General features: G+C 45.5%; 1 protein-coding gene across 1 annotated transcript; it reads left to right on the forward strand.

The window, feature by feature from the left end:
- The first annotated feature begins 8,724 nt into the window (after positions 1-8,724).
- On the forward strand, positions 8,725-85,442 carry LOC127673673 (epididymal protein 13-like). The gene is made up of 10 exons (XM_052169494.1): positions 8,725-8,869; positions 72,855-72,911; positions 73,440-73,466; positions 75,530-75,535; positions 77,412-77,420; positions 78,423-78,449; positions 79,861-79,887; positions 81,565-81,686; positions 83,580-83,617; positions 85,361-85,442. Exons 1-10 carry the CDS (start codon positions 8,725-8,727, stop codon positions 85,386-85,388), a joined length of 486 nt encoding a protein of 161 aa, XP_052025454.1. The 3' UTR covers positions 85,389-85,442.
- Positions 85,443-144,179: the final 58,737 nt, after the last annotated feature.

Consider the following 144,179-nt stretch of genomic DNA (forward strand, 5'->3'; position numbering starts at 1 on the left):
CTTGTATCCTTCACCCCCAGTAGGGAAAGAACACATTTCCGGGTGGCATGAGTGTCCTAAGGCGAGCCCCCTCCTCATTTCCTCTGCGTCCACTGGACAGCTGCGAGTTTGACAGGAGAGGCTAGTGTGGGCCTGCAAGGCGCGTTAGGCACGTTCCCGAGGGCCCAAGAGCTTTCCTGAGCGCTAAGTTTCAAGCCCCAGACAAAAGTGCCACCAGGCACGCCCAGCCCCACAGTCTGTACCCAGACTGAGGTGTGACAGGGCCCTGGCGGCAGGCATACCCTGCACCCTACCCTAAACTTCTCCAATGCCGGATTGGGTTGCCCTTCCCCAGCTGTCTGTCCCCAGGCAATCTAATCCTTTTGGTGACCTGATAAAATAGCATCAGAAATCATCAGGGTTGCTCAAGAGGTTTGGGACAGCCTTTGCCCTTTAAGTTGGGATTTCTAGAAAATTTCCGGTTTATAGTTAATAGTCTGTCCCCACGCAATCTAATCCTTTTGGTGACCTGGTCCTTTCACCCACTCTCCTGGCTTCTAGGTCTAACCCTCCTCTCTCCCCTCCTCCCTCCCCTCCTCCCTCTCCTCTTCCCTCTCCTCCTCCCTCTCCTCCTTTGACTTTACAACGTGTGGTTTAGGAGATACAAGCTAATTTTGTACGATGCGTTATTTCTTCTCATAAAGTGTTTCCAATACGTACGTATTTGTCTTTACTCTGCAACACTGTATTTCCTTATAATGTGGTATTCTTACATATTCTTTCGAGAGAAAACTCTCCTGTGCCTTGTCTTGTGAGGCTACACACTTAGACATACACGCAACAGGAAAGCTTTTCGATATACAAAGTGTTGTTTAGGAATAACAAGATAATTTCGCACGATGCGGGATTTCCTTAAAACGTGATTTTCTGAAAAATTTTGAAGAAAGAAAATTCTCCTATGGTTTCTCTTTTAAGGCTACATGGTTAGACGTACATGCCACACCAAATCTTTTCGAGTTACAACGTGTGGTTTAGGAGATACAAGCTAATTTTGTACTATGCGTTATTTCTTCTTGTAAAGTGTTTCCAATACCTACCTATTTGTCTTTACTCTGCAAAACTGTATTTCCTTATAATGTGGTATTCTTACATATTCTTTCGAGAGAAAACTCTCCTGTGCCTTCTCTTGTGAGGCTACACACTTAGACATACATGCAACAGGAAACCTTTCGAGTTACAACGTGTTGTTTAGGAATAACAAGATAATTTCGCACGATGCGGGATTTCCTTAAAATGTGATTTTCTGAAAAATTTTGACGAAAGAAAATTCTCCTATGGGTTCTCTTTTCAGGCTACACGGTTAGACGTACACGCCACACCAATTTTTTTCGAGTTACAACGTGTGGTTTAGGAGATACAAGCTAATTTTGTACTATGCATTATTTCTTCTTGTAAAGTGTTTCCAATACCTACCTATTTGTCTTTACTCTGCAAAACTGTATTTCCTTATAATGTGGTATTCTTACATATTCTTTCGAGAGAAAACTCTCCTGTGCCTTCTCTTTTGAGGCTACACACGTAGACATACACGCAACACGAAAGCTTTTCGAGTTACAACGTGTTGTTTAGGAATAACAAGATAATTTCGCACGATGCTGTCTCAATTTTTAAGGAAAAGCATCCAGGGCAGTGGCCCAGGCTCTGGAGTGGAAAGTTGAGGGTTGGGGGCAGGGTTTGCAAGACAGGGACTGAGAGGTGTTGGGAGAACATGGAGGCCATGCCTGTTTTGCTTTGTAACATCTGCACCTCAGTCCCTTGCCCCGGGTCTGAAACCAAACCTGTACCCCTCCCACCCTTTATGGCCTTTCTCATGCATTTTTCCATGGTTTTACTCTGTACTCCGTGCCTGTTCTTCTCCCCAAACCCCAGCCATCCTATGGCCCCTCCCCCCAGCCGTCCTATGGCCCCTCCCCCAGCTGTCCTATGGCCCCTCCCCCAGCATCCTAAAAGGCCTTGGCCTTCTGGCTAAGGCACTGTAGCCTCACTTCCCTGTACTTGGCTGGGAAAGTCCACTCACTGTGGATTTTTTCTTCTGTTTTGATCGTTGTGTGTTGACATCATTTGTTTTTATTTTGTTTTGTCTCCTCCCTCAGGGTTAATGAGCAGATTGTCCAGGGATGGTAAGTGTGAATCTCTGCTCACAAGGAGCGACACAGCTTCAGAATGCCTTATGCTTTGTTTATTTGGTTCTAAATTTAAAATAAAAAAAATTTATGTTGGGTAGTAGTACACCCCTTAATCCCAGCTCTTGGGAGGCAGAGGCAGGAGGATCTCTGTGTTTATGGCCAGCCTGGTCTACAGAGTGAGTTCCAGGACAGCCAGGGCTACACAGAGAAACATTGTCTCAAAAAAAGAAAAAGTTATACTGAACATGCACCCGTGCTAAGGCATGCGGGAGTCAGATACCTTGCAGGAGCTGGTTTCCTTTCTCCACTGCGTGGGTCCTAGGAATAGAACTCAGATCTTCAGACTTGCTAGAAGGCACCTTCAATGCTGGCCCATATTTCTGTCCCAATTGTGTGTGTGTGTGTGTGTACATGTATGGGTATGCATGTGTGCACCTGTGTGTGCGTGTGTGCATATCTGTGTGCATGCGTGTGTGCACATGTGTGTGTGTGTGTGCACACGTGCGCGTGCATGCAAAGAACAGGGGTGGACATTGCTGTCCGGTTCTACTTCTTTCCGTCTTACTTCCGTGAGACAGCATCTCTCTCTCAACCTAGAGCTCACTGTTTTTCCTGTTGGCTCTGCTCAGTAAGTGCCTGGGATTCTTCGGTCTCTGAATCTTCATATTATTGGGAATACAGGCGTAGGTGGCCATAGCCAGCTTTTTATATAGGTGCCACAAGGATCAGAACTTAGATCCCCACACTTGCAAAGCGAGAGCCCTTCCCCACCTAGCCGCCTCCCAAGCCTTCTGTCTCTAATAGCAACCTTGTGGGGCACTGATAGCTATAATGCTAGATTACACACACACAAACACACACACACACACACACACACACACACACACACATGTATATATAAATCAGAGGTTCCTAATATTTCCACCCTCTAAGACAGGTAGGTCCTCATGTCGTTGCAACCCCCCCAACCAAAAAATGATTTTGTTACTACTTCATAGCTGCAGTTTTGCTACTGTTTCAAGTTGTAATGTAAATATCTGAAATGCAGGATCCCTGATATGCAACCCCCAAATGGGTTTCAGCCCACAGGTTGAGAACCACTGGCATAAAGCATTAGGATAGAACAGCAGTCCCTTAATGTGTGTACAATTAGCTTCGAGTTGAGAGCGGGCAAAGTCAGAGTCGTCGGAAACAAAGTAGCAACTGACAAAAGTTTAGCAACCAGGCAGCAAAATGGCTCGCTGGGCAGAAGGACCTGGCTGCGGAGCCTGAAGACCTGATTCCAGGCCTCAGGACCTATGAAGCAGAAAGAGAGCTAAACCTGGCATGTCACACCCCTAACTCTGCCATTTAGGAGGCCAGCATGGGCTATGTAGTGAGTACCAGGCTATAGCTGTTACTTGTCTCATGCTGTGACAGAATACTCTGCTCTTAGGAAAGGAAGGGTCTGTTTAGTTCACAGGGGGTGAGGTGGCCTGGTGGGGAAAACATGATGACATACTATTATATGCTCTTGTGTGTGTGTGTTCAGTGTGTGTGTGTGTTGTCCAGGACGGCTCCAGTGTTAATAGTGGCACCTCTCATTCTGGGATCCTCTGTACGAACATTGGTTGTTCTGCTTTGATTCCTGTTGGTGCGGGTGTGTGTGTGGGGGGGGGAGGGGGAGATCTCCCTAAATGTTGGCACATGCCCTTAGTTCCAGCACTCGGGAACAGAGGAAGGCAGATCTTTGGTGTACAAATCGAGTTCTAGGACAGCCAGGACCACACAGAGAAACCCTGTCTGAAAACAAAAAACAAACAAAAAAAAAAACGAGAGAGAGAGAGAGAGAGAGAGAGAGAGAGAGAGAGAGAGAGAGAGAGAGAGAGAGAGAGGTGCACGGCGCTGTGCACCCGTGGAGACCAGAGGTCAGTGCTGGATGTTTTTTTCAGTCACTCTCCACATTATTTTTTCTTGAGACAGGATTTCTTCGGAGAACCTGGAGTTCACCATTTCCTTTCCGTTTCTTTTACATTTATTTATTTTTATTTTATGTGTTTGCGTGTTTTGCCTGCTTGAGTGTCTGCAAACCATGTACATGCAGTACCCATAGCGACCAGACGAGGGCATCAGATCCCCTGGAGCTGGAGTTACAGGAACTTGCAAGCCACCCTGTGGGTGCTGGGAATGAGAACTTCGGGCTGGCAAAAGCCAGAGCTCTTCTCTGCTGAGCCATCTCTCCAAGCCTTCCTGATGTTGTTTTTATGAGGAAATGTCGGAAGAGGCTCACGCAGCTAGGAGGTGAAAGAACCAAGATTTGCACACAGATCCTGTTTGGTAGCAACACCACTCTCGTTCTTAGAAAGGTACCCACAGGTCTTGGCCCCATCTAGCAGTAATCTCTCTCGTCTCGCAGCCCTTTTACAGCCGAGTGCTTTCCTCGTAGGACCATACCTGCGCTCTTCCCCATGTCTGGGCTAAGTTCTCTTTTCCCCCTCCAAGCTCTTTCCACTCAGCTAACTCCTGCTCATCTTTCAGGTTTCAGACAAAACATCATATCCTCCTCCACGACGCCTCCCCTGGTAACCAGTCCAGGTCAGCAACCAGCATCCCTTTAAAAGTTCCTGCCCTGCCCTGCAGGTCGACCAGAACATTACTCCCACCTCTGTCCCACTTCACGAGGCGTTTGGTCCCCCTCCCCTGGAGGCTCCTTGAAAACCATGGATATTGTCCACTGGGGGTAGATACTGTCTCACATAAACCTTGCTTATGCCCAGCAATCAGCAGTGCTTCATAAATAGTTATTTTAGAAAGAGTGGCTGCAGACTTGAGTCCCTGTCCTATGCTGTACATTGAGACAGTTGGGTTGCCTGCTTTCTGATAGCGTCCTAATCTCTCCTCTCTGTCTGGTCCGGGATGCAAAACTACAACTCCCACAATCCTTGGCGCTCTGCCCTTTCTTCTCCTCTCTCTTACCTAAGGAAATGCCAGCATCCTAAAACTATCTGCAAAGCGTTTTCAGTCTCCCAAACCATTCCTTGAATCAGACGTTTCTGCTAACTCCGTTTTACTGACAAGCGCACCTCCTACCCCTCTGCTTCCTCAACACTACCACACACAGAAGTCGCTGCACCACTTTAAGACTACAATTGTGTTGCCTTGGAGACAGAGACAAGCTAGAAGGCCAGTAGGGTATTGGGGTTCTCTCTCTCTCTCTCCCCCTTCCTTTCTTTTTCCTTCTTTCTTTACTTATTCATTTTAATTTGTTTTTTTAATGTCAGTATACAAGTTCTAAGTTTCTTTATGGCCTTTCTCATGCATTTTTCCATGGTTTTACTCTGGACTCCGTGCCTGATCTTCTCCCCAAACCCCTTCCCCAGCCTTGTATCCTTCACCCCCAGTAGGCAAAAGGACACATTTCCGGGTGGCATGAGTGTCCTAAGGCGAGCCCCCTCCTCATTTCCTCTGCGTCCACTGGACAGCTGCGAGTTTGACAGGAGAGACGAGTGTGGGCCTCCAAGGCGCGTTAGGCACGTTCCCGAGGGCCCAAGAGCTTTCCTGAGCGCTAAGTTTCAAGCCCCAGACAAAAGGGCCACCAGGCTCTCCCAGCCCCACAGTCTGTACCGAGACTGAGGTGTGACAGGGCCCTGGCGGCAGGCACACCCTGCACTCTACCCTAAACTTCTCCAAAGCCGGATTGGGTTGCCCTTCCCCAGCTGTCTGTCCCCAGGCAATCTAATCCTTTTGGTGACCTGATAAAGTAGCATCAGAAATCATCAGGGTTGCTCAAGAGGTTTAGGACAGCCTTTGCCCTTTAAGTTGGGATTTCTAGAAAATTTCCGGTTTATAGTTTGGGAGGGAGTAAGGCCTTAATAAGCAGTGTTAACTGTGCTGTGCAGAGTCTTCAATTATACTCCAAGGCGGGACGCGCCTCTTCTCAGGTGTCCAGCATTCCCCATCGCTTTCTTAAACAGCCACAGAAGAAAATGTGCCCTGCCTCTCAGGGTCACGAGGTCTCCAGACCTGAGACAGCGAGGGGGAGCAATGCCCTTCCTCCAGGTTCTGGGCGTGGACAGCCAGAGTCCCTGGCGGAAGCCTAAGGTTGGCGGTACAAACTCGCGGTTGCGCATGGCGTGAAGCGTGTGGAAGCCCGTGAGCCTGAGGTGTGGGACGCTGGGAGAAGCACCCCAGAATGGAGGCGTGCAGAGTGGACGGAGAAGTGCATGGCGGAGCCGCTCAGAAAAGCGCTTCATGTCAGAGCGCGCACTCTCTTCTTCTGAACAGCTTGCCCCTCTGCACTATGCCCTGTCTATGATAAGATAACCATTTGAACCGAATCGAACCGAATCGAACCGATTCGAACCGAATCGAACCGATTCGAACCGAATCACACCGATTCGAACCGATTCGAACCGATTCGAACCGAATCGAACCGCATCGAACCGAATCGAACCGATTCGAACCGAATCGAACCGATTCGAACCGATTCGAACCGAATCGAACCGATTCGAACCGAATCGAACCGAATCGAACCGAATCGAACCGAATCGAACCGAATCGAACCGAATCGAACCGATTCGAACCGAATCGAACCGATTCGAACCGAATCGAACCGAATCGATTCGAATCGAACCGAATCGAACCGAATCGAATCGACAGGTGTGGAGGAATTTATTGTGGATGCTCACCATTCCTCCCTAGAGAATCAGAAAGGTTGGTAGTGTGGCTCAGTCCAGAAATATAATTCTCAGTCTAATTTAGGGTTTTACTGCAGACACCATGACAATGGCAAGTCTTATAAATGACAGTATTTAGTTGGGGCCGGCTTACAGGGTCAGAGCTTCAGTCCATTTTCATCAAGGCAGGAGCATGGCAGCATCCAGGCAGGCATGGTGCAGGAGGAGCTGAGAGTTCCACCTCTTGTGCCAAAGGCAGCTAGCAAAAGATTCACTTCCAGGAAGCTAGGACTAGGGCATTAAAGCCCACACCCACAGCGACACATTTACTCCAACAAGGCCACACCTTAGTGCCACCTCCTGGGCCAAGCATATACAAACCTCACTCAGTCCAAGGTACAGGTCCATGGGCCCAGGGAGCCACTGATGTCAGCCTGGGGATTCCAAAGGTGAGGAACCTGGGGTTTTGATGTCCAAGGTTAGGAAATAAAGGACATCGCAGATGCAAGGGAGCAAGGATTTTCCCTTCCCCTGCTGGCCTGCAGAACAGTGTAGACACCTGCAGACACTCCCAGGGCCACACAATCATTCAAAGCAAATGCTAAACCACTGAGCTTTCTTCGAGCAAGTGCATTGACCACTGAGCCATCTTTCCAGACCAGGAGACTTTTTCTGTCTGCATGTGTCTGGCAAAATTAGATCTAGGGTGGCTTTTTGTTTCTGTCACACCCTGAAGCTTGTATTAGCCACTAAGCGAAAAAGGCATTTTTAGGGACAGATTCTTACAAAATGTTTGTCCACCATTTTTTTTTCAGTCAAAATTTTGTGATTAGATAGACATGGTGGTGCATGCCTTTAATCTCAGCACTTGGGAGGCAGAGCCAGGTGGATCTCTGTGAGTTCAGGGCCAGCCCGATCTATACAGTACACTCACTGTCAGCCAGGCTACATAGTGAGACCCTGTCTCAAAACAAACAAACAAACAAACAAACAAACAAAAAACAAAAACCCAATCAACCAAACAAACAAAAGAACAAAAAAATTTTTTTGTAATTAAAAATGAACATGCTAGAAGGATTCCAGTTCACGGTCTATATGATGGGAACAGAGCATGCTCAGAGATGGTCTGCCAATCATCTTAAAACACCAGCGGAGCATGCCCAGAAACCCGTTTCTCCACCGTGTTTGTGATTCAAAATGGACATGCGCAGATGTGTCTTTGGCTGCCATCTTTAATTTGCCCACCATGACCTTGAGCTAAACAAACCCCATGTGTCTTCTGTAGTCCCTTCTTAGATAGTTCCTCCAACTAAGCATGTGGCTTCCCGTAAGTGCTTTTCTATCTGACTGTGTGTGGACTGCTCCAGAGGAGGAGGGGGAAGAGGAGGAGGAGGAGGAGGGAGAGAAGAAGGAGGGGGGGAGAAGAAGGAGGGGGGCACAGCTCTGGAATGACTGGGGTCTCTCCTTGCCCGCTGTGGGTAAGGATCCTTTGCTGATTCTCACCAAGATCCAAACTAGTTACATAGGATCCAGGGGGGAACATGCTGAATTTGGCGGGAGAGGGAAGAGCGTGTGTGAATTCCATCAGAGGAGACATTCTCGCTACTCAGATTCTCTTCGGTCCCTGGACTAGAAGCTAGGCTTTGGGCACCAGAGAGGAAATGCTGCTGGAAAGTCAGCTTATTGTTTCTGAGGGACAAAGACCACCAGAGCAGATGGGAGGGAAAGGGAGACTCTTACCTTTCAGCACTGTAGGCACACAGGCATCCGGAAAGAGGGGAGCCGAGGCCATGGGAACATTTGTCCAACCAAAATTAAGAAGGAATATAGAATCAATGAAGTCATCGTTTGTGCATCGTCCCTTAGTGTACTTCAAAGGTCCCCCAAAAGGGCACAGAGCTAGGATGGGGAGCTCTGACATAGCCTCTGGTTCCCCCATCTCTTTGAAGATGTATCCATTCTGGAGAGGGGAGCTCCAGGGAATCGATAACCTCCCTGTTCCAGGAGATCAGCAGGATATGGTCTACATAACAGCCGAGCATCGGGCTGGTGAGATGGCTCAGTGGTTAAGGACTCTGACTGCTCTTCCAAAGGTCCTGAGTTCAAATCCCAGCAACCACATGGTGGCTCACAACCATCCATAATGAGATCTGACACTTGTGGTGTGTCTGAAGACAGCTACACTGTACTGTATCTGTAAATATAACAATAAATAAATCTTTGCGCCAGAGTGAGCAGAGGTCCTGAGTTCAATTCCAGGCACAGATGCAGACAAGCAGTTTGCCTGCTGCTCTCAGCCCACTAAATGCTGAGGTTAGATCTCTGCTGGTCAAACAAGCCAGTTCAAACCGGATTAGATTAGAGTAAGTGCAGGGTTATCAGTGAATTCACTGGCCCAAAGGACCAAGGCCAGGGAAGTCTCCAGGAGGAGAGAAGGGAAGGGAGGGGTAAAGAGAAAGAGCTTGCATGCTCAGGGGAGGGGGAGAGAGGGGAAGGCAGGGAGGGAAAGGGAGGAGGAGAGAAGACGGGAAAGGGAGGGAGGGAGGAGGAGAGAGGGAGGGGGAGAGAGGAGAGAGGAAGGAGGAGGAGGGAGGAGGGGGAGGGAGGAGGGGGAGGGAAGGGGAAGGACTGGGTAGGGAGAGGGAAGGAAGGGGGAAGGAAGGGGAAGGAAGGGGAGGGAGGGAGGAGGAGAGAGGGGTAGGGAGGGGGAAGGATGCGGAGAGAGGGAGGGAGGGAGAGAGGGAGGGAGGAGGGGGAGAGAAAGAAAGAAAGAAAGAAAGGAGGAAAGAAAGAGAAAGAGAGAGAGGAAGGAAGGAAGGAAGGAAGGAAGGAAGGAAGGAAGGAAGGAAGGAAGGAAGGAAGGAAGGAAGGAAGGAAGACAGCAGTCTGGATTATTACGGAAAAGCATCCAGGGCAGCGGCCCAGGCTCTGGAGTGGAAAGTTGAGGGTTGGGGGCAGGTTTGCAAGGCAGGGACTGATAGGTGTTGGGAGAACATGGAGGCCAGGCCTGTTTTGATTTGTAACATCTGCACCTCAGTCCCTTGCCCCGGGTCTGAAACCAAACCTGTACCCCTCCCACCCCGCCCTGGACTCTGCGGGGTCTCGGGAACCTCACAGAACCTCGGTCTTCATTCCCAAGCGCGCGGCACGACCTATTATAGATTCCGTTTTCCAACAAGTTCCCAGCCCCCAGAGCCTGATGTTGTTTTGGCTTTCTGATTATGGCATTGTCTCCATGACCCGTCCGACTCGAAGTCCTGCGCTGCATCTGTCATCTCCGCCACCCATGCCGTGCCATCTCGCCTGGTGCTGATGCCGGCAGGAATCCTGGGTAAGTGTGTGAGTCAAGTCGCATGTTTAATGGAAAACTTAGGAGCGAGAATCCATAGGCTGGGGACAGGTTTAGTGCTGGGCCTTCCATCCCGCACTCGGAGGTGGAGGCGGAGGCGGAGGCGGAGGCGGAGGCGGAGGCGGAGGCGGAGGCGGAGGCGGAGGCGGAGGCGGAGGCGGGGTCTCTGAGCTCAGGCCAGCCTGACTGCAGGCTAGAAAGATGCTCTCCAAAATTAAAATTATGGGTTGCACTCAAGGTGGTCTTTTGACCTCCACACACGAACCACAGTCCATGCACACACACACACACACACACACACACACACACACACCACTCAAACATATGCATGGTTTTTTAATTTTTATTTTTCTCTCATACATTACATCCTGAAGAGTTTCCCATCGGTCCACTCTTCCCAGTAACCTCTCCCACCACCCGTCCGTCCCAGATCAACATCTACTCTGCTTCCCTTTAAAAAAAAAATAGAGAGCAGGATATCTGTTGACTATGGCCTAACAATGCACAGCGAGTCTGGGCACAGCCTTCAGGTCCCAGTTGGGCGTGGCAGCCCAGTGAGGATCAGGAAAAAGGTCCAAAGTGCAGGCAGTGTCAGACACACCCGACTCCCGCCCGCCGGAGCCCACCAGAAAGCCCAGCTACAGCGGTGGTGCGCGCCTGTAATCCCAGCACTCTGGGAGGCAGAGGCAGGCGGATTTCTGAGTTCGAGACCAGCCTGGTCTACAGAGTGAGTTCCAGGACAGCCAGGGCTATACAGAGAAACCCTGTCTCGAAAAACCAAATCCAAAAAACCAAAAAACAAGAAAAAAAAAGAAGAAGAAAAAGAAAAGAAAGCCAAGCTACACAACCACAACATGCAGTGGACCTAGCTGAGATCCACACAGTCTCTCTGAGCCCCACTTAGTCGGTTCTGTGGGCTGTATTCTGCGGGGTCCTCCACCCCTCTGGCCTCTACAATCCTTCCTCGCGCCTCCTCTGAGGGGCTCCTCTGGCTCTGCTGGATGTTAGGCTGTGGTCTGCGCATGTGAGCCCGGCAGTTGCTGTCTGCGGGTATAGCCGAGATTCATTAGCAATCATTTCATCGGCTTTCCCCAGGCATGTCTGGCGCTACCCTGGGTCCTTGGGTTTGGTTCCTGGCCGTCCAAGAGGTGTCAGGCATAAGGTCATCGATGGATGTCAGAGGGTTCCCACGGCACTGCGCCCACCCCTAAATGCCCTCTCCCCTTCCGTTTCTTCCATCCCACAACCACCCGATCCCTCCAGTTCCTGTCCCTATTTGCCCCCAGTCCACCCCCAAATTCTATTCTAGTTCCCCTTCTTAGAAAGGCCCACTTCTCACCTCCCCCCCGCACGTCCTTCTTGTTACTTAGCTTCTCTGGCTCTGTCGATGGTAGCGCGGTTATCCTCTCGTTAACAGCTACTGTCCACTTACCAGTCAGCACGCACCATGTTTGCCTCTCCGGGTCATCTCACTCCGGGTGACCTCACTCTTTTCTACTTCCATCCATTTGCCTGCGAATTTCATAGTGTTCCAATGGAATATTACTCAGCTGTTAAAAAGAGTCTATGTACCATATTTTCTTTATCCATTATTCAGTTGCGGGACATCTAGGATTTGACTTTCCAGCTATTATGAATAAAACTGCAATATGGCCATTCCTCAGAAAACTGGGAATCGACCTCCCTCAACACCCAGCTATATATAAGGCATATAACTAAAGGACACTCTATCCTACCACAAGGACACTTGTTCAACCGTGTTCATTGCAGCTTTGTTCATAATAGCTACATATGCATAAAAACATTTATTTATTTTATGTATATGAGTGCACTGTCGCTGTCTTCATGCACACCAGAAGAGGGCATCAGATCCCACTACAGATGGGTGTGAACCACCATGTGGTTGCTGGGAATTGAACTCAGGACCTCAGGAAGAGCAGTCAGTGCTCTTAACCACGGAGCCATCTCTCCAGCCCAACATGTGCATTTTTAAAGGGGGTGGGGGGTGGGGGCTACAAACTGTCTCAGGAGGTAGAAGGTGTAGCTGCTGGACGACCTGGCTTTTCCCAGAGACATACAAGGTGAGAAACCCAACTCCAGCCAGTTGTCCTGTGCCCTCCATGCTTGTTCCGCAGCACAAGCAACTCCTCCCTTTTAAAAATAAAGAACAGGGTAGGGGCTGGAGAGCTGGCTCAGGAGTTAGGCACGTCAACTACTTTTAGAGGATCAGAGTTCAATTCCCAACAGTCCTGTTCAGCTGCCCATAACTGCTTAGATCTCCAACTCCAGGGGATCTGCTGCCCTCTCCTGGTGCCTTCAGGCACTACACTCACAAGCACACACCCACACAGAGACACATAATTAAAAATAAAAATATTAAATCTTGGGGGGGGGGAGGGCAGGAACTACAAGACAGATGACTCCTCAAACAACATTGGAGGTTGACCCTTGATCTCAGTATACACACATATATATCTTCATACACCTGAGCACAAACATACACATAGAGGATTGGTAAGGTCTTTTTAGCATAATGATAGAAGTCCAAAGACAGAACTACTTCAGAGTCTAGCAGGAATGTACTGTCTGACACACCTGTGCTGTTGGGTCTCATTCTCCTTCAATACTGAAGTGCATACACTCCAGCAGACCATGACATCATACACTGATACCGGCACCACCTCAGTTTGAGGACATCCATTCTCTAATGTTTGTTCAGTGATGAAATTGCCTACTGCTTGGTGTTCAGCCCGCACTGGGAGGAAACGGTGCCTTATTACACTGAGCTGGGTCAGAGAGTTGAGATTATTTTTATTTTTATTTATTTTTTGGTTTTATGGATTTGTTTTTTTAGAGTCAGGGTTTCTTTGTGTAGCCCTGGCTGTCCTGGAACTCACTCTGTAGACCAAGCTGGCCTCGAACTCAGAAATTCACCTGCCTCTGCCTCCCAAGTGCTGGGATTATAGGTGTGTGTCACCACCGCCCGGCAGGGTTGAGATTATTAAAGAAACTCTAAATCAGTGGTTCAAAAACTTCCTGTGCCACAACCCTTTAATACAGTTCCTCATGTTCTGGTGACCCTGACCGTAAAGTGATTTCCTATCTGTAATTTTCTACTGTTATGAATTGTAATGAAATATCTGCCATGCACAGTATTGGATATCTGCCCCCTGAAGGGTCGGGGACCACAGGAGGTCGAGAACCCGTACTCTCAGTGATGTCTACACTGCTTGGTGGGTGGGCTCCTCTTCTCTAATAGTTAGAGGATGGAAAGACAAGAAAACAGTTGGGCACACAGCGGAGGTTTAGTGGCCGATGTCACAGATTTATTGGGTGAAGAAGGGACTCTGCGGAGCCTGCCAGCTCTGCGGGGTTAGGTTTTTATTTGGGTTTAGAGTGTCCCTTTTGGTGACTCTTCTCTCCTGTGTTATTCGTGTGGAGTTACCTATGTGTTCCTTCTAGGGCAGGGACTGGGTCTCTGTCTGTGTCCACCACCCCGGAAATACCTGATTGGTTGGCTCATTAGGGTCAGCGCATACATCCCGACCTCCTTTTAAGTGTGATAAGTCCAGAAAGATGCACCTCATGCAACGGGAAATGGGAATACAAGTCAGAGAAGGGGAAACCGCTGGGGACAAAAGCCACAAAGAAATGTAAGTTCATTCGATATTGTTGGGGCAAAAATCCATGAAAAAACCAAACTGGGCTTGTCATGGCCCCTCCCCCAGCTGTCCTATGGCCCCTCCCCCAGCCATCCTATGGCCCCTCCCCCAGCCATCCTATGGCCCCTCCCCCAGCTGTCCTATGGCCCCTCCCCCAGCCATCCTATGGCCCCTCCCCCAGCCATCCTATGGCCCCTCCCCCAGTTGTCCTATGGCCCCTCCCCCAGCTGTCCTATGGCCCCTCCCCCAGCTGTCCTATGGCTCCTCCCCCAGCCGTCCTATGGCCCCTCCCCCAGCATCCTAAAAGGCCTTGGCCTTCTGCCTAGGGCACTGTAGCCTCAGTCTCCTGTACTTGACTGGGAAAGTCCACTCACTGTGGATTTTTTTCTTCTGTTTTGATCGTTGTGTGTTGACATTATTTGTTTTTATTTTGTTTTGTCTCCTCCCTCAGGGTTAATGAGCAGATTGTCCAGGGACGGTAAGTGTGAATCTCTGCTCACAAGGAGCGACACAGCTTCAGAATGCCTTATGCTTTGTTTGTTTGGTTCTAAATTTAAAATAAAAAAAAATTTATGTTGGGTGTTGGTACACCCCTTTAATCCCAGCACTTGTGAGGCAGAGGCAGGAGGATCTCTGTGTTTATGTCCAGCCTGGTCTACAGAGTGAGTTCCAGGACAGCCAGGGCTACACAGAGAAACCTTGCCTCAAAAAAAGAAAAAGTTATACTGAACATGCACCCGTGGCAACGCATGCAGGAGTCAGATACCGTGCAGGAGCTGGTTTCCTTTCTCCACTGCGTGGGTCCTAGGAATAGAACTCAGATCTTCAGACTTGCTAGAAGGCACCTACAATGCTGGCCCATATTTCTGTCCCAATTGTGTGTGTGTGTGTGTGTGTACATGTATGGGTATGCATGTGTGCACCTGTGTGTGCGTTTGTGCATATCCTTGTGCATGCGTGTGTGCACATGTGTGTGTGTGTGCACACGTGCACGCGCATGCAAAGAACAGGGGTGGACATTGCTGTCCGGTTCTACTTCTTTCCGTCTTACTTCCGTGAGACAGCATCTCTCACTCAACCTAGAGCTCACTGTTTTTCCTGTTGGCTCTGCTCAGTAAGTGCCTGGGATTCTTCTGTCTCTGAATCTTCATATTATTGGGAATACAGGCGTAGGTGGCCATAGCCAGCTTTTTATACAGGTGCCACAAGGATCAGAACTTAGATCCCCACACTTGCAAAGCGAGAGCCCTTCCCCACCTAGCCGCCTCCCAAGCCTTCTGTCTCTAATAGCAACCTTGTGGGGCACTGATAGCTATAATGCTAGATTACACACACACACACACACACACACACACACACACACACACACACATGTATATATAAATCAGAGGTTCCTAATATTTCCACCCTCTAAGACAGGTAGGTCCTCATGTTGTGGTGCCCCCCCAACCAAAAAATGATTTTGTTGCTACTTCATAGCTGCAGTTTTGCTACTGTTTCAAGTAGTAATGTAAATATCTGAAATGCGGGATCCCTGATATGCAACCCCCAAATGGGTTTCAGCCCACAGGTTGAGAACCACTGGCATAAAGCATTAGGATAGAACAGCAGTCCCTTAATGTCTGTACAATTAGCTTGGAGTTGAGAGCGGGCAAGGTCAGAGTCGTCGGAAACAAAGTAGCAACTGACAAAAGTTTAGCAACCAGGCAGCAAAATGGCTCGCTGGGCAGAAGGCCCTGGCTGCGGAGCCTGAAGACCTGATTCCAGGCCTCAGGACCTACGAAGCAGAAAGAGTGCTAAACCTGGCATGTCACACCCCTAACTCTGCCATTTAGGAGGCCAGCATGGGCTACGTAGTGAGTACCAGGCTATAGCTGTTACTTGTCTCATGCTGTGACAGAATACTCTGCTCTTAGGAAAGAAAGGGTCTGTTTAGTTCACAGGGGGTGAGGTGGCCTGGTGGGGAAAACATGATGACATACTATTATATGCTCTTGTGTGTGTGTGCTCAGTGTGTGTGTGTTGTCCAGGACGGCTCCAGTGTTAATAGTGACACCTCTCATTCTGGGATCCTCTGTACGAACATTGTTTGTTCTGCTTTGATTCCTGTTGGTGCGGGTGTGTGTGTGTGTGGGGGGGGGGCAAGATCTCCCTAAATGATGGCACATGCCCTTAGTTCCAGCACTCGAGAACAGAGGAAGGCAGATCGTTGGTGTACAAATCGAGTTCCAGGACAGCCAGGACCACACAGAGAAACCCTGTCTGAAAACAAAAAACAAACAAAAAAACGAGAGAGAGAGAGAGAGAGAGAGAGAGAGAGAGAGAGAGAGAGAGAGCTAGTCTTGAACACCCAGTCCATCTTCCTGTGCCCCCGAGTCATGGAGAAGAGCACAGAGGCCTTAAGGCAGCCAGGGCTCAGTGATGGTTGCAACCCTGTGCTGCCCCCTTGAGCTGCTTCTTAGCATATTCCTGGATGTGGGGCTGCTGTTTCTTAAGTCTGGGTTGCCTCCTTTTGTTATGGGAATGGAGCCTAATTGACAGACAGTCCTGGAGGAAAAAACATGAGCAGAAACTTTCTCAACATCGCCAAACTTTAATTAGGAGGTGGAATGAAAATTCTGCAGCCGCCCGGAGAGAAGCACACTTCTTACCTGTCAGCCACACTGGAAGCAGCGATCTTTCCGCTAAATTCGTTGTGTAACTTAATATGTCCAAAGCAAGCTTGTGAGTACATCCGATATAGCGTTAGTCTTACTACTCCAATTTTCTTGCATTACTGCCTCATTCAGTCTCAGAGACTGAATTCTTACTGGACTCGGCCACAGTGGCCTTTGTTACTGAGCCGCCTCCACAGATGGATGAGAGCCAGGCGGGCTGTGGTCTCCACTAGGAGTTGTTTCCTTTGAACAGAAACTTTGTATCCTCCCCAAGCCCCTCCTTACTCAGGAGAGTCTTAAGGACCAAGTCCTCACATCTCTGCCCGCGGAGCCACCTCTTCAACTCGTGTTTGGTTGGTCGGGACAGGGTCTCTGACTTAGGCTGGGGTGACCTTGGATGAAAGTGCTGGGGTTATGGGTGTGGCCTGCCACATCTACTTTAGGGCTGCTGGAGACCAGCTCAGCAAGCCGGCTGGGGAGACCCCAGACCAACTGCGCACCACGCCATCTGAGTTGTGAAAGCAAATCTGTGGGGCACTGAGTATGCAGTGAACTTGGAGCAGGGAACAAGAGCAAGAAAAGAGCGGGGCGGCCAGGCCAGTGGCGTGAGCCAAGGACGAACCTGCTAGCTCTGCCAGAGCAGCGGCCCTCTCCCACCCTGGTGCGCTGACCCTTTAATATGGTTCCGCAGGTTGTGGTAACACCCCCAACCACATCATTATTTCACTACTACTTCATAATTAATTTTGCTACTGTTATGAATTACAATGTCAACATCGGTGTTTTCCGGTGGTCTTAGGTGACCCTGTGAGAGGGCCTGACCCACAGTTGGAGACCTGCTGGCCTAGGCTCCCGGCAGGAGTGCGGCTCACGGACTGGGGTTGAAGGCTGAGGGAGACAGAGAGCTCAGGAGGTGAATGCCAGCTATTGTTTGATTTGTATTTTTTATATTATTTTTCTCTGTTGTCTTCTCTAGTGTTACTGCCACTATTGTAACCCGGACCTGGATTTGAGGTACAGCATGGAGGGCAAGGGCATCGCACCGGGCCCGTGGGTCCTGGACCTCACCTTCAAACCTCTTGTCTGGCTGTATGGTTTTTGAGACAGGGTTTCTCTGTGTTGCCCAGGCTGTCTGGGAACCTTTAAACTTCTTTAATTCATTGTGTTGTTGTTGTTGTTGTCATTTGGGTATGTGTGCCTCGTGCCCGTATACTGTGCCTGGCGCACGAACGGAGGGGCAGACACTGGAGCAGTCCCTCCACTCTTCCTTACACATCCCGAGAACAGAACTCCATCTTCAGTCCTGGCAGTAGAGTGGCTTCACCTGCTGTCACGGGACTCAGCAGCTTGGTTTTAAATAACTAACTTTGAAGTTAGGCCCTGCCCCATGCTCCCAGAAATATGACTCGATTCAAAATATATCGACAACTGCTTTGGCTATGTAGCTAGGCTCTTCCCTGACTAGATGTCACTGAAAGCAGTCCATTTGTTCTAGCCTACATTCTACCATGTGGCTGGCTGGGCTAATCTCACATCTTTCTGGCATATCTATTGCTTGCTGGGTTCTATCCCAGAACCCTTTCTCTCTCCCGGATGTCCCACCTCCTATTTCCTGCCTAAGCCATAGGCCTTTTGACTGACAGGTGATGCATCCATACAACGCACAAGATAGTCTCTCTAAACCGAATGTCCAAGATAGGGTTTGTAGGCTCAAAGTCACATAATCGCCCGGGAAGTCCTAAGTTAATTCTCCTTTACTGTGGGCGACACATGTGTACCCCCCAGCACAATATATAAAATAAAATTCTAAGTGGGATTATTATTATTATATTTTAAAATTATTATTATTATTATTAGACAGTTAGGAAGATAGTTGAAAGGTTAAAAATACGGGTGCTGGTGGAATATGACTTTAGTTCCGGCCCTCGGGAGGCAGACACAGGCAGATGTCTGCGTTCCAGGCCAGCTTGGGAGCCGACGCCTGCCACATCATGTCTGCTTTTCCTGTCAGGCATATCCGGGCTCCTTGCCTACTGAGCTGGACTGGAGGGAGAGAGAGCTTAGCTGCGGTGGGTGTGTACAGTGCAGAATCTCACCTGGTGGTGAGTGCAGGAGAAACAGTCTTTGTGAGACAGCTTCAGGAGATAGCTCCTTTAATGGGGTGGGGAGGCTATCAAAACCTTTTGGGAGAAGATGGACGTTTTGGGGGTGTGTGCACATCACTGGCTGGGGCCAAGGTTCTGGAAATGCTGTATGTACATAAAAAGGAAGTTCAGATGTTTGCTGGACTTACCTTAAGGATGGAGAAAGTTGAACCTGTAACCGGCTGCCTGCCAGGCTACACGACCACTTCAAGGGTGGCAGGCTAGGGGCTCTGTGAGCTAGGATGTGCAGGCGCCACCCCTGCCAGTCTCAAGATGAGGTTTCTGGGGTTTGGTCACACCTAGATCTCACTCTTGCTCCAGACTTGCCCCCCCCCCCGGTTGCTCCCCCCCACACCCCCTCAAATCCTCACGAGGTCTGAGGGAAGTGACGTCAGCCGGTGGAGCAGTTTGGGGGGGCGAGGAACAAGGTGGGCAGACCGTGGCCAGGAGGGGCCGGGTCCCAGACGGAGGTCTGCAGAGCAGGCTCGGGGTGTCCTGTGGGGTTGTTGGGGAGCTCTGAGAATATAGGACGATGTAAATGAGCATCACGATGTGACTTTCGCCCTTTCTCCTCTTCCGTAGAGATGACCCCTGCTGTTCCTTCCAGTGAAGCAGCTTTGTCTCCCTCAACCCTCACGAGCCCTCTGAGCACTTCACAGCTAAGGAAGCTCTCATTCTGGCCTGTCAACTCGCAGAGCATCGGTGTGTCCAGAGACGCAGGAGGAAGCCTGTGTGAGGGCGGTGCTGCGTCACTAAACCAGGAGAGCAGCCGCGTGAGCCTCTGCAGGAGTTTCCCCACACCTTCTCCTCTGGGTCGTTCTCATCGTTTCTTTACTGCACACGAATCAACAGCTGAATGTTTGTTTCCTACATTCACAAAACAGCATTCGGAATTAATGCCGGGTGGAGGGGTGCTGGGAATCATCTATAATTGTCAAATTAAAAAACCTGTCACACTTTGATTCCGTGTCTATGCAACGAGTACCGTGTGATTCTGTGTGGATTGAGGGCACCAGCTCAGCAGCTCATCTTTAACGGCTAAGCCGCCTTGCTGGCCCTCAAACAGAAATCCAAGAGCAGAAAGCCCTGTCTGTGTCTCCCTGTTCTCAGATGCTGGCCCAAGCCTAAGTGTGCTCTAAACTGGCCATGCTGGGCTTCCTGACTCCAGTGCAGCGCTCCCAGACTGCAGCAGGATGGCTGTGCAGGTCCTAACTTCTGATGTGTCAGTTCTTGGCGCTTGAGTGTCTGTTTGTGCCCCTTCTTATGCTTTTAATGAGACTAAGAGCCCCAAGATGAATCCTGGTGTCCCAGGTCTCATATGATGGCTCTGCTGGGACTCCCCTTGGCTTCTGGTAACATGTTTTCCTGCCGCTCCCCTTTTTCGTTTTTTTTAAAGACAGGGTTTCCCTGTGTATGCCTGGCTGTCCTGGACTCGCTGTGTAGAACAGGCTGGCCTTGAACTCACAGAGATCCATCTTCCTCTGCTTCCTGAGTGGTGAGATTAAAGGTAAGCTCCACCACCATTATTTCCTGTCTTTTAATACTTTAATTGGCAGAGAAAATGGACGCATGTCCTGCACCTCTATTAAACAGTAGGTATGGAGAATCAGGAGTTGAGAGCCATTTTGACTATATAGTAAATTTCAAGCTAACCTGGAATTCGTGAAAATTTGTCTCAAAACAAAATACAAGAGGATGGCTCAGCGGTTAGGAACAGGACTCCTCAGGCTGGTGAAATGGCTCAGCGGTTAAGAGCACTCACTGACTGCTCTTCCAAAGGTCCTGAGTGCAAATCCCAGCAACCACATGGTGGCTCACAACCATCTGTAATGGCATCAGATGCCCTCTTCAGTTGCCAGCATTCACAGGACAGCTCAGGACTGTCCCTAACTCCAGTTACAGAGCATCTTCTGCCCTCCTCTGGTCCCTGCTGGTACTACACACAGATGCAATACTTAAATCCGTGAAGGCAAATTACACATAGAAAACAAAAACATCTTAAAAAAATAAAGTGAGGTTCAAGGCTATGCCGGTTCTATGCACTGCTTTATCCTTGGCAACCACACTAATTTGGCTCCTAATAAGTTACATTCAGAGCAACAAGGACGCTCATTAGAGCGGGGAGGCAGTGACCCAGTTTGCCTCAGGAGTCGGATTTCGGATTTCCTGTCCAATTTGGAGAAGGAAAAACAAACCTGAGTGTTCCACATTGTCGCTCTCTGCTCACTCCCTATAACGCAGGGAGCCGGACACAACGTGAGGGTTTGCACAGATACTGTTGCATGAATGCTGCCACTGGACCTACACCCCCCTCAACTCCAATCCCCAGACACCCCAATCCTCACACCTCGCCGGTGCTCTCAGGAAGGCCATGAGATTCCTTATGGGAATCAACCTTTTTATTTGACCTTGGAACCCTGGCTAGGGGAAAAAGCAGGCTAAATGCAGGGCATGCTGTCCACATAGGCGGCAGGCTCGTGATTTCCTTCTCCAGACAGGCACAGAGTGCAAAACTACAACTCCCACAATCCTTGGCGCTCTGCCCTTTCTTCTCCTCTCTCTTACCTAAGGAAATGCCAGCATCCTAAAACTATCTGCAAAGCGTTTTCAGTCTCCCAAACCATTCCTTGAATCAGACGTTTCTGCTAACTCCGTTTTACTGACAAGCGCACCTCCTACCCCTCTGCTTCCTCGACACTACAACACCCCGAAGTCGCTGCACCACTTTAAGACTACAATTGTGTTGCCTTGGAGACAGAGACAAGCTAGATGGCTGGTAGGGTGTTGGGGTTCTCTCTCTCTCTCTCTCTCTCTCTCTCTCTCTCTCTCCCTCTCTCTTTTTCCCTTCCTTTCTTCTTCCTTCTTTCTTCACTTATTCATTTTAATTCGTTTTTTTAATGTCATATACAAGTTCTAAGTTTCTTTACAGCCTTTCTCATGCATTTTTCCATGGTTTTACTCTGGACTCCGCGCCTGATTTTCTCCCCAATCCCCTTCCCCAGCCTTGTATCCTTCACCCCCAGTAGGGAAAAGAACACATTTCCGGGTGGCATGAGTGTCCTAAGGCAAGCCCCCTCCTCATTTCCTCTGCGTCCACTGGACAGCTGCGAGTTTGACAGGAGAGGCTAGTGTGGGCCTGCAAGGCGCTTTAGGCACGTTCCTGAGGGCCCAAGAGCTTTCCTGAGCGCTAAGTTTCAAGCCCCAGACAAAAGTGCCACCAGGCACTCCCAGCCCCACAGTCTGTCCCCAGACTGAGGTGTGACAGGGCCCTGGCGGCAGGCATACCCTGCACCCTACCATAAACTTCTCCAATGCCGGATTGGGTTGCCCTTCCCCAGCTGTCTGTCCCCAGGCAATCTAATCCTTTTGGTGATCTGATAAAATAGCATCAGAAATCATCAGGCTTGCTCAAGAGGTTTGGGACAGCCTTTGCCCTTTAAGTTGGGATTTCTAGAAAATTTCCGGTTTATAGTTTATAGTCTGTCCCCACGCAATCTAATACTTTTGGTGACCTGGTCCTTTCACACACTCTCCTGGCTTCTACGTCTAACCCTCCTCCCTCCCCTCCTCCCTCCCCTCCACCCTCTCCTCCTCCCTCTCCTCCTCCCTCTCCTCCTTTGACATTACAACATGTGGTTTAGGAGATACAAGCTAATTTTATACGATGCATTATTTCTTCTTGTAAAGTGTTTCTAATACCTACCTATTTGTCTTTACTCTGCAAAACTGTATTTCCTTATAATGTGGTATTCTTACATATTCTTTCCAGAGAAAACACTCCTGTGCCTTCTCTTTTGAGGCTACACATGAAGGCTTTTCGAGTTACAACGTGTTGTTTAGGAATAACAAGATAATTTCGCACGATGCGGGATTTCCTTAAAACGTGATTTTCTGAAAAATTTTGACGAAAGAAAATTCTCCTATGGGTTCTCTTTTGAGGCTACATGGTTAGACGTACATGCCACACCAATTTTTTTCGAGTTATAACGTGTGGTTTAGGAGATACAAGCTAATTTTGTACGATGCGTTATTTCTTCTCGTAAAGTGTTTCCAATACCTACCTATTTGTCTTTACTCTGCAAAACTGTATTTCCTTATAATGTGGTATTCTTACATATTCTTTCGAGAGAAAACTCTCCGGTGCCTTCTCTTGTGAGGCTACACACTTAGACATACACGCAACACGAAAGCTTTTCGAGTTACACCATGTTGTTTAGGAATAACAAGATAATTTCGCACGATGCGGGATTTCCTTAAAACGTGATATTCTGAAAAATTTTGACGAAAGAAAATTCTCCTATGGGTTCTCTTTTGAGGCTACATGGTTAGACGTACACGCCACACCAAATCTTTTCGAGGTACAACGTGTGGTTTAGGAGATACAAGCTAATTTTGTACGATGCGTTATTTCTTCTTGTAAAGTGTTTTCAATAGCTACCTCTTTGTCTTTACTCTGCAAAACTGTATTTCCTAATAATGTGGTATTCTTCCATATTCTTTCGAGAGAAAACTCTCCTGTGCCTTCTCTTTTGAGGCTACACACTTAGACATACACGCAACACGAAAGCTTTTCGAGATACAACGTGTTGTTTAGGAATAACAAGATAATTTCGCACGATGCGGGATTTCCTTAAAACGTGATTTTCTGAAAAATTTTGACGAAAGAAAATTCTCCTATGGGTTCTCTTTTGAGGCTACATGGTTAGACATACACGCCACACCAAATCTTTTCGAGTTACAACGTGTGGTTTAGGAGATACAAGCTAATTTTGTACGATGCGTTATTTCTTCTTGTAAAGTGTTTCCATTACGTACGGATTTGTCTTTACTCTGCAAAACTGTATTTCCTTATAATGTGGTATTCTTACATATTCTTTCGAGTGAAAACACTCCTGTGCCTTCTCTTGTGAGGCTACACACTTAGACATAACAGCAACACGAAAGCTTTTCGAGTTACACCGTGTTGTTTAGGAATAACAAGATAATTTCGCCCGATGCGGGATTTCCTTAAAACGTGATTTTCTGAAAAATTTTGACGAAAGAAAATTCTCCTGTGGGTTCTCCTTTGAGGCTACATGGTTAGACGTACACGCCACACCAAATCTTTTCGAGGTACAACGTGTGGTTTAGGAGATACAAGCTAATTTTGTACGATGCATTATTTCTTCTTGTAAACTGTTTCCAATACCTACCTATTTGTCTTTACTCTGCAAAACTGTATTTCCTTATAATGTGGTATTCTTACATATTCTTTCGAGAGAAAACTCTCCTGTGCCTTCTCTTTTGAGGCTACACACGTAGACATACACGCAACACGAAAGCTTTTCGAGTTACAACGTGTTGTTTAGGAATAACAAGATAATTTCGCACGATGCGGGATTTCCTTAAAACGTGATTTTCTGAAAAATTTTGACGAAAGAAAATTCTCCTATGGGTTCTCTTTTGAGGCTACATGGTTAGACGTACACGCCACACCAATTTTTTTCGAGTTATAACGTGTGGTTTAGGAGATACAAGCTAATTTTGTACGATGCGTTATTTCTTCTTGTAAAGTGTTTCCATTACGTACGGATTTGTCTTTACTCTGCAAAACTGTATTTCCTTATAATGTGGTATTCTTACATATTCTTTCGAGTGAAAACACTCCTGTGCCTTCTCTTGTGAGGCTACACACTTAGACATAACCGCAACACGAAAGCTTTTCGAGTTACCCCGTGTTGTTTAGGAATAACAAGATAATTTCGCCCGATGCGGGATTTCCTTAAAACGTGATTTTCTGAAAAATTTTGACGAAAGAAAATTCTCCTGTGGGTTCTCCTTTGAGGCTACATGGTTAGACGTACACGCCACACCAAATCTTTTCGAGGTACAACGTGTGGTTTAGGAGATACAAGCTAATTTTGTACGATGCATTATTTCTTCTTGTAAACTGTTTCCAATACCTACCTATTTATCTTTACTCTGCAAAACTGTATTTCCTTATATTGTGGTATTCTTACATATTCTTTCGAGAGAAAACTCTCCTGTGCCTTCTCTTTTGAGGCTACACACGTAGACATACACGCAACACGAAAGCTTTTCGAGTTACAACGTGTTGTTTAGGAATAACAAGATAATTTCGCACGATGCGGGATTTCCTTAAAACGTGATTTTCTGAAAAATTTTGACGAAAGAAAATTCTCCTATGGGTTCTCTTTTGAGGCTACATGGTTAGACGTACACGCCACACCAATTTTTTTCGAGTTATAACGTGTGGTTTAGGAGATACAAGCTAATTTTGTACGATGCGTTATTTCTTCTTGTAAAGTGTTTCCAATACCTACCTATTTGTCTTTACTCTGCAAAACTGTATTTCCTTATAATGTGGTATTCTTACATATTCTTTTGAGAGAAAACTCTCCTGTGCCTTCTCTTTTGAGGCTACACACTTAGACATACACGCAACACGAAAGCTTTTCGAGATACAACGTGCTGTTTAGGAATAACAAGATATTTTCGCACGATGCGGGATTTCCTTAAAACGTGATTTTCTGAAAAATTTTGACGAAAGAAAATTCTCCTGTGGGTTCTCTTTTGAAGCTACACGGTTAGACGTACACGCCACACCAATTTTTTCGTGTTACAACGTGTGGTTTAGGAGATACAAGCTAATTTTGTACGATGCGTTATTTCTTCTTGTAAAGTGTTTCCAATAGGTACATATTTGTCTTTACTCTGCAAAACTGTATTTCCTTATAATGTGGTATTCTCACATATTCTTTCGAGAGAAAACTCTCCGGTGCCTTCTCTTGTGAGGCTACACACTTAGACATACACGCAACACGAAAGCTTTTCGAGTTACACCCTGTTGTTTAGGAATAACAAGATAATTTCGCACGATGCGGGATTTCCTTAAAACGTGATTTTCTGAAAAATTTTGAGGAAAGAAAATTCTCCTATGGGTTCTCTTTTGAGGCTACATGGTTAGACGTACACGCCACACCAATTTTTTTCGAGTTATAACGTGTGGTTTAGGAGATACAAGCTAATTTTGTACGATGCGTTATTTCTTCTTGTAAAGTGTTTCCAATACCTACCTATTTGTCTTTACTCTGCAAAACTGTATTTCCTTATAATGTGGTATTCTTACATATTCTTTTGAGAGAAAACTCTCCTGTGCCTTCTCTTTTGAGGCTACACACTTAGACATACACGCAACACGAAAGCTTTTCGAGATACAACGTGCTGTTTAGGAATAACAAGATATTTTCGCACGATGCGGGATTTCCTTAAAACGTGATTTTCTGAAAAATTTTGACGAAAGAAAATGCTCCTATGGGTTCTCTTTTGAGGCTACATGGTTAGACGTACACGCCACACCAAATGTTTTCGAGGTACAACGTGTGGTTTAGGAGATACAAGCTAATTTTGTACGATTCGTTATTTCTTCTTGTAAAGTGTTTCCAATACCTACCTATTTGTCTTTACTCTGCAAAACGGTATTTCCTTATAATGTGGTATTCTTACATATTCTTTTGAGAGAAAACTCTGCTGTGCCTTCTCTTTTGAGGCTACACACTTAGACATACACGCAACACGAAAGCTTTTCGAGATACAACGTGTGGTTTACGAGATACAAGCTAATTTTGTACTAAGCGTTATTTCTTCTTGTAAAGTGTTTCCATTACTTACGGATTTGTCTTTACTCTGCAAAACTGTATTTCCTTATAATGTGGTATTCTTACATATTCTTTGGACAGAAAACTCTCCTGTGCCTTCTCTTGTGAGGCTACACTTAGACATACAACGTGTGGTTAGGAGATACAAGCTAATTTTGTACGAAGCATTATTTCTTCTTGTAAAGTGTTTCCATTACGTACGGATTTGTCTTTACTCTGCAAAACTGTATTTCCTTATAATGTGGTATTCTTACATATTCTTTGGAGAGAAAACTATCCTGTGCCTTCTCTTGTGAGGCTACACACTTAGACATAACCGCAACACGAAAGCTTTTCGAGTTACACCGTTTTGTTTAGGAATAGCAAGATAATTTCGCACGATGCGGGATTTCCTTAAAACGTGATTTTCTGAAAAATTTTGACGAAAGAAAATGCTCCTATGGGTTCTCTTTTGAGGCTACATGGTTAGACGTACACGCCACACCAAATGTTTTCGAGGTACAACGTGTGGTTTAGGAGATACAAGCTAATTTTGTACGATTCGTTATTTCTTCTTGTAAAGTGTTTCCAATACCTACCTATTTGTCTTTACTCTGCAAAACTGTATTTCCTTATAATGTGGTATTCTTACATATTCTTTCGAGAGAAAACTCTCCCGTGCCTTCTCTTTTGAGGCTACACACGTAGACATACACGCAACACGAAAGTTTTTCAAGTTACAACGTGTTGTTTAGGAATAGCAAGATAATTTCGCACGATGCGGGATTTCCTTAAACGTGATTTTCTGAAAAATTTTGACGAAAGAAAATTCTCCTATGGGTTCTCTTTTGAGGCTACATGGTTAGACGTACACGCCACACCAAATCTTTTCGAGTTACAACGTGTGGTTTAGGAGATACAAGCTAATTTTGTACGATGCGTTATTTCTTCTTGTAAAGTGTTTCCAATACCTACCTATTTGTCTTTACTCTGCAAAACTGTATTTCCTTATAATGTGGAATTCTTACATATTCTTTCGAGAGAAACTCTCCTGTGCCTTCTCTTTTGAGGCTACACACTTAGACATACACGCAACACGAAAGCTTTTCGAGATACAAGGTGTTGTTTAGGAATAACCAGATAATTTCGCACGATGCGGGATTTCCTTAAAACGTGATTTTCTGAAAAATTTTGACGAAAGAAAATTCTCCTATGGGTTCTCTTTTGAGGCTACACGGTTGGACGTACACACCACACCAAATCTTTTCGAGTTAAAACGTGTGGTTTAGGAGATACAAGCTAATTTTGTACGATGCGTTATTTCTTCTTGTAAAGTGTTTCCAATACCTACCTATTTGTCTTTACTCTGCAAAACTGTATTTCCTTATAATGTGGTATTCTTGCATATTCTTTCGAGAGAAAACTCTCCTGTGCCTTCTCTTTTGAGGCTACACACGTAGACATACACGCAACACGAAAGCTTTTCGAGATACAACGTGTTGTTTAGGAATAACAAGATAATTTCGCACGATGCGGGATTTCCTTAAAACGTGATTTTCTGAAAAATTTTGATGAAAGAAAATTCTCCTATGGGTTCTCTTTTGAGGCTACATGGTTAGATGTACACGCCACACCAATTTTTTTCGAGTTATAACGTGTGGTTTAGGAGATACAAGCTAATTTTGTACGATGCGTTATTTCTTCTTGTAAAGTGTTTCCAATACCTACCTATTTGTCTTTACTCTGCAAAACTGTATTTCCTTAGAATGTGGTATTCTTACATATTCTTTCGAGAGAAAACTCTCCTGTGCCTTCTCTTTTGAGGCTACACACGTAGACATACACGCAACACGAAAGCTTTTCGAGTTACAACGTGTTGTTTAGGAATAACAAGATAATTTCGCACGATGCGGGATTTCCTTAAAACGTGATATTCTGAAAAATTTTGACGAAAGAAAATTCTCCTATGGGTTCTCTTTTGAGGCTACACGGTTAGACGTACACACCACACCAATTTTTTTCGAGTTATAACGTGTGGTTTAGGAGATACAAGCTAATTTTGTACGATGCGTTTTTTCTTCTCGTAAAGTGTTTCCAATACCTACCTATTTGTCTTTACTCTGCAAACCTGTATTTCCTTATAATGTGGTATTCTTACATATTCTTTCGAGAGAAAACTCTCCTGTGCCTTCTCTTTTGAGGCTACACACTTAGACATACACGCAACACGAAAACTTTTCGAGATACAAGGTGTTGTTTAGGAATAACCAGATAATTTCGCACGATGCGGGATTTCCTTAAAACGTGATTTTCTGAAAAATTTTGAAGAAAGAAAATTCTCCTGTGGGTTCTCTTTTGAGGCTACGTAGTTACACGTACACGCCACACCAAATCTTTTCGAGTTACAAGGTGTGGTTTAGGAGATACAAGCTAATTTTGTACGAAGCGTTATTTCTTCTTGTAAAGTGTTTCCATTTACGTACGGATTTGTCTTTACTCTGCAAAACTGTATTTCCTTATAATGTGGTATTCTTACATATTCTTTCGAGAGAAAACTCTCCTGTGCCTTCTCTTGTGAGGCTACACACTTAGACATAACCGCAACACGAAAGCTTTTCGAGTTACACCGTTTTGTTTAGGAATAACAAGATAATTTCGCACGATGCGGGATTTCCTTAAAACGTGATTTTCTGAAAAATTTTGACGAAAGAAAATGCTCCTATGGGTTCTCTTTTGAGGCTACATGGTTAGACGTACACGCCACACCAAATGTTTTCGAGGTACAACGTGTGGTTTAGGAGATACAAGCTAATTTTGTACGATGCATTATTTCTTCTTGTAAAGTGTTTCCAATACCTACCTATTTGTCTTTACTCTGCAAAACTGTATTTCCTTATAATGTGGTATTCTTACATATTCTTTCGAGAGAAAACTCTCCTGTGCCTTCTCTTTTGAGGCTACACACGTAGACATACACGGAACACGAAAGTTTTTCAAGTTACAACGTGTTGTTTAGGAATAGCAAGATAATTTCGCACGATGCGGGATTTCCTTAAACGTGATTTTCTGAAAAATTTTGACGAAAGAAAATTCTCCTATGGGTTCTCTTTTGAGGCTACATGGTTAGACGTACACGCCACACCAATTTTTTTCGAGTTATAACGTGTGGTTTAGGAGATACAAGCTAATTTTGTACGATGCATTATTTCTTCTTGTAAAGTGGTTCCAATACCTACCTATTTGTCTTTACTCTGCAAAACTGTATTTCCTTATAATGTGGAATTCTTACATATTCTTTCGAGAAAAAACTCTCCTGTGCCTTCTCTTTTGAGGCTACACACTTAGACATACACGCAACACGAAAGCTTTTCGAGATACAAGGTGTTGTTTAGGAATAACCAGATAATTTCGCACGATGCGGGATTTCCTTAAAACGTGATTTTCTGAAAAATTTTGACGAAAGAAAATTCTCCTAAGGGTTCTCTTTTGAGGCTACACGGTTAGACGTACACACCACACCAAATCTTTTCGAGTTACAACGTGTGGTTTAGGAGATACAAGCTAATTTTGTACGATGCGTTATTTCTTCTTGTAAAGTGTTTCCATTACGTACGGATTTGTCTTTACTCTGCAAAACTGTATTTCATTACAATGTGGTATTCTTACATATTCTTTCGAGAGAAAACTCTCCTGTGCCTTCTCTTGTGAGGCTACACACTTAGACATAACCGCAACACGAAAGCTTTTCGAATTACACCGTTTTGTTTAGGAATAACAAGATAATTTCGCACGATGCGGGATTTCCTTAAAACGTGATTTTCTGAAAAATTTTGACGAAAGAAAATTCTCCTGTGGGTTCTCTTTTGAGGCTACATGGTTAGACGTACACGCCACACCAAATCTTTTCGAGTTACAACGTGTGGTTTAGGAGATACAAGCTAATTTTGTACGAAGCGTTATTTCTTCTTGTAAAGTGTTTCCATTACGTACGGATTTGTCTTTACTCTGCAAAACTGTATTTCATTACAATGTGGTATTCTTACATATTCTTTCGAGAGAAAACTCTCCTGTGCCTTCTCTTGTGAGGCTACACACTTAGACATAACCGCAACACGAAAGCTTTTCGAATTACACCGTTTTGTTTAGGAATAACAAGATAATTTCGCATGATGCGGGATTTCCTTAAAACGTGATTTTCTGAAAATTTTTGACGAAAGAAAATGCTCCTATGGGTTCTCTTTTGAGGCTACATGGTTAGACGTACACGCCACACCAAATGTTTTCGAGGTACAACGTGTGGTTTAGGAGATACAAGCTAATTTTGTACGATGCATTATTTCTTCTTGTAAAGTGTTTCCAATACCTACCTATTTATCTTTACTCTGCAAAACTGTATTTCCTTATAATGTGGTATTCTTACATATTCTTTCGAGAGAAAACTCTCCTGTGCCTTCTCTTTTAAGGCTACACACGTAGACATACACGCAACACGAAAGTTTTTCAAGTTACAACGTGTTGTTTAGGAATAGCAAGATAATTTCGCACGATGCGGGATTTCCTTAAACGTGATTTTCTGAAAAATTTTGACGAAAGAAAATTCTCCTATGGGTTCTCTTTTGAGGCTACATGGTTAGACGTACACGCCACACCAATTTTTTTCGAGTTATAACGTGTGGTTTAGGAGATACAAGCTAATTTTGTACGATGCGTTATTTCTTCTTGTAAAGTGTTTCCAATACCTACCTATTTGTCTTACTCTGCAAAACTGTATTTCCTTATAATGTGGTATTCTTACATATTCTTTTGAGAGAAAACTCTCCTGTGCCTTCTCTTTTGAGGCTACACACTTAGACATACACGCAACACGAAAGCTTTTCGAGATACAAGGTGTTGTTTAGGAATAACCAGATAATTTCGCACGATGCGGGATTTCCTTAAAACGTGATTTTCTGAAAAATTTTGACGAAAGAAAATTCTCCTATGGGTTCTCTTTTGAGGCTACACGGTTAGATGTACACACCACACCAAATCTTTTCGAGTTACAACGTGTGGTTTAGGAGATACAAGCTAATTTTGTACGATGCGTTATTTCTTCTTGTAAAGTGTTTCCAATACCTACCTATTTGTCTTTAATCAGCAAAACTGTATTTCCTTATAATGTGGTATTCTTACATATTCTTTCGAGAGAAAACTCTCCTGTGCCTTCTCTTTTGAGGCTACACACGTAGACATACACGCAACACGAAAGCTTTTCGAGATACAACGTGTTGTTTAGGAATAACCAGATAATTTCGCACGATGCGGGATTTCCTTAAAACGTGATTTTCTGAAAAATTTTGACGAAAGAAAATTCTCCTGTGGGTTCTCTTTTGAGGCTACATGGTTAGACGTACACGCCACACCAAATCTTTTCAAGTTACAACGTGTGGTTTAGGAGATACAAGCTAATTTTGTACGAAGCGTTATTTCTTCTTGTAAAGTGTTTCCATTACGTACGGATTTGTCTTTACTCTGCAAAACTGTATTTCATTACAATGTGGTATTCTTACATATTCTTTCGAGAGAAAACTCTCCTGTGCCTTCTCTTGTGAGGCTACACACTTAGACATAACCGCAACACGAAAGGTTTTCGAGTTACACCGTTTTGTTTAGGAATAACAAGATAATTTCGCACGATGCGGGATTTCCTTAAAACGTGATTTTCTGAAAAATTTTGACGAAAGAAAATTCTCCTATGGGTTCTCTTTTGAGGCTACACGGTTAGACGTACACACCACACCAAATCTTTTCGAGTTACAACGTGTGGTTTAGGAGATACAAGCTAATTTTGTACGATGCGTTATTTCTTCTTGTAAAGTGTTTCCATTACGTACGGATTTGTCTTTACTCTGCAAAACTGTATTTCCTTATAATGTGGTATTCTTACATATTCTTTCGAGAGAAAACTCTCCTGTGCCTTCTCTTGTGAGGCTACACACTTAGACATAACCGCAACACGAAAGCTTTTCGAGTTACACCGTGTTGTTTAGGAATAACAAGATAATTACGCACGATGCGGGATTTCCTTAAAACGTAATTTTCTGAAAAATTTTGACGAAAGAAAATTCTCCTGTGGGTTCTCTTTTGAGGCTACATGGTTAGACGTACACGCCACACCAAATCTTTTCGAGTTACAACGTGTGGTTTAGGAGATACAAGCTAATTTTGTACGAAGCGTTATTTCTTCTTGTAAAGTGTTTCCAATACCTACCTATTTGTCTTTACTCTGCAAAACTGTATTTCCTTATAATGTGGTATTCTTACATATTCTTTCGAGAGAAAACTCTCCTGTGCCTTCTCTTTTGAGGCTACACACGTAGACATACACGCAACACGAAAGTTTTTCAAGTTTCAACGTGTTGTTTAGGAATAGCAAGATAATTTCGCACGATGCGGGATTTCCTTAAACGTGATTTTCTGAAAAATTTTGACGAAAGAAAATTCTCCTATGGGTTCTCTTTTGAGGCTACATGGTTAGACGTACACGCCACACCAATTTTTTTCGAGTTATAACGTGTGGTTTAGGAGATACAAGCTAATTTTGTACGATGCGTTATTTCTTCTCGTAAAGTGTTTCCAATACCTACCTATTTGTCTTTACTCTGCAAAACTGTATTTCCTTATAATGTGGAATTCTTACATATTCTTTCGAGAAAAAACTCTCCTGTGCCTTCTCTTTTGAGGCTACACACTTAGACATACACGCAACACGAAAGCTTTTCGAGATACAACGTGTTGTTTAGGAATAACCAGATAATTTCGCACGATGCGGGATTTCCTTAAAACGTGATTTTCTGAAAAATTTTGACGAAAGAAAATTCTCCTATGGGTTCTCTTTTGAGGCTACACGGTTAGACGTACACACCACACCAAATCTTTTCGAGTTACAACGTGTGGTTTAGGAGATACAAGCTAATTTTGTACGATGCGTTATTTCTTCTTGTAAAGTGTTTCCAATACCTTCCTATTTGTCTTTACTCTGCAAAACTGTATTTCCTTATAATGTGGTATTCTTACATATTCTTTCGAGAGAAAACTCTCCTGTGCCTTCTCTTTTGAGGCTACACATGTAGACATACACGCAACACGAAAGCTTTTCGAGATACAACGTGTTGTTTAGGAATAACAAGATAATTTCGCACGATGCGGGATTTCCTTAAAACGTGATTTTCTGAAAAATTTTGACGAAAGAAAATTCTCCTGTGGGTTCTCTTTTGAGGCTACATGGTTAGACGTACACGCCACAGCAAATCTTTTCGAGTTACAACGTGTGGTTTAGGAGATACAAGCTAATTTTGTACGAAGCGTTATTTCTTCTTGTAAAGTGTTTCCATTACATACGGATTTGTCTTTACTCTGCAAAACTGTATTTCCTTATAATGTGGTATTCTTACATATTCTTTCGAGAGAAAACTCTCCTGTGCCTTCTCTTGTGAGGCTACACACTTAGACATAACCGCAACACGAAAGCTTTTCGAGTTACACCGTTTTGTTTAGGAATAACAAGATAATTTCGCACGATGCGGGATTTCCTTAAAACGTGATTTTCTGAAAAATTTTGACGAAAGAAAATGCTCCTATGGGTTCTCTTTTGAGGCTACATGGTTAGACGTACACGCCACACCAAATGTTTTCGAGGTACAACGTGTGGTTTAGGAGATACAAGCTAATTTTGTACGATGCATTATTTCTTCTTGTAAAGTGTTTCCAATACCTACCTATTTATCTTTACTCTGCAAAACTGTATTTCCTTATAATGTGGTATTCTTACATATTCTTTCGAGAGAAAACTCTCCTGTGCCTTCTCTTTTGAGGCTACACACTTAGACATACACGCAACACGAAAGCTTTTCGAGATACAATGTGTTGTTTAGGAATAACCAGATAATTTCGCACGATGCGGGATTTCCTTAAAACGTGATTTTCTGAAAAATTTTGACGAAAGAAAATTCTCCTATGGGTTCTCTTTTGAGGCTACACGGTTAGACGTACACACCACACCAAATCTTTTCGAGTTACAACGTGTGGTTTAGGAGATACAAGCTAATTTTGTACGATGCGTTATTTCTTCTTGTAAAGTGTTTCCATTACGTACGGATTTGTCTTTACTCTGCAAAACTGTATTTCCTTATAATGTGGTATTCTTACATATTCTTTCGAGAGAAAACTCTCCTGTGCCTTCTCTTGTGAGGCTACACACTTAGACATAACCGCAACACGAAAGCTTTTCGAGTTACACCGTGTTGTTTAGGAATAACAAGATAATTTCGCACGATGCGGCATTTTCTTAAAACGTGATTTTCTGAAAAATTTTGACGAAAGAAAATTCTCCTATGGGTTCTCTTTTGAGGCTACATGGTTAGACGAACACGCCACACCAAATCTTTTCGAGGTACAACGTGTCGTTTAGGAGATACAAGCTAATTTTGTACGATGCGTTATTTCTTCTTGTAAAGTGTTTCCAATACCTACCTATTTGTCTTTACTCTGCAAAACTGTATTTCCTTATAATGTGGTATTCTTACATATTCTTTCGAGAGAAAACTCTACTGTGCCTTCTCTTTTGAGGCTACACACGTAGACATACACGCAACACGAAAGCTTTTCGAGTTACAACGTGTTGTTTAGGAATAACAAGATAATTTCGCACGATGCGGGATTTCCTTAAAACGTGATTTTCTGAAAAATTTTGACGAAAGAAAATTCTCCTATGGGTTCTCTTTTGAGGCTACATGGTTAGACGTACACGCCACACCAATTTTTTTCGAGTTATAACGTGTGGTTAAGGAGATACAAGATAATTTTGTACGATGCGTTATTTCTTCTTGTAAAGTGTTTCCAATACCTACCTATTTGTCTTTACTCTGCAAAACTGTATTTCCTTATAATGTGGAATTCTTACATATTCTTTCGAGAAAATACTCTCCTGTGCCTTCTCTTTTGAGGCTACACACTTAGACATACACGCAACACGAAAGCTTTTCGAGATACAAGGTGTTGTTTAGGAATAACCAGATAATTTCGCACGATGCGGGATTTCCTTAAAAGGTGATTTTCTGAAAAATTTTGACGAAAGAAAATTCTCCTATGGGTTCTCTTTTGAGGCTACACGGTTGGACGTACACACCACACCAAATCTTTTCGAGTTACAACGTGTGGTTTAGGAGATACAAGCTAATTTTGTACGATGCGTTATTTCTTCTTGTAAAGTGTTTCCAATACCTACCTATTTGTCTTTACTCTGCAAAACTGTATTTCCTTATAATGTGGTATTCTTGCATATTCTTTCGAGAGAAAACTCTCCTGTGCCTTCTCTTTTGAGGCTACACACGTAGACATACACGCAACACGAAAGCTTTTCAAGTTACAACGTGTTGTTTAGGAATAACAAGATAATTTCGCACGATGCGGGATTTCCTTAAACGTGATTTTCTGAAAAATTTTGACGAAAGAAAATTCTCCTATGGGTTCTCTTTTGAGGCTACACGGTTAGACGTACACACCACACCAAATCTTTTCGAGTTACAACGTTTGGTTTAGGAGATACAAGCTAATTTTGTACGATGCGTTATTTCTTCTTGTAAAGTGTTTGCAATACCTACCTATTTCTCTTTACTCTGCAAAACTGTATTTCCTTATAATGTGGTATTCTTACATATTCTTTCGAGAGAAAACTCTCCTGTGCCTTCTCTTTTGAGGCTACACACGTAGACATACACGCAACACGAAAGCTTTTCGAGATACAACGTGTTGTTTAGGAATAACCAGATAATATCGCACGATGCGGGATTTACTTAAAACGTGATTTTCTGAAAAATTTTGACGAAAGAAAATTCTCCTGTGGGTTCTCTTTTGAGGCTACATGGTTAGACGTACACGCCACACCAAATCTTTTCGAGTTACAACGTGTGGATTAGGAGATACAAGCTAATTTTGTACGAAGCGTTATTTCTTCTTGTAAAGTGTTTCCATTACGTACGGATTTGTCTTTACTCTGCAAAACTGTATTTCCTTACAATGTGGTATTCTTACATATTCTTTTGAGAGAAAACTCTCCTGTGCCTTCTCTTGTGAGGCTACACACTTAGACATAACCGCAACACGAAAGCTTTTCGAGTTACACCGTTTTGTTTAGGAATAACAAGATAATTTCGCACGATGCGGGATTTCCTTAAAACGTGATTTTCTGAAAAATTTTGACGAAAGAAAATTCTCCTATGGGTTCTCTTTTGAGGCTACATGGTTAGACGTACACGCCACACCAAATGTTTTCGAGGTACAACGTGTGGTTTAGGAGATACAAGCTAATTTTGTACGATGCATTATTTCTTCTTGTAAAGTGTTTCCAATACCTACCTATTTGTCTTTACTCTGCAAAACTGTATTTCCTTATAATGTGGTATTCTTACATATTCTTTCGAGAGAAAACTCTCCTGTGCCTTCTCTTTTGAGGCTACACACGTAGACATACACGCAACACGAAAGTTTTTCAAGTTACAACGTGTTGTTTAGGAATAGCAAGATAATTTCGCACGATGCGGGATTTCCTTAAACGTGATTTTCTGAAAAATTTTGACGAAAGAAAATTCTCCTATGGGTTCTCTTTTGAGGCTACATGGTTAGACGTGCACGCCACACCAATTTTTTTCGAGTTATAACGTGTGGTTTAGGAGATACAAGCTAATTTTGTACGATGCGTTATTTCTTCTTGTAAAGTGTTTCCAATACCTACCTATTTGTCTTTACTCTGCAAAACTGTATTTCCTAATAATGTGGTATTCTTACATACTCTTCACAGAAAAAACTCTCCTGTGCCTTCTCTTTTGAGGCTACACACGTAGACATACACGCAACACGAAAGCTTTTCAAGTTACAACGTGTTGTTTAGGAATAACAAGATAATTTCGCACGATGCGGGATTTCCTTAAAACGTGATTTTCTGAAAAATTTTGACGAAAGAAAATTCTCCTATGGGTTCTCTTTTGAGGCTACACGGTTAGACGTACACGCCACACCAATTTTTTTCGAGTTATAACGTGTGGTTTAGGAGATACAAGCTAATTTTGTACGATGCGTTATTTCTCCTCGTAATGTGTTTCCAATACCTACCTATTTGTCTTTACTCTGCAAACCTGTATTTCCTTATAATGTGGTATTCTTACATATTCTTTCGAGAGAAAACTCTCCTGTGCCTTCTCTTTTGAGGCTACACACGTAGACATACACGCAACACGAAAGTTTTTCAAGTTTCAACGTGTTGTTTAGGAATAGCAAGATAATTTCGCACGATGCGGGATTTCCTTAAACGTGATTTTCTGAAAAATTTTGACGAAAGAAAATTCTCCTATGGGTTCTCTTTTGAGGCTACATGGTTAGACGTACACGCCACACCAATTTTTTTCGAATTATAACGTGTGGTTTAGGAGATACAAGCTAATTTTGTACGATGCGTTATTTCTTCTCGTAAAGTGTTTCCAATACCTACCTATTTGTCTTTACTCTGCAAAACTGTATTTCCTTATAATGTGGAATTCTTACATATTCTTTCGAGAAAAAACTCTCCTGTGCCTTCTCTTTTGAGGCTACACACTTAGACATACACGCAACACGAAAGCTTTTCGAGATACAACGTGTTGTTTAGGAATAACCAGATAATTTCGCACGATGCGGGATTTCCTTAAAACGTGATTTTCTGAAAAATTTTGACGAAAGAAAATTCTCCTATGGGTTCTCTTTTGAGGCTACACGGTTAGACGTACACACCACACCAAATCTTTTCGAGTTACAACGTGTGGTTTAGGAGATACAAGCTAATTTTGTACGATGCGTTATTTCTTCTTGTAAAGTGTTTCCAATACCTTCCTATTTGTCTTTACTCTGCAAAACTGTATTTCCTTATAATGTGGTATTCTTACATATTCTTTCGAGAGAAAACTCTCCTGTGCCTTCTCTTTTGAGGCTACACATGTAGACATACACGCAACACGAAAGCTTTTCGAGATACAACGTGTTGTTTAGGAATAACAAGATAATTTCGCACGATGCGGGATTTCCTTAAAACGTGATTTTCTGAAAAATTTTGACGAAAGAAAATTCTCCTGTGGGTTCTCTTTTGAGGCTACATGGTTAGACGTACACGCCACACCAAATCTTTTCGAGTTACAACGTGTGGTTTAGGAGATACAAGCTAATTTTGTACGAAGCGTTATTTCTTCTTGTAAAGTGTTTCCATTACATACGGATTTGTCTTTACTCTGCAAAACTGTATTTCCTTATAATGTGGTATTCTTACATATTCTTTCGAGAGAAAACTCTCCTGTGCCTTCTCTTGTGAGGCTACACACTTAGACATAACCGCAACACGAAAGCTTTTCGAGTTACACCGTTTTGTTTAGGAATAACAAGATAATTTCGCACGATGCGGGATTTCCTTAAAACGTGATTTTCTGAAAAATTTTGACGAAAGAAAATGCTCCTATGGGTTCTCTTTTGAGGCTACATGGTTAGACGTACACGCCACACCAAATGTTTTCGAGGTACAACGTGTGGTTTAGGAGATACAAGCTAATTTTGTACGATGCTTTATTTCTTCTTGTAAAGTGTTTCCAATACCTACCTATTTATCTTTACTCTGCAAAACTGTATTTCCTTATAATGTGGTATTCTTACATATTCTTTCGAGAGAAAACTCTCCTGTGCCTTCTCTTTTGAGGCTACACACTTAGACATACACGCAACACGAAAGCTTTTCGAGATACAATGTGTTGTTTAGGAATAACCAGATAATTTCGCACGATGCGGGATTTCCTTAAAACGTGATTTTCTGAAAAATTTTGACGAAAGAAAATTCTCCTATGGGTTCTCTTTTGAGGCTACACGGTTAGACATACACACCACACCAAATCTTTTCGAGTTACAACGTGTGGTTTAGGAGATACAAGCTAATTTTGTACGATGCGTTATTTCTTCTTGTAAAGTGTTTCCATTACGTACGGATTTGTCTTTACTCTGCAAAACTGTATTTCCTTATAATGTGGTATTCTTACATATTCTTTCGAGAGAAAACTCTCCTGTGCCTTCGCTTGTGAGGCTACACACTTAGACATAACCGCAACACGAAAGCTTTTCGAGTTACACCGTGTTGTTTAGGAATAACAAGATAATTACGCACGATGCGGGATTTCCTTAAAACGTAATTTTCCGAAAAATTTTGACGAAAGAAAATTCTCCTGTGGGTTCTCTTTTGAGGCTACATGGTTAGACGTACACGCCACACCAAATCTTTTCGAGTTACAACGTGTGGTTTAGGAGATACAAGCTAATTTTGTACGAAGCGTTATTTCTTCTTGTAAAGTGTTTCCAATACCTACCTATTTGTCTTTACTCTGCAAAACTGTATTTCCTTATAATGTGGTATTCTTACATATTCTTTCGAGAGAAAACTCTCCTGTGCATTCTCTTTTGAGGCTACACACGGAGACATACACGCAACACGAAAGCTTTTCGAGATACAATGTGTTGTTTAGGAATAACAAGATAATTTCGCACGATGCGGGATTTCCTTAAAACGTGATTTTCTGAAAAATTTTGACGAAAGAAAATTCTCCTATGGGTTCTCTTTTGAGGCTACATGGTTAGATGTACACGCCACACCAAATCTTTTCGAGGTACAACGTGTGGTTTAGGATATACAAGCTAATTTTGTACGAAGCGTTATTTCTTCTTGTAAAGTGTTTTCAATACCTACCTCTTTGTCTTTACTCTGCAAAACTGTATTTCCTTATAATGTGGTATTCTTACATATTCTTTTGAGAGAAAACTCTCCTGTGCCTTCTCTTTTGAGGCTACACACTTAGACATACACGCAACACGAAAGCTTATCGAGATACAACGTGTTGTTTAGGAATAACAAGATAATTTCTCATGATGCGGGATTTCCTTAAAACGTGATTTTCTGAAAAATTTTGTCGAAAGAAAATGTTCCTATGGGTTCTCTTTTGAGGCTACATGGTTAGACGTACACGCCACACCAAATGTTTTCGAGGTACAACGTGTGGTTTAGGAGATACAAGCTAATTTTGTACGATGCATTATTTCTTCTTGTAAAGTGTTTCCAATACCTACCTATTTGTCTTTACTCTGCAAAACTGTATTTCCTTATAATGTGGTATTCTTACATATTCTTTCGAGAGAAAACTCTCCTGTGCCTTCTCTTTTGAGGCTACACACGTAGACATACACGCAACACGAAAGCTTTTCGAGATACAACGTGTTGTTTAGGAATAACCAGATAATATCGCACGATGCGGGATTTCCTTAAAACGTGATTTTCTGAAAAATTTTGACGAAAGAAAATTCTCCTATGGGTTCTCTTTTGAGGCTACATGGTTAGACGTACACGCCACACCAAATCTTTTCGAGTTACAACGTGTGGATTAGGAGATACAAGCTAATTTTGTACGAAGCGTTATTTCTTCTTGTAAAGTGTTTCCATTACGTACGGATTTGTCTTTACTCTGCAAAACTGTATTTCCTTACAATGTGGTATTCTTACATATTCTTTTGAGAGAAAACTCTCCTGTGCCTTCTCTTGTGAGGCTACACACTTAGACATAACCGCAACACGAAAGCTTTTCGAGTTACACCGTTTTGTTTAGGAATAACAAGATAATTTCGCACGATGCGGGATTTCCTTAAAACGTGATTTTCTGAAAAATTTTGACGAAAGAAAATTCTCCTATGGGTTCTCTTTTGAGGCTACATGGTTAGACGTACACGCCACACCAAATGTTTTCGAGGTACAACGTGTGGTTTAGGAGATACAAGCTAATTTTGTACGATGCATTATTTCTTCTTGTAAAGTGTTTCCAATACCTACCTATTTGTCTTTACTCTGCAAAACTGTATTTCCTTATAATGTGGTATTCTTACATATTCTTTCGAGAGAAAACTCTCCTGTGCCTTCTCTTTTGAGGCTACACACGTAGACATACACGCAACACGAAAGTTTTTCAAGTTACAACGTGTTGTTTAGGAATAGCAAGATAATTTCGCACGATGCGGGATTTCCTTAAACGTGATTTTCTGAAAAATTTTGACGAAAGAAAATTCTCCTATGGGTTCTCTTTTGAGGCTACATGGTTAGACGTGCACGCCACACCAATTTTTTTCGAGTTATAACGTGTGGTTTAGGAGATACAAGCTAATTTTGTACGATGCGTTATTTCTTCTTGTAAAGTGTTTCCAATACCTACCTATTTGTCTTTACTCTGCAAAACTGTATTTCCTAATAATGTGGTATTCTTACATACTCTTCACAGAAAAAACTCTCCTGTGCCTTCTCTTTTGAGGCTACACACGTAGACATACACGCAACACGAAAGCTTTTCAAGTTACAACGTGTTGTTTAGGAATAACAAGATAATTTCGCACGATGCGGGATTTCCTTAAAACGTGATTTTCTGAAAAATTTTGACGAAAGAAAATTCTCCTATGGGTTCTCTTTTGAGGCTACACGGTTAGACGTACACGCCACACCAATTTTTTTCGAGTTATAACGTGTGGTTTAGGAGATACAAGCTAATTTTGTACGATGCGTTATTTCTCCTCGTAATGTGTTTCCAATACCTACCTATTTGTCTTTACTCTGCAAACCTGTATTTCCTTATAATGTGGTATTCTTACATATTCTTTCGAGAGAAAACTCTCCTGTGCCTTCTCTTTTGAGGCTACACACTTAGACATACACGCAACACGAAAGCTTTTCGAGATACAACGTGTTGTTTAGGAATAACAAGATAATTACGCACGATGCGGGATTTCCTTAAAACGTGATTTTCTGAAAAATTTTGACGAAAGAAAATTCTCCTATGGGTTCTCTTTTGAGGCTACACGGTTAGACGTACACACCACACCAAATCTTTTCGAGTTACAACGTGTGGTTTAGGAGATACAAGCTAATTTTGTACGATGCGTTATTTCTTCTTGTAAAGTGTTTCCAATACCTTCCTATTTGTCTTTACTCTGCAAAACTGTATTTCCTTATAATGTGGTATTCTTACATATTCTTTCGAGAGAAAACTCTCCTGTGCCTTCTCTTTTGAGGCTACACATGTAGACATACACGCAACACGAAAGCTTTTCGAGATACAACGTGTTGTTTAGGAATAACAAGATAATTTCGCACGATGCGGGATTTCCTTAAAACGTGATTTTCTGAAAAATTTTGACGAAAGAAAATTCTCCTGTGGGTTCTCTTTTGAGGCTACATGGTTAGACGTACACGCCACACCAAATCTTTTCGAGTTACAACGTGTGGTTTAGGAGATACAAGCTAATTTTGTACGAAGCGTTATTTCTTCTTGTAAAGTGTTTCCATTACATACGGATTTGTCTTTACTCTGCAAAACTGTATTTCCTTATAATGTGGTATTCTTACATATTCTTTTGAGAGAAAACTCTCCTGTGCCTTCTCTTGTGAGGCTACACACTTAGACATAACCGCAACACGAAAGCTTTTCGAGTTACACCGTTTTGTTTAGGAATAACAAGATAATTTCGCACGATGCGGGATTTCCTTAAAACGTGATTTTCTGAAAAATTTTGACGAAAGAAAATGCTCCTATGGGTTCTCTTTTGAGGCTACATGGTTAGACGTACACGCCACACCAAATGTTTTCGAGGTACAACGTGTGGTTTAGGAGATACAAGCTAATTTTGTACGATGCATTATTTCTTCTTGTAAAGTGTTTCCAATACCTACCTATTTATCTTTACTCTGCAAAACTGTATTTCCTTATAATGTGGTATTCTTACATATTCTTTCGAGAGAAAACTCTCCTGTGCCTTCTCTTTTGAGGCTACACACTTAGACATACACGCAACACGAAAGCTTTTCGAGATACAAGGTGTTGTTTAGGAATAACCAGATAATTTCGCACGATGCGGGATTTCCTTAAAACGTGATTTTCTGAAAAATTTTGACGAAAGAAAATTCTCCTATGGGTTCTCTTTTGAGGCTACACGGTTAGACGTACACACCACACCAAATCTTTTCGAGTTACAACGTGTGGTTTAGGAGATACAAGCTAATTTTGTACGATGCGTTATTTCTTCTTGTAAAGTGTTTCCATTACGTACGGATTTGTCTTTACTCTGCAAAACTGTATTTCCTTATAATGTGGTATTCTTACATATTCTTTCGAGAGAAAACTCTCCTGTGCCTTCTCTTGTGAGGCTACACACTTAGACATAACCGCAACACGAAAGCTTTTCGAGTTACACCGTGTTGTTTAGGAATAACAAGATAATTTCGCACGATGCGGCATTTTCTTAAAACGTGATTTTCTGAAAAATTTTGACGAAAGAAAATTCTCCTATGGGTTCTCTTTTGAGGCTACATGGTTAGACGAACACGCCACACCAAATCTTTTCGAGGTACAACGTGTCGTTTAGGAGATACAAGCTAATTTTGTACGATGCGTTATTTCTTCTTGTAAAGTGTTTCCAATACCTACCTATTTGTCTTTACTCTGCAAAACTGTATTTCCTTATAATGTGGTATTCTTACATATTCTTTCGAGAGAAAACTCTACTGTGCCTTCTCTTTTGAGGCTACACACGTAGACATACACGCAACACGAAAGCTTTTCGAGTTACAACGTGTTGTTTAGGAATAACAAGATAATTTCGCACGATGCGGGATTTCCTTAAAACGTGATTTTCTGAAAAATTTTGACGAAAGAAAATTCTCCTATGGGTTCTCTTTTGAGGCTACACGGTTAGACGTACACACCACACCAATTTTTTTCGAGTTATAACGTGTGGTTTAGGAGATACAAGCTAATTTTGTACGATGCGTTTTTTCTTCTCGTAAAGTGTTTCCAATACCTACCTATTTGTCTTTACTCTGCAAACCTGTATTTCCTTATAATGTGGTATTCTTACATATTCTTTCGAGAGAAAACTCTCCTGTGCCTTCTCTTTTGAGGCTACACACTTAGATATACACGCAACACGAAAACTTTTCAAGATACAAGGTGTTCTTTAGGAATAACCAGATAATTTCGCACGATGCGGAATTTCCTTAAAACGTGATTTTCTGAAAAATTTTGACGAAAGAAAATTCTCCTGTGGGTTCTCTTTTGAGGCTACATGGTTAGACGTACACGCCACACGAAATGTTTTCGAGGTACAACGTGTGGTTTAGGAGATACAAGCTAATTTTGTACGATGCATTATTTCTTCTTGTAAAGTGTTTCCAATACCTACCTATTTGTCTTTACTCTGCAAAACTGTATTTCCTTATAATGTGGTATTCTTACATATTCTTTCGAGAGAAAACTCTCCTGTGCCTTCTCTTTTGAGGCTACACACGTAGACATACACGCAACACGAAAGTTTTTCAAGTTACAACGTGTTGTTTAGGAATAGCAAGATAATTTCGCACGATGCGGGATTTCATTAAACGTGATTTTCTGAAAAATTTTGACGAAAGAAAATTCTCCTATGGGTTCTCTTTTGAGGCTACATGGTTAGACGTACACGCCACACCAATTTTTTTCGAGTTATAACGTGTGGTTTAGGAGATACAAGCTAATTTTGTACTATGCGTTATTTCTTCTTTTAAAGTGTTTCCAATACCTACCTATTTGTTTTTACTCTGCAAAACTGTATTTCCTTATAATGTGGAATTCTTACATATTCTTTCGAGAAAAAACTCTCCTCTGCCTTCTCTTTTGAGGCTACACACTTAGACATACACGCAACACGAAAGCTTTTCGAGATACAAGGTGTTGTTTAGGAATAACCAGATAATTTCGCACGTCGCGGGATTTCCTTAAAACGTGATTTTCTGAAAAATTTTGACGAAAGAAAATTCTCCTATGGGTTCTCTTTTGAGGCTACACGGTTAGACGTACACACCACACCAAATCTTTTCGAGTTACATCGTGTGGTTTAGGAGATACAAGCTAATTTTGTACGATGCGTTATTTCTTCTTGTAAAGTGTTTCCAATACCTACCTATTTGTCTTTACTCTGCAAAACTGTATTTCCTTATAATGTGGTATTCTTGCATATTCTTTCGAGAGAAAACTCTCCTGTGCCTTCTCTTTTGAGGCTACACACGTAGACATACACGCAACACGAAAGCTTTTCGAGATACAACGTGTTGTTTAGGAATAACAAGATAATTTTGCACGATGCGGGATTTCCTTAAAACGTGATTTTCTGAAAAATTTTGACGAAAGAAAATTCTCCTATGGGTTCTCTTTTGAGGCTACATGGTTAGATGTACATGCCACACCAAATCTTTTCAAGGTACAACGTGTGGTTTAGGAGATACAAGCTAATTTTGTACGATGCGTTATTTCTTCTTGTAAAGTGTTTCCAATACCTACCTATTTGTCTTTACTCTGCAAAACTGTATTTCCTTATAATGTGGTATTCTTACATATTCTTTCGAGAGAAAACTCTCCTGTGCATTCTCTTTTGAGGCTACACACGGAGACATACACGCAACACGAAAGCTTTTCGAGATACAACGTGTTGTTTAGGAATAACAAGATAATTTCGCACGATGCGGGATTTCCTTTAAACGTGATTTTCTGAAAAATTTTGACGAAAGAAAATTCTCCTATGGGTTCTCTTTTGAGGCTACATGGTTAGATGTACACGCCACACCAAATCTTTTCGAGGTACAACGTGTGGTTTAGGATATACAAGCTAATTTTGTACGAAGCGTTATTTCTTCTTGTAAAGTGTTTTCAATACCTACCTCTTTGTCTTTACTCTGCAAAACTGTATTTCCTTATAATGTGGTATTCTTACATATTCTTTTGAGAGAAAACTCTCCTGTGCCTTCTCTTTTGAGGCTACACACTTAGACATACACGCAACACGAAAGCTTTTCGAGATACAACGTGTTGTTTAGGAATAACAAGATAATTTCGCACGATGCGGGATTTCCTTAAAACGTGATTTTCTGAAAAATTTTGACGAAAGAAAATGCTCCTATGGGTTCTCTTTTGAGGCTACATGGTTAGACGTACACGCCACACCAAATGTTTTCGAGGTACAACGTGTGGTTTAGGAGATACAAGCTAATTTTGTACGATGCATTATTTCTTCTTGTAAAGTGTTTCCAATACCTACCTATTTGTCTTTACTCTGCAAAACTGTATTTCCTTATAATGTGGTATTCTTACATATTCTTTCGAGAGAAAACTCTCCTGTGCCTTCTCTTTTGAGGCTACACACGTAGACATACACGCAACTCGAAAGTTTTTCAAGTTACAACGTGTTGTTTATGAATAGCAAGATAATTTCGCACGATGCGGGATTTCCTTAAACGTGATTTTCTGAAAAATTTTGACGAAAGAAAATTCTCCTATGGGTTCTCTTTTGAGGGTACATGGTTAGACGTGCACGCCACACCAATTATTTTCGAGTTATAACGTGTGGTTTAGGAGATACAAGCTAATTTTGTACGATGCGTTATTTCTTCTTGTAAAGTGTTTCCAATACCTACCTATTTGTCTTTACTCTGCAAAACTGTATTTCCTAATAATGTGGTATTCTTACATACTCTTCGCAGAAAAAACTCTCCTGTGCCTTCTCTTTTGAGGCTACACACGTAGACATACACGCAACACGAAAGCTTTTCAAGTTACAACGTGTTGTTTAGGAATAACAAGATAATTTCGCACGATGCGGGATTTCTTTAAAACGTGATTTTCTGAAAAATTTTGACGAAAGAAAATTCTCCTATGGGTTCTCTTTTGAGGCTACACGGTTAGACGTACACGCCACACCAATTTTTTTCGAGTTATAACGTGTGGTTTAGGAGATACAAGCTAATTTTGTACGATGCGTTATTTCTTCTCGTAATGTGTTTCCAATACCTACCTATTTGTCTTTACTCTGCAAAACTGTATTTCCTTATAATGTGGTATTCTTACATATTCTTTCGAGAGAAAACTCTCCTGTGCCTTCTCTTTTGAGGCTACACACGTAGACATACACGCAACACGAAAGTTTTTCAAGTTACAACGTGTTGTTTAGGAATAGCAAGATAATTTCACACGATGCGGGATTTCCTTAAACGTGATTTTCTGAAAAATTTTGACGAAAGAAAATTCTCCTATGGGTTCTCTTTTGAGGCTACATGGTTAGACGTACATGCCACACCAATTTTTTTCGAGTTATAACGTGTGGTTTAGGAGATACAAGCTAATTTTGTACGATGCGTTATTTCTTCTTGTAAAGTGTTTCCGATACCTACCTATTTGTCTTTACTCTGCAAAATTGTATTTCCTTATAATGTGGAATTCTTACATATTCTTTCGAGAAAATACTCTCCTGTGCCTTCTCTTTTGAGGCTACACACTTAGACATACACGCAACACGAAAGCTTTTCGAGATACAACGTGTTGTTTAGGAATAACCAGATAATTTCGCACGATGCGGGATTTCCTTAAAACGTGATTTTCTGAAAAATTTTGACGAAAGAAAATTCTCCTGTGGGTTCTCTTTTGAGGCTACATGGTTAGACGTACACGCCACACCAAATCTTTTCGAGTTACAACGTGTGGTTTAGGAGATACAAGCTAATTTTGTACGAAGCGTTATTTCTTCTTGTAAAGTGTTTCCATTACGTACGGAATTGTCTTTACTCTGCAAAACTGTATTTCCTTATAATGTGGTATTCTTACATATTCTTTCGAGAGAAAACTCTCCTGTGCCTTCTCTTGTGAGGCTACACACGTAGACATACACGCAACACGAAAGTTTTTCAAGTTACAACGTGTTGTTTAGGAATAGCAAGATAATTTCGCACGATGCGGGATTTCCTTAAACGTGATTTTCTGAAAAATTTTGACGAAAGAAAATTCTCCTATGGGTTCTCTTTTGAGGCTACATGGTTAGACGTGCACGCCACACCAATTTTTTTCGAGTTATAACGTGTGGTTTAGGAGATACAAGCTAATTTTGTACGATGCGTTATTTCTTCTTGTAAAGTGTTTCCAATACCTACCTATTTCTCTTTACTCTGCAAAACTGTATTTCCTTATAATGTGGTATTCTTACATATTCTTTCGAGAGAAAACTCTCCTGTGCATTCTCTTTTGAGGCTACACACGTAGACATACACGCAACACGAAAGCTTTTCGAGATACAATGTGTTGTTTAGGAATAACAAGATAATTTCGCACGATGCGGGATTTCCTTTAAACGTGATTTTCTGAAAAATTTTGACGAAAGAAAATTCTCCTATGGGTTCTCTTTTGAGGCTACATGGTTAGATGTACACGCCACACCAAATCTTTTCGAGGTACAACGTGTGGTTTAGGATATACAAGCTAATTTTGTACGAAGCGTTATTTCTTCTTGTGAAGTGTTTTCAATACCTACCTCTTTGTCTTTACTCTGCAAAACTGTATTTCCTTATAACGTGGTATTCTTACATATTCTTTTGAGAGAAAACTCTCCTGTGCCTTCTCTTTTGAGGCTACACACTTAGACATACACGCAACACGAAAGCTTTTCGAGATACAACGTGTTGTTTAGGAATAACAAGATAATTTCGCACGATGCGGGATTTCCTTAAAACGTGATTTTCTGAAAAATTTTGACGAAAGAAAATGCTCCTATGGGTTCTCTTTTGAGGCTACATGGTTAGACGTACACGCCACACCAAATGTTTTCGAGGTACAACGTGTGGTTTAGGAGATACAAGCTAATTTTGTACGATGCGTTATTTCTTCTTGTAAAGTGTTTCCAATACCTACCTATTTGTCTTTACTCTGCAAAACTGTATTTCCTTATAATGTGGTATTCTTACATATTCTTTCGAGAAAAACTCTCCTGTGCCTTCTCTTTTGAGGCTACACACGTAGACATACACGCAACTCGAAAGTTTTTCAAGTTACAACGTGTTGTTTATGAATAGCAAGATAATTTCGCACGATGCGGGATTTCCTTAAACGTGATTTTTTGAAAAATTTTGACGAAAGAAAATTCTCCTATGGGTTCTCTTTTGAGGCTACATGGTTAGACGTGCACGCCACACCAATTAATTTCGAGTTATAACGTGTGGTTTAGGAGATACAAGCTAATTTTGTACGATGCGTTATTTCTTCTTGTAAAGTGTTTCCAATACCTACCTATTTGTCTTTACTCTGCAAAACTGTATTTCCTAATAATGTGGTATTCTTACATACTCTTCGCAGAAAAAACTCTCCTGTGCCTTCTCTTTTGAGGCTACACACGTAGACATACACGCAACACGAAAGCTTTTCAAGTTACAACGTGTTGTTTAGGAATAACAAGATAATTTCGCACGATGCGGGATTTCTTTAAAACGTGATTTTCTGAAAAATTTTGACGAAAGAAAATTCTCCTATGGGTTCTCTTTTGAGGCTACACGGTTAGACGTACACGCCACACCAATTTTTTTCGAGTTATAACGTGTGGTTTAGGAGATACAAGCTAATTTTGTACGATGCGTTATTTCTTCTTGTAAAGTGTTTCCAATACCTACCTATTTGTCTTTACTCTGCAAAACTGTATTTCCTTATAATGTGGTATTCTTACATATTCTTTCGAGAGAAAACTCTCCTGTGCCTTCTCTTTTGAGGCTACACACGTAGACATACACGCAACACGAAAGTTTTTCAAGTTACAACGTGTTGTTTAGGAATAGCAAGATAATTTCACACGATGCGGGATTTCCTTAAACGTGATTTTCTGAAAAATTTTGACGAAAGAAAATTCTCCTATGGGTTCTCTTTTGAGGCTACATGGTTAGACGTACAAGCCACACCAATTTTTTTCGATTTATAACGTGTGGTTTAGGAGATACAAGCTAATTTTGTACGATGCGTTATTTCTTCTTGTAAAGTGTTTCCGATACCTACCTATTTGTCTTTACTCTGCAAAACTGTATTTCCTTATAATGTGGAATTCTTACATATTCCTTTGAGAAAATACTCTCCTGTGCCTTCTCTTTTGAGGCTACACACTTAGACATACACGCAACACGAAAGCTTTGCGAGATACAACGTGTTGTTTAGGAATAACCAGATAATTTCGCATGATGCGGGATTTCCTTAAAACGTGATTTTCTGAAAAATTTTGACCAAAGAAAATTCTCCTGTGGGTTCTCTTTTGAGGCTACATGGTTAGACGTACACGCCACACCAAATCTTTTCGAGTTACAACGTGTGGTTTAGGAGATACAAGCTAATTTTTTACGAAGCGTTATTTCTTCTTGTAAAGTGTTTCCATTACGTACGGATTTGTCTTTACTCTGCAAAACTGTATTTCCTTATAATGTGGTATTCTTACATATTCTTTCGAGAGAAAACTCTCCTGTGCCTTCTCTTGTGAGGCTACACACTTAGACATAACCGCAACACGAAAGCTTTTCGAGTTACACCGTTTTGTTTAGGAATAACAAGATAATTTCGCACGATGCGGGATTTCCTTAAAACGTGATTTTCTGAAAAATTTTGTCGAAAGAAAATGCTCCTATGGGTTCTCTTTTGAGGCTACATGGTTAGACGTACACGCCACACCAAATGTTTTCGAGGTACAACGTGTGGTTTAGGAGATACAAGCTAATTTTGTACGATGCATTATTTCTTCTTGTAAAGTGTTTCCAATACCTACCTATTTGTCTTTACTCTGCAAAACTGTATTTCCTTATAATGTGGTATTCTTACATATTCTTTCGAGAGAAAACTCTCCTGTGCCTTCTCTTTTGAGGCTACACACGTAGACATACAAGCAACACGAAAGTTTTTCAAGTTACAACGTGTTGTTTAGGAATAGCAAGATAATTTCGCACGATGCGGGATTTCCTTAAACGTGATTTTCTGAAAAATTTTGACGAAAGAAAATTCTCCTATGGGTTCTCTTTTGAGGCTACATGGTTAGACGTACACGCCACACCAATTTTTTTCGAGTTATAACGTGTGGTTTAGGAGATACAAGCTAATTTTGTACGATGCGTTATTTCTTCTTGTAAAGTGTTTCCGATACCTACGTATTTGTCTTTACTCTGCAAAACTGTATTTCCTTATAATGTGGAATTCTTACATATTCTTTCGAGAAAAAACTCTCCTGTGCCTTCTCTTTTGAGGCTACACACTTAGACATACACGCAACATGAAAGCTTTTCGAGATACAAGGTGTTGTTTAGGAATAACCAGATAATTTCGCACGATGCGGGATTTCCTTAAAACGTGATTTTCTGAAAAATTTTGACGAAAGAAAATTCTCCTGTGGGTTCTCTTTTGAGGCTACATGGTTAGACGTACACGCCACACCAAATCTTTTCGAGTTACAACGTGTGGTTTAGGAGATACAAGCTAATTTTTTACGAAGCGTTATTTCTTCTTGTAAAGTGTTTCCATTACGTACGGATTTGTCTTTACTCTGCAAAACTGTATTTCCTTATAATGTGGTATTCTTACATATTCTTTCGAGAGAAAACTCTCCTGTGCCTTCTCTTGTGAGGCTACACACTTAGACATAACCGCAACACGAAAGCTTTTCGAGTTACACCGTTTTGTTTAGGAATAACAAGATAATTTCGCACGATGCGGGATTTCCTTAAAACGTGATTTTCTGAAAAATTTTGACGAAAGAAAATGCTCCTATGGGTTCTCTTTTGAGGCTACATGGTTAGACGTACAGGCCACACCAAATGTTTTCGAGGTACAACGTGTGGTTTAAGAGATACAAGCTAATTTTGTACGATGCATTATTTCTTCTTGTAAAGTGTTTCCAATACCTACCTATTTGTCTTTACTCTGCAAAACTGTATTTCCTTATAATGTGGTATTCTTACATATTCTTTCGAGAGAAAACTCTCCTGTGCCTTCTCTTTTGAGGCTACACACTTAGACATACACGCAACACGAAAGCTTTTCGAGATACAAGGTGTTGTTTAGGAATAACCAGATAATTTCACACGATGCGGGATTTCCTTAAAACGTGATTTTCTGAAAAATTTTGACGAAAGAAAATTCTCCTATGGGTTTTCTTTTGAGGCTACATGGTTAGACGTACACGCCACACCAAATCTTTTCGAGATACAACGTGTGGTTTAGGAGATACAAGCTAATTTTGTACGATGCGTTATTTCTTCTTGTAAAGTGTTTCCAATACCTTCCTATTTGTCTTTACTCTGCAAAACTGTATTTCCTTATAATGTGGTATTCTTACATATTCTTTCGAGAGAAAACTCTCCTGTGTCTTCTCTTTTGAGGCTACACATGTAGACATACACGCAACACGAAAGCTTTTCGAGATACAACGTGTTGTTTAGGAATAACAAGATAATTTCGCACGATGCGGGATTTCCTTAAAACGTGATTTTCTGAAAAATTTTGACGAAGGAAATTCTCCTGTGGGTTCTCTTTTGAGGCTACATGGTTAGACGAACACGCCACACCAAATCTTTTCGAGGTACAACGTGTGGTTTAGGAGATACAAGCTAATTTTTTACGAAGCGTTATTTCTTCTTGTAAAGTGTTTCCATTACGTACGGATTTGTCTTTACTCTGCAAAACTGTATTTCCTTATAATGTGGTATTCTTACATATTCTTTCGAGAGAAAACTCTCCTGTGCCTTCTCTTGTGAGGCTACACACTTTGACATAACCGCAACACGAAAGCTTTTCGAGTTACACCGTTTTGTTTAGGAATAACAAGATAATTTCGCATGATGCGGGATTTCCTTAAAACGTGATTTTCTGAAAAATTTTGACGAAAGAAAATGCTCCTATGGGTTCTCTTTTGAGGCTACATGGTTAGACGTACACGCCACACCAAATGTTTTCGAGGTACAACGTGTGGTTTAGGAGATACAAGCTAATTTTGTACGATGCATTATTTCTTCTTGTAAAGTGTTTCCAATACCTACATATTTGTCTTTACTCTGCAAAACTGTATTTCCTTATAATGTGGTATTCTTACATATTCTTTCGAGAGAAAACTCTCCTGTGCCTTCTCTTTTGAGGCTACACACTTAGACATACACGCAACACGAAAGCTTTTCGAGATACAAGGTGTTGTTTAGGAATAACCAGATAATTTCGCAAGATGCGGGATTTCCTTAAAACGTGATTTTCTGAAAAATTTTGACGAAAGAAAATTCTCCTGTGGGTTCTCTTTTGAGGCTACATGGTTAGACGTACACGCCACACCAAATCTTTTCGAGTTACAACGTGTGGTTTAGGAGATACAAGCTAATTTTTTACGAAGCGTCATTTCTTCTTGTAAAGTGTTTCCATTACGTACGGATTTGTCTTTACTCTGCAAAACTGTATTTCCTTATAATGTGGTATTCTTACATATTCTTTCGAGAGAAAACTCTCCTGTGCCTTCTCTTTTGAGGCTACACACGTAGACATACACGCAACACGAAAGTTTTTCAAGTTACAACGTGTTGTTTAGGAATAGCAAGATAATTTCACACGATGCGGGATTTCCTTAAACGTGATTTTCTGAAAAATTTTGACGAAAGAAAATTCTCCTATGGGTTCTCTTTTGAGGCTACATGGTTAGACGTACATGCCACACCTTTTTTTTTCGAGTTATAACGTGTGGTTTAGGAGATACAAGCTAATTTTGTACGATGCGTTATTTCTTCTTGTAAAGTGTTTCCGATACCTACCTATTTGTCTTTACTCTGCAAAACTGTATTTCCTTATAATGTGGAATTCTTACATATTCTTTCGAGAAAATACTCTCCTGTGCCTTCTCTTTTGAGGCTACACACTTAGACATACACGCAACACGAAAGCTTTTCGAGATACAACGTGTTGTTTAGGAATAACCAGATAATTTCGCACGATGCGGGATTTCCTTAAAACGTGATTTTCTGAAAAATTTTGACCAAAGAAAATTCTCCTGTGGGTTCTCTTTTGAGGCTACATGGTTAGACGTACACGCCACACCAAATCTTTTCGAGTTACAACGTGTGGTTTAGGAGATACAAGCTAATTTTGTACGAAGCGTTATTTCTTCTTGTAAAGTGTTTCCATTACGTACGGAATTGTCTTTACTCTGCAAAACTGTATTTCCTTATAATGTGGTATTCTTACATATTCTTTCGAGAGAAAACTCTCCTGTGCCTTCTCTTGTGAGGCTACACACGTAGACATACACGCAACACGAAAGTTTTTCAAGTTACAACGTGTTGTTTAGGAATAGCAAGATAATTTCGCACGATGCGGGATTTCCTTAAACGTGATTTTCTGAAAAATTTTGACGAAAGAAAATTCTCCTATGGGTTCTCTTTTGAGGCTACATGGTTAGACGTGCACGCCACACCAATTTTTTTCGAGTTATAACGTGTGGTTTAGGAGATACAAGCTAATTTTGTACGATGCGTTATTTCTTCTTGTAAAGTGTTTCCAATACCTACCTATTTCTCTTTACTCTGCAAAACTGTATTTCCTTATAATGTGGTATTCTTACATATTCTTTCGAGAGAAAACTCTCCTGTGCATTCTCTTTTGAGGCTACACACGTAGACATACACGCAACACGAAAGCTTTTCGAGATACAATGTGTTGTTTAGGAATAACAAGATAATTTCGCACGATGCGGGATTTCCTTTAAACGTGATTTTCTGAAAAATTTTGACGAAAGAAAATTCTCCTATGGGTTCTCTTTTGAGGCTACATGGTTAGATGTACACGCCACACCAAATCTTTTCGAGGTACAACGTGTGGTTTAGGATATACAAGCTAATTTTGTACGAAGCGTTATTTCTTCTTGTGAAGTGTTTTCAATACCTACCTCTTTGTCTTTACTCTGCAAAACTGTATTTCCTTATAACGTGGTATTCTTACATATTCTTTTGAGAGAAAACTCTCCTGTGCCTTCTCTTTTGAGGCTACACACTTAGACATACACGCAACACGAAAGCTTTTCGAGATACAACGTGTTGTTTAGGAATAACAAGATAATTTCGCACGATGCGGGATTTCCTTAAAACGTGATTTTCTGAAAAATTTTGACGAAAGAAAATGCTCCTATGGGTTCTCTTTTGAGGCTACATGGTTAGACGTACACGCCACACCAAATGTTTTCGAGGTACAACGTGTGGTTTAGGAGATACAAGCTAATTTTGTACGATGCATTATTTCTTCTTGTAAAGTGTTTCCAATACCTACCTATTTGTCTTTACTCTGCAAAACTGTATTTCCTTATAATGTGGTATTCTTACATATTCTTTCGAGAAAAACTCTCCTGTGCCTTCTCTTTTGAGGCTACACACGTAGACATACACGCAACTCGAAAGTTCTTCAAGTTACAACGTGTTGTTTATGAATAGCAAGATAATTTCGCACGATGCGGGATTTCCTTAAACGTGATTTTTTGAAAAATTTTGACGAAAGAAAATTCTCCTATGGGTTCTCTTTTGAGGCTACATGGTTAGACGTGCACGCCACACCAATTATTTTCGAGTTATAACGTGTGGTTTAGGAGATACAAGCTAATTTTGTACGATGCGTTATTTCTCCTCGTAATGTGTTTCCAATACCTACCTATTTGTCTTTACTCTGCAAACCTGTATTTCCTTATAATGTGGTATTCTTACATATTCTTTCGAGAGAAAACTCTCCTGTGCCTTCTCTTTTGAGGCTACACACTTAGACATACACGCAACACGAAAGCTTTTCGAGATACAACGTGTTGTTTAGGAATAACAAGATAATTACGCACGATGCGGGATTTCCTTAAAACGTGATTTTCTGAAAAATTTTGTCGAAAGAAAATGCTCCTATGGGTTCTCTTTTGAGGCTACATGGTTAGACGTACACGCCACACCAAATGTTTTCGAGGTACAACGTGTGGTTTAGGAGATACAAGCTAATTTTGTACGATGCATTATTTCTTCTTGTAAAGTGTTTCCAATACCTACCTATTTGTCTTTACTCTGCAAAACTGTATTTCCTTATAATGTGGTATTCTTACATATTCTTTCGAGAGAAAACTCTCCTGTGCCTTCTCTTTTGAGGCTACACACGTAGACATACAAGCAACACGAAAGTTTTTCAAGTTACAACGTGTTGTTTAGGAATAGCAAGATAATTTCGCACGATGCGGGATTTCCTTAAACGTGATTTTCTGAAAAATTTTGACGAAAGAAAATTCTCCTATGGGTTCTCCTTTGAGGCTACATGGTTAGACGTACACGCCACACCAATTTTTTTCGAGTTTTAACGTGTGGTTTAGGAGATACAAGCTAATTTTGTACGATGCGTTATTTCTTCTTGTAAAGTGTTTCCGATACCTACGTATTTGTCTTTACTCTGCAAAACTGTATTTCCTTATAATGTGGAATTCTTACATATTCTTTCGAGAAAAAACTCTCCTGTTCCTTCTCTTTTGAGGCTACACACTTAGACATACACGCAACATGAAAGCTTTTCGAGATACAAGGTGTTGTTTAGGAATAACCAGATAATTTCGCACGATGCGGGATTTCCTTAAAACGTGATTTTCTGAAAAATTTTGACGAAAGAAAATTCTCCTGTGGGTTCTCTTTTGAGGCTACATGGTTAGACGTACATGCCACACCAAATCTTTTCGAGTTACAACGTGTGGTTTAGGAGATACAAGCTAATTTTTTACGAAGCGTTATTTCTTCTTGTAAAGTGTTTCCATTACGTACGGATTTGTCTTTACTCTGCAAAACTGTATTTCCTTATAATGTGGTATTCTTACATATTCTTTCGAGAGAAAACTCTCCTGTGCCTTCTCTTGTGAGGCTACACACTTAGACATACACGCAACACGAAAGCTTTTCGAGTTACACCGTTTTGTTTAGGAATAACAAGATAATTTCGCACGATGCGGGATTTCCTTAAAACGTGATTTTCTGAAAAATTTTGACGAAAGAAAATGCTCCTATGGGTTCTCTTTTGAGGCTACATGGTTAGACGTACAGGCCACACCAAATGTTTTCGAGGTACAACGTGTGGTTTAAGAGATACAAGCTAATTTTGTACGATGCATTATTTCTTCTTGTAAAGTGTTTCCAATACCTACCTATTTGTCTTTACTCTGCAAAACTGTATTTCCTTATAATGTGGTATTCTTACATATTCTTTCGAGAGAAAACTCTCCTGTGCCTTCTCTTTTGAGGCTACACACTTAGACATACACGCAACACGAAAGCTTTTCGAGATACAAGGTGTTGTTTAGGAATAACCAGATAATTTCACACGATGCGGGATTTCCTTAAAACGTGATTTTCTGAAAAATTTTGACGAAAGAAAATTCTCCTATGGGTTTTCTTTTGAGGCTACATGGTTAGACGTACACGCCACACCAAATCTTTTCGAGATACAACGTGTGGTTTAGGAGATACAAGCTAATTTTGTACGATGCGTTATTTCTTCTTGTAAAGTGTTTCCAATACCTTCCTATTTGTCTTTACTCTGCAAAACTGTATTTCCTTATAATGTGGTATTCTTACATATTCTTTCGAGAGAAAACTCTCCTGTGTCTTCTCTTTTGAGGCTACACATGTAGACATACACGCAACACGAAAGCTTTTCGAGATACAACGTGTTGTTTAGGAATAACAAGATAATTTCGCACGATGCGGGATTTCCTTAAAACGTGATTTTCTGAAAAATTTTGACGAAAGAAAATTCTCCTGTGGGTTCTCTTTTGAGGCTACATGGTTAGACGTACACGCCACACCAAATCTTTTCGAGGTACAACGTGTGGTTTAGGAGATACAAGCTAATTTTTTACGAAGCGTTATTTCTTCTTGTAAAGTGTTTCCATTACGTACGGATTTGTCTTTACTCTGCAAAACTGTATTTCCTTATAATGTGGTATTCTTACATATTCTTTCGAGAGAAAACTCTCCTGTGCCTTCTCTTGTGAGGCTACACACTTAGACATAACCGCAACACGAAAGCTTTTCGAGTTACACCGTTTTGTTTAGGAATAACAAGATAATTTCGCATGATGCGGGATTTCCTTAAAACGTGATTTCTGAAAAATTTTGACGAAAGAAAATGCTCCTATGGGTTCTCTTTTGAGGCTACATGGTTAGACGTACACGCCACACCAAATGTTTTCGAGGTACAACGTGTGGTTTAGGAGATACAAGCTAATTTTGTACGATGCATTATTTCTTCTTGTAAAGTGTTTCCAATACCTACATATTTGTCTTTACTCTGCAAAACTGTATTTCCTTATAATGTGGTATTCTTACATATTCTTTCGAGAGAAAACTCTCCTGTGCCTTCTCTTTTGAGGCTACACACTTAGACATACACGCAACACGAAAGCTTTTCGAGATACAAGGTGTTGTTTAGGAATAACCAGATAATTTCGGAAGATGCGGGATTTCCTTAAAACGTGATTTTCTGAAAAATTTTGACGAAAGAAAATTCTCCTGTGGGTTCTCTTTTGAGGCTACATGGTTAGACGTACACGCCACACCAAATCTTTTCGAGTTACAACGTGTGGTTTAGGAGATACAAGCTAATTTTTTACGAAGCGTCATTTCTTCTTGTAAAGTGTTTCCATTACGTACGGATTTGTCTTTACTCTGCAAAACTGTATTTCCTTATAATGTGGTATTCTTACATATTCTTTCGAGAGAAAACTCTCCTGTGCCTTCTCTTTTGAGGCTACACACGTAGACATACACGCAACACGAAAGTTTTTCAAGTTACAACGTGTTGTTTAGGAATAGCAAGATAATTTCACACGATGCGGGATTTCCTTAAACGTGATTTTCTGAAAAATTTTGACGAAAGAAAATTCTCCTATGGGTTCTCTTTTGAGGCTACATGGTTAGACGTACATGCCACACCTTTTTTTTTCGAGTTATAACGTGTGGTTTAGGAGATACAAGCTAATTTTGTACGATGCGTTATTTCTTCTTGTAAAGTGTTTCCGATACCTACCTATTTGTCTTTACTCTGCAAAACTGTATTTCCTTATAATGTGGAATTCTTACATATTCTTTCGAGAAAATACTCTCCTGTGCCTTCTCTTTTGAGGCTACACACTTAGACATACACGCAACACGAAAGCTTTTCGAGATACAACGTGTTGTTTAGGAATAACCAGATAATTTCGCACGATGCGGGATTTCCTTAAAACGTGATTTTCTGAAAAATTTTGACCAAAGAAAATTCTCCTGTGGGTTCTCTTTTGAGGCTACATGGTTAGACGTACACGCCACACCAAATCTTTTCGAGTTACAACGTGTGGTTTAGGAGATACAAGCTAATTTTGTACGAAGCGTTATTTCTTCTTGTAAAGTGTTTCCATTACGTACGGAATTGTCTTTACTCTGCAAAACTGTATTTCCTTATAATGTGGTATTCTTACATATTCTTTCGAGAGAAAACTCTCCTGTGCCTTCTCTTGTGAGGCTACACACGTAGACATACACGCAACACGAAAGTTTTTCAAGTTACAACGTGTTGTTTAGGAATAGCAAGATAATTTCGCACGATGCGGGATTTCCTTAAACGTGATTTTCTGAAAAATTTTGACGAAAGAAAATTCTCCTATGGGTTCTCTTTTGAGGCTACATGGTTAGACGTGCACGCCACACCAATTTTTTTCGAGTTATAACGTGTGGTTTAGGAGATACAAGCTAATTTTGTACGATGCGTTATTTCTTCTTGTAAAGTGTTTCCAATACCTACCTATTTGTCTTTACTCTGCAAAACTGTATTTCCTTATAATGTGGTATTCTTACATATTCTTTCGAGAGAAAACTCTCCTGTGCCTTCTCTTGTGAGGCTACACACTTAGACATAACCGCAACACGAAAGCTTTTCGAGTTACACCGTGTTGTTTAGGAATAACAAGATAATTTCGCACGATGCGGCATTTTCTTAAAACGTGATTTTCTGAAAAATTTTAACGAAAGAAAATTCTCCTATGGGTTCTCTTTTGAGGCTACATGGTTAGACGAACACGCCACACCAAATCTTTTCGAGGTACAACGTGTCGTTTAGGAGATACAAGCTAATTTTGTACGATGCGTTATTTCTTCTTGTAAAGTGTTTCCAATACCTACCTATTTGTCTTTACTCTGCAAAACTGTATTTCCTTATAATGTGGTATTCTTACATATTCTTTCGAGAGAAAACTCTACTGTGCCTTCTCTTTTGAGGCTACACACGTAGACATACACGCAACACGAAAGCTTTTCGAGTTACAACGTGTTGTTTAGGAATAACAAGATAATTTCGCACGATGCGGGATTTCCTTAAAACGTGATTTTCTGAAAAATTTTGACGAAAGAAAATTCTCCTATGGGTTCTCTTTTGAGGCTACACGGTTAGACGTACACACCACACCAATTTTTTTCGAGTTATAACGTGTGGTTTAGGAGATACAAGCTAATTTTGTACGATGCGTTTTTTCTTCTCGTAAAGTGTTTCCAATACCTACCTATTTGTCTTTACTCTGCAAACCTGTATTTCCTTATAATGTGGTATTCTTACATATTCTTTCGAGAGAAAACTCTCCTGTGCCTTCTCTTTTGAGGCTACACACTTAGATATACATGCAACACGAAAACTTTTCAAGATACAAGGTGTTCTTTAGGAATAACCAGATAATTTCGCACGATGCGGGATTTCCTTAAAACGTGATATTCTGAAAAATTTTGACGAAAGAAAATTCTCCTGTGGGTTCTCTTTTGAGGCTACATGGTTAGACGTACACGCCACACGAAATGTTTTCGAGGTACAACGTGTGGTTTAGGAGATACAAGCTAATTTTGTACGATGCATTATTTCTTCTTGTAAAGTGTTTCCAATACCTACCTATTTGTCTTTACTCTGCAAAACTGTATTTCCTTATAATGTGGTATTCTTACATATTCTTTCGAGAGAAAACTCTCCTGTGCCTTCTCTTTTGAGGCTACACACGTAGACATACACGCAACACGAAAGTTTTTCAAGTTACAACGTGTTGTTTAGGAATAGCAAGATAATTTCGCACGATGCGGGATTTCATTAAACGTGATTTTCTGAAAAATTTTGACGAAAGAAAATTCTCCTATGGGTTCTCTTTTGAGGCTACATGGTTAGACGTACACGCCACACCAATTTTTTTCGAGTTATAACGTGTGGTTTAGGAGATACAAGCTAATTTTGTACTATGCGTTATTTCTTCTTTTAAAGTGTTTCCAATACCTACCTATTTGTTTTTACTCTGCAAAACTGTATTTCCTTATAATGTGGAATTCTTACATATTCTTTCGAGAAAAAACTCTCCTCTGCCTTCTCTTTTGAGGCTACACACTTAGACATACACGCAACACGAAAGCTTTTCGAGATACAAGGTGTTGTTTAGGAATAACCAGATAATTTCGCACGTCGCGGGATTTCCTTAAAACGTGATTTTCTGAAAAATTTTGACGAAAGAAAATTCTCCTATGGGTTCTCTTTTGAGGCTACACGGTTAGACGTACACACCACACCAAATCTTTTCGAGTTACATCGTGTGGTTTAGGAGATACAAGCTAATTTTGTACGATGCGTTATTTCTTCTTGTAAAGTGTTTCCAATACCTACCTATTTGTCTTCACTCTGCAAAACTGTATTTCCTTATAATGTGGTATTCTTGCATATTCTTTCGAGAGAAAACTCTCCTGTGCCTTCTCTTTTGAGGCTACACACGTAGACATACACGCAACACGAAAGCTTTTCGAGATACAACGTGTTGTTTAGGAATAACAAGATAATTTTGCACGATGTGGGATTTCCTTAAAACGTGATTTTCTGAAAAATTTTGACGAAAGAAAATTCTCCTATGGGTTCTCTTTTGAGGCTACATGGTTAGATGTACACGCCACACCAAATCTTTTCAAGGTACAACGTGTGGTTTAGGAGATACAAGCTAATTTTGTACGATGCGTTATTTCTTCTTGTAAAGTGTTTCCAATACCTACCTATTTGTCTTTACTCTGCAAAACTGTATTTCCTTATAATGTGGTATTCTTACATATTCTTTCGAGAGAAAACTCTCCTGTGCATTCTCTTTTGAGGCTACACACGGAGACATACACGCAACACGAAAGCTTTTCGAGATACAACGTGTTGTTTAGGAATAACAAGATAATTTCGCACGATGCGGGATTTCCTTAAAACGTGATTTTCTGAAAAATTTTGACGAAAGAAAATTCTCCTATGGGTTCTCTTTTGAGGCTACATGGTTAGATGTACACGCCACACCAAATCTTTTCGAGGTACAACGTGTGGTTTAGGATATACAAGCTAATTTTGTACGAAGCGTTATTTCTTCTTGTAAAGTGTTTTCAATACCTACCTCTTTGTCTTTACTCTGCAAAACTGTATTTCCTTATAATGTGGTATTCTTACATATTCTTTTGAGAGAAAACTCTCCTGTGCCTTCTCTTTTGAGGCTACACACTTAGACATACACGCAACACGAAAGCTTTTCGAGATACAACGTGTTGTTTAGGAATAACAAGATAATTTCGCACGATGCGGGATTTCCTTAAAACGTGATTTTCTGAAAAATTTTGACGAAAGAAAATGCTCCTATGGGTTCTCTTTTGAGGCTACATGGTTAGACGTACACGCCACACCAAATGTTTTCGAGGTACAACGTGTGGTTTAGGAGATACAAGCTAATTTTGTACGATGCATTATTTCTTCTTGTAAAGTGTTTCCAATACCTACCTATTTGTCTTTACTCTGCAAAACTGTATTTCCTTATAATGTGGTATTCTTACATATTCTTTCGAGAGAAAACTCTCCTGTGCCTTCTCTTTTGAGGCTACACACGTAGACATACACGCAACTCGAAAGTTTTTCAAGTTACAACGTGTTGTTTATGAATAGCAAGATAATTTCGCACAATGCGGGATTTCCTTAAACGTGATTTTCTGAAAAATTTTGACGAAAGAAAATTCTCCTATGGGTTCTCTTTTGAGGGTACATGGTTAGACGTGCACGCCACACCAATTATTTTCGAGTTATAACGTGTGGTTTAGGAGATACAAGCTAATTTTGTACGATGCGTTATTTCTTCTTGTAAAGTGTTTCCAATACCTACCTATTTGTCTTTACTCTGCAAAACTGTATTTCCTAATAATGTGGTATTCTTACATACTCTTCGCAGAAAAAACTCTCCTGTGCCTTCTCTTTTGAGGCTACACACGTAGACATACACGCAACACGAAAGCTTTTCAAGTTACAACGTGTTGTTTAGGAATAACAAGATAATTTCGCACGATGCGGGATTTCTTTAAAACGTGATTTTCTGAAAAATTTTGACGAAAGAAAATTCTCCTATGGGTTCTCTTTTGAGGCTACACGGTTAGACGTACACGCCACACCAATTTTTTTCGAGTTATAACGTGTGGTTTAGGAGATACAAGCTAATTTTGTACGAAGCGTTATTTCTTCTTGTAAAGTGTTTCAATTACGTACGGAATTGTCTTTACTCTGCAAAACTGTATTTCCTTATAATGTGGTATTCTTACATATTCTTTCGAGAGAAAACTCTCCTGTGCCTTCTCTTTTGAGGCTACACACGTAGACATACACGCAACACGAAAGTTTTTCAAGTTACAACGTGTTGTTTAGGAATAGCAAGATAATTTCACACGATGCGGGATTTCCTTAAACGTGATTTTCTGAAAAATTTTGACGAAAGAAAATTCTCCTATGGGTTCTCTTTTGAGGCTACATGGTTAGACGTACATGCCACACCAATTTTTTTCGAGTTATAACGTGTGGTTTAGGAGATACAAGCTAATTTTGTACGATGCGTTATTTCTTCTTGTAAAGTGTTTCCGATACCTACCTATTTGTCTTTACTCTGCAAAACTGTATTTCCTTATAATGTGGAATTCTTACATATTCTTTCGAGAAAATACTCTCCTGTGCCTTCTCTTTTGAGGCTACACACTTAGACATACACGCAACACGAAAGCTTTTCGAGATACAACGTGTTGTTTAGGAATAACCAGATAATTTCGCACGATGCGGGATTTCCTTAAAACGTGATTTTCTGAAAAATTTTGACCAAAGAAAATTCTCCTGTGGGTTCTCTTTTGAGGCTACATGGTTAGACGTACACGCCACACCAAATCTTTTCGAGTTACAACGTGTGGTTTAGGAGATACAAGCTAATTTTGTACGAAGCGTTATTTCTTCTTGTAAAGTGTTTCCATTACGTACGGAATTGTCTTTACTCTGCAAAACTGTATTTCCTTATAATGTGGTATTCTTACATATTCTTTCGAGAGAAAACTCTCCTGTGCCTTCTCTTGTGAGGGTACACACGTAGACATACACGCAACACGAAAGTTTTTCAAGTTACAACGTGTTGTTTAGGAATAGCAAGATAATTTCGCACGATGCGGGATTTCCTTAAACGTGATTTTCTGAAAAATTTTGACGAAAGAAAATTCTCCTATGGGTTCTCTTTTGAGGCTACATGGTTAGACGTGCACGCCACACCAATTTTTTTCGAGTTATAACGTGTGGTTTAGGAGATACAAGCTAATTTTGTACGATGCGTTATTTCTTCTTGTAAAGTGTTTCCAATACCTACCTATTTCTCTTTACTCTGCAAAACTGTATTTCCTTATAATGTGGTATTCTTACATATTCTTTCGAGAGAAAACTCTCCTGTGCATTCTCTTTTGAGGCTACACACGTAGACATACACGCAACACGAAAGCTTTTCGAGATACAATGTGTTGTTTAGGAATAACAAGATAATTTCGCACGATGCGGGATTTCCTTAAAACGTGATTTTCTGAAAAATTTTGACGAAAGAAAATTCTCCTATGGGTTCTCTTTTGAGGCTACATGGTTAGATGTACACGCCACACCAAATCTTTTCGAGGTACAACGTGTGGTTTAGGATATACAAGCTAATTTTGTACGAAGCGTTATTTCTTCTTGTGAAGTGTTTTCAATACCTACCTCTTTGTCTTTACTCTGCAAAACTGTATTTCCTTATAACGTGGTATTCTTACATATTCTTTTGAGAGAAAACTCTCCTGTGCCTTCTCTTTTGAGGCTACACACTTAGACATACACGCAACACGAAAGCTTTTCGAGATACAACGTGTTGTTTAGGAATAACAAGATAATTTCGCACGATGCGGGATTTCCTTAAAACGTGATTTTCTGAAAAATGTTGACGAAAGAAAATGCTCCTATGGGTTCTCTTTTGAGGCTACATGGTTAGACGTACATGCCACACCAAATGTTTTCGAGGTACAACGTGTGGTTTAGGAGATACAAGCTAATTTTGTACGATGCGTTATTTCTTCTTGTAAAGTGTTTCCAATACCTACCTATTTGTCTTTACTCTGCAAAACTGTATTTCCTTATAATGTGGTATTCTTACATATTCTTTCGAGAAAAACTCTCCTGTGCCTTCTCTTTGGAGGCTACACACATAGACATACACGCAACTCGAAAGTTTTTCAAGTTACAACGTGTTGTTTATGAATAGCAAGATAATTTCGCACGATGCGGGATTTCCTTAAACGTGAATTTTTGAAAAATTTTGACGAAAGAAAATTCTCCTATGGGTTCTCTTTTGAGGCTACATGGTTAGACGTGCACGCCACACCAATTATTTTCGAGTTATAACGTGTGGTTTAGGAGATACAAGCTAATTTTGTACGATGCGTTATTTCTTCTTGTAAAGTGTTTCCAATACCTACCTATTTGTCTTTACTCTGCAAAACTGTATTTCCTAATAATGTGGTATTCTTACATACTCTTCGCAGAAAAAACTCTCCTGTGCCTTCTCTTTTGAGGCTACACACGTAGACATACACGCAACACGAAAGCTTTTCAAGTTACAACGTGTTGTTTAGGAATAACAAGATAATTTCGCACGATGCGGGATTTCTTTAAAACGTGATTTTCTGAAAAATTTTGCCGAAAGAAAATTCTCCTATGGGTTCTCTTTTGAGGCTACACGGTTAGACGTACACGCCACACCAATTTTTTTCGAGTTATAACGTGTGGTTTAGGAGATACAAGCTAATTTTGTACGATGCGTTATTTCTTCTTGTAAAGTGTTTCCAATACCTACCTATTTGTCTTTACTCTGCAAAACTGTATTTCCTTATAATGTGGTATTCTTACATATTCTTTCGAGAGAAAACTCTCCTGTGCCTTCTCTTTTGAGGCTACACACGTAGACATACACGCAACACGAAAGTTTTTCAAGTTACAACGTGTTGTTTAGGAATAGCAAGATAATTTCACACGATGCGGGATTTCCTTAAACGTGATTTTCTGAAAAATTTTGACGAAAGAAAATTCTCCTATGGGTTCTCTTTTGAGGCTACATGGTTAGACGTACACGCCACACCAATTTTTTTCGATTTATAACGTGTGGTTTAGGAGATACAAGCTAATTTTGTACGATGCGTTATTTCTTCTTGTAAAGTGTTTCCGATACCTACCTATTTGTCTTTACTCTGCAAAACTGTATTTCCTTATAATGTGGAATTCTTACATATTCTTTTGAGAAAATACTCTCCTGTGCCTTCTCTTTTGAGGCTACACACTTAGACATACACGCAACACGAAAGCTTTGCGAGATACAACGTGTTGTTTAGGAATAACCAGATAATTTCGCATGATGCGGGATTTCCTTAAAACGTGATTTTCTGAAAAATTTTGACCAAAGAAAATTCTCCTGTGGGTTCTCTTTTGAGGCTACATGGTTAGACGTACACGCCACACCAAATCTTTTCGAGTTACAACGTGTGGTTTAGGAGATACAAGCTAATTTTTTACGAAGCGTTATTTCTTCTTGTAAAGTGTTTCCATTACGTACGGATTTGTCTTTACTCTGCAAAACTGTATTTCCTTATAATGTGGTATTCTTACATATTCTTTCGAGAGAAAACTCTCCTGTGCCTTCTCTTGTGAGGCTACACACTTAGACATAACCGCAACACGAAAGCTTTTCGAGTTACACCGTTTTGTTTAGGAATAACAAGATAATTTCGCACGATGCGGGATTTCCTTAAAACGTGATTTTCTGAAAAATTTTGTCGAAAGAAAATGCTCCTATGGGTTCTCTTTTGAGGCTACATGGTTAGACGTACACGCCACACCAAATGTTTTCGAGGTACAACGTGTGGTTTAGGAGATACAAGCTAATTTTGTACGATGCATTATTTCTTCTTGTAAAATGTTTCCAATACCTACCTATTTGTCTTTACTCTGCAAAACTGTATTTCCTTATAATGTGGTATTCTTACATATTCTTTCGAGAGAAAACTCTCCTGTGCCTTCTCTTTTGAGGCTACACACGTAGACATACAAGCAACACGAAAGTTTTTCAAGTTACAACGTGTTGTTTAGGAATAGCAAGATAATTTCGCACGATGCGGGATTTCCTTAAACGTGATTTTCTGAAAAATTTTGACGAAAGAAAATTCTCCTATGGGTTCTCTTTTGAGGCTACATGGTTAGACGTACACGCCACACCAATTTTTTTCGAGTTTTAACGTGTGGTTTAGGAGATACAAGCTAATTTTGTACGATGCGTTATTTCTTCTTGTAAAGTGTTTCCGATACCTACGTATTTGTCTTTACTCTGCAAAACTGTATTTCCTTATAATGTGGAATTCTTACATATTCTTTCGAGAAAAAACTCTCCTGTGCCTTCTCTTTTGAGGCTACACACTTAGACATACACGCAACATGAAAGCTTTTCGAGATACAAGGTGTTGTTTAGGAATAACCAGATAATTTCGCACGATGCGGGATTTCCTTAAAACGTGATTTTCTGAAAAATTTTGACGAAAGAAAATTCTCCTGTGGGTTCTCTTTTGAGGCTACATGGTTAGACGTACACGCCACACCAAATCTTTTCGAGTTACAACGTGTGGTTTAGGAGATACAAGCTAATTTTTTACGAAGCGTTATTTCTTCTTGTAAAGTGTTTCCATTACGTACGGATTTGTCTTTACTCTGCAAAACTGTATTTCCTTATAATGTGGTATTCTTACATATTCTTTCGAGAGAAAACACTCCTGTGCCTTCTCTTGTGAGGCTACACACTTAGACATAACCGCAACACGAAAGCTTTTCGAGTTACACCGTTTTGTTTAGGAATAACAAGATAATTTCGCACGATGCGGGATTTCCTTAAAACGTGATTTTCTGAAAAATTTTGACGAAAGAAAATGCTCCTATGGGTTCTCTTTTGAGGCTACATGGTTAGATGTACACGCCACACCAAATCTTTTCGAGGTACAACGTGTGGTTTAAGAGATACAAGCTAATTTTGTACGATGCATTATTTCTTCTTGTAAAGTGTTTCCAATACCTACCTATTTGTCTTTACTCTGCAAAACTGTATTTCCTTATAATGTGGTATTCTTACATATTCTTTCGAGAGAAAACTCTCCTGTGCCTTCTCTTTTGAGGCTACACACTTAGACATACACGCAACACGAAAGCTTTTCGAGATACAAGGTGTTGTTTAGGAATAACCAGATAATTTCACACGATGCGGGATTTCCTTAAAACGTGATTTTCTGAAAAATTTTGACGAAAGAAAATTCTCCTATGGGTTTTCTTTTGAGGCTACATGGTTAGACGTACACGCCACACCAAATCTTTTCGATATACAACGTGTGGTTTAGGAGATACAAGCTAATTTTGTACGATGCGTTATTTCTTCTTGTAAAGTGTTTCCAATACCTTCCTATTTGTCTTTACTCTGCAAAACTGTATTTCCTTATAATGTGGTATTCTTACATATTCTTTCGAGAGAAAACTCTCCTGTGCCTTCTCTTTTGAGGCTACACATGTAGACATACACGCAACACGAAAGCTTTTCTAGATACAACATGTTGTTTAGGAATAACAAGATAATTTCGCACGATGCGGGATTTCCTTAAAACGTGATTTTCTGAAAAATTTTGACGAAGGAAATTCTCCTGTGGGTTCTCTTTTGAGGCTACATGGTTAGACGTACACGCCACACCAAATCTTTTCGAGGTACAACGTGTGGTTTAGGAGATACAAGCTAATTTTTTACGAAGCGTTATTTCTTCTTGTAAAGTGTTTCCATTACGTACGGATTTGTCTTTACTCTGCAAAACTGTATTTCCTTATAATGTGGTATTCTTACATATTCTTTCGAGAGAAAACTCTCCTGTGCCTTCTCTTGTGAGGCTACACACTTAGACATAACCGCAACACGAAAGCTTTTCGAGTTACACCGTTTTGTTTAGGAATAACAAGACAATTTCGCATGATGCGGGATTTCCTTAAAACGTGATTTTCTGAAAAATTTTGACGAAAGAAAATGCTCCTATGGGTTCTCTTTTGAGGCTACATGGTTAGACGTACACGCCACACCAAATGTTTTCGAGGTACAACGTGTGGTTTAGGAGATACAAGCTAATTTTGTACGATGCATTATTTCTTCTTGTAAAGTGTTTCCAATACCTACATATTTGTCTTTACTCTGCAAAACTGTATTTCCTTATAATGTGGTATTCTTACATATTCTTTCGAGAGAAAACTCTCCTGTGCCTTCTCTTTTGAGGCTACACACTTAGACATACACGCAACACGAAAGCTTTTCGAGATACAAGGTGTTGTTTAGGAATAACAAGATAATTTCGCAAGATGCGGGATTTCCTTAAAACGTGATTTTCTGAAAAATTTTGACGAAAGAAAATTCTCCTGTGGGTTCTCTTTTGAGGCTACATGGTTAGACGTACACGCCACACCAAATCTTTTCGAGTTACAACGTGTGGTTTAGGAGATACAAGCTAATTTTTTACGAAGCGTCATTTCTTCTTGTAAAGTGTTTCCATTACGTAGGGATTTGTCTTTATTCTGCAAAACTGTATTTCCTTATAATGTGGTATTCTTACATATTCTTTCGAGAGAAAACTCTCCTGTGCCTTCTCTTGTGAGGCTACACACTTAGACATAACCGCAACACGAAAGCTTTTCGAGTTACACCGTTTTGTTTAGGAATAACAAGATAATTTCGCACGATGCGGGATTTCCTTAAAACGTGATTTTCTGAAAAATTTTGACGAAAGAAAATGCTCCTATGGGTTCTCTTTTGAGGCTACATGGTTAGATGTACACGCCACACCAAATGTTTTCGAGGTACAACGTGTGGTTTAGGAGATACAAGCTAATTTTGTACGATGCATTATTTCTTCTTGTAAAGTGTTTCCAATACCTACCTATTTGTCTTTACTCTGCAAAACTGTATTTCCTTATAATGTGGTATTCTTACATATTCTTTCGAGAGAAAACTCACCTGTGCCTTCTCTTTTGAGGCTACACACGTAGACATACACGCAACTCGAAAGTTTTTCAAGTTACAACGTGTTGTTTAGGAATAGCAAGATAATTTCGCACGATGCGGGATTTCCTTAAACGTGATTTTCTGAAAAATTTTGACGAAAGAAAATTCTCCTATGGGTTCTCTTTTGAGGCTACATGGTTAGACGTACACGCCACACCAATTTTTTTCGAGTTATAACGTGTGGTTTAGGAGATACAAGCTAATTTTGTACGATGTGTTATTTCTTCTTGTAAAGTGTTTCCAATACCTACCTATTTGTCTTTACTCTGCAAAACTGTATTTCCTTATAATGTGGAATTCTTACATATTCTTTCGAGAGAAAACTCTCCTGTGCCTTCTCTTTTGAGGCTACACACTTAGACATACACGCAACACGAAAGCTTTTCGAGATACAAGGTGTTGTTTAGGAATAACCAGATAATTTCACACGATGCGGGATTTCCTTAAAACGTGATTTTCTGAAAAATTTTGACGAAAGAAAATTCTCCTATGGGTTCTCTTTTGAGGCTACACGGTTAGACGTACACACCACACCAAATCTTTTCGAGTTACAACGTGTGGTTTAGGAGATACAAGCTAATTTTGTACGATGCGTTATTTCTTCTTGTAAAGTGTTTCCATTACGTACGGATTTGTCTTTACTCTGCAAAACTATTTCCTTATAATGTGGTATTCTTACATATTCTTTCGAGAGAAAACTCTCCTGTGCCTTCTCTTGTGAGGCTACACACTTAGACATAACCGCAACACGAAAGCTTTTCGAGTTACACCGTGTTGTTTAGGAATAACAAGATAATTTCGCACGATGCGGCATTTTCTTAAAACGTGATTTTCTGAAAAATTTTGACGAAAGAAAATTCTCCTATGGGTTCTCTTTTGAGGCTACATGGTTAGACGAACACGCCACACCAAATCTTTTCGAGGTACAACGTGTCGTTTAGGAGATACAAGCTAATTTTGTACGATGCGTTATTTCTTCTTGTAAAGTGTTTTCAATACCTACCTCTTTGTCTTTACTCTGCAAAACTGTATTTCCTTATAATGTGGTATTCTTACATATTCTTTTGAGAGAAAACTCTCCTGTGCCTTCTCTTGTGAGGCTAAACACTTAGACATACACGCAACACGAAAGCTTTTCGAGTTACACCATGTTGTTTAGGAATAACAAGATAATTTCGCACGATGCGGGATTTCCTTAAAACATGATTTTCTGAAAATTTTGACGAAAGAAAATTCTCCTATGGTTTCCCTTTTGAGGCTACATGGTTAGACGTACATGCCACACCAAATCTTTTCGAGTTACAACGTGTGATTTAGCAGATACAAGCTAATTTTGTACGATGCGTTATTTCTTCTTGTAAAGTGTTTCCAATACCTACCTATTTGTCTTTACTCTGCAAAACTGAATTTCCTTATAATGTGGTATTCTTACATATTCTTTCGAGAGAAAACTCTCCTGTGCCTTCTCTTTTGAGGCTACACACTTAGACATACATGCAACAGGAAACCTTTTCGAGATACAACGTGTTGTTTAGGAATAACAAGATAATTTCGCAGGATGCGGGATGTTTTTTTCAGTAACTCTCCACATTATTTTTTCTTGAGACAGGCTTTCTTCAGAGAACCTGGAGTTCACCATTTCCTTTCCGTTTCTTTTACATTTATTTATTTTTATTTTATTTGTTTGCGTGTTTTGCCTGCTTGAGTGTCTGTGAACCATGCCCATGCAGTACCCATAGTGGCCAGAAGAGGGCATCGGATCCCCTCGAGCTGGAGTTACAGGAACTTGCAAGGCACCCTGTGGGTGCTGGGAATGAGAACTTCCGGCTGGCAAAAGCCAGAGCTCTTCTCTGCTGAGCCATCTCTCCAAGCCTTCCTGATGTTGTTTTTATGAGGAAATGTCGGAAGAGGCTCACGCAGCTAGGAGGCGAAAGAACCAAGATTTGCACACAGATCCTGCTTGGTAGCAACACCACTCTCGCTCTTAGAAAGGTACCCACAGGTCTTGGCCCCATCTAGCAGTAATCTCTCTGGTCTCACAGCCCTTTTACAGCCGAGTGCTTTCCTTGTAGGACCATACCTGCGCTCTTCCCCATGTCTGGGCTAAGTTCTCTTTTCCCACTCCAAGCTCTTTCCACTCAGCTAACTCCTGCTCATCTTTTAGGTTTCAGACAAAACATCATATCCTCCTCCACGACGCCTCCCCTAGTAACCAGTCCAGGTCAGCAACCAGCATCCCTTTAAAAGTTCCTGCCCTGCCCTGCAGGTCAACCAGAACACTACTCCCACCTCTGTCCCACTTCACGAGGCATTTGGTCCCCCTCCCCTGGAGGCTCCTTGAAAACCATGGATATTGTCCACTGGGGGTAGATACTGTCTCACGTAAACCTTGCTTATGCCCAGCAATTAGCAGTGCTTCATAAATAGTTATTTTAGAAAGAGTGGGTGCAGACTTGAGTCCCTGTCCTATGCTGTACATTGACACAGTTGGGTTGCCTGCTTTCTGATAGCGTCCTAATCTCTCGTCTCTGTCTGGTCAGGGATGCTTATCTGGTGGTAAAACTATTAATCAATCCCCCACTTTGTCTCATCCTCCCCCTCCCTCCCTCTCCTTCCCTCCCTCCCCCTCCCTCCCTGTCCCTCCCCCCTTCCTCCCCCTTCCTTACCCACCTCCACTTCAATGTCCACACTTCTCTCTCCCTCTCCATGCACCCATGTCGAACACGGCTGCATCCATCCTTCCTCCCAGACAACTCAGAAGAAGAAAGTAAGTCCTGTGAAATCTGTGACTCCCAACACTTCCCTACCCCCACTTTGCCGGGGATTGAACTCAGAACCTGTGTGCTAGGCAGGGCTCTACCACAGAATCATGCCCCAGTCCTCCTTGGGGTACTCCAGCAAGTGTTGTACTGACACACTTTAAAAAAAAGATTTATTTTTATTAGATGTAAGTACACTGTAGCTATCTTCAGACAGGCCAGAAGAGGGAGTCAGATCCCATTACAGGTGGTTGTGAGCCACCGTGTGGTTGCTTGGATTTGAACTCAGGACCTTCAGAAGAGCAGTCAGTGCTCTTAACTGCTGAGCCATCTCTCGAGTCCCACTTTTTAACTTCCTATTTTCTTTCTTTCTTTTTTCTTTTTTTCTTTTTTTGGGGTGGTGGTGGTGGTGGTTTTGTCCTTGTTTTTTGAGACTGTATATATTTCCCTGTATATCTTTGACTGTCCTGGAACCAGTTTTGTAGACCAGGCTGGCTTTGAACTCACAGAGATTCATCTGCCTCTTGCCTCCCTAGCACTGGGATTAAAGGTATAATAAAGGCATGTGCCATGGTTGCCTGGCTTTTCACTTTCTATTTTCAAATGATTTCTTACTAAGCTTCCCAGGGTATCCATGAACTCGATTGTCTCTATATAAAAAGTAAAAAGAGGATATAACTTAGTGGTAAAGCCCTGCCTAGAATCCCCCAGTGAGGAGGTCCGGGGGTGTGGCTCAGTGGTAGAGCCCCGCCTAGAATCCCCCAGTGAGGGTCTGGGGGCATGGCTCAGTGGTAGAGCCCCTGCCTAGAATCCTGCACTGAGGGCCTGGGGTTAAGGCTCAGTGGTAGAGCCCCGCCTAGAATCCCCCAATGAGAGGCTGGGGACATGGCTCAGTGGAAGAGCCCCTGCCTAGAATTCCCCAGTGAAGAGCTGGGGGCGTGGCTCAGTGGTAGAGTGCTGTGTAAGATCCTTTATCGAATCTCCAGTATCACAACAAGAAAGTTTGTTAGGGCAAGTGATTCGCAAGTTACACAGAGAAGAAAAACTAGAAGCAGTTAGGGGGAACTCTGTTCGGACAGAATTGCACACTGGGAGACAGAGGATGAAGGGACAGCAACACAGACAGGTTCCTGAAGGGGTCAAAACAATTTATCGATTTGCTTGGTTCAGCCCATTACAAAGTCCCAGATTGCACAATAGGAGTATTTTGGATGTTTCTGATCGGCTGAGCCAAATCCTGCTTTTCTCTAGTCTGGTCTTGAGTCCTTAATTGAAATGTGAAGCTGGATGAGTTTCGAGTTTCAGACATTTTCAGAATTGTGAGCATTCCATGGAATCTATCAGTTCTGGCTCTTACCCTGACCCCCCGCGGCCTCAGATCTGATCCGGGCAGCATGCAAAGCCTAGCCTGGGTGTGTTGACTCAGTCTGGGAATCCCAGCACTGGGGAGATAGATGGAGGTGGTGGTGGTAGTTTGGCTGGATTTGAACCTGCGGAAAGAGTTGTGGACTAGCCTTGGTCTGTGAGTGAGAGGCCAGAGTGGTGACTCGGTGGTTGCAAACACCTTCTGCTCTCCCAGGAGAGCTGACTTAGGCGCCACTCAAGACAGGTCACAATTGCCCGTGGTTCCGTGTGGCTCGCGAGGTCACACGCGCATGCTTACACAGGCGCATTCACGCAAATAAAGTGAAATAAACTTAAAAACAATCAATGAAAACAAGTCCAAGGGACACTATTCAAGCGTCACCTGGGCACTCAAAAGTGTCCTATGGAGCGATTTTGGATTAGGGACGTTCAGCGGGTGCAGGGAAGGAAACTCTCCCCTTAGGTTTTGTTGATGCTCCCAGATAAGGCAAGGGCAAGACTGTAGGAGGCTGCTGGCTCTGTCTGCTCGGGGATTCTGCAAACCTGGTTTCCTCTCTGAGTTCACCAGAACACAAGAAGGGTCGCCAAACACTGTAAAAGGTATTTTATGAGAGAAAATGGAAGTGCCAGGACAGAAGGGACTAACATCGATTTTATTTTGTGGCCCGTTTTCCCCACACGAACTCCTTGATTCTGCTTCCAATCCGCCTCCCAGTGAAAAGTAAGTTATCTCTCCTTTTATTATTGACGCCCTTTTGATGTTTGTTGTTTGATGGGAAAGTCTCAAGGAGCCCAGGCTAGCCTTAAACTGTGTTTATAACCAAAGATAGCCTCTTGATCCTCCTGCCTCAGCCTCCTGAGTGCAGGGATTAGAGGTGTATGCCACCATGCCCAGCAAAGAAAATGCTTTCCTAGTTTGTTTTCCCTCCCTTTCTTGTGGGTAGCTGAATGTTTCCAGATATTTGGAAGGAGGAACAAGAAAGGAGTGAAATAGGCATGGCCGTGTCTGCCTATGATCCCAGCACTGTGAAAGCTGAGTGAGGCAGGAGGATTAGCAGTTTAAGACTAGCCTCCGTTACATATCAAATTTGAGGTTAGCCTGGGCTACATAAGTTCTATAGCAAAAAAAGAGGGGGAGGGGAGAGGAAAGGAGAAGAGAAATCTGTTTTTAGAGAAATAGACCCCACTGTGGAGGAGACTGGGTGGTCTTCAGGCTCCGCCCTCGTCCACGGACTGTAAACTGGGGTCTGGGACGGTATGTATTACTGGGGTCCCAGTGTTTGAGCAGAGTCTTAAACTGCCCCATTGTCCTAGAGCACAGGACAGCAGGAGTTATATATGTTTATAGGTAGAAAACAAAACCAAATAAAAAACGGGATCCACGCCTTCCTCCCTGACTGGGGGGTGGGGTGGGTGGGGTTGGGTGGGGTTGGGTGGGGGTGGGGGTGGGGTAAGGGAAGTGGGCAGGGTTGGGGGAGGCATGATTGATAGAAGAGTGGAGGTGCTTTTCTGATGTCCTCTACATTGCTGGAAGGTGAGTTCCTAGGGGAAACGGCCAGGCGATTCCAGGGATAGGGACGAATGTGTGTTAAAGCAGAGAGGTCACAGATAAGCCAGCATCTCTGCATGCAGCCCCGCCTGAGCATGGCCTGGATGACATGTCCATGTCCCTTGTGGGCGGGCCTCCCCTGGGGGCGGGCCCCTCCGGTGGGCGGGCCCCGTGTGGGGGCGGGCCTCTCCGGAGGGCGCTCCAGGCGGAATGGGAGGGTCAGTCATTGTTAACACCCTTTTCTTCATCTCTTCTGGCCTTGCCCCACAATTCCACCTGGATTTTCCTCTCCGTGGCGCTCCTGCTTAAGCAGTATTGAAACGTAAGTTCATGTGTTTCTTCTTTCGCCTGCTTCCCCTTCTCCCTCCTGCCCGGAGGCCCACAGCAGCGCAGGGATTCTTGGGAGTCGGGGCAGAGCAGGAATGCTTTACTCTCATCTTCCAAAGGGCAGGTGGAGGAACAGCAAGATGGCTCCGAGGGTGAAAAGAGTTTGCAGCTAAGCTGAGTTTGATCTCCAGTACCCACGCGGTGGAAAGAGAAAATTAGCTCCTTCTGTGGCCCTCTGACCGCACACGCGCACACACATGCATAAGACACTGTAGCTGTCTTCTGTCACCCCAGAAGAGGGCGTCAGATCTCATTACGGATAGTGGTGAGCCACCATGTGGTAGTGGGATTTGAACTCAGAACCTTCGGAAGAGCAGTCAGTGCTCTTAACCGCCGAGCCATCTCTCCAGCCCCGAACCTCTCCCTACCTGTGCACCAGGTCTACATGTGGTGCACAGACATATGCAGGCAAAACACACACACACATGAAAGCAAATGCATAAAGAAGCACGTAAAGACACTGGTAACTCTGAATTGCCCTGCCTCGCCCTTGGGCCTTCACCGCCGCTGTCAGGTCTCTCAGGCTCAGCTCTGCTCTAAGGACCACTGACTGGGTATCCCACGCCGTCCATGTTGTGATTTATTTCTCTCTCCTGTGCTCTCCTCTTGCGTGGTGGACTGTGGACTCATCAACACCTCCTGTCCCCTGGATGGACCACAGGGATCCTTGGTAAGTACCTCATTTTTTGTGGGCCCTGGCCGCGTGTAACCAGCTCCTTGCTCTCACCTCCTGTGCTGGAGGGAGTGTGTGGGAAGATGGGAATCTGAGATGTGCCCCCAATGGGCTCAGGACCCCCTGGAAACTCAGGACCTGACTTAAATGCCCAGAACATGCCCTGGGAGTAACGGCGCATGCCCGGAACCCTGGTGCTGGGCCGCCCAGCCGGCTGGCTGAGCTCAAGGCCAATGAGAGACACTGTTTCTAAAAGTAAGATGGATAGCTCCTGAGAAATGACAAGTGGGGTTGGCCTCTGGCCTCCCTGCCATGCCAGCACACACGGCAGAAACACACCATGTGCCCGCACACACATGCACACACACAGACACACACAGACTAGTAGGATGCTTCAGTGGGTGAAGGGTCTTGTTGCTAAGCCTGGTGGCCTAAGTTTGATCCCCAGGTCCTATGGAAGGACAGAATTGACTCCTACAAATTGTCCTCTGACCTCTACTTGCTTGCTATATTATGCTTGTGCCCATAGTCACATGTGTAAACACATACACACATACATGATGATGATGATGGTGGTGATGATGATGATGTTGATGATATGAGATGGGGCGGAACTGGGCATAGTACTACACACCTCTAATCAATCCTAGAGGCAAAGGAAGGGAGAGCTCTGTGAGTTTGAAGTCAGCTTGGGCTACAAAGCAAGTTCCAGGTCAGCCAGAACTTCAGACAGACAGGCAGGCATACATACAGACAGGCAGGCAGGCAGGCAGGCAGGCAGGCAGACAGACAGGCAGACAGACAGACAGACAGGAAGACAGGAAGACAGACAGGCAGGCAGGCAGGCAGGCAGGCAGGCAGGCAGGCAGACAGCCAAGTGGGCCATAATTCTAGAGGACTCTTTAGGAGACAGGGGTTTGGCGTGAGCTGTGGTCCGTATTGACTTGGGTTCTGTCTGGCTACCTTTGAGATTCTATTTGCATTTCTTTACTGTCACAGGTCTGCTGAGCCTCCAAGTACTGAATGGTGAGTTGGTGGCTTCATCATTTCTGGTTTTGGGTATACAGAGGCATTAGCTTTTCAGGTTGGAAGAGGTGTCACCGAGGCTACATACCTCAACTCCACCATCGTTAGCAGCACAACCACATGACATCATGCATTCAAGCAACAGACAAACTTCATGTTCCATTCGCTGTGCTGTCTTCTTCTAGGCATTGAGATAGGAGAGGGAATAAGAGACATCAAATGTACCAGGTGCTGTTGATGAGCGGAGGGAGGTGGACAGACCTCTAGTGCAGCACTCTGGAGGTGGACACAAGAGGATCAGAAGTTCAAGGCCAGCCTGAACAACTAGAGACCCTGTCGCAAACAAACAAATAGCTGGAGAAATGGCTCAGTGAGAAAATGAACTTCTTTTTGTTTGTTTTTTGTTTTTTGGATTTGGTTTTTTCGAGATGGGGGTTTCTCTGTGTAGCCCTGGCTGTCCTGGAACTCACTCTGTAGACCAGGCTGGCCTCGAACTCAGAAATCCTCCTGCCTCTGCCTCCCAGAGTGCTGGGATTAAAGGTGTGTGCCACCACCGCCCAGTGAAAATGAACTTCTTGCCAAGGCTGATGATCTGAGTTCAATCCCTGGGCTGGAAGTAGTGGCAGGACAAGATGGACCGCTGTTAGTTGTGCTCTGACCTCCACATGTGTACTCTGATACGCAAATTCATACCACACACACACATATACATACACAGACATCCCTCATATCACAGATACACATACATGCACACTATACATACACACAAATACTCCCCACTAACACCACCACTACACATACACAAACAGATTCCACACTACACACACATACCCCCTACACACATGCGCGTGCGGGCGCGCACACACACACACACACACACACACACACACACACAAAACAAATAAAAAATCTAACTTTAAAACAAAACCAGACCTTGCCGCTGGTGTTTTGGTGAGAGGACAAGGGAGTGGCCCAGTTGCAGGCTCGGGTCTGAAGAGCACTGTTGTCCTAGGGAGTGAGGAGAGCCCGGAGTCGGGGAGACTGAGGTGCTCTTAGAGGATGCTACAGGGACCTGGGCCATTACAGGCCACAGGAAGTGACGTCTAAGCAAAGGCTCGAAGGAACCAAGGCCATCAGTCCACACGTGCAAACTGTATGCATTTGCGCACATGTGTGTTTATCTGTGGGTAGGGTGCTTCACACAGAGGGAAAGCCAAGGGGCAGCGGAGAGTCTGAGCCGAGCGACATTAAGCAGGTGACCGTCCCCCTTCCACCAAAGGGTCCCGTTTGTTCCATTTGCAGCTGAATTTCCACCCAGTCCCTAATTTTCCTTTATTTGTCTTCCCTTTCCCCTTCTCTCCTTCTTTCTCTCCTTCCTCCCCTCCTCTACCCTCTCCATGTTTTTCCTTAGAAGAAACAAGTAACTGCAAAGAAGAAGGTGGGTGGGGCTGTGTGCTCGACCTGGCGACCTGGCTGCGGGGTGGCCTGGTGGTTAGCACCGCCCCAGTGAGTGAGTGAGGTACAGGGTAGTACTGGAGAACGGGTCAGACAGCCAGAAGCCAGCGCCTGAGGCTTCTGGGAGCATCCGCAGCCACAGCCGCCCTCTCCCTTCCTCTTGGCTCCTCCGAGTCACCCGGGGCACACCGAGGTAAGAAGTGGCTGCTTCCCTGGACCTCCAGACTCCCTCCTCCCCCCTGGAGATGCCTGGGTAAGTTGAGTGGCAGGCCAATGTGGCCGGAAACTAAGAGAGGGGAAGACCACAGATACAATCCTGATGCTGGTGGATCGCTCCGGTTAAACTGTCTTGGATTAGGATGCCCAGTGTGGCTCGGCGGAGTGTATGTCTAGTGGGACAAAGACCACGATCTGCTCCCTAGGGCCGCTCGCAGTGTGGGTGCCCGGGACCCTATCTCCTGGCAAGGTCGGAAGTGCAAGGGCAACATGGACAGCTTTTGTTTGTTTGTTTATTTGTTTTTGGAGACAGGGTTTCTCTGTGTAGCCCTGGCTGTCCTGGCTGTCACTCTGCAGACCAGGCTCGCCTCGAACTAAGAACTCCTCCTGCCTCTGCCTCCCAAGTGCTGGGATTAAAGGCTAGCACCACTACCACTCAGCTATGCCCGGCTATAAAGGTCCAAGACCTGTTTTGATTACGTGAGACCCCTTTTCAAAACACAAACTAGAGAAATAACATCAGGAAAGGGTAGGTAAGAGTGCCAGGTGTCATTAGAGGGCAGCACAGACACAGAAGCAAGGGAATATCAGGTCACAGCTGGATGAGGCCAATTTAGGACAGTGAGACTCATCTCAAAAACAAGACAAAACAACAGGCTGTGCAGTGGGAGGCAGAGGCAGAGGCAGGCAGATTTCTGAGTTTGACGCCAGCCTGGTTTATACAGTGAGTTCCAGGACAGCCAGAGCTACACAGAGAAACCCTGTCTTGAAAAACCAAATTCAAAAAAACAAAACAAAAAAAACAAAACAAAAAAAAGAATAAATAAAATAAAATGTAATAAAAATAAGATGGAGAGGGACTGCTGAAGGAACTGACGTGTGTATGTGTGTGTGTGTGCGTGCCCGCGCGCCTGCGTGAATGTGCATGCATGTGCACATGTGCATGCGTGTGTGCACACAGAATGCACACATATGTGCAACGCACACAGTAAGATGCACTTGAAGGTGCGTGCTTGTGATCCCAGTCCTTACGAGGTGAGGCAGGAGGATCAAGAGGTTGTCCTTGGCTACATAATAAGTCTGAAGCCAGCCTGAGGTACACAGGTGGACCCTGTTTCAAAAAACCAACCAAATCAAACAGTCAAAAGGACAAAGAGGAAAATTAGTGAGGTTCCCTAAGACCTACAACTGGTTTGCTAACAGGGTAGTTATTGTTATCGTTCTTGTTGTTGTTGTTTTTGTTTTTGCTGAGTACAGGTTACACTGTGCAAAAGAGCAAACAGTTTGTCTGGAAGTTGAGAGATTACCAAGATGGGAGAACTTGGCCACAACCTTGAATATAAATGAAACTTCCAAGCCAGGAGACACCTAAGGGCACACGTTTGGAGTGCCAGGCGAGAAGGGGTCCTGGGTGTGATTAATGGTTGTCAGTGTTTGCCTTTAGTGAAGCCTCCACCAGCCACCACCACAGCCAGGGGACTTGTGAGGAGCAGCGGATGGAACTTTCTGAGGTGTGCCTACATGGTGATAACGTTCTTCTTTGTGTCCTACAATAAAGGAGACTGGGTGAGGATGGACCTTTCTATCTATGGAGGGAGGGAGGGACAGAGGGAGGGAGGGAGGGAGAAGTGGAGGAAGTATCATGGGAGAAGGGAGTCTGCCCAGAGCTGTCAGAAGGGGGAGGCAAGAGGGGAAGCGGTGGTCCTGCAAAGCCAGCTCGCCCAAGCACTCGCTCGTGTGCGTGCGTGCGTGTGTGGTGTGTGTGTGTCTGCGCACAGTCATGTAGGTGTCATCGGACAGCTTTTGGAAGCCAGGTCTCTCTTGCGGTTCTAGAATTGATATGTGTGCCTTTCCAGTAAGAAACCAATGCACACTCGGTGCACACTTGGAGATTAAAACGGAAAATTAGAATAATTGTACTGCTCTAACTAATACCCAAAGAGGAGCCGGCCGTGGATAAGAGATTTTACCAACTTGTATCCACCTTGGATATGTGTATTTTACATCATACCAGCCCCAGGGTACATACACTTTGAGCAATTTAAACGGAGATTGGAGTTTGCGAATCTGGCCACTTGGGCAGATATGGGAGATGTACACAGCCGAGATATTGCCAGAATGATGTCATATGTACACTAGTGGTGATTTCCTCAAATGGTTGCAACCCAGGGTGATCCTACCCACCCGGCAGAATTATGCTTTTACTGAGAAGAGCACAGAGGCCTTAAGGAAGCCTGGGCTCAGTGGTGGTTGGGACCCTGTGCTGCCCCCTTGAGCTGCTTCTTAGCATTTTCCTGGATGTGGGGCTGCTGTTTCTTAAGTCTGGGTTGCCTCCTTTTGTTATGGGAATGGAGCCTAATTGACAGACAGTCCTGGAGGAAAAAACATAAGCAGAAACTTTCTCAACATCGCCAAACTTTAATTACGAGGTGAAATGAAAATTCTGCAGCCGCCCGGTGAGAAGCACACTTCTTGCCTGTCAGCCACACCGGAAGCAGCGATCTTTCCGCTAAATTCGTTGTGTAACTTAATATGTCCAAAGCAAGCTGTGAGTACATCCGATATAGCGTTAGTCTTACTACTCCAATTTTCTGGCATTACTGCCTCATTCAGTCTCAGAGACTGAATTCTTACTGGACTCGGCCACAGTGGCCTTTGTTACTGAGCTGCCTCCACAGATGGATGAGAGCCAGGCGGGCTCTGGTCTCCACTAGGAGTTGTTTCCTTTGAACAGACACTTTGTATCCTCCCCAAGCCCCTCCTTACTCAGGAGAGTCTTAAGGACCAAGTCCTCACATCTCTGCCCGCGGAGCCACCTCTTCAACTCGTGTTTGGTTGGTCGGGACAGGGTCTCTGACTTAGGCTGGGGTGACCTTGGATGAAAGTGCTGGGGTTATGGGTGTGGCCTGCCACATCTACTTTAGGGATGCTGGAGACCAGCTCAGCACGCCGGCTGGGGAGACCCTGTACCAACCGAGCTGCACGCCATCTGAGTTGTGAAAGCAAATCTGTGGGGCACTGAGTATGCAGTGAACTTGGAGCAGGAAACAAGAGCAAGAAAAGAGGCGGGGCGGCCAGGCCAGGGGCGCGAGCCAAGGACAACCCTGCTAGCTCTGCCAGAGCAGCGGCCCTCTCCCACCCTAGTGCACTGACCCTTTAATACGGTTCCTCAGGTTGTGGTAACACCCACAACCACAACATTATTTCACTGCTACTTCATAATTAATTTTGCTACTGTTATGAATTACAATGTCAACATCAGTGTTTTCCGGTGGTCTTAGGTGACCCCTGTGAGAGGGCCTGACCCGCAGGTGGAGACCTGCTGGCCTAGGCTCCCGGCAGGAGTGCGGCTCACAGACTGGGGTTGAAGGCTGAGGGAGACAGAGAGCTCAGGAGGTGAATGCCAGCTATTGTTTGATTTGTATTTTTTATATTATTTTTCTCTGTTGTCTTCTCTAGTGTTACTGCCACTATTGTAACCCGGACCTGGATTTGAGGTACAGCATGGAGGGCAAGGGCATCGCACCGGGCCCGTGGGTCCTGGACCTCACCTTAAACCTCTTGTCTGGTTGTTTGGTTTTTGAGACAGGGTTTCTCTGTGTTGCCTGTTTGGTTTTTGAGACAGGGTTTCTCTGTGTTGCCCTGGCTGTCTGGGAACCTTTAAACTTCTTTCATTACATTGTGTTGTTGTTGTTGTTGTCATTTGGGTATGTGTGCCTCGTGCCCGTATACTGTGCCTGGTGCACGAACGGAGGGGCAGACACTGGAGCAGTCCCTCCACTCTTCCTTACACATCCCGAGAACAGAACTCCATCTTCAGTCCTGGCAGTAGAGTGGCTTCACCTGCTGTCACGGGACTCAGCAGCTTGGCTTTAAATAACTAACTTTGAAGTTAGGCCCTGCCCCATGCTCCCAGAAATATGACTCGATTCAGAATATATCGACAACTACCTTGGCTATGTAGCTAGGCTCTTCCCTGACTAGATGTCACTGAAAGCAGTCCATTTGTTCTAGCCTACATTCTACCATGTGGCTGGCTGGGCTAATCTCACATCTTTCTGGCATATCTATCTCTTGCTGGGTTCTATCCCAGAATCCTTTCTCTCTCCCGGATGTCCCACCTCCTGGTTCCTGCCTAAGCCATAGGCCTTTTGACTGACAGGTGATGCATCCATACAACGCACAAGATAGTCTCTCTAAACCGAATGTCCAAGGTAGGGTTTGTAGGCTCAAAGTCACAGAATCGCCCGGGAAGTCCTAAGTTAATTCTCCTTTACTGTGGGCGACACATGTGTACCCCGCAGCACAATATATAAAATAAAATTCTAAGAGGAATTATTATTCTTGTATTTTAAAATTATTATTATTATTATTATTATTAGACAGTTAGGAAGATAGTTCAAAGGTTAAAAATACGGGTGCTGGTGGTATATGACTTTAGTTCCGGCCCTCGAGAGGCGGACACAGGCAGATCTCTGCGTTCCAGGCCAGCTTGGGAGCCGACCCCTGCCACATCATGTCTGCTTTTCCTCTCGGGCTCCTTGCCTGTTGAGCTGGACTGGAGGGAGAGAGAGCTTAGCTGTGGTGGGTGTGTACAATGCAGAATCTCACCTGGTGGTGAGTGCAGGAGAAACAGTCTTTGTGAGACAGCTTCAGCGAGATAGCTCGTTTAATGGGGTGGGGAGGCTATCAAAACCTTTTGGGAGAAGATGGAAGTTTTGGGGGTGTGTGCACATCACTGGCTGGGGCCAAGGTTCTGGAAATGCTGTATGTACATAAAAAGGAAGTTCAGATGTTTGCTGGACTTACCTTAAGGATGGAGAAAGTTGAACCTGTAACCAGCTGCCTGCCAGGCTACACGACCAGTTCAAGGGTGGCAGGCTAGGGGCTCTGTGAGCTAGGATGTGCAGGCGCCACCCCTGCCAGTCTCAAGACGAGGTTTCTGGGGTTCGGTCACACCTCGATCTCACTCTTGCTCCAGACTTGCCCCCCTGGTTGCTCCCCCCACACCCCCTCAAATCCTCACGAGGTCTGAGGGTAGTGACATCAGCCGGTGGAGCAGTTTGGGGGGGGGGTGAGGAACAAAGTGGGCGGACCGTGGCCAGGAGGGGCTGGGTCCCAGACAGAGGTCTGCAGTGCAGGCTCGGGGTGTCCTGTGCGGTTGTTGGGGAGCTCTGAGAATATAGGACGATGTAAATGAGCGTCCCAATGTGACTTTCGCCCTTTCTCCTCTTCCGTAGAGATGACCCCTGCTGTTCCTTCCAGTGAGGCAGCTGTGTCTCCCTCAACCCTCACAAGCCCTCTGAGCACTTCACAGCTAAGGAAGCTCTCATTCTGGCCTGTCAACTCGCAGAGCATCAGTGTGTCCAGAGGCGCAGGAGGAAGCCTGTGTGAGGGCGGTGCGGCTGACTAAACCAGGAGAGCAGCCGCGTGAGCCTCTGCAGGAGTTTCCCCACACCTTCTCCTCTGGGTCGTTCTCATCGTTTCTTTACTGCACATGAATCAATAGCTGAATGTTTGTTTCCTACATTCACAAAACAGTATTCGGAATTAATGCCGGGTGGAGGGGTGCTGGGAATCGTCTATAATTGTCAAATTAAAAAACCTGTCACACTTTGATTCCGTGTATATGCAACGAGTACCGTGTGATTCTGTGTGGATTGAGGGCACCAGCTCAGCAGCTCATCTTTAAAGGCTAAGCCGCCTTGCTGGCCCTCAAACAGAAATCCAAGAGCAGAAAGCCCTGTCTGTGTCTCCCTGTTCTCAGATGCTGGCCCAAGCCTAAGTGTGCTCTAAACCCGCCATGCTGGGCTTCCTGACTCCAGTGCAGCGCTCCCAGACTGCAGCAGGATGGCTGTGCAGGTCCTAACTTCTGATGTGTCAGTTCTTGGCGCTTGAGTGTCTGTGTGTGCCCCTTCTTATGCTTTTAATGAGAATAAGAGCCCCAAGATGAATCCTGGTATCCCCAGTCTCATGGCTCTGCCGGGACTCCCCTTGGCTTCTGGTAACATGTTTTCCTGCCCCTCCCCTTTTTCGTTTTTTTAAAGACAGGGTTTCCCTGTGTTTGCCTGGCTGTCCTGGACTCGCTGTGTAGAACAGCCTGGCCTTGAACTCACAGAGATCCACCTTCCTCTGCTTCCTGAGTGGTGAGATTAAAGGTAAGCACCACCACCATTATTTCCTGTCTTTTAATACTTTAATTGGCAGAGAAAATGGACCCATATCCTGCACCTCTATTAAACAGTAGGTATGGAGAATCAGGAGTTGAGAGCCATTTTGACTATATAGTAAATTTCAAGCTAACCGGGATACATGAAAATTTGTCTCAAAACAAAATATAAGAGGATGGCTAAGCGGTTAGGAACAGGACTCCTCAGGCTGGTGAAATGGCTCAGCGGTTAAGAGCACTCACTGACTGCTCTTCCAAAGGTCCTGAGTTCAAATCCCAGCAACCACATGGTGGCTCACAACCATCTGTAATGGGATCAGATGACCTCTTCAATTCCCAGCATTCACAGGACAGCTCAGGACTGTCCCTAACTCCAGTTACAGAGCATCTTCTGCCCTCCTCTGGTCTCTGCTGGTACTACACACAGATGCAATACTTAAATCCGTGAAGGCAAATTACACATAGAAAACAAAAACATCTTAAAAAAATAAAGTGAGGTTCAAGGCTATGCCGGTTCTATGCACTGCTTTATCCTTGGCAACCACACTAATTTGGCTCCTAATAAGTTACAATTCAAAGCAACAAGGACGCTCATTAGAGCGGGCGGGCAGTGACCCAGTTTGCCTCAGGAGTCGGATTTCGGATTTCCTGCCCAATTTGGAGAAGGAAAAACAAACCTGAGTGCTCCACATTGTCGCTCTCTGCTCACTCCCTATAACGCAGGAAGCCGGACACAACGTGAGGGTTTGCACAGATATTGTTGCACGAATGCTGCCCCTCGACCTACACCCCCCTCAACTCCAATCCTGGACACCCCAATCCCCAAACCTCGCCGGTGCTCTCAGGAAGGCCATGAGATTCCTTATGGGAATCAGCCTTTTTAGTTGACCTTGGAACCCTGGCTAGGGGAAAAAGCAGGCTAAATGCAGGGCATGCTGTCCACATAGGCACAGGCTCGTGATTTCCGTCTCCAGACCGGCACAGAGTGCAAAACTACAACTCCCACAATTCTTGGCGCTCTGCCCTTTCTCCTCTCTCTTACCTAAGGAAATGCCAGCATCCTAAAACTATCTGCAAAGCGTTTTCAGTCTCCCAAACCAGTCCTTGAATCAGACGTTTCTGCTAACTCCGTTTTACTGACAAGCGCACCTCCTACCCCTCTGCTTCCTCGACACTACAACACCCAGAAGTCGCTGCACCATTTTAAGACTACAATTGTGTTGCCTTGGATACAGAGACAAGCTAGAAGGCCAGTAGGGTGTTGGGGTTCTCTCTCTCTCTCTCTCTCTCTCTCTCTCTCTCTCTCTCCCTCTCTTCCTTTCTTCTTCCTTCATTCTTCACTTATTCATTTTAATTCGTTTTTTTAAATGTCATATACAACTTCTAAGTTTCTTTACAGCCTTTCTCATGCATTTTCCATGGTTTTACTCTGGACTCCGTGCCTGATCTTCTCCCCAATCCCCTTCCCCAGCCTTGTATCCTTCACCCCCAGTAGGCAAAAGGACACATTTCCGGGTGGCATGAGTGTCCTAAGGCGAGCCCCCTCCTCATTTCCTCTGCGTCCACTGGACAGCTGCGAGTTTGACAGGAGAGGCTAATGTGGGCCTCCAAGGCGCATTAGGCACGTTCCCGAGGGCCCAAGAGCTTTCCTGAGCGCTAAGTTTCAAGCCCCAGACAAAAGGGCCACCAGGTTCTCCCAGCCCCACAGTCTGTACCGAGACTGAGGTGTGACAGGGCCCTGGCGGCAGGCACACCCTGCACCCTACCCTAAACTTCTGCAAAGCCTGATTGGGTTGCCTTTCCCAGCTGTCCGTCCCCACGCAATCTAATCCTTTTGGTGACCTGGTCCTTTCACCCACTCTCCTGGCGTCTAGGTCTAACCCTCCTCCCTCCCCTCCTCCCTCCCCTCCTCCCTCCCCTCCTCCCTCCCCTCCTCCCTCCCCTCTTCCGTCTCCTCCTCCCTCTCCTCTTTTGACTTAGGGCCATGCTCACTTCGGACTCAGACATCCCTGCCGCTCTGACTATGTCTCCCTTTTATCCACAATAAACCTTCTCATGTACCATACCTAGGAACAGTCGTGTTCTTTCATTTATTCATTCATTCATTCATTCATTCATTCACTCATTCACTGGGAAGTGAATTCAACCTTTAGCCTCCCCCTGTCTGAGCTCCAAGATAACGGATGCCCTCCCTCTTTTGTTGGGAACATCATAGTTTCTCCCGGATAGATGGAGACTTCGAAAGGCTTGTGAGAATCTGAGCCCCAGTTCGTCTTTGGGGCTTCCCACCCTGTACCCCCATTCTTGGGTTGGGACCCTTTCACTCTCTCGGTTTCCCCTTTAGAGAAATGAGGTGTAGATCTTAACCTCCGAGCTCCCCTCCCACTTCCTATTTCTGGGGCCTCAGGAAAGGTCCACGGTGCTCGGAACCTCAGTTTTCCTTCCTGTCGGTGAAATGAAATGGCCGTGTTTGCTCAGTTGGGAGAGCTGTAGGATTTTAAGAACGGCGTTTCTCACACGATGACCATTCAGATGTCCCCGTTGACACTCATCGCTGTCCTGACTGACAATCTAAATAAGTCACTTCCCTTTCTCTAGGCATGTACTTATGTGCATATGCAGGCTGGATGTGCTGAATCGTGCAGCTGACAGCATTTCACTGGTGCACACACCAATGACTGTGCTCTGGCTAAGAGATGCCAGAACAGGGCCTGGTGCCGAGTCTACCCTTATCCTGGTGATTGCTGTGCGACCTGAGTCATTCCTTGTCCTTCACAGAACCTAGAGTTTCCTCAAGTATCGCCCTCACTCCCTTTCTCCTTGGTGAGGTGTGAAGTGGCTCCGGAAATGGCTCGAATGGCGCTATAATTTGATAAGGTAGCATCAGAAATCATCAGGGTTGCTCAAGGGGTTTAGGACAGCCTTTGCCCTTTAAGTGGGATTTCTAGAAGATGTCCGGTTTATAGTTTGGGAGGGAGTAAGGCCTTAATAAGCAGTGTTAACTGTGCTGTGCAGAGTCTTCAATTACACTCCAAGGCGGGACGCGCCTCTTCTCAGGTGTCCAGCATTCCCCATCGCTTTCTTAAACAGCCACAGAAGAAAATGTGCCCTGCCTCTTAGGGTCAGAGCAGACCTGAGACAGCGACAGGGAGGAATGCCCTTCCTCCAGGATCTGGGCGTGGACAGCCAGAGTCCCTGCCTGAAGCCTAAGGTTGGTGGTACAAACTTGTGGTTCTGCATGGCGTGAGGCGTGTGGAAGCCCGTGAGCCCGAGGTGTGGGACGCTGGGAGAAGCACCCCGGAATGGAGGCGTGCTGAGTGGATGCAGACGCGCATGGTGGAGCCGCTTGGAAAAGCACTTTGTGTCATGGCCACTCCCCCAGCTGTCCTATGGCCCTTCCCCCAGCTGTCCTATGGCCCCTCCCCCAGCTGTCCTATGGCCCCTCCCCCAGCTGTCCTATGGCCCTTCCCCCAGCTGTCCTATGGCCCCTCCCCCAGCTGTCCTATAGCCCCTCCCCCAGCATCCTAAAAGGCCTTGGCCTTCTGGCTAAGGCACTGTAGCCTCACTCTCCTGTACTTGGCTGGGAAAGTCCACTCACTGTGGATTTTTTTTCTTCTCTTTTGATCGTTGTGTGTTGACATCATTTGTTTTTTTTTTTTTTTTTTTTTTTTTGTCTCCTCCCTCAGGGTTAATGAGCAGATTGTCCAGGGACCGTAAGTGTGAATCTCTGCTCACAAGGAGCGACACAGCTTCAGAATGCCTTATGCTTTGTTTATTTGGTTCTAAATTTAAAATAAAAAAAATTTATGTTGGGTGGTGGTACACCCCTTTAATCCCAGCACTTGGGAAGCAGAGGCAGGAGGATCTCTGTTTATGGCCAGCCTGGTCTACAGAGTGAGTTCCAGGACAGCCAGGGCTACACAGAGAAACCTTGTCTCAAAAAAAGAAAAAGTTATACTGAACATGCACCCGTGCCAAGGCATGCGGGAGTCAGATACCTTGCAGGAGCTGGTTTCCTTTCTCCACTGCGTGGGTCCTAGGAATAGAACTCAGATCTTCAGACTTGCTAGAAGGCACCTTCACATGCTGGCCCATATTTCTGTCCCAATTGTGTGTGTGTGTGTGTGTGCACATATATGGGTATGCATGTGTGCACATGTGTGTGGGTGTGTGCATATTTGTGTGCATGCGTGTGTGCACACGTGTGTGTCTGTGTGTGTGTGTGTGTGTGTGTGTGTGTGTGTGCGCGCGCGCGGCGCGCATGCAAAGAACAGGGGTGGACATTGCTGTCCGGTTCTACTTCTTTCCGTCCTACTTCCGTGAGACAGCATCTCTCACTCAACCTAGAGCTCACTGTTTTTCCTGTTGGCTCTGCTCAGTAAGTGCCTGGGATTCTTCTGTCTCTGAATCTTCATACTATTGGGAATACAGACGAAGGTGGCCATAGCCAGCTTTTTATACAGGTGCCACAAGGATCAGAACTTAGATCCCCACACTTGCAAAGCGAGAGCCCTTCCCCACCTAGCCGCCTCCTAAGCCTTCTGTCTCTAATAGCAACCTTGTGGGGCACTGATAGCTATAATGCTAGATTACACACACACACACACACACACACACACACATATATAAATCAGAGGTTCCTAATATTTCCACCCTCTAAGACACGTAGGTCCTCATGTTGTGGCGACCCCCCCAACCAAAAAATGATTTTGTTGCTACTTCATAGCTGCAGTTTTGCTACTGTTTCAAGTTGTAATGTAAATATCTGAAATGCGGGATCCCTGATATGCAACCCCCAAATGGGTTTCAGCCCACAGGTTGAGAACCACTGGCATAAAGCATTAGAATAGAACAGCAGTCCCTTAATGTGTGTACAATTAGCTTGGAGTTGAGAGCAGGCAAGGTCAGAGTCGTCGGAAACAAAGTAGCAACTGACAAAAGTTTAGCAACCAGGCAGCAAAATGGCTCGCTGGGCAGAAGGCCCTGGCTGCGGAGCCTGAAGACCTGATTCCAGGCCTCAGGACCTACGAAGCAGAAAGAGAGCTAAACCTGGCAAGTTACACCCCTAACTCTGCCATTGAGGAGGCCAGCATGGGCTACGCAGTGAGTACCAGGCTATAGCTGTTACTCTTCTCATGCTGTGACAGAATACTCTGCTCTTAGGAAAGGAAGGGTCTGTTTAGTTTACAGGGGGTGGGGTGGCCTGGTTGGAAAACATGATGTCATACTATTATATGCTCTTGTGTGTGTGTGTTCAGTGTGTGTGTGTGTTGTCCAGGACGGCTCCAGTGTTAATAGTGACACCTCTCATTCTGGGATCCTCGGTACGAGCATTGGTTGTTCTGCTTTGATTCCTGTTGGTGCGGGTGTGTGTGTGTGGGGGGGGGGGGGCAAGATCTCCCTAAATGATGGCACATGCCCTTAGTTCCAGCACTTGGGAACAGAGGAAGGCAGATCTTTGGTGTACAAATCGAGTTCCAGGACAGCCAGGACCACACAGAGAAACCCTGTCTGAAAACAAAAAAACAAACAAAAAAACGGAGAGAGAGAGAGAGAGAGAGAGAGAGAGTGAGAGAGAGAGAGAGAGAGAGAGAGAGAGAGAGAGAGAGATAGAGAGAAAGCTAGTCTTGAACACCCAGTCCATCTTCCTGTGCCCCGGAGTCATGGATCACAGACGTACACCACCTGAATTTGATTCCGTCCTGTGTATGTGCTCGTATGCGGGTGTGCACGCAGCTGTGCACCCGTGGAGACCAGAGGTCAGTGCTGGATGTCTTTTTCAGTCACTCTCCACATTATTTTTTCTTGAGACAGCCTTTCTTCAGGGAACCTAAAGTTCCCCGTTTCCTTTCCGTTTCTTTTACATTTCTTTATTTTTATTTTATGTGTTTGCGTGTTTTGCCTGCTTGAGTGTCTGCAAACCATGCACATGCAGTACCCATAGTGGCCAGAAGAGGGCATCAGATCCCCTGGAGCTGGAGTTACAGGAACTTGAGAGCCACCCTGTGGGTGCTGGGAATGAGAACTTCCGGCTGGCAAAAGCCAGTGCTCTTCTCTGCTGAGCCATCTCTCCAAGCCTTCCTGATGTTGTTTTTATGAGGAAATGTCGGAAGAGGCTCACGCAGCTAGGAGATGAAAGAACCAAGATTTGCACACAGATCCTGTTTGGTCAGCAACACCATTCCCGCTCTTAGAACGGTACCCAAAGGTCTTGGCCCCATCTAGCAGTAATCTCTCTGGTCTCGCAGCCCTTTTACAGCCGAGTGCTTTCCTCGTAGGACCATACCCGCACTCTTCCCCATGTCTGGGCTAAGTTCTCTTTTCCCCCTCCAAGCTCTTTCCACCCAGCTAACTCCTGCTCATCTTTCAGGTTTCAGACAAAACATCATATCCTCCTCCACGACGCATCCCCTGGTAACCAGTCCAGGTCAGCAACCAGCATCCCTTTAAAAGTTCCTGCCCTGCCCTGCAGGTCGACCAGAACACTACTCCCACCTCTGTCCCACTTCACGAGGCGTTTGGTCCCCCTCCCCTGGAGGCTCCTGGAAAACCATGGATATTGTCCACTGGGGGTAGATACTGTCTCACGTAAACCTTGCTTATGCCCAGCAATCAGCAGTGCTTCATAAATAGTTATTTTAGAAAGAGTGGTTGCAGACTTGAGTCCCTGTCCTATGCTGTACATTGACACAGTTGGGTTGCCTGCTTTCTGATAGCGTCCTACTCTCTCGTCTCTGTCTGGTCAGGGATGCTTATCTGGTGGTAAAACTATTAATCAATCTCCCCCTTTGTCTCATCCTCCCCCTCCCTCCCTGTCCTTCCCTCCCTCCCCCTCCCTCCCTGTCCCTCCCCCTTCCTCCCTCTTCCTTCCCCACCTCCACTTCCATTTCCACACTTCTCTCTCCCTCTCCATGCACCCATGTCGAACACAGCTGCATCCATCCTTCCTTCCAGACAACTCAGAAGAAGAAAGTAAGTCCTGTGAAATCTGTGACTCCCAACTCTTCCCTACCCCCACTTTGCCGGGGACTGAACTCAGAACCTGTGTGCTAGGCAGGGCTCCACCATAGAATCATACCCCAGTCCTCCTTGGGGTACTCCAGCAAGTGCTGTACTGACACACTTTTAAAAAAAAGATTTATTTTTATTATATGTAAGTACACTGTAGCTGTCTTCAGACACGCCAGAAGAGGGAGTCAGATCCCATTACAGATGGTTGTGAGCCCCCGCGTGGTTGCTGGGATTTGAACTCAGGACCTTCAAAAGAGCAGTCAGTGCTCTTAACTGCTGAGCAATCTCTCCAGTCCCACTTTTTAACTTCCTGTTTTCTTTCTTTCTTTCTTTCTTTTTTTCTTTTTTTTTGGGGGGGGGGGGTGGTAGTGGTGGTTTTGTCCTTGTTTTTTGAGACAGGGTTTCTCTGTATATCTTTGACTGTCCTGGAACCAGTTCTGTAGACCAGGCTGGCTTTGAACTCACAGAGATTCATCTGCCTCTTGCCTCCCTAGCACTGGGATTAAAGGTATAATAAAGGCATGTGCCATGGTTGCTTGGCTTTTCACTTTTTATTTTCAAATGAGTTCTTACTAAGCTTCCCAGGGTATCCATGAACTCGACTGACTCTAAATAAAAAGTAAAAAGAGGATATAACTTAGTGGTAAAGCCCTGCCTAGAATCCCCCAGTGAGGGAGTCCGGGGGTGTGGTTCAGTGGTAGAGCCCCGCCTAGAATCCCCTAGTGAGGGCCTGGGGACATGGCTAAGTGGTAGAGCCCCTGCCTAGAATCCCCCAGTGAGGGCCTGGGGGCGTGGCTCAGTGGTAGAGCCCCTGCCTAGAATACCCCAATGAGAGGCTGGGGGCGTGGCTCAGTGGCAGAGCCCCTGCCTAGAATACCCCAGTGAGGGCCTGGGGGCGTGGCTCAGTGGTAGAGCCCCTGCCTTGAATCCCCCAATGAGAGGCTGGGGGTGTGGCTCAGTGGTAGAGCCCCGCCTAGAATACCCCAATGAGAGGCTGGGGGCGTGGTTCAGTGGTAGAGTGCTGTGTAAGATCCTTTATCCAATCCCCAGTATCACAACAAGAAAGTTTGTTAGGGCAAGTGATTCGCAAGTTACACAGAGAAGAAAAACTAGAAGCAGTTTGGGGGAACTCTGTTCAGACAGGATTGCACACTGGGAGACAGAGGATGAAGGGACAGCAACGCAGACAGGTTCATGAAGGGGTCATAACAATTTATCGATTTGCTTGGTTCAGACCGTTGCAAAGTCCCTGATTGCACAATATGAGTATTTTGGATGTTTCTGATCGGCTGAGCCAAATCCTGCTTTTCTCTAGTCTGGTCTTGAGTCCTTAATTGAAATGTGAAGCTGGATGAGTTTCGAGTTTAGACATTTTCAGAATTGTGAGCATTCCAAGGACTCTATCAGTTCCGACTCTTACCCTGAGCCCCCGCGGCCCCAGATCTGATCTGGGCAGCATGCAAAGCCTAACCTGGGTGTGTTGACTCAGTCTGGGAATCCCAGCACTGGGGAGATAGATGGAGGTGGTGGTGGTAGTTTGGCTGGATTTGAACCTGCGGAAAGAGTTGTGGGCTAGCCTTGGTCTGTGAGTGAGAGGCCAGAGCGGTGACTCGGCGGTTGCAAACACCTTCTGCTCTCCCAGGAGAGCTGACTTAGGCGCCACTCAAGACAGGTCACAATTGCCTGTGGCTCCGTGTGGCTCTCGAGGTCACACGCGCATGCTTACACAGGCGCATTCACGCAAATAAAGTGAAATAAACTTAAAAACAATCAATGAAAACAAGTCCAAGGGACACTATTCAAGCGTCACCTTGGCACTCAAAAGTGTCCTATGGAGCGATTTTGGATTAGGGACGTTCAGCGGATGCAGGGAAGGAAACCGCTCCGATTAGGTTTTGTTAATGCTCCCAGATAAGGCAAGGGCAAGACTGTAGGAGCTGCTGGCTCTGTCTGCTCGGGGATTCTGCAAACCTGGTTTCCTCTCTGAGTTCACCAGAACACAAGAAGGGTCGCCAAACACTGTAAAAGGTATTTTATGAGAGAAAATGGAAGTGCCAGGACAGAAGGGACTAACATCCATTTTATTTTGTGGCCCGTTTTCCCCACACGAACTCCTTGATTCTGCTTCCAATCCGCCTCCCAGTGAAAAGTAAGTTATCTCTCCTTTTATTATTGACGCCCTTTTGATGTTTGTTGTTTGATGGGAAAGTCTCAAGGAGCCCAGGCTAGCCTTAAACTGTGTTTATAACCAAAGATGACCTCTTGATCCTCCTGCCTCAGCCTCCTGAGTGCAGGATTAGAGGTCTATGCCACCATGCCCAGCAAGAAAATGCTTTCCTAGTTTGTTTTCCCTCCCTTTCTTGTGGGTAGCTGAATGTTTCCAGATATTTGGAAGGAGGAACAAGAAAGAAGCAAACTAGGCATGGCCGTGTCTGCCTATGATCCCAGCACTGTGAAAGCTGAGTGAGGCAGGAGGATTAGCAGTTTAAGACTAGCCTCCGTTACATATCAAATTTGAGGTTAGCCTGGGCTACATAAGTTCTATAGCAAAAAAAGGGGGGAGGGGAGAGGAAAGGAGAAGAGAAAGCTGTTTTTAGAGAAATTTACCCCACTGTGGAGGAGACTGGGTGGTTGTCAGGCTCTGCCCTCGTCCACGGACTGTAAACTGGGGTCTGGGACTGTATGTATTACTGGGGTCCCAGTGTTTGAGCAGAGTCTTAAACTGCCCCATTGTCCTAGAGCACAGGACAGCAGGAGTTATATATGTTTATAGGTAGAAACCAAAACCAAATAAAAAACGGGATCCAAGCCTTCCTCCCTGACTGGGGGGTGGGGTGGGTGGGGTTGGGTGGAGGTGGGTGGGGGTGGGGGTGGGGTGGGGGAAGTGGGCAGGGTCGGGGGAGGCGTGATTGATAGAAGAGTGGAGGTGCTTTTCTGATGTCCTCTACATTGCTGGAAGGTGAGTTCCTAGGGGAACCGGCCAGGCGATTCCGGGGATAGGGACGAATGTGTGTTAAAGCAGACAGGTCACAGATAAGCCAGCATCTCTGCGTGCAGCCCCGCCTGAGCAAGGCCTGGATGGTGCATCCATGTCCCTTGTGGGCGGGCCTCTCCTGGGGGCGGGCCCCTTGTGGGGGCGGGCCTCTCCAGAGGGCACTGGAGGGGGAATGGGGAGGGTCAGTCATTGTTAACACCCTTTTCTTCATCTCTTCGGCCTTGCCCCACAATTCCCACCTGGATTTTCCTCTCCGTGGCGCTCCTGCTTAAGCAGTATTGAAACGTAAGTTCATGTGTTTCTTCTTTCGCCTGCTTCCCCTTCTCCCTCCTGCCCGGAGGCCACAGCAGCGCAGGGATTCTTGGGAGTCGGGGCAGAGCCGGAATGCTTTACTCTCATCTTCCAAAGGGCAGGTGGAGGAACAGCAAGATGGCTCCGAGGGTGAAAAGAGCTTGCAGCTAAGCCTGAGTTTGATCTCCAGGTACCCACGTGGTGGATCTGGTCCCTAGGGCCGCTCGCAGTGTGGGTGCCCGGGACCCTAGCTCCTGGCAAGGTCGGAAGTGCAAGGGCAACATGGACAGCTTTTTTTTGTTTGTTTATTTGTTTTTTGTTTGTTTTTGGAGACAGGGTTTCTCTGTGTAGCCCTGGCTGTCCTGGCTGTCACTCTGTAGACCAGGCTGGCCTCGAACTAAGAACTCCTCCTGCCTCTGCCTCCCAAGTGCTGGGAATAAAGGCGAGCACCACCACCAGTTAGGTATGCCCGGCTATAAAGGTCCAAGACCTGTTTTGATTTCGTGAGACCCCTTTTCAAAACACAAACTAGAGAAATAACATCAGGAAAGGGTAGGTAAGAGTGCCAGGTGTCATTAGAGGGCAGCACAGACACAGAAGCAAGGGAATCTCAGGTCACAGCTGGATGAGGCCAATTTAGGACAGTGAGACTCATCTCAAAAACAAGACAAAACAACAGGCTGTGCAGTGGGAGGCAGAGGCAGAGGCAGGCAGATTTCTGAGTTCGAGGCCAGCCTGGTTTATACAGTGAGTTCCAGGACAGCCAGAGCTACACAGAGAAACCCTGTCTTGAAAAACCAAATTCAAAAAACAGAACAATAAAACCAAAAAAAAAGAGATAGAATAAATAAAATAAAATGCAATAAAAATAAGATGGAGAGGGACTGCTGAAGGAACTGACGTGTGTATGTGTGTGTGTGTTTGTGTGAGTGTGCGCACGCGGGTGCGTGCATGTGCATGCATGTGCACATGTGCATGCATGTGTGCACATGTGCATGCACGCGTGTGTGCGCACACAGAATGCACACATATGTGCAACGCACACAGTAAGTTGCACTTGAAGGTGCGTGCTTGTGATCCCAGTCCTTAGGAGGTGAGGCAGGAGGATCAAGAGGTCGTCCTTGGCTACATAATAAGTCTGAAGCCAGCCTGAGGTACACAGGTGGACCCTGTTTCAAAAAACCAACCAAATCAAACAGTCAAAAGGACAAAGAGGAAAATTAGTGAGGTTCCCTAAGACCTACAAGTGGTTTGCTAACAGACTGGTTTTTCTTATTGTTGTTGTTGTTGTTGTTGTTTTTGCTGAGTACAGGTTAGACTGTGCAAAAGAGCAAACAGTTTGTCTGGAAGTTGAGAGATTACCAAGATGGGAGAACTTGGCCACAACCTTGAATATAAATGAAACTTCCAAGCCAGGAGACACCTAAGGGCACACGTTTGGAGTGCCAGGTGGGAAGGGGTCCTGGGTGAGATTAATGGTTGTCAGTGTTTGCCTTTAGTGAAGCCTCCTCCAGCCACCACCACAGCCAGGGGACTTGTGAGGAGCAGCGGATGGAACTTTCTGAGGTGTGCCTACATGGTGATAACGTTCTTCTTTGTGTCCTACAATAAAGGAGACTGGGTGAGGATGGAGCTTTCTATCTATGGAGGGAGGGAGAGAGGGAGGGAGGAAGAGGCAGAGGAAGTATCATGGGAGAAGGGAGTCTGCCAGAGTCAGAAGGGGGAGGCAAGAGGGGAAGCGGTGGTCCTGCAAAGCCAGCTCGCCCAAGCACTCACTCGTGTGCGTGCGTGTGTGGTGTATGTACGCGAGCGTGCATGCGTGTGTGGTGTGTGTGTGTGTGTGTGTGTGTGTGTGTCTGCGCACAGCCATGTAGGTGTCATCGGACAGCTTTTGGAAGCCAGGTCTCTCTTGCGGTTCTAGAATTGATATGTGTGCCTTTCCAGTAAGAAACCAATGCACACTCGGTGCACACTTGGAGATTAAAACGGAAAATTAGAATAATTGTACTGCTCTAACTAATACCCAAAGAGGAGCCGGCCATGGATAAGAGATTTTACCAACTTGTATCCACCTTGGATATGTGTATTTTACAGCATACCAGCCCCAGGGTACATACACTTTGAGCAATTTAAACGGAGTTTGGATCCTGCGAATCTGGCCACTTGGGTAGAAATGGGAGATGTACACAGCCAAGATATTGCCAGAATGGTGTCGTATGTACACTAGTGGTGATTTCGTCAAATGGTTGCTACCCAGGGTGATCCTACCCACCCGGCAGAATTATGCTTTTACTGAGAAGAGCACAGAGGCCCTAAGGCAGCCAGGGCTCAGTGGTGGTTGCGACCCTGTGCTGCCCCCTTGAGCTGCTTCTTAGCATATTCCTGGAAGTGGGGCTGCTGTTTCTTAAGTCTGGGTTGCCTCCTTTTGTTATGGGAATGGAGCCTAATTGACAGACAGTCCTGGAGGAAAAAACATAAGCAGAAACTTTCTCAACATCGCCAAACTTTAATTACGAGGTGGAATGAAAATTCTGCAGCCGCCCGGTGAGAAGCACACTTCTTACCTGTCAGCCACACCGGAAGCAGCGATCTTTCCGCTAAATTCGTTGTGTAACTTAATATGTCCAAAGCAAGCTTGTGAGTACATCCGATATAGCGTTAGTCTTACTACTCCAATTTCCGGCATTACTGCCTCATTCAGTCTCAGAGACTGAATTCTTACTGGACTCGGCCACAGTGGCCTTTGTTACTGAGCCGCCTCCACAGATGGATGAGAGCCAGGCGGGCTCTGGTCTCCACTAGGAGTTGTTTCCTTTGAACAGACACTTTGTATCCTCCCCAAGGCCCTCCTTACTCAGGAGAGTCTTAAGGACCAAGTCCTCACATCTCTGCCCGCGGAGCCACCTCTTCAACTCGTGTTTGGTTGGTCAGGACAGGGTCTCTGACTTAGGCTGGGGTGACCTTGGATGAAAGTGCTGGGGTTATGGGTGTGGCCTGCCACATCTACTTTAGGGATGCTGGAGACCAGCTCATCATGCCGGCTGGGGAGACCCCGGAACAACCAAGCTGCATGCCATCTGAGTTGTGAAAGCAAATCTGTGGGGCACTGAGTATGCAGTGAACTTGGAGCAGGAAACAAAAGCAAGAAAAGAGGCGGGGCGGCCAGGCCAGCGGCTTGAGCCAAGGACAAACCTGAGACAGGGAAGGGGAGCAACGCCCTTCCTCCAGGTTCTGGGTGTGGACAGCCAGAGTCCCTGGCGGAAGCCTAAGGTTGGCGGTACTAACTCGCGGTTGGGCATTGGGTGAGGCGTGTGGAAGCCCGTGAGCCCGAGGTGTGGGACGCTGGGAGAAGCACCCCGGAATGGAGGCGTGCAGAGTGGACGCAGACGCGCATGGTGGAGCCGCTCGGAAAAGCGCTTCGCGTCGGAGCGCTCACTGGTGTTCGCTGAACAGGTCGCCCCTCTGCAATTGAACCGAACAGAATCGAATCGAATCGAACCGATTCGAACCGAATCGAACCGAATCGAGCCGAATCGAGCCGAATCGAGCCGATTCGAACCGATTCGAGCCGATTCGAACCGAATCGAGCCGAATCGAGCCGAATCGAACCGAATCGATTCGAATCGAAACGAATCGAACCGATTCGAGCCGATTCGAACCGAATCGAGCCGAATCGAACCGAATCGAGCCGAATCGAACCAAATCGAACCGAAACCGAATCGAACCGAATCGAACCGAATCGATTCGAATCGAACCAAATCGAATTGACAGGTGTGTAGGAATTTATTGTGGATGCTCACCATTTTTCTCTAGAGAATCAGAGAGGTTGGTAGTGTGGCTCAGTCCAGAAATATAATTCTCACTCTAATTTAGGGTTTTACTGCAGACACCATGACAATGGCAAGTCTTATAAATGACAGCATTTAGTTGGGGCTGGCTTACAGGGTCAGAGCTTCAGTCCATTTTCATCAAGGCAGGAGCATGGCAGCATCCAGGCAGGCATGGTGCAGGAGGAGCTGAGAGTTCCACCTCTTGCTCCAAAGGCAGCTAGCAAAAGATTCACTTCCAGGCAGCTAGGACTAGGGTATAAAAGCCCACACCCGGAGTGACACATTCACTCCAACAAGGCCACACCTTAGTGCCACCTCCTGGGCCAAGCATATACAAACCATCACTCAGTCCAAGGTACAGTTCCATGGGCCCAGGGAGCCACTGATGTCAGCCTGGGGATTCCAAAGGTGAGGACCCTGGGGTTTTGATGTCCAAGGTTAGGAAATAAAGGACATCACAGATGCAAGGGAGCAAAGATTTTCCCTTCCCCTGCTGGCCTGCAGAACAGTGTAGACACCTGCAGACACTCCCAGGGCCACACAATCATTCAAAGCAAATGCTAAACCACTGAGGCTTCTGTTTCAGAAGAAGAGAAGGGCTTGGTGCTGCTGACACCAAGATTCTGTGAGATTCTGTGGGTTTGAATAGGCTTGGCCTCCACAGACCCACGTGTGTGACTGCCTAGTTCACAGGGAGTGGCACTATTAGGAGTCATGGCATTGTCAGAGGAAGTGTGTCACTGCGGGGGTGGGCTTTAAGGTCTCCTATGTACATGCTATGCCCAGTGTGGCACACAGTCTCCTGCTACCTGCAGATCCCCATATAGAACCCTTGCCTCTTCTAACACCCTGCCATGATGACAATGGACTGAGCCTCTGACCCTGTCAGCCAGCCCCAATTAAATGCCTTCCGTTAGAAGAGTTGTCATGGTCACGGTGTCTCTTCACAGCAGTAAAACCCTAAGACAGAGATTAAATCGTGCTTTCCCAGAGACTCCCAGAGAGTGTCCCTTGGTTCAGTCAACCATCATACCTCGAAAAGTCCCAGGGATAGCTCAATGGTTCTTGGCTGACTTTTTGAGAATTTTTGTCCCTCAGAAACAATAAGCTGACTTTCAAGCAGCATTTCCTCTCTGGTGCCCAAAGCCTAGCTTCTAGTCTATGGACCGAAGAGAATCTGAGTAGCTAGAATGTCTCCTCTGATGGAATTCACACACGCTCTTCCCTCTCCCGCCAAATTCAGCATGTTCCCCCCTGGATCCTATGTAACTAGTTTGCATCTTGGTGAGAATCAGCAAAGGATCCTTACCCACAGAGGGCAAGGAGAGACCCCAGTCATTCCAGAGCTGTGCCCCCCTCCTCCTTCTCTCCCTCCTCCTCCCCCTCCTCCTCCCCCGCCTCCTCCAGAACAGTCCACACACAGTCAGATAGGAAAGCACTTCCAGGAAGCCACATGCTTAGTTGGAGGAACTATCTAAGAAGGGACTACAGGAGACACATGGGGTTTGTTTAGCTCAAGGTCATGGTGGGCAAATTAAAGATGGCAGCCAAAGACACATCTGCGCATGTCCATTTTGAATCACAAATACGGTGGAGAAACGGGTTTCTGGGCATGCTCCGCTGGTGTTTTAAAATGATTGGCAGACCATCTCTGAGCATGCTCTGTTCCCGTCATATAGACCATGGACTGGAATCCTTCTGGTATGTTCATTTTTAATTACAAAAAAATTTTTTTGTTCTTTTGTTGGCTTGTTTGTTTGGTTTTTTGTTTTTTGTTTGTTTGTTTTTTCTTTTTTTGAGACAGGGTCTCACTATGTAGCCTGGCTGACAGTGAGTTTACTGTATAGATCGGCCTGGCCCTGAACTCACAGAGATCCACCTGGCTCTGCCTCCCAAGTGCTGAGATTAAAGGCATGGACCACCATTCACTGGCCCGAAGGACCAAGGCCAGGGAAGTCACCAGGAGGAGAGAAGGGAAGGGAGGGGTAAAGAGAAAGAGCTTGCATGCTTTGGTGAGGGGGAGAGAGGGGAAGGGAGGGAGGGAGAGGGAGGAGAAGAGAAGGAGAGAGAGAGAGAGGGAGGGAGAGGGAGGGAGAGAGAGGGAGGGAGGGAGAGGGAGGGAGGGAGAGGGAGGAAGGGCTAAGGAAGGGGGAGGGAAGGGGAAGGAAGGGGAGAGAGGGAAGGAGGGAAGAGGGGGAGTGAGGAGGGGGAGAGAAAGAGGGAAAGAAGGAAGGGAGGAAAGAAAGAGAAAGAGAGAGAGGAAGGAAGGAAGGAAGGAAGGAAGGAAGGAAGGAAGGAAGGAAGGAAGGAAGGAAGGAAGGAAGGAAGACAGCTGTCTGGATTTTTAAGGAAAAGCATCCAGGGCAGTGGCCCAGGCTCTGGAGTGGAAAGTTGAGGGTTGGGGCAGGGTTTGCAAGGCAGGGACTGAGAGGTGTTGGGAGAACATGGAGGCCAGGCCTGTTTTGATTTGTAACATCTGCACCTCAGTCCCTTGCCCCGGGTCTGAAACCAAACCTGTACCCCTCCCACACCGCCCTAGACTCTGCGGGGTCTCGGGAACCTCACAGAAACTCGGTCTTCATTCCCAAGCGCAGGTCACGACCTATTATAGATTCCGTTTTCCAACAAGTTCCCAGCCCCCAGAGCAGGCTCGGGGTGTCCTGTGGGGTTGTTGGGGAGCTCTGAGAATATAGGACGATGTAAATGAGCGTCCCGATGTGACTTTCGCCCTTTCTCCTCTTCCGTAGAGATGACCCCTGCTGTTCCTTCCAGTGAGGCAGCTGTGTCTCCCTCAACCCTCACAAGCCCTCTGAGCACTTCACAGCTAAGGAAGCTCTCATTCTGGCCTGTCAACTCGCAGAGCATCGGTGTGTCCAGAGACGCAGGAGGAAGCCTGTGTGAGGGCGGTGCGGCATCACTAAACCAGGAGAGCAGCCGCGTGAGCCTCTGCAGGAGTTTCCCCACACCTTCTCTTCTGGGTCGTTCTCATCGTTTCTTTACTGCACACCAATCAATAGCTGAATGTTTGTTTCCTACATTCACAAAACAGCATTCGGAATTAATGGCGGGTGGAGGGGTGCTGGGAATCGTCTATAATTGTCAAATTAAAAAACGTGTTACACTTTGATTCCGTGTATATGCAACGAGTACCGTGTGATTCTGTGTGGATTGAGGGCACCAGTTCAGCAGCTCATCTTTAACGGCTAAGCCGCCTTGCTGGCCCTCAAACAGAAATCCAAGAGCAGAAAGCCCTGTCTGTGTCTCCCTGTTCTCAGATGCTGGCCCAAGCCTAAGTAAGTGTGCTCTAAACCCGCCATGCTGGGCTTCCTGACTCCAGTGCAGCGCTCCCAGACTGCAGCAGGATGGCTGTGCAGGTCCTAACTTCTGATGTGTCAGTTCTTGGAGCTTGAGTGTCTGTTTGTGCCCCTTCTTATGCTTTTAATGAGAACAAGAGCCCCAAGGTGAATCCTGGTATCCCCAGTCTCATGGCTCTGCCGGGACTCCCCTTTGTTTCTGGTAACATGTTTTCCTGCCCCTCCCCTTTTTCGTTTTTTTTTTTTTTTTTTTTTTTTTTTTTTTTTTTTTTTTTTTTTTTTTTTTTTTTAATATTTATTTATTTATTATATATAAGTACACTGTAGCTGTCTTCAGACACCAGAATAGGGTGTCAGATCTCTTTACGGATGGTTGTGAGCCACCATGTGGATGCTAGGATTTGAACTCATGACCTTTGGAAGAGCAGTCGGTGCTCTTACCTGCTGAGCCATCTCTCCAGCCCCCCTTTTTCGTTTTTTTAAAGACAGGGTTTCCCTGTGTATGCCTGGCTGTCCTGGACTCGCTGTGTAGAACAGCCTGGCCTTGAACTCACAGAGATCCTCCTTCCTATGCTTCCTGAGTGGTGAGATTAAAGGTAAGCACCACCACCATTATTTCCTGTCTTTTAATACTTTAATTGGCAGAGAAAATGGACCCATATCCTGCACCTCTATTAAACAGTAGGTATGGAGAATCAGGCGTTGAGAGCCATTTTGACTATATAGTAAATTTCAAGCTAACCTGGAATACATGAAAATTTGTCTCAAAACAAAATACAAGAGGATGGCTCAGCGGTTAGGAACAGGACTCCTCAGGCTGGTGAAATGGCTCAGCGGTAAAAAGCACTGACTGCTCTTCCAAAGGTCCTGAGTTCAAATCCCAGCAACCACATGGTGGCTCACAACCATCTGTAATGGCATCAGATGCCCTCTTCAATTCCCAGCATTCACAGGACAGCTCAGGACTGTCCCTAACTCCAGTTACAGAGCATCTTCTGCCCTCCTCTGGTCTCTGCTGGTACTACACACAGATGCAATACTTAAATCCGTGAAGGCAAATCACACATATCAAACAAAAACATCTTAAAAAAATAAAGTGAGGTTCAAGGCTATGCCGGTTCTATGCACTGCTTTATCCTTGGCAACCACACTAATTTGGCTCCTAATAAGTTACAATTCAGAGCAACAAGGACGCTCGTTAGAGCGGGCGGGCAGTGACCCAGTTTGCCTCAGGAGTCGGATTTCGGATTTCCTGTCCAATTTGGAGAAGGAAAAACAAACCTGAGTGCTCCACATTGTCGCTCTCTGCTCACTCCCTATAACGCAGGAAGCGGGACACAACGTGAGGGTTTGCACAGATACTGTTGCACGAATGCTGCCCCTCGACCTACACCCCCCTCAACTCCAATCCTGGACACCCCAATCCCCAAACCTCGCCGGTGCTCTCAGGAAGGCCATGAGATTCCTTATGGGAATCAGCCTTTTTAGTTGACCTTGGAACCCTGGCTAGGGGAAAAAGCAGGCTAAATGCAGGGCATGCTGTCCACATAGGTGCAGGCTCGTGATTTCCGTCTCCAGACCGGCACAGAGTGCAAAACTACAACTCCCACAATCCTTGGCGCTCTCCCCTTTCTTCTCCTCTCTCTTACCTAAGGAAATGCCAGCATCCTAAAACTATCTGCAAAGCGTTTTCAGTCTCCCAAACCATTCCTTGAATCAGACGTTTCTGCTAACTCCGTTTTACTGACAAGCGCACCTCCTACCTCTCTGCTTCCTGGACACTACAACACCCAGAATTCGCTGCACCACTTTAAGGCTACAATTGTGTTGCCTTGGAGACAGAGACACACTAGAAGGCTAGTAGGGTATTGGGGTTCTCTCTCTCTCTCCTCCTTCCTTTCTTTTTCTTTCTTTCTTTACTTATTCATTTTAATTTGTTTTTTTAATGTCAGTATACAAGTTCTAAGTTTCTTTATGGCCTTTCTCATGCATTTTTCCATGGTTTTACTCTGTACTCCGTGCCTGATCTTCTCCCCAAACCCCTTCCCCAGCCTTGTATCCTTCACCCCCAGTAGGCAAAAGGACACATTTCCGGGTGGTATGAGTGTCCTAAGGCGAGCCCCCTCCTCATTTCCTCTGCGTCCACTGGACAGCTGTGAGTTTGACATGAGAGGCTAATGTGGGCCTCCAAGGCGCGTTAGGCACGTTCCCGAGGGCCCAAGAGCGTTCCTGAGCGCTAAGTTTCAAGCCCCAGACAAAAGGGCCACCAGGCTCTCCCAGCCCCACAGTCTGTACCGAGACTGAGGTGTGACAGGGCCCTGGCGGCAGGCACACCCTGCACTCTACCCTAAACTTCTCCAAAGCCGGATTGGGTTGCCCTTCCCCAGCTGTCTGTCCCCAGGCAATCTAATCCTTTTGGTGACCTGATAAAGTAGCATCAGAAATCATCAGGGTTGCTCAAGAGGTTTAAGACAGCCTTTTCCCTTTAAGTTGGGATTTCTAGAAAATTTCCGGTTTATAGTTTGGGAGGGAGTAAGGCCTTAATAAGCAGTGTTAACTGTGCTGTGCAGAGTCTTCAATTACACTCCAAGGCAGGACGCGCCTGTTCTCATGTGTCCAGCATTCCCCATCGCTTTCTTAAACAGCCACAGAAGAAAATGTGCCCTGCCTCTCAGGGTCACGAGGTCTCCAGACCTGAGACAGCGAAGGGGAGCAACGCCCTTCCTCCAGGTTCTGGGCGTGGACAGCCAGAGTCCCTGGCGGAAGCCTAAGGTTGGCGGTACAAACTCGCGGTTGCGCATGGCGTGAAGCGTGTGGAAGCCCGTGAGCCTGAGGTGTGGAACGCTGGGAGAAGCACCCCAGAATGGAGGCGTGCAGAGTGGACGGAGACGCGCATGGCGGAGCCGCTCGGAAAAGCGCTTCATGTCAGAGCGCGCACTCTCTTCTTCTGAACAGGTCGCCCCTCTGCACTATGCCCTGTCTATGATAAGAAAGCGATTCGAACCGAATCGAACCGAATCGAACCGAATCGAACCGATTCGAACCGATTCGAACCGAATCGAACCGATTCGAACCGAATCGAACCGAATCGAACCGAATCGAACCGATTCGAGCCGATTCGAACCGAATCGAACCGATTCGAACCGAATCGAACCGAATCGAACCGAATCGAACCGATTCGAACCGAATCGAACCGATTCGAACCGAATCGAACCGAATCGATTCGAATCGAACCGAATCGAACCGAATCGAATCGACAGGTGTGGAGGAATTTATTGTGGATGCTCACCATTCCTCCCTAGAGAATCTGAGAGGTTGGTAGTGTGGCTCAGTCCAGAAATATAATTCTCAGTCTAATTTAGGGTTTTACTGCAGACACCATGACAATGGCAAGTCTTATAAATGACAGCATTTAGTTGGGGCCGGCTTACAGGGTCAGAGCTTCAGTCCATTTTCATCAAGGCAGGAGCATGGCAGCATCCAGGCAGGCATGGTGCAGGAGGAGCTGAGAGTTCCACCTCTTGTGCCAAAGGCAGCTAGCAAAAGATTCACTTCCAGGAAGCTAGGACTAGGGCATTAAAGCCCACACCCGGAGCGACACATTCACTCCAACAAGGCCACACCTTAGTGCCACCTCCTGGGCCAAGCATATACAAACCTCACTCAGTCCAAGGTACAGGTCCATGGGCCCAGGGAGCCACTGATGTCAGCCTGGGGATTCCAAAGGTGAGGACCCTGGGGTTTTGATGTCCAAGGTTAGGAAATAAAGGACATCACAGATGCAAGGGAGCAAGGATTTTCCCTTCCCCTGCTGGCCTGCAGAACAGTGTAGACACCTGCAGACACTCCCAGGGCCACACAATCATTCAAAGCAAATGCTAAACCACTGAGGCTTCTGTTTCAGAAGAAGAGAAGGGCTTGGTGCTGCTGACACCTAGATTCTGTGAGATTCTGTGGGTTTGAATAGGCTTGGCTTCCACAGACCCACGTGTGTGACTGCCTAGTTCACAGGGAGTGGCACTATTAGGAGTCATGGCATTGTCAGAGGAAGTGTGTCACTGCGGGGGTGGGCTTTAAGGTCTCCTATGTACATGCTATGCCCAGTGTGGCACACAGTCACCTGCTACCTGCAGATCACCATATAGAACTCTTGCCTCTTCTAACACCCTGCCATGATGACAATGGACTGAGCCTCTGACCCTGTCAGCCAGCCCCAATTAAATGCCTTCCGTTAGAAGAGTTGTCATGGTCACGGTGTCTCTTCACAGCAGTAAAACCCTAAGACAGAGATTAAATCGTGCTTTCCCAGAGACTCCCAGAGAGTGTCCCTTGGTTCAGTCAACCATCATACCTCGAAAAGTCCCAGGGATAGCTCAATGGTTCTTGGCTGACTTTTTGAGAATTTTTGTCCCTCAGAAACAATAAGCTGACTTTCAAGCAGCATTTCCTCTCTGGTGCCCAAAGCCTAGCTTCTAGTCTATGGACCGAAGAGAATCTGAGTAGCTAGAATGTCTCCTCTGATGGAATTCACACACGCTCTTCCCTCTCCCGCCAAATTCAGCATGTTCCCCCCTGGATCCTATGTAACTAGTTTGCATCTTGGTGAGAATCAGCAAAGGATCCTTACCCACAGAGGGCAAGGAGAGACCCCAGTCATTCCAGAGCTGTGCCCCCCTCCTCCTTCTCTCCCTCCTCCTCCCCCGCCTCCTCCAGAACAGTCCACACACAGTCAGATAGGAAAGCACTTCCAGGAAGCCACATGCTTAGTTGGAGGAACTATCTAAGAAGGGACTACAGGAGACACATGGGGTTTGTTTAGCTCAAGGTCATGGTGGGCAAATTAAAGATGGCAGCCAAAGACACATCTGCGCATGTCCATTTTGAATCACAAATACGGTGGAGAAACGGGTTTCTGGGCATGCTCCGCTGGTGTTTTAAAATGATTGGCAGACCATCTCTGAGCATGCTCTGTTCCCGTCATATAGACCATGGACTGGAATCCTTCTGGTATGTTCATTTTTAATTACAAAAAAATTTTTTTGTTCTTTTGTTGGCTTGTTTGTTTGGTTTTTTGTTTTTTGTTTGTTTGTTTTTTCTTTTTTTGAGACAGGGTCTCACTATGTAGCCTGGCTGACAGTGAGTTTACTGTATAGATCGGCCTGGCCCTGAACTCACAGAGATCCACCTGGCTCTGCCTCCCAAGTGCTGAGATTAAAGGCATGGACCACCATTCACTGGCCCGAAGGACCAAGGCCAGGGAAGTCACCAGGAGGAGAGAAGGGAAGGGAGGGGTAAAGAGAAAGAGCTTGCATGCTTTGGTGAGGGGGAGAGAGGGGAAGGGAGGGAGGGAGAGGGAGGAGAAGAGAAGGAGAGAGAGAGAGAGGGAGGGAGAGGGAGGGAGGGAGAGGGAGGGAGGGAGAGGGAGGGAGGGCTAAGGAAGGGGGAGGGAAGGGGAAGGAAGGGGAGAGAGGGAAGGAGGGAAGAGGGGGAGTGAGGAGGGGGAGAGAAAGAAAGAAAGAAGGAAGGGAGGAAAGAAAGAGAAAGAGAGAGAGGAAGGAAGGAAGGAAGGAAGGAAGGAAGGAAGGAAGGAAGGAAGGAAGGAAGGAAGGAAGACAGCTGTCTGGATTTTTAAGGAAAAGCATCCAGGGCAGTGGCCCAGGCTCTGGAGTGGAAAGTTGAGGGTTGGGGCAGGGTTTGCAAGGCAGGGACTGAGAGGTGTTGGGAGAACATGGAGGCCAGGCCTGTTTTGATTTGTAACATCTGCACCTCAGTCCCTTGCCCCGGGTCTGAAACCAAACCTGTACCCCTCCCACACCGCCCTAGACTCTGCGGGGTCTCGGGAACCTCACAGAAACTCGGTCTTCATTCCCAAGCGCAGGTCACGACCTATTATAGATTCCGTTTTCCAACAAGTTCCCAGCCCCCAGAGCAGGCTCGGGGTGTCCTGTGGGGTTGTTGGGGAGCTCTGAGAATATAGGACGATGTAAATGAGCGTCCCGATGTGACTTTCGCCCTTTCTCCTCTTCCGTAGAGATGACCCCTGCTGTTCCTTCCAGTGAGGCAGCTGTGTCTCCCTCAACCCTCACGAGCCCTCTGAGCACTTCACAGCTAAGGAAGCTCTCATTCTGACCTGTCAACTCGCAGAGCATCGGTGTGTCCAGAGACGCAGGAGGAAGCCTGTGTGAGGGCGGTGCGGCATCACTAAACCAGGAGAGCAGCCGCGTGAGCCTCTGCAGGAGTTTCCCCACACCTTCTCTTCTGGGTCGTTCTCATCGTTTCTTTACTGCACACCAATCAATAGCTGAATGTTTGTTTCCTACATTCACAAAACAGCATTCGGAATTAATGGCGGGTGGAGGGGTGCTGGGAATCGTCTATAATTGTCAAATTAAAAAACGTGTTACACTTTGATTCCGTGTATATGCAACGAGTACCGTGTGATTCTGTGTGGATTGAGGGCACCAGCTCAGCAGCTCATCTTTAACGGCTAAGCCGCCTTGCTGCCCTCAAACAGAAATCCAAGAGCAGAAAGCCCTGTCTGTGTCTCCCTGTTCTCAGATGCTGGCCCAAGCCTAAGTAAGTGTGCTCTAAACCCGCCATGCTGGGCTTCCTGACTCCAGTGCAGCGCTCCCAGACTGCAGCAGGATGGCTGTGCAGGTCCTAACTTCTGATGTGTCAGTTCTTGGCGCTTGAGTGTCTGTGTGTGCCCCTTCTTATGCTTTTAATGAGAACAAGAGCCCCAAGATGAATCCTGGTATCCCCAGTCTCATATGATTGCTCTGCCGGGACTCCCCTTTGTTTCTGGTAACATGTTTTCCTGCCCCTCCCCTTTTTCGGTTTTTTTAAAGACAGGGTTTCCCTGTGTATGCCTGGCTGTCCTGGACTCGCTGTGTAGAACAGCCTGGCCTTGAACTCACAGAGATCCATCTTCCTCTGCTTCCTGAGTGGTGAGATTAAAGGTAAGCACCACCACCATTATTTCCTGTCTTTTAATACTTTAATTGGCAGAGAAAATGGACGAATGTCCTGCACCTCTATTAAACAGTAGGTATGGAGAATCAGGCGTTGAGAGCCATTTTGACTATATAGTAAATTTCAAGCTAACCTGGAATACATGAAAATTTGTCTCAAAACAAAATACAAGAGGATGGCTCAGCGGTTAGGAACAGGACTCCTCAGGCTGGTGAAATGGCTCAGCGGTAAAAAGCACTGACTGCTCTTCCAAAGGTCCTGAGTTCAAATCCCAGCAACCACATGGTGGCTCACAACCATCTGTAATGGCATCAGATGCCCTCTTCAATTCCCAGCATTCACAGGACAGCTCAGGACTGTCCCTAACTCCAGTTACAGAGCATCTTCTGCCCTCCTCTGGTCTCTGCTGGTACTACACACAGATGCAATACTTAAATCCGTGAAGGCAAATCACACATAGAAAACAAAAACATCTTAAAAAAATAAAGTGAGGTTCAAGGCTATGCCGGTTCTTTGCAATGCTTTATCCTTGGCAACCACACTAATTTGGCTCCTAATAAGTTACAATTCAGAGCAACAAGGACGCTCATTAGAGCGGGCGGGCAGTGACCCAGTTTGCCTCAGGAGTCAGATTTCGGATTTCCTGTCCAATTTGGAGAAGGAAAAACAAACCTGAGTGTTCCACATTGTCGCTCTCTGCTCACTCCCTATAACACAGGAAGCCGGACACAACGTGAGGGTTTGCACAGATACTGTTGCACGAATGCTGCCCCTCGACCTACACCCCCCTCAACTCCAATCCCCCGACACCCCAACCCCCACACCTCGCCGGTGCTCTCAGGAAGGCCATGAGATTCCTTATGGGAATCAGCCTTTTTAGTTGACCTTGGAACCCTGGCTAGGGGAAAAAGCAGGCTAAATGCAGGGCATGCTGTCCACATAGGCGCAGGATCGTGATTTCCGTCTCCAGACAGGTACAGAGTTCAAAACTACAACTCCCACAATCCTTGGCGCTCTGCCCTTCTCCTCTCTCTTACCTAAGGAAATACCAGCATCCTAAAACTATCTGCAAAGCGTTTTCAGTCTCCCAAACCATTCCTCGAATCAGACGTTTCTGCTAACTCCATTTTACTGACAAGCGCACCTCCTACCCCTCTGCTTCCTGGACACTACAACACCCCGAAGTCGCTGCACCACTTTAAGACTACAATTGTGTTGCCTTGGAGACAGAGAAAAGCTAGAAGGCCAGTAGGGTATTGGGGTTGTCTCTCTCTCTCTCTCCCCCTTCCTTTCTTTTTCTTTCTTTCTTCAAAATTCATTTTGATTCGTTTTTTTAATGTCAGTACACAAGTTCTAAGTTTCTTTATGGCCTTTCTCATGCATTTTTCCATGGTTTTACTCTGTACTCCGTGCCTGTTCTTCTCCCCAAACCCCAGCCATCCTATGGCCCCTCCCCCAGCTGTCCTATGGCCCCTCCCCCAGCATCCTAAAAGGCCTTGGCCTTCTGGCTAAGGCACTGTACCCTCACTTCCCTGTACTTGGCTGGGAAAGTCCACTCACTGTGGATTTTTTCTTCTGTTTTGATCGTTGTGTGTTGACATCATTTGTTTTTATTTTGTTTTGTCTCCTCCCTCAGGGTTAATGAGCAGATTGTCCAGGGACGGTAAGTGTGAATCTCTGCTCAAAAGGAGCGACACAGCTTCAGAATGCCTTATGCTTTGTTTATTTGGTTCTAAATTTAAAATAAAAAAAATTTATGTTGGGTAGTAGTACACCCCTTTAATCCCAGCTCTTGGGAGGCAGAGACAGGAGGATCTCTGTGTTTATGGCCAGCCTGGTCTACAGAGTGAGTTCCAGGACAGCCAGGGCTACACAGAGAAACCTTGTCTCAAAAAAAGAAAAAGTTATACTGAACATGCACCCGTGCCAAGGCATGCGGGAGTCAGATACCTTGCAGGAGCTGGTTTCCTTTCTCCACTGCGTGGGTCCTAGGAATAGAACTCAGATCTTCAGACTTGCTAGAAGGCACCTTCAATGCTGGCCCATATTTCTGTCCCAATTGTGTGTGTGTGTGTGTGTGTGTGTGTGTGTGTGTGTACATGTATGGGTATGCATGTGTGCACATGTGTGTGCGTGTGTGCATATCTGTGTGCATGCGTGTGTGCACATGTGTGTGTGTGTGCACACATGCGCGCGCATGCAAAGAACAGGGGTGGACATTGCTGTCCAGTTCTACTTCTTTCCGTCTTATTTCCGTGAGACAGCATCTCTCACTCAACCTAGAGTTCACTGGTTTTCCTGTTGGCTCTGCTCAGTAAGTGCCTGGGATTCTTCTGTCTCTGAATCTTCATACTATTGGGAATACAGGCGTAGGTGGCCATAGCCAGCTTTTTATACAGGTGCCACAAGGATCAGAACTTAGATCCCCACACTTGCATAGCGAGAGCCCTTCCCCACCTAGCCACCTCCCAAGCCTTCTGTCTCTAATAGCAACCTTGTGGGGCACTGATAGCTATAATGCTAGATTACACACACACACACACACACATATATATAAATCAGAGGTTCCTAATATTTCCACCCTCTAAGACACGTAGGTCCTCATGTTGTTGCAACCCCCCCAACCAAAAAATGATTTTGTTGCTACTTCATAGCTGCAGTTTTGCTACTGTTTCAAGTTGTAATGTAAATATCTGAAATGCAGGATCCCTGATATGCAACCCCCAAATGGGTTTCAGCCCACAGGTTGAGAACCACTGGCATAAAGCATTAGGATAGAACAGCAGTCCCTTAATGTGTGTACAATTAGCTTGGAGTTGAGAGCCGGCAAGGTCAGAGTCGTCGGAAACAAAGTAGCAACTGACAAAAGTTTAGCAACAAGGCAGCAAAATGGCTCCCTGGGCAGAAGGACCAGGCTGCGGAGCCTGAAGACCTGATTCCAGGCCTCAGGACCTATGAAGCAGAAAGAGAGCTAAACCTGGCATGTCACACCCCTAACTCTGCCATTTAGGAGGCCAGCATGGGCTACGTAGTGAGTACCAGGCTATAGCTGTTACTTGTCTCATGCTGTGACAGAATACTCTGCTCTTAGGAAAGGAAGGGTCTGTTTAGTTCACAGGGGGTGGGGTGGCCTGGTGGGGAAAACATGATGACATACTATTATATGCTCTTGTGTGTGTGTGTTCAGTGTGTGTGTGTGTTGTCCAGGACGGCTCCAGTGTTAATAGTGACACCTCTCATTCTGGGATCCTCTGTAGGAACATTGGATGTTCTGCTTTGATTCCTGTTGGTGCGGGGGTGTGTGTGCTTCTGGTAACATGTTTTCCTGCCCCTCCCCTTTTTCGTTTTTTTTTTAAAGACAGGGTTTCCCTGTGTATGCCTGGCTGTCCTGGACTCGCTGTGTAGAACAGGCTGGCCTTGAACTGCAGAGATCCACCTTCCTCTGCTTCCTGAGTGGTGAGATTAAAGGTAAGCTCCACCACCATTATTTCCTGTCTTTTAATACTTTAATTGGCAGAGAAAATGGACCCATATCCTGCACCTCTATTAAACAGTAGGTATGGAGAATCAGGAGTTGAGAGCCATTTTGACTATATAGTAAATTTCAAGCTAACCTGGAATACATGAAAATTTGTCTCAAAACAAAATATAAGAGGATGGCTCAGCGGTTAGGAACAGGACTCCTCAGGCTGGTGAAATGGCTCAGCGGTTAAGAGCACTCACTGACTGCTCTTCCAAAGGTCCTGAGTTCAAATCCCAGCAACCACACGGTGGCTCACAACCATCTGTAATGGGATCAGATGCCCTCTTCAGATGTCCAGCATTCACAGGACAGCTCAGGACTGTCCCTAACTCCAGTTACAGAGCATCTTCTGCCCTCCTCTGGTCTCTGCTGGTACTACACACAGATGCAATACTTAAATCCGTGAAGGCAAATCACACATAGAAAACAAAAACATCTTAAAAAAATAAAGTGAGGTTCAAGGCTATGCCGGTTCTATGCACTGCTTTATCCTTGGCAACCACACTAATTTGGCTCCTAATAAGTTACAATTCAGAGCAACAAGGACGCTCATTAGAGCGGGCGGGCAGTGACCCAGTTTGCCTCAGGAGTCGGATTTCGGATTTCCTGCCCAATTTGGAGAAGGAAAAACAAACCTGAGTGCTCCACATTGTCGCTCTCTGCTCACTCCCTATGACGCAGGAAGCCGGACACAACGTGAGGGTTTGCACAGATACTGTTGCAGGAATGCTGCCCCTCGACCTACACCCCCCTCAACTCCAATCCCGGACACCCCAATCCCCAAACCTCGCCGGTGCTCTCAGGAAGGCCATGAGATTCCTTATGGGAATCAGCCTTTTTAGTTGACCTTGGAACCCTGGCTAGGGGAAAAAGCAGGCTAAATGCAGGGCATGCTGTCCACATAGGCGTAGGCTCGCGATTTCCCTCTCCAGACCGGCACAGAGTGCAAAACTACAACTCCCACAATCCTTGGCGCTCTGCCCTTTCTTCTCCTCTCTCTTACCTAAGGAAATGCCAGCATCCTAAAACTATCTGCAAAGCGTTTTCAGTCTCCCAAACCATTCCTTGAATCAGACGTTTCTGCTAACTCTGTTTTACTGACAAGCACACCTCCTACCCCTCTGATTCCTCGACACTACAACACCCAGAAGTCGCTGCACCACTTTAAGACTACAATTGTGTTGCCTTGGATACAGAGACAAGCTAGAAGGCCAGTAGGGTATTGGGGTTCTCTCTCTCTCTCCCCCTTCCTTTCTTTTTCTTTCTTTCTTCACTTATTCATTTTGATTCGTTTTTTTAATGTCAGTAAACAAGTTCTAGGTTTCTTTATGGCCTTTCTCATGCATTTTTCCATGGTTTTACTCTGTACTCCGTGCCTATTCTTCTCCCCAAACCCCAGCCATCCTATGGCCCCTCCCCCAGCAGTCCTATGGCCCCTCCCCCAGCATCCTAAAAGGCCTTGGCCTTCTGGCTAAGGCACTGTAGCCTCACTTCCCTGTACTTGGCTGGGAAAGTCCACTCACTGTGGATTTTTTCTTCTGTTTTGATCGTTGTGTGTTGACATCATTTGTTTTATTTTGTTTCGTCTCCTCCCTCAGGGTTAATGAGCAGATTGTCCAGGGACTGGAAGTGTGAATCTCTGCTCACAAGGAGCGACACAGCTTCAGAATGCCTTATGCTTTGTTTATTTGGTTCTAAATTTAAAATAAAAAAAATTTATGTTGGGTAGTAGTACACCCCTTTAATCCCAGCCCTTGGGACACAGAGGCAGGAGGATCTCTGTGTTTATGGCCAGCCTGGTCTACAGAGTGAGTTCCAGGACAGCCAGGGCTACACAGAGAAACCTTGTCTCAGAAAAAGAAAAAGTTATACTGAACATGCACCCGTGCCAAGGCATGCGGGAGTCAGATACCTTGCAGGAGCTGGTTTCCTTTCTCCCCTGCGTGGGTCCTAGGAATAGAACTCAGATCTTCAGAATTGCTAGAAGGCACCTTCAATGCTGGCCCATATTTCTGTCCCAATTGTGTGTGTGTGTGTGTGTGTGTGTTCATGTATGGGTATGCATGTGTGCACATGTGTGTGCGTGTGTGCATATCTGTGTGCATGCGTGTGTGCACATGTGTGTGTGTGTGTGCACACGTGCGCGCGCATGCAAATAACAGGGGTGGACATTGCTGTCCGGTTCTACTTCTTTCCGTCTTAAATCCGTGAGACAGCATCTCTCACTCAACCTAGAGCTCACTGTTTTTCCTGTTGGCTCTGCTCAGTAAGTGCCTGGGATTCTTCTGTCTCTGAATCTTCATACTATTGGGAGTACAGGCGTAGGTGGCAATAGCCAGCTTTTTATACAGGTGCCACAAGGATCAGAACTTAGATCCCCACACTTGCAAAGCGAGAGCCCTTCCCCACCTAGCTGCCTCCCTAATATTTCTACCCTCTAAGACAGGTAGGTCCTCATGTTGTTGCAACCCACCCAACCAAAAAATGATTTTGTTGCTACTTCATAGCTGCAGTTTTGCTACTGTTTCAAGTTGTAATGTAAATATCTGAAATGCAGGATCCCTGATATGCAACCCCCAAATGGGTTTCAGCCCACAGGTTGAGAACCACTGGCATAAAGCATTAGGATAGAACAGCAGTCCCTTAATGTGTGTACAATTAGCTTGGAGTTGAGAGCCGGCAAGGTCAGAGTCGTCGGAAACAAAGTAGCAACTGACAAAAGTTTAGCAACAAGGCAGCAAAATGGCTCGCTGGGCAGAAGGACCTGGCTGCGGAGCCTGAAGACCTGATTCCAGGCCTCAGGACCTATGAAGCAGAAAGAGAGCTAAACCTGGCATGTCACACCCCTAACTCTGCCATTTAGGAGGCCAGCATGGGCTACGTAGTGAGTACCAGGCTATAGCTGTTACTTGTCTCATGCTGTGACAGAATACTCTGCTCTTAGGAAAGGAAGGGTCTGTTTAGTTCACAGGGGGTGGGGTGGCCTGGTGGGGAAAGCATGATGACATACTATTATATGCTCTTGTGTGTGTGTGTTCAGTGTGTGTGTGTGTTGTCCAGGACGGCTCCAGTGTTAATAGTGACACCTCTCATTCTGGGATCCTCTGTACGAACATTGGTTGTTCTGCTTTGATTCCTGTTGGTGCGGGTGTGTGTGTGGTGGGGGGGGGCAAGATCTCCCTAAATGATGGCACATGCCCTTAGTTCCAGCACTCGGGAACAGAGGAAGGCAGATCTTTGGTGTACAAATCGAGTTCCAGGACAGCCAGGACCACACAGAGAAACCCTGTCTGAAAACAAAAAACAAACAAACAAACAAACAAACAAAAAAACAAGAGAGAGAGAGAGAGAGAGAGAGAGCTAGTCTTGAACACCCAGTCCATCTTCCTGTGCCCCGAGTCATGGATCACAGACGTACACCACCTGAATTTGATTCCGTCGTGTGTATGTGCTCGTATGCGGGTGTGCACGCAGCTGTGCACCCGTGGAGACCAGAGGTCAGTGCTGGATGTCTTTTTCAGTCACTCTCCACATTATTTTTTCTTGAGACAGCCTTTCTTCAGGGAACCTGGAGTTCACCGTTTCCTTTCCGTTTCTTTTACATTTATTTATTTTTATTTTATGTGTTTGCATGTTTTGCCTGCTTGAGTGTCTGCGAACCATGCACGTGCAGTACCCATAGTGGCCAGACGAGGGCATCAGATCCCCTGGAGTTGGAGTTACAGGAACTTGAGAGCCACCCTGTGGGTGCTGGGAATGAGAACTTCCGGCTGGCAAAAGCCAGTTCTCTTCTCTGCTGAGCCATCTCTCCAAGCCTTCCTGATGTTGTTTTTATGAGGAAATGTCGGAAGAGGCTCACGCAGCTAGGAGGTGAAAGAACCAAGATTTGCACACAGATCCTGTTTGGTAGCAACACCACTCTCGCTCTTAGAAAGGTACCCACAGGTCTTGGCCCCATCTAGCAGTAATCTCTCTGGTCTCGCAGCCCTTTTACAGCCGAGTGCTTTCCTCGTAGGACCATACCCGCACTCTTCCCCATGTCTGGGCTAAGTTCTCTTTTCCCCCTCCAAGCTCTTTCCACTCAGCTACGTCCTGCTCATCTTTCAGGTTTCAGACAAAACATCATATCCTCCTCCACGACACCTCCCCTGGTAACCAGTCCAGGTCAGCAACCAGCATCCCTTTAAAAGTTCCTGCCCTGCCCTGCAGGTCGACCAGAACACTACTCCCACCTCTGTCCCACTTCACGAGGCGTTTGGTCCCCCTCCCCTGGAGGCTCCTGGAAAACCATGGATATTGTCCACTGTCTCACGTAAACCTTGCTTATGCCCAGCAATCAGCAGTGCTTCATAAATAGTTATTTTAGAAAGAGTGGCTGCAGACTTGAGTCCCTGTCCTATGCTGTACATTGAGACAGTTGGGTTGCCTGCTTTCTGATAGCGTCCTAATCTCTCGTCTCTGTCTGGTCCGGGATGCTTATCTGGTGGTAAAACTATTAATCAATCCCCCCTTTGTCTCATCCTCCCCCTCCCTCCATGTCCTTCCCTCCCTCCCCCTCCCTCCCCCTCGCTCCCTGTCCCTCCCCCTTCCTCCCTCTTCCTTCCCCACCTCCACTTCCATTTCCACACTTCTCTCTCCCTCTCCATGCACCCATGTCGAACACAGCTGCATCCATCCTTCCTTCCAGACAACTCAGAAGAAGAAAGTAAGTCCTGTGAAATCTGTGACTCCCAACTCTTCCCTACCCCCACTTTGCCGGGGACTGAACTCAGAACCTGTGTGCTAGTCAGGGCTCTACCACAGAATCATGCCCCAGTCCTCCTTGGGGTACTCCAGCAAGTGCTGTACTGACACACTTTAAAAAAAAGATTTATTTTTATTATATGTAAGTACACTGTAGCTGTCTTCAGACACGCCAGAAGAGGGAGTCAGATCCCATTACAGATGGTTTTGAGCCACCGTGTGGTTGCCGGGATTTGAACTCAGGACCTTCAGAAGAGCAGTCAGTGCTCTTAACCGCTGAGCCATCTCTCCAGTTCCACTTTTTAACTTCCTATTTATTTTCATTATTTTTTCTTTTTTTGGGCGGGGGGTGGTGGTGGTAGTGGTTTTGTCCTTGTTTTTTGAGACAGGGTTTCTCTGTATATCTTTGACTGTCCTGGAACCAGTTCTGTAGACCAGGCTGGCTTTGAACTCACAGAGATTCATCTGCCTCTTGCCTCCCTAGCACTGGGATTAAAGGTATAATAAAGGCATGTGCCATTGTTGCCTGGATTTTCACTTTCAATTTTCTAATGAGTTCTTGCTAAGCTTCCCAGGGTATCCATGAACTCGACTGTCTCTAAATAAAAAGTAAAAAGAGGATATAACTTAGTGGTAGAGCCCCTGCCTAGAATCCCCCAGTGAGGAGCTGGGGGCGTGGCTCAGTGGAAGAGCCCCTGCCTAGAATACCCTGAGAGGCTGGGGGCGTGGCTCGGTGGTAGAGTGCTGTGTAAGATCCTTTATGGAATCCCCAGTATCACAACAAGAAAGTTTGTTAGGGCAAGTGATTCGCAATTTACACAGAGAAAAGCTAGAAGCAGTTTGGGGGAACTCTGTTCAGACAGGATTGCACACTGGGAGACAGAGGATGAAGGGACAGCAACGCAGACAGGTTCATGAAGGGGTCACAACAATTTATTGATTTGCTTGGTTCAGGCCATTGCAAAGTCCCAGATTGCACAATATGAGTATTTTGGATGTTTCTGATTGGCTGAGCCAAATCCTGCTTTTCTCTAGTCTGGTCTTGAGTCCTTAATTGAAATGTGAAGCTGGATGAGTTTCGAGTTTCAGACATTTTCAGAATTGTGAGCATTCCATGGACTCTATCAGTTCCGACTCTTACCCTGAACCCCCGCGGCCCCAGATCTGATCCGGGCAGCATGCAAAGCCTAACCTGGGTGTGTTGACTCAGTCTGGGAATCCCAGCACTGGGGAGATAGATGGAGGTGGTGGAGGTAGTTTGGCTGGATTTGAACCTGCGGAAAGAGTTGTGGGCTAGCCTTGGTCTGTGAGTGAGAGGCCAGAGCGGTGACTCGGAGGTTGCAAACACCTTCTGCTCTCCCAGGAGAGCTGACTTAGGCGCCACTCAAGACACAATTACCTGTGGTTCCGTGTGGCTCTCGAGGTCACACGCGCATGCTTACACAGGCGCATTCACGCAAATAAAGTGAAATAAACTTAAAAACAATCAATGAAAACAAGTCCAAGGGACACTATTCAAGCGTCACCTGGGCACTCAAAAGTGTCCTATGGAGCGATTTTGGATTAGGGACGTTCAGCGGGTGCAGGGAAGGAAACTGCTCCCGTTAGATTTTGTTAATGCTCCCAGATAAGGCAAGGGCAAGACTGTAGGAGGCTGCTGGCTCTGTCTGCTCGGGGATTCTGCAAACCTGGTTTCCTCTCTGAGTTCACCAGAACACAAGAAGGGTCGCCAAACACTGTAAAAGGTATTTTATGAGAGAAAATGGAAGTGCCAGGACAGAAGGGACTAACATCCATTTTATTTTGTGGCCCGTTTTCCCCACACGAACTCCTTGATTCTGCTTCCAATCCGCCTCCCAGTGAAAGGTAAGTTATCTCTCCTTTTATTATTGACGCCCTTTTGATGTTTGTTGTTTGATGGGAAAGTCTCAAGGAGCCCAGGCTAGCCTTAAACTGTGTTTATAACCAAAGATAGCCTCTTGATCCTCCTGCCTCAGCCTCCTGAGTGCAGGGATTAGAGGTGTATGCCACCATGCCCAGCAAAGAAAATGCTTTCCTAGTTTGTTTTCCCTCCCTTTCTTGTGGGTAGCTGAATGTTTCCAGATATTTGGAAGGAGGAACAAGAAAGGAGCAAACTAGGCATAGCCGTGTCTGCCTATGATCCCAGCACTGTGAAAGCTGAGTGAGGCAGGAGGATTAGCAGTTTAAGACTAGCCTCCGTTACATATCAAATTTGAGGTTAGCCTGGGCTACATAAGGTCTATAGCAAAAAAAGGGGGGGGAGGGGAGAGGAAAGGAGAAGAGAAATCTGTTTTTAGAGAAATTGACCCCACTGTGGAGGAGACTGGGTGGTCTTCAGGCTCTGCCCTCGTCCACGGACTGTAAACTGGGGTCTGGGACGGTATGTATTACTGGGGTCCCAGTGTTTGAGCAGAGTCTTAAACTGCCCCATTGTCCTAGAGCACAGGACAGCAGGAGTTATATATGTTTATAGGTAGAAAACAAAACCAAATAAAAAACGGGATCCACGCCTTCCTCCCTGACTGGGGGGTGGGGTGGGTGGGGTTGGGTGGGGCTGGGTGGGGGTGAGTGGGGGTGGGGGAAGTGGGTAGGGTCGGGGGAGGCGTGATTGATAGAAGAGTGGAGGTGCTTTTCTGATGTCCTCTACATTGCTGGAAGGTGAGTTTCTAGGGGAACCGGCCAGGCGATTCCAGGGATAGGGACGAATGTGTGTTAAAGCAGACAGGTCACAGATAAGCCAGCATCTCTGCATGCAGCCCCGCCTGAGCATGGCTGGGATGACAAGTCCATGTCCCTTGTGGGTGGGCCTCTCCTGGGGGCGGGCCTCTCCTGGGGGCGGGCCCCTCCGGTGGGCGGGCCCCTTCTGGGGGCGGGCCTCTCCGGAGGGCGCTCCAGGCGGAATGGGAGGGTCAGTCATTGTTAACACCCTTTTCTTCTTCTCTTCTGGCCTTGCCCCACAATTCCACCTGGATTTTCCTCTCCGTGGCGCTCCTGCTTAAGCAGTATTGAAACGTAAGTTCATGTGTTTCTTCTTTCGCCTGCTTCCCCTTCTCCCTCCTGCCTGGAGGCCCACAGCAGCGCAGGGATTCTTGGGAGTCGGGGCAGAGCAGGAATGCTTTACTCTCATCTTCCAAAGGGCAGGTGGAGGAACAGCAAGATGGCTCCGAGGGTGAAAAGAGTTTGCAGCTAAGCTGAGTTTGATCTCCAGTACCCACTCGGTAGAAAGAGAAAATTAGCTCCTTCTGTGGCCCTCTGACCGCACACGCGCACACACATGCATAAGACACTGTAGCTGTCTTCTGTCACCCCAGAAGAGGGCGTCAGATCTCATTACGGATAGTGGTGAGCCACCATGTGGTAGTGGGATTTGAACTCAGAACCTTCGGAAGAACACTCAGTGCTCTTAACCGCCGAGCCATCTCTCCAGCCCTGAACCTCTCCCTACCTGTGCACCAGGTCTACATGTGGTGCACAGACATATGCAGGCAAAACACACACACACATGAAAGCAAATGCATAAAGAAGCACGTAAAGACACTGGTAACTCTGAAGTGCCCTGCCTTGCCTTTGGGCCTTCACCGCCGCTGTCAGGTCTCTCAGGCTCAGCTCTGCTCTAAGGACCACTGACTGGGGGTCCCACGCCGTCCATGTTGTGATTTATTTCTCCCTCCTGTGCTCTCTTCTTGCGTTGTGGACTGTGGACTCATCAACACCTCCTGTCCCCTGGATGGACCACAGGGATCCTTGGTAAGTACCTCATTCTTTGTGGGCCCTGGCCGCGTGTAACCAGCTCCTTGCTCTAACCTCCTGTGCTGGAGGGAGTGTGTGGGAAGATGGGAATCTGAGATGTGCCCCCAATGGGCTCAGGACCCCCTGGAAACTCAGGACCTGACTTAAATGCCCAGAACATGCCCTGGGAGTAACGGCTCATGCCCGTAACCCTGGTGCTAGGCCGCCCAGCCGGCTGGCTGAGCTCAAGGCCAATGAGAGACACTGTTTCTAAAAGTAAGATGGATAGCTCCTGAGAAATGACAAGTGGGGTTGGCCTCTGGCCTGCCTGCCATGCCAGCACACACGGCAGAAACACACCATGTGCCCGCACACACACAGGCACACACAGACTAGTAGGATGCTTCAGTGGGTGAAGGGTCTTGTTGCTAAGACTGGTGGCCTAAGTTTGATCCCCAGGTCCTACGGAAGGACAGAATTGACTCCTACAAATTGTCCTCTGACCTCTACTTGCTTGCTATATTATGCTTGTGCCCATAGTCACATGTGTAAACACATACACATATACATGATGATGATGATGGTGGTGATGATGATGATGTTGATGATATGAGATGGGGCAGTACTGGGCATAGTACTACACACCTCTAATCAATCCCAGAGGCAAAGGAAGGGAGAGCTCTGTGAGTTTGAAGTCAGCTTGGGCTACAAAGCAAGTTCCAGGTCAGCCAGAACTTCAGACAGACAGGCAGGCATACATACAGACAGCCACCAGACAGGCAGGCAGGCAGACAGACAGACAGGCAGGCAGACAGACAGACAGCCACCAGACAGGCAGGTAGACAGGCAGGCAGGCAGACAGGCAGGCAGACAGACAGACAGACAGGCAGGCAGACAGGCAGGCAGGCAGGCAGACAGGCAGGCAGGCAGACAGGCAGGCAGGCAGGCAGGCAGGCAAGTGGGCCATAATTCTACAGGGCTCTTTAGGAGACAGGGGTTTGGGGTGAGCTGTGGTCCGTATTGACCTGGGTTCTGTCTGGCTACCTTTGAGATTCTATTTGCATTTCTTTACTGTCACAGGTCTGCTGAGCCTCCAAGTACTGAATGGTGAGTTGGTGGCTTCATCATTTCTGGTTTTGGGTATACAGAGGTATTAGCTTTTCAGGTTGGAAGAGGTGTCACCGAGGCTACATACCTCAACTCCACCATTGTTAGCAGCACAACCACATGACATCATGCATTCAAGCAACAGACAATCTTCATGTTCCATTCGCTGTGCTGAGTCTTCTTCTAGGCATTGAGATAGAAGAGGGAATAAGAGACATCAAATGTACCAGGTGCTGTTGATGAGCTGAGGGAGGTGGTCAGACCTCTAGTGCAGCACTCTGGAGGTGGACACAAGAGGATCAGAAGTTCAAGGCCAGCCTGAACAACTAGAGACCCTGTCGCAAGCAAACAAATAGCTGGAGAAATGGCTCAGTGAGAAAATGAACTTCTTTTTGTTTGTTTGTTTTTTGTTTTTTGGATTTGGTTTTTTCGAGATGGGGGTTTCTCTGTGTAGCCCTGGCTGTCCTGGAACTCACTGTGTAGACCAGGCTGGCCTCGAACTCAGAAATCCGCCTGCCTCTGCCTCCCAAGTGCTGGGATTAAAGGCGTGCGCCACCACTGCCCAGTGAAAATGAACTTCTTGCCAAGGCTGATGATCTGCGTTCAATCCCTGGGCTGGAAGTAGTGGCAGGACAAGATGGACCGCTGTTAGTTGTGCTCTGACCTCCACATGTGTACTCTGACACGCAAATTCATACCACACACACAAATACGCACACCACCACCACAATACGCACACCCCCACACACATATACATACACAGACATCCCTCATATCACAGAAACACATACATGCACACTATACATACACACAAATACTCCCCACTAACACCACCACTACATATACACAAACAGATCCCACACTACACACACATACCCCCTACACACACACACACACACACACACACACACACACACACACACAACAAATAAAAAATCTAACTTTAAAACAAAACCAGACCATGCCGCTGGTGTTTTGGTGAGAGGACAAGGGTGTGGCCCAGTTGCAGGCTCGGGTCTGAAGAGCACTGTTGTCCTAGGGATTGAGGAGACCCCGGAGTCGGGGAGACTGAGGTCTTTTAGAGGATGCTACAGGGAACTGGGCCATTACAGGCCACAGGAAGTGATGTCTAAGCAAAGGCTCGAAGGAACCAAGGCCATCAGTCCACACGTGCAAACTGTATGCATTTGCGTGCATGTGTGTGTATCTGTGGGTAGGGTGCTTCACACAGAAGGAAAGCCAAGGGGCAGCGGAGAGCCTGAGCCGAGCGACATTAAGCAGGTGACCGTCCCCCTTCCACCAAAGGGTCCCGTTTGTACCATGTGCAGCTGAATTTCCACCCAGTCCCTAATTTTCCTTTATTTGTCTTCCCTTTCCCCTTCTCTCCTTCTTTCTCTCCTTCCTCCCCTCCTCTACCCTCTCCATGTTTTTCCTTAGAAGAAACAAGTAACTGCAAAGAAGAAGGTGGGTGGCTCTGTGTGCTCGACCTGGCGACCTGGCTGCGGGGTGGCCTGGTGGTTAGCGCCGCCCCTGTGAGTGAGTGAGGTACAGGGTAGTATTGGAGAACAGGTCAGACAGATGCGTCCATGCCTGAGGTTTCCGGGAGCATTAGCAGTCCCAGCTGCCCTCTCCCTTCCTCTGGGCTCATCCGAGTCAGCCGGGGCACACCGAGGTAAGAAGTGGCTGCTTCCCTGGACCTCCAGACTCCCTCCTCCCCCCTGGAGATGCCTGGATAAGTTGAGTGGCAGGCCAATGTGGCCGGAAACTAAGAGAGGGGAAGACCACAGACACAAGCCTGATGCTGGTGGATCGCTCCGGTTAAACTGTCTTGGATTAGGATGCCCAGTGTGGCTCGGCGGAGTGTATGTCTAGTGGGACAAAGACCACGATCTGGTCCCTAGGGCCGCTCGCAGTGTGGGTGCCCGGGACCCTAGCTCCTGGCAAGGTCGGAAGTGCAAGGGCAACTTGGACAGCTTTTGTTTGTTTGTTTATTTGTTTTTGGAGACAGGGTTTCTCTGTGTAGCCCTGGCTGTCCTGGCTGTCACTCTGTAGACCAGGCTGGCCTCGAACTAAGAACTCTTCCTGCCTCTGCCTCCCAAGTGCTGGGATTACAGGCCTGCACCACCACCACTCAGCTATGCCCGGCTATAAAGGTCCAAGACCTGTTTTGATTTCGTGAGACCCCTTTTCAAAACACAAACTAGAGAAATAACATCAGGAAAGGGTAGGTAAGAGTGCCAGGTGTCATTAGAGGGCAGCACAGACACAGAAGCAAGGGAATCTCAGGTCACAGCTGGATGAGGCCAATTTAGGACAGTGAGACTCATCTCAAAAACAAGACAAAACAACAGGCTGTGCAGTGGGAGGCAGAGGCAGAGGCAGGCAGATTTCTGAGTTCGAGGCCAGCCTGGTTTATACAGTGAGTTCCAGGACAGCCAGAGCTACACAGAGAAACCGTGTCTAGAAAAACCAAAAGAAAAAAATAAACCAAAATAACAAGACAAAACAAAACAAAAATGAACAGCAGCAATGACGGCGACAAACCACTGGGCAGAGAGCTCTTAGAGCAGCGGTTGGTTCTCAACCTTCCTAAAGCTGAGGCGCTTTACTACAGCGCTTCGTGTGGTGGAGATCACCAACCGGAAAATTGTTTTCCATACCACTTCATAACCGTAATTTTGCTACTGTCATGAACTGCAATGTAAATATCTGCGTTTTCGGAGGGTCTCTGGTGACCCCTGTGGATGTGCCACTCAACCCCGGGGTCATGACCCATAGATTGCAAGCTGCTGTTGGAGGAGAAAAGGTCAAGGCTAGCCTAAGCTACCGGGGCAGTTGGAGGTCCCTGAGCTCTGAAAGACCTTGTCTCAAAAGCAAGCAGACAAAAAGCCCTAGAGGCACAGCTCCCACCCTTCCAAAACATCCTGGGATGGGTGTAGGCCACCTGTTCAAACGTGAGCTTATGGGGGGGCTGTTCTCATTCAGACCACCACACATCCTTAGGAAATACAGAATAGTAAAATTGGAGGTGCAGGCAAGATGCTTTGGCAGTAAAAGTGCTTCCTGCTAAACTTGCCGACCTGAGCTGGGTCCTAAGATCCATCTGACAGAAAGAGTGAACTGTGAGGCGTCCCGAGGAATTCAGTTAGTGAGCCTAGCCGAATTGGTGAGCTCCAAGTTTGGGGAGAAATATTCTGTCCCAGGGGAAAAAACCAAAAAGAAAAAAAGAGAAGCCGGGCGGTGGTGGCACTCGCCTGTAATCCCAGTGCTCTGGGAGGCAGAGGCAGGGGGATTTCTGAGTTCAAGGCCAGCCTGGTCTACAGAGTGAGTTCCAGGACAGCCAGGGCTACACAGAGAAACCCTGTCTTGAAAAACCTAATTCAAAAAAACAGAACAAAAAAAAAAAAACAAAAAAAAAGATAGAATAAATAAAATAAAATGCAATAAAAATAAGATGGAGAGGGACTGCTGAAGGAACTGACGTGTGTATGTGTGTGTGTGCTTGTGTGTGTGCGTGCACGCGGGTGCGTGCATGTGCATGCATGTGCACATGTGCATGCAAGTGTGCACATGTGCATGCACGCGCGTGTGGGCACACAGAATGCACACATATGTGCAACGCACACAGTAAGTTGCACTTGAAGGTGCGTGCTTGTGATCCCAGTCCTTAGGAGGTGAGGCAGGAGGATCAAGAGGTCGTCCTTGGCTACATAATAAGTCTGAAGCCAGCCTGAGGTACACAGGTGGACCCTGTTTCAAAAAACCAACCAAATCAAACAGTCAAAAGGACAAAGAGGAAAATTAGTGAGGTTCCCTAAGACCTACAAGTGGTTTGCTAACAGAGTGGTTGTTCTTATTGTTGTTGTTGTTGTTGTTGTTGTTGTTGTTGTTGTTTTTGCTGAGTACAGGTTAGACTGTGCAAAAGAGCAAACAGTTTGCCTGGAAGTTGAGAGATTACCAAGATGGGAGAACTTGGCCACAACCTTGAATATAAATGAAACTTCCAAGCCAGGAGCCACCTAAGGGCACACGTTTGGAGTGCCAGGCGGGAAGGGGTCCTGGGTGAGATTAATGGTTGTCAGTATTTGCCTTTAGTGAAGCCTCCTCCAGCCACCACCACAGCCAGGGGACTTGTGAGGAGCAGCGGATGGAACTTTCTGAGGTGTGCCTACATGGTGATAACGTTCTTCTTTGTGTCCTACAATAAAGGAGACTGGGTGAGGATGGACCTTTCTATCTATGGAGGGAGGGAGGGAGAGAGGGAGGGAGCGAGAGGCAGAGGAAGTATCATGGGAGAAGGGAGTCTGCCCAGAGCTGTCAGAAGGGGGAAGCAAGAGGGGAAGCGGTGGTCCTGCAAAGCCAGCTCGCCCAAGCACTCGCTCGTGTGCGTGCGTGCGTGGTGTGTGCACGCGAGCGTGCATGCGTGTGTGGTGTGTGTGCAAGTGTGTGTGTGTGTGGGGTGGTGCGCACAGTCATGTAGGTGTCATCGGACAGCTTTTGGAAGCCAGGTCTCTCTTGCGGTTCTAGAATTGATATGTGTGCCTTTCCAGTAAGAAACCAATGCACACTTGGTGCACACTTGGAGATTAAAACGGAAAATTAGAATAATTGTACTGCTCTAACTAATACCCAAAGAGGAGCCGGCCATGGATAAGAGATTTTACCAACTTGTATCCACCTTGGATATGTGTATTTTACATCATACCAGCCTCAGGGTACATACACTTTGAGCAATTTAAATGGAGATTGGAGCTTGCGAATCTGGCCACTTGGGCAGATATGGGAGATGTACACAGCCGAGATATTGCCAGAATGATGTCATATGTACACTAGTGGTGATTTCCTCAAATGGTTGCTACCCGGGGTGATCCTACCCACCCGGCAGAATTATGCTTTTACTGAGAAGAGCACAGAGGCCCTAAGGCAGCCAGGGCTCAGTGGTGGTTGCGACCCTGTGCTGCCCCCTTGAGCTGCTTCTTAGCATATTCCTGGAAGTGGGGCTGCTGTTTCTTAAGTCTGGGTTGCCTCCTTTTGTTATGGGAATGGAGCCTAATTGACAGACAGTCCTGGAGGAAAAAACATAAGCAGAAACTTTCTCAACATCGCCAAACTTTAATTACGAGGTGGAATGAAAATTCTGCAGCCGCCCAGTGAGAAGCACACTTCTTACCTGTCAGCCACACCAGAAGCAGCGATCTTTCCGCTAAATTCGTTGTGTAACTTAATATGTCCAAAGCAAGCTTGTGAGTACATCCGATATAGCGTTAGTCTTACTACTCCAATTTCCGGCATTACTGCCTCATTCAGTCTCAGAGACTGAATTCTTACTGGACTCGGCCACAGTGGCCTTTGTTACTGAGCCGCCTCCACAGATGGATGAGAGCCAGGCGGGCTCTGGTCTCCACTAGGAGTTGTTTCCTTTGAACGGACACTTTGTAGCCTCCCCAAGCCCCTCCTTATTCAGGAGAGTTTTAAGGACCAAGTCCTCACATCTCTGCCCGCGGAGCCACCTCTTCAACTCGTGTTTGGTTGGTCGGGACAGGGTCACTGACTTAGGCTGGGGTGACCTTGGATGAAAGTGCTGGGGTTATGGGTGTGGCCTGCCACATCTACTTTAGGGCTGCTGGAGACCAGCTCATCATGCCGGCTGGGGAGACCCCGGAACAACCAAGCTGCATGCCATCTGAGTTGTGAAAGCAAATCTGTGGGGCACTGAGTATGCAGTGAACTTGGAGCAGGAAACAAAAGCAAGAAAAGAGGCGGGGCGGCCAGGCCAGCGGCATGAGCCAAGGATGAACCTGAGACAGGGAAGGGGAGCAACGCCCTTCCTCCAGGTTCTGGGCGTGGACAGCCAGAGTCCCTGGCGGAAGCCTAAGGTTGGCGGTACAAACTCGCTGTTGGGCATTGGGTGAGGCGTGTGGAAGCCCGTGAGCCCGAGGTGTGGGACACTGGGAGAAGCACCGCGGAATGGAGGCGTGCAGAGTGGACGCAGACGCGCATGGTGGGAGCCGCTCGGAAAAGCGCTTCGCGTCGGAGCGCTCACTGGTGTTCGCTGAACAGGTCGCCCCTCTGCAATTGAACCGAACAGAATCGAACCGAATCGAACCGATTCGAACCGAATCGAGCCGAATCGAACCGAATCGAGCCGATTCGAGCCGATTCGAGCCGATTCGAGCCGAATCGAGCCGATTCGAGCCGAATCGAGCCGAATCGAGCCGAATCGAACCGAATCGAGCCGAATCGAACCGAATCGAGCCGAATCGAACCGAATCGAACCGATTCGAGCCGATTCGAACCGAATCGAGCCGAATCGAACCGAATCGAACCGAAACCGAATCGAACCGAATCGATTCGAATCGAACCAAATCGAATTGACAGGTGTGTAGGAATTTATTGTGGATGCTCACCATTTCTCGCTAGAGAATCAGAGAGGTTGGTAGTGTGGCTCAGTCCAGAAATATAATTCTCACTCTAATTTAGGGTTTTATTGCAGACACCATGACAATGGCAAGTCTTATAAATGACAGCATTTAGTTGGGGCCGGCTTACAGGGTCAGAGCTTCAGTCCATTTTCATCAAGACAGGAGCATGGCAGCATCCAGGCAGGCATGGTGCAGGAGGAGCTGAGAGTTCCACCTCTTGCTCCAAAGGCAGCTAGCAAAAGATTCACTTCCAGGCAGCTAGGACTAGGGTATAAAAGCCCACACCCGGAGCGACACATTCACTCCAACAAGGCCACACCTTAGTGCCACCTCCTGGGCCAAGCATATACAAACCATCACTCAGTCCAAGGTACAGTTCCATGGGCCCAGGGAGCCACTGATGTCAGCCTGGGGATTCCAAAGGTGAGGAACCTGGGGTTTTGATGTCCAAGGTTAGGAAATAAAGGACATCACAGATGCAAGGGAGCAAAGATTTTCCCTTCCCCTGCTGGCCTGCAGAACAGTGTAGACACCTGCAGACACACCCAGGGCCACACAATCATTCAAAGCAAATGCTAAACCACTGAGGCTTCTGTTTCAGAAGAAGAGAAGGGCTTGGTGCAGCTGACACCTAGATTCTGTGAGATTCTGTGGGTTTGAATAGGCTTGGCCTCCACAGACCCACGTGTGTGACTGCCTAGTTCACAGGGAGTGGCACTATTAGGAGGCATGGCATTGTCAGAGGAAGTGTGTCACTGCGGGGGTGGGCTTTAAGGTCTCCTATGTACATGCTATGCCCAGTGTGGCACACAGTCTCCTGCTACCTGCAGATCCCCATATAGAACTCTTGCCTCTTCTAACACCCTGCCATGATGACAATGGACTGAGCCTCTGACCCTGTCAGCCAGCCCCAATTAAATGCCTTCCGTTAGAAGAGTTGTCATGGTCACGGTGTCTCTTCACAGCAGTAAAACCCTAAGACAGAGATTAAATCGTGCTTTCCCAGAGACTCCCAGAGAGTGTCCCTTGGTTCAGTCAACCATCATACCTCGAAAAGTCCCAGGGATAGCTCAATGGTTCTTGGCTGACTTTTTGAAAATTTTTGTCCCTCAGAAACAATAAGCTGACTTTCAAGCAGCATTTCCTCTCTGGTGCCCAAAGCCTAGCTTCTAGTCTATGGACCGAAGAGAATCTGAGTAGCTAGAATGTCTCCTCTGATGGAATTCACACACGCTCTTCCCTCTCCCGCCAAATTCAGCATGTTCCCCCCTGGATCCTATGTAACTAGTTTGCATCTTGGTGAGAATCAGCAAAGGATCCTTACCCACAGAGGGCAAGGAGAGACCCCAGTCATTCCAGAGCTGTGCCCCCCTCCTTCTTCTCTCCCTCCTCCTCCCCCTCCTCCTCCCCCGCCTCCTCCAGAACAGTCCACACACAGTCAGATAGGAAAGCACTTCCAGGAAGCCACATGCTTAGTTGGAGGAACTATCTAAGAAGGGACTACAGAAGACACATGGGGTTTGTTTAGCTCAAAGTCATGGTGGGCAAATTAAAGATGGCAGCCAAAGACACATCTGCGCATGTCCATTTTGAATCACAAACAAGGTGGAGAAACGGGTTTCTGGGCATGCTCCGCTCGTGTTTTAAAATGATTGGCAGACCATCTCTGAGCATGCTCTGTTCCCGTCATATAGACCGTGGACTGGAATCCTTCTGGTATGTTCATTTTTAATTACAAAAAATTTTTTTTGTTCTTTTGTTGGTTTGTTTGTTTGGTTTTTTGTTTGTTTGTTTTTTCTTTTTTTGAGACAGGGTCTCACTATGTAGCCTGGCTGACAGTGAGTTTACTGTATAGATCGGGCTGGCCCTGAACTCACAGAGATCCACCTGGCTCTGCCTCCCAAGTGCTGAGATTAAAGGCATGCACCACCATGTCTAACTAATCACAAAATTTTGACTGAAAAAAAAAAAGGTGGAAAAACATTTTGTAAGAGTCTGTCCCTAAAAATGCCTTTTTCGCTTAGTGGCTAATACAAGCTTCAGGGTGTGACAGAAACAAAAAGCCACCCTAGATCTAATTTTGCCAGACACATGCAGACAGAAAAAGTCTCATGGTCTGGGAAGATGGCTCAGTGGTCAATGCACTTGCTGGAAGAAAGCATTAAGAGTGCAAATCCTCAGAGCCAGTACTAAAGGCCAGTGGGCGGGGCTCTGCAGCCTGCCTGCAAGTCCAGCCTCAGAAGGCAGAGATTAAGGATCCAGGATCAAGCAGAGACCAGCCTAGCTCCTGCTCTGGAGCCAGCAAAGGAGGCCTTCCCTCTCCTCCCAGCACAGATGCAGACAAGCAGTTTGCCTGCTGCTCTCAGCCCACTAAATGTGGAGGTTAAGTCTCTGCTGGTCAAACAAGCCAGTTCAAACCGGATTAGATTAGAGTAAGTGCAGGGTTATCTGTGAATTCACTGGCCCGAAGGACCAAGGCCAGGGAAATCTCCAGGAGGAGAGAAGGGAAGGGAGGGGTAAAGAGAAAGAGCTTGCATGGTCTGGTGAGGGGGAGAGAGGGGAAGGGAGGGAGGGAGAGGGAGGAGCAGAGAAGGAGGGAGAGGGAGGGAGGGAGAGGGAGGAGGAGAGAAGGAGGGACAGGGAGGGAGGGAGGGGGAAAGAGGGGAGATGAAGGAGGGGGAGGGGGAGGGGGAGGGAGAGGGAGGGTGGGGAGGGAAGGGGAAGGAAGTGGTTAGGAAGAGGGAGGGAGAGGGAAGTTAGGGGGAAGGAAGGGGTAGGAGGGAGGAGGAGAGAGGGGGAGGGAGGGGGAAGGAAGGAGACAGAGGGAGGGAGGAAGGAGGGGGACGGAGGGAGGGGGAGAGAAAGAAAGAAAGAAGGAAGGGAGCAAAGAAAGAGAGAGAGAGGAAGGAAGGAAGGAAGGAAGACAGCTGTCTGGATTTTTAAGGAAAAGCATCCAGGGCAGTGGCCCAGGCTCTGGAGTGGAAAGTTGAGGGTTGGGGCAGGGTTTGCAAGGCAGGGACTGAGAGGTGTTGGGAGAACATGGAGGCCAGGCCTGTTTTGATTTGTAACATCTGCACCTCAGTCCCTTGCCCCGGGTCTGAAACCAAACCTGTACCCCTCCCACCCCGCCCTGGACTCTGCGGGGTCTCGGGAACCTCACAGAACCTCGGTCTTCATTCCCAAGCGCGCGGCACGACCTATTATAGATTCCGTTTTCCAACAAGTTCCCAGCCCCCAGAGCAGGCTCGGGGTGTCCTGTGGGGTTGTTGGGGAGCTCTGAGAATATAGGACGATGTAAATGAGCGTCCCGATGTGACTTTCGCCCTTTCTCCTCTTCCGTAGAGATGACCCCTGCTGTTCCTTCCAGTGAGGCAGCTGTGTCTCCCTCAACCCTCACAAGCCCTCTGAGCACTTCACAGCTAAGGAAGCTCTCATTCTGACCTGTCAACTCGCAGAGCATCGGTGTGTCCAGAGGCGCAGGAGGAAGCCTGTGTGAGGGCGGTGCGGCATCACTAAACCAGGAGAGCAGCCGCGTGAGCCTCTGCAGGAGTTTCCCCACACCTTCTCTTCTGGGTCGTTCTCATCGTTTCTTTACTGCACACCAATCAATAGCTGAATGTTTGTTTCCTACATTCACAAAACAGCATTCGGAATTAATGGCGGGTGGAGGGGTGCTGGGAATCGTCTATAATTGTCAAATTAAAAAACGTTTTACACTTTGATTCCGTGTCTATGCAACGAGTACCGTGTGATTCTGTGTGGATTGAGGGCACCAGCTCAGCAGCTCATCTTTAACGGCTAAGCCGCCTTGCTGGCCCTCAAACAGAAATCCAAGAGCAGAAAGCCCTGTCTGTGTCTCCCTGTTCTCAGATGCTGGCCCAAGCCTAAATAAGTGTGCTCTAAACCCGCCATGCTGGGCTTCCTGACTCCAGTGCAGCGCTCCCAGACTGCAGCAGGATGGCTGTGCAGGTCCTAACTTCTGATGTGTCAGTTCTTGGCGCTTGAGTGTCTGTTTGTGCCCCTTCTTATGCTTTTAATGAGAACAAGAGCCCCAAGGTGAATCCTGGTATCCCCAGTCTCATGGCTCTGCCGGGACTCCCCTTTGTTTCTGGTAACATGTTTTCCTGCCCCTCCCCTTTTTCGGTTTTTTTAAAGACAGGGTTTCCCTGTGTATGCCTGGATGTCCTGGACTCGCTGTGTAGAACAGCCTGGCCTTGAACTCACAGAGATCCTCCTTCCTATGCTTCCTGAGTGGTGAGATTAAAGGTAAGCACCACCACCATTATTTCCTGTCTTTTAATACTTTAATTGGCAGAGAAAATGGACGCATGTCCTGCACCTCTATTAAACAGTAGGTATGGAGAATCAGGCGTTGAGAGCCATTTTGACTATATAGTAAATTTCAAGCTAACCTGGAATACATGAAAATTTGTCTCAAAACAAAATACAATAGGATGGCTCAGCGGTTAGGAACAGGAATCCTCAGGCTGGTGAAATGGCTCAGCGGTAAAAAGCACTGACTGCTCTTCCAAAGGTCCTGAGTTCAAATCCCAGCAACCACATGGTGGCTCACAACCATCTGTAATGGGATCAGATGCCCTCTTCAGTTGCCAGCATTCACAGGACAGCTCAGGACTGTCCCTAACTCCAGTTACAGAGCATCTTCTGCCCTCCTCTGGTCTCTGCTGGTACTACACACAGATGCAATACTTAAATCCGTGAAGGCAAATCACACATGTCAAACAAAAACATCTTAAAAAAATAAAGTGAGGTTCAAGGCTATGCCGGTTCTATGCACTGCTTTATCCTTGGCAACCACACTAATTTGGCTCCTAATAAGTTACAATTCAGAGCAACAAGGACGCTCGTTAGAGCGGGCGGGCAGTGACCCAGTTTGCCTCAGGAGTCGGATTTCGGATTTCCTGTCCAATTTGGAGAAGGAAAAACAAACCTGAGTGCTCCACATTGTCGCTCTCTGCTCACTCCCTATAACGCAGGAAGCGGGACACAACGTGAGGGTTTGCACAGATACTGTTGCACGAATGCTGCCCCTCGACCTACACCCCCCTCAACTCCAATCCTGGACACCCCAATCCCCAAACCTCGCCGGTGCTCTCAGGAAGGCCATGAGATTCCTTATGGGAATCAGCCTTTTTAGTTGACCTTGGAACCCTGGCTAGGGGAAAAAGCAGGCTAAATGCAGGGCATGCTGTCCACATAGGTGCAGGCTCGTGATTTCCGTCTCCAGACCGGCACAGAGTGCAAAACTACAACTCCCACAATCCTTGGCGCTCTCCCCTTTCTTCTCCTCTCTCTTACCTAAGGAAATGCCAGCATCCTAAAACTATCTGCAAAGCGTTTTCAGTCTCCCAAACCATTCCTTGAATCAGACGTTTCTGCTAACTCCGTTTTACTGACAAGCGCACCTCCTACCTCTCTGCTTCCTGGACACTACAACACCCAGAATTCGCTGCACCACTTTAAGGCTACAATTGTGTTGCCTTGGAGACAGAGACACACTAGAAGGCTAGTAGGGTATTGGGGTTCTCTCTCTCTCTCCTCCTTCCTTTCTTTTTCTTTCTTTCTTTACTTATTCATTTTAATTTGTTTTTTTAATGTCAGTATACAAGTTCTAAGTTTCTTTATGGCCTTTCTCATGCATTTTTCCATGGTTTTACTCTGTACTCCGTGCCTGATCTTCTCCCCAAACCCCTTCCCCAGCCTTGTATCCTTCACCCCCAGTAGGCAAAAGGACACATTTCCGGGTGGTATGAGTGTCCTAAGGCGAGCCCCCTCCTCATTTCCTCTGCGTCCACTGGACAGCTGCGAGTTTGACATGAGAGGCTAATGTGGGCCTCCAAGGCGCGTTAGGCACGTTCCCGAGGGCCCAAGAGCGTTCCTGAGCGCTAAGTTTCAAGCCCCAGACAAAAGGGCCACCAGGCTCTCCCAGCCCCACAGTCTGTACCGAGACTGAGGTGTGACAGGGCCCTGGCGGCAGGCACACCCTGCACTCTACCCTAAACTTCTCCAAAGCCGGATTGGGTTGCCCTTCCCCAGCTGTCTGTCCCCAGGCAATCTAATCCTTTTGGTGACCTGATAAAGTAGCATCAGAAATCATCAGGGTTGCTCAAGAGGTTTAAGACAGCCTTTTCCCTTTAAGTTGGGATTTCTAGAAAATTTCCGGTTTATAGTTTGGGAGGGAGTAAGGCCTTAATAAGCAGTGTTAACTGTGCTGTGCAGAGTCTTCAATTACACTCCAAGGCAGGACGCGCCTGTTCTCATGTGTCCAGCATTCCCCATCGCTTTCTTAAACAGCCACAGAAGAAAATGTGCCCTGCCTCTCAGGGTCACGAGGTCTCCAGACCTGAGACAGCGAAGGGGAGCAACGCCCTTCCTCCAGGTTCTGGGCGTGGACAGCCAGAGTCCCTGGCGGAAGCCTAAGGTTGGCGGTACAAACTCGCGGTTGCGCATGGCGTGAAGCGTGTGGAAGCCCGTGAGCCTGAGGTGTGGAACGCTGGGAGAAGCACCCCAGAATGGAGGCGTGCGGAGTGGACGGAGACGTGCATGGCGGAGCCGCTCGGAAAAGCGCTTCATGTCAGAGCCCGCACTCTCTTCTTCTGAACAGGTCGCCCCTCTGCACTATGCCCTGTCTATGATAAGAAAGTGATTCGAACCGAATCGAACCGAATCGAACCGATTCGAACCGATTCGAACCGATTCGAACCGAATCGAACCGATTCGAACCGATTCGAACCGAATCGAACCGATTCGAACCGAATCGAACCGAATCGAACCGATTCGAACCGAATCGAACCGATTCGAACCGAATCGAACCGATTCGAACCGATTCGAACCGATTCGAACCGAATCGAACCGATTCGAACCGAATCGAACCGAATCGAACCGAATCGAACCGAATCGATTCGAATCGAACCGAATCGAACCGAATCGAATCGACAGGTGTGGAGGAATTTATTGTGGATGCTCACCATTCCTCCCTAGAGAATCAGAGAGGTTGGTAGTGTGGCTCAGTCCAGAAATATAATTCTCAGTCTAATTTAGGGTTTTACTGCAGACACCATGACAATGGCAAGTCTTATAAATGACAGCATTTAGTTGGGGCCGGCTTACAGGGTCAGAGCTTCAGTCCATTTTCATCAAGGCAGGAGCATGGCAGCATCCAGGCAGGCATGGTGCAGGAGGAGCTGAGAGTTCCACCTCTCGTGCCAAAGGCAGCTAGCAAAAGATTCACTTCCTGGAAGCTAGGACTAGGGCATTAAAGCCCACACCCGGAGCGACACATTCACTCCAACAAGGCCACACCTTAGTGCCACCTCCTGGGCCAAGCATATACAAACCTCACTCAGTCCAAGGTACAGGTCCATGGGCCCAGGGAGCCACTGATGTCAGCCTGGGGATTCCAAAGGTGAGGACCCTGGGGTTTTGATGTCCAAGGTTAGGAAATAAAGGACATCACAGATGCAAGGGAGCAAGGATTTTCCCTTCCCCTGCTGGCCTGCAGAACAGTGTAGACACCTGCAGACACTCCCAGGGCCACACAATCATTCAAAGCAAATGCTAAACCACTGAGGCTTCTGTTTCAGAAGAAGAGAAGGGCTTGGTGCTGCTGACACCTAGATTCTGTGAGATTCTGTGGGTTTGAATAGGCTTGGCTTCCACAGACCCACGTGTGTGACTGCCTAGTTCACAGGGAGTGGCACTATTAGGAGGCATGGCATTGTCAGAGGAAGTGTGTCACTGCGGGGGTGGGCTTTAAGGTCTCCTATGTACATGCTATGCCCAGTGTGGCACACAGTCTCCTGCTACCTGCAGATCACCATATAGAACTCTTGCCTCTTCTAACACCCTGCCATGATGACAATGGACTGAGCCTCTGACCCTGTCAGCCAGCCCCAATTAAATGCCTTCCGATAGAAGAGTTGTCATGGTCACGGTGTCTCTTCACAGCAGTAAAACCCTAAGACAGAGATTAAATCGTGCTTTCCCAGAGACTCCCAGAGAGTGTCCCTTGGTTCAGTCAACCATCATACCTCGAAAAGTCCCAGGGATAGCTCAATGGTTCTTGGCTGACTTTTTGAGAATTTTTGTCCCTCAGAAACAATAAGCTGACTTTCAAGCAGCATTTCCTCTCTGGTGCCCAAAGCCTAGCTTCTAGTCTATGGACCGAAGAGAATCTGAGTAGCTAGAATGTCTCCTCTGATGGAATTCACACACCCTCTTCCCTCTCCCGCCAAATTCAGCATGTTCCCCCCTGGATCCTATGTAACTAGTTTGCATCTTGGTGAGAATCAGCAAAGGATCCTTACCCACAGAGGGCAAGGAGAGACCCCAGTCATTCCAGAGCTGTGCCCCCCTCCTCCTTCTCTCCCTCCTCCTCCCCCCTCCTCCTCCCCCTCCTCCTCCAGAACAGTCCACACACAGTCAGATAGGAAAGCACTTCCAGGAAGCCACATGCTTAGTTGGAGGAACTATCTAAGAAGGGACTACAGGAGACACATGGGGTTTGTTTAGCTCAAGGTCATGGTGGGCAAATTAAAGATGGCAGCCAAAGACACATCTGCGCATGTCCATTTTGAATCACAAATACGGTGGAGAAACGGGTTTCTGGGCATGCTCCGCTGGTGTTTTAAAATGATTGGCAGACCATCTCTGAGCATGCTCTGTTCCCGTCATATAGACCATGGACTGGAATCCTTCTGGTACGTTCATTTTTAATTACAAAAAAATTTTTTTGTTCTTTTGTTGGCTTGTTTGTTTGGTTTTTTGTTTTTTGTTTGTTTGTTTTTTCTTTTTTTGAGACAGGGTCTCACTATGTAGCCTGGCTGACAGTGAGTTTACTGTATAGATCGGCATGGCCCTGAACTCACAGAGATCCACCTGGCTCTGCCTCCCAAGTGCTGAGATTAAAGGCATGGACCACCATTCACTGGCCCGAAGGACCAAGGCCAGGGAAGTCACCAGGAGGAGAGAAGGGAAGGGAGGTGTAAAGAGAAAGAGCTTGCATGCTTTGGTGAGGGGGAGAGAGGGGAAGGGAGGGAGGGAGAGGGAGGAGAAGAGAAGGAGAGAGAGAGAGAGAGGGAGGGAGAGGGAGGGAGAGAGAGGGAGGGAGGGAGAGGGAGGTAGGGAGAGGGAGGGAGGGCTAAGGAAGGGGGAGGGAAGGGGAAGGAAGGGGAGAGAGGGAAGGAGGGAAGAGGGGGAGTGAGGAGGGGGAGAGAAAGAAAGAAAGAAGGAAGGGAGGAAAGAAAGAGAAAGAGAGAGAGGAAGGAAGGAAGGAAGGAAGGAAGGAAGGAAGGAAGGAAGGAAGGAAGGAAGGAAGGAAGGAAGGAAGGAAGACAGCTGTCTGGATTTTTAAGGAAAAGCATCCAGGGCAGTGGCCCAGGCTCTGGAGTGGAAAGTTGAGGGTTGGGGCAGGGTTTGCAAGGCAGGGACTGAGAGGTGCTGGGAGAACATGGAGGCCAGGCCTGTTTTGATTTGTAACATCTGCACCTCAGTCCCTTGCCCCGGGTCTGAAACCAAACCTGTACCCCTCCCACACCGCCCTAGACTCTGCGGGGTCTCGGGAACCTCACAGAAACTCGGTCTTCATTCCCAAGCGCAGGTCACGACCTATTATAGATTCCGTTTTCCAACAAGTTCCCAGCCCCCAGAGCAGGCTCGGGGTGTCCTGTGGGGTTGTTGGGGAGCTCTGAGAATATAGGACGATGTAAATGAGCGTCCCGATGTGACTTTCGCCCTTTCTCCTCTTCCGTAGAGATGACCCCTGCTGTTCCTTCCAGTGAGGCAGCTGTGTCTCCCTCAACCCTCACGAGCCCTCTGAGCACTTCACAGCTAAGGAAGCTCTCATTCTGGCCTGTCAACTCGCAGAGCATCGGTGTGTCCAGAGGCGCAGGAGGAAGCCTGTGTGAGGGCGGTGCGGCTGACTAAACCAGGAGAGCAGCTGGGTGAGCCTCTGCAGGAGTTTCCCCACACCTTCTCCTCTGGGTCGTTCTCATCATTTCTTTACTGCACACGAATCATCAGCTGAATGTTTGTTTCCTACATTCACAAAACAGCATTCGGAATTAATGCCGGGTGGAGGGGTGCTGGGAATCATCTATAATTGTCAAATTAAAAAACCTGTCACACTTTGATTCCGTGTATATGCAACGAGTACCGTGTGATTCTGTGTGGATTGAGGGCACCAGCTCAGCAGCTCATCTTTAACGGCTAAGCTGCCTTGCTGGCCCTCAAACAGAAATCCAAGAGCAGAAAGCCCTGTCTGTGTCTCCCTGTTCTCAGATGCTGGCCCAAGCCTAAGTAAGTGTGCTCTAAACCCGCCATGCTGGGCTTCCTGACTCCAGTGCAGCGCTCCCAGACTGCAGCAGGATGGCTGTGCAGGTCCTAACTTCTGATGTGTCAGTTCTTGGCGCTTGAGTGTCTGTGTGTGCCCCTTCTTATGCTTTTAATGAGAACAAGAGCCCCAAGATGAATCCTGGTATCCCCAGTGTCATGGCTCTGCCGGGACTCCCCTTGGCTTCTGGTAACATGTTTTCCTGCCCCTCCCCTTTTCCGTTTTTTTAAAGACAGGGTTTCCCTGTGTTTGCCTGGCTGTCCTGGACTCGCTGTGTAGAACAGGCTGGCCTTGAACTCACAGAGATCCATCTTCCTCTGCTTCCTGAGTGGTGAGATTAAAGGTAAGCTCCACCACCATTATTTCCTGTCTTTTAATACTTTAATTGGCAGAGAAAATGGACACATGTCCTGCACCTCTATTAAACAGTAGGTATGGAGAATCAGGAGTTGAGAGCCATTTTGACTATATAGTAAATTTCAAGCTAACCTGGAATACATGAAAATTTGTCTCAAAACAAAATACAAGAGGATGGCTCAGCGGTTAGGAACAGGACTCCTCAGGCGGGTGAAATGGCTCAGCGGTTAAGAGCACTGACTGCTCTTCCAAATGTCCTGAGTTCAAATCCCAGCAACCACATGGTGGCTCACAACCATCTGTAATGGGATCAGATGTCCTCTTCAGTTGCCAGCATTCACAGGACAGCTCAGGACTGTCCCTAACTCCAGTTACAGAGCATTTTCTGCCCTCCTCTGGTCTCTGCTGGTACTACACACAGATGCAATACTTAAATCCGTGAAGGCAAATCACACATAGAAAAGAAAAACATCTTAAAAAAATAAAGTGAGGTTCAAGGCTATGCCGGTTCTATGCACTGCTTTATCCTTGGCAACCACACTAATTTGGCTCCTAATAAGTTACAATTCAGAGCAACAAGGACGCTCATTAGAGCGGGCGGGCAGTGACCCAGTTTGCCTCAGGAGTCGGATTTCGGATTTCCTGTCCAATTTGGAGAAGGAAAAACAAACCTGAGTGTTCCACATTGTCGCTCTCTGCTCACTCCCTATAACGCAGGAAGCCGGACACAACGTGAGGGTTTGCACAGATACTGTTGCACGAATGCTGCCCCTCGACCTACACCCCCTTCAACTCCAATCCCCCGACACCCCAATCCCCACACCTCGCCGGTGCTCTCAGGAAGGCCATGAGATTCCTTATGGGAATCAGCCTTTTTAGTTGACCTTGGAACCCTGGCTAGGGGAAAAAGCAGGCTAAATGCAGGGCATGCTGTCCACATAGGCGTAGGCTCCTGATTTCCGTCTCCAGACAGGCACAGAGTGCAAAACTACAACTCCCACAATCCTTGGCGCTCTGCCCTTTCTTCTCCTCTCTTTTACCTAAGGAAATGCCCGCATCCTAAAACTATCTGCAAAGCGTTTTCAGTCTCCCAAATCATTCCTAGAATCAGACGTTTCTGCTAACTCCGTTTTACTGACAAGCGCACCTCCTACCCTTCTGCTTCCTCGACACTACAACACCCCGAAGTCGCTGCACCACTTTAAGACTACAATTGTGTTGCCTTGGAGACAGAGACAAGCTAGGAGGCCAGTAGGGTATTGGGGTTGTCTCTCTCTCTCTCTCTCCCCCTTCCTTTCTTTTTCTTTCTTTCTTCACTTATTCATTTTGATTCGTTTTTTTAATGTCAGTAAACAAGTTCTAAGTTTCTTTATGGCCTTTCTCATGCATTTTTCCATGGTTTTACTCTGTACTCTGTGCCTGTTCTTCTCCCCAAACCCCAGCCATCCTATGGCCCCTCCCCCAGCCGTCCTATGGCCCCTCCCCCAGCATCCTAAAAGGCCTTGGCCTTCTGGCTAAGGCACTGTAGCCTCACTTCCCCGTACTTGGCTGGGAAAGTCCACTCACTGTGGATTTTTTCTTCTGTTTTGATCGTTGTGTGTTGACATCATTTGTTTTTATTTTGTTTTGTCTCCTCCCTCAGGGTTAATGAGCAGATTGTCCAGGGATGGTAAGTGTGAGTCTCTGCTCACAAGGAGCAACACAGCTTCAGAATGCCTTATGCTTTGTTTATTTGGTTCTAAATTTAAAATAAAAAAAATTTATGTTGGGTAGTAGTACACCCCTTTAATCCCAGCTCTTGGGAGGCAGAGGCAGGAGGATCTCTGTGTTTATGGCCAGCCTGGTCTACAGAGTGAGTTCCAGGACAGCCAGGGCTACACAGAGAAACCTTGTCTCAAAAAAAGAAAAAGTTATACTGAACATGCACCCGTGCCAAGGCATGCGGGAGTCAGATACCTTGCAGGAGCTGGTTTCCTTTCTCCACTGCGTGGGTCCTAGGAATAGAACTCAGATCTTCAGACTTGCTAGAAGGCACCTTCAATGCTGGCCCATATTTCTGTCCCAATTGTGTGTGTGTGTGTGTGTGTGTGTGTGTACATGTATGGGTATGCATGTGTGCACATGTGTGTGCGTGTGTGCATATCTGGGTGCATGCGTGTGTGCACATGTGTGTGTGTGCACACGTGCGCGCGCATGCAAAGAACAGGGGTGGACATTGCTGTTCAGTTCTACTTCTTTCCATCTTACTTCCGTGAGACAGCATCTCTCACTCAACCTAGAGCTCACTGTTTTACCTGTTGGTTCTGCTCAGTAAGTGCCTGGGATTCTTCTGTCTCTGAATCTTCATACTATTGGGAATACAGGCGTAGGTGGCCATAGCCAGCTTTTTATACAGGTGCCACAAGGATCAGAACTTAGATCCCCACACTTGCAAAGCGAGAGCCCTTCCCCACCTACCTGCCTCCCAAGCCTTCTGTCTCTAATAGCAACCTTGTGGGGCACTGATAGCTATAATGCTAGATTACACAAACACACACACACACACACACATGTATAAATCAGAGGTTCCTAATATTTCCACCCTCTAAGACAGGTAGGTCCTCATGTTGTTGCAACCCCCCCAACCAAAAAATGATTTTGTTGCTACTTCATAGCTGCAGTTTTGCTAGTGTTTCACGTTGTAATGTAAATATCTGAAATGCAGGATCCCTGATATGCAACCCCCAAATGGGTTTCAGCCCACAGGTTGAGAACCACTGGCATAAAGCATTAGGATAGAAGAGCAGTCCCTTAATGTGTGTACAATTAGCTTGGAGTTGAGAGCCGGCAAGGTCAGAGTCGTCGGAAACAAAGTAGCAACTGACAAAAGTTTAGCAACCAGGCAGCAAAATGGCTCGCTGGGCAGAAGGACCTGGCTGCGGAGCCTGAAGACCTGATTCCAGGCCTCAGGACCTAGGAAGCAGAAAGAGAGTTAAACCTGGCATGTCACACCCCTAACTCTGCCATTTAGGAGGCCAGCATGGGCTACGTAGTGAGTACCAGGCTATAGCTGTTACTTGTCTCATGCTGTGACAGAATACTCTGCTCTTAGGAAAGGAAGGGTCTGTTTAGTTCACAGGGGGTGGGGTGGCCTGGTGGGGAAAACATGATGACATACTATTATATGCTCTTGTGTGTGTGTGTGTTCAGTGTGTGTGTGTGTTGTCCAGGACGGCTCCAGTGTT

The sequence above is a fragment of the Apodemus sylvaticus genome, chromosome 1 (genome assembly GCF_947179515.1).
Source record: "Apodemus sylvaticus chromosome 1, mApoSyl1.1, whole genome shotgun sequence".
In the NCBI taxonomy this organism is placed as follows: domain Eukaryota; kingdom Metazoa; phylum Chordata; class Mammalia; order Rodentia; family Muridae; genus Apodemus; species Apodemus sylvaticus.

What these genes read in the sequence shown, in the direction of transcription:
- LOC127673673 (XM_052169494.1), top strand. Translation starts at nt 8,725, where the DNA reads ATGGGGAGCTCTGACATAGCCTCTGGTTCCCCCATCTCTTTGAAGATG. An exon ending in GAGCCTCCAAGTACTGAATG is followed by an intron (nt 78,450 to 79,860) that starts GTGAGTTGGTGG and finishes GTTTTTCCTTAG; the next exon opens with AAGAAACAAGTAACTGCAAA. An exon ending in AACCCGGACCTGGATTTGAG is followed by an intron (nt 83,618 to 85,360) that starts GTACAGCATGGA and finishes CCTCTTCCGTAG; the next exon opens with AGATGACCCCTGCTGTTCCT.